Raw genomic sequence first — 144179 nt, forward strand, 5'->3', positions numbered from 1 at the left:
AGGACTATGAGCAAGGACAGTCAAAATATTTTGTGAACAGTCTGAAATACTCCAGCATTTAGATAGCCAAGTTCCAGGCTCTTAACCATTTTGGAGTGGTATTTTGCCCTGAATTTTTAAATTACTTAGGAGGTTATTGTCTTCCATGCTTTTCATCCGGCACATAAGATATTTTCCATTTTCTCTTCTCAGTCCATAAGCCTGAGAACATAGTCATTTTCCATAAGAGTCCATGTAATATATGCATTAATTTTTTTTCCTGTTTTTTTTTTTCCTGTGGGAAATTTAGTTAGGTAAGCTGTAGTAGAGGTAAGAGAATATAAGAGCTGGACTTGTGTCTGACAGCACTAGTTAAACTCTTTCTACTAGAAATGTGGTAAATATATGAAATTTCCATAGGAAAGAGAGGTCTCATGCCTATCTCAGATGATTTTTTTTTTCTTTTAATAGTGTTTTTAAGTTCAGGTGGGCTTGAAACACCATGTAGCCACTCCCTCAAGGCCCTCTCTCTTCCCCTCCCACCCTGGTGGAATGAGGAGAATAATTTAAATAAAACTTGTATGTTAAGATAAGAACAATTTAATAATTGAAAATAAAGAAAAACACACTAATAATGATAAATAATAATAAATAATGGTAATAAGAAGGAAAAAAAACCCCAAGTGTTGCACTCTGCAATTGCTCAACACCCAATAACCAATGCCAGACCGCCTTTCCCAAACCCAGACTGGCCCCTCTTCTGAGTAATTCCCCTCAGTTTGTATACTGGGCATGACCTTCTGTGATATGGAGCTCCTCTTTGGGCAGTTTGGGTTATGTGTCCCAGCTATGCTCCCTCCCAGTTTGTTTTTTTTTATCTCCTCACTGGCAGAGCACAAGACAAGGGGAAAAAAGAGTCTTTGGCTTAGGATAAACAGGACTTAGCAAAAAGCCAAAACATCAGTGTGTTATCAACACCATTCTGGTTTGGAATCCAAAACACAGCACTGTCACAGCTACTGAGAAGCAATTAACTCTACCCTGGATGAAACCAGGACAAACAGTACATTCTTTTTACACTTCTTGAACATTGAACGCAGCTGATAACAGACTGTAAGTCAAATAATTGCAAAAGAGAGCAAACATGAAACATATTCTGTACATAGGTAAAAATACTCTCATATGTAAAATTTTAATTTTTTCCTGAAAAATATGGAACTATAAAGCTATGATGTACGAACATGACAAATTAGATCACTCTCCACTATTTTTCCAGGTTAAATACAAGTGCAAAACAGTGAGCCTTGCATTGAAACCAAGTAAATTCAGTATGTTCTGTAATAAATTAAAATATACTTTGATGCCATCAGTATGTTGGAAAGCACTTCAAAATTGACTTCTGTTCCCTCCCAATATTGTTATGCTGTCTTTTTTTATTTCATTTGATTCTAATCTCACATTCCAAAGAAACTTAGTTTAAAACAAATTGGTTAAATAGTTTTAAATTAACACAAGTTTTTAACCAGTCAGATGACATGAAAATTAAGGAAATGCTGGTAACAAAATACATGAAGATAAATAATTAAATTGGTTTTGAATGTTGAGTTGTTCCCCTGTCTTCCAGTCCACATGCGTACAGTGATCAGTTGTCCAAACAAAGTCGGTGAGACACTACGTTCTCCTGCACTCCTCTCCCCTTGCGGGACGGCGGTTTTCATCTCTGGAGCTGCTCATTCTGGGCCAGCAGAGGGTGCTCAGACAGCAGTATTACTGGGAATTCGTACGTCGTCCTTTCAGGGATTTGGGGCTTTTATGCAGCTAGCCGTGCCTTTAATTCTCATGTTCATACCTGTTTTGGCTGGTTTGTTCATTTGCTTGTTTGTTTCCTCTGTGTCTCTTCATTTAGAGCTTCTGCAAGGTGAGGGATTCTTGCTGAATGGCTTAGTTCTTCATCATCTTGGCGTTAATTTTTAATGGTCAGCACAGCACAAATACTCTTACTGCATCCCTCCTCATATGTCCAGACATGCCTTACTACTCTGAAAATGTGAAATCAGCATTAAACAACAGCTTCCAAGTGATTAAAATAGATGTGATGGAATCCAGGAATTCAGGACCAGGGTGAAAAAACATGTAGTACATGGCTCAGTCCCTTCTCTGTCCCCTTCTGAGAAATAAGTATATATGTCTTCTCCAAAGATACCAACTTCCACTTCCCATGCAAGGAGGCATTCCATGTCCTAAAACTATTCACTGTGTCACCAGTACTAAAAAGCCTAGGCAAATGCACAGACTTTGCACAAGCCTCATACATGATGAGTGTTGCCACTCTTCTCTGAGTGAATTTCACTGCACTGCATAACATTATCCTGTATTAAAAACTTCCACCAGGTGGGAACATTTGTGGTGACTTTGTGTGTAGACTCTTCTATACTCTCCAGGGTTAAAGATAGGAAATTTTACATAATCAGAACATCTGAACAGTTAGCAACCAGCCTCACAGATTAACTAGGATTTGGCAGTAACTGAGTAATCTGAGGAACACCACATACCCAGACATAGCCAAGAAAACCCAAACAACATTTTTTTTATTCCCCATTTCTGCTTCAGTCCACAAGATAGGTCGAGAAACTATAAAGAACCATTATTTAATTAAAAATTGGTTTGAGAGATTATAGGTCAAAAAAAACCCAAACCAAAACCAAGCCCACCTTTTAGGGGATTCCTGGAATGAATTAATTGGAATGAAAGAGAGAACCCAAAGAATGAGAAGAAAAGTATGTATGACTGTAGGCTATTGGCAATTTTCAAAGATGAGTGAGGAAAAGGAGATAAGGTCTTTGTAAAGAAAGCACTCGTGAAAAGTGCCTGACCAGCCTGTGGATACAGAATTGAGTGCCTTTGCTGTATACAGCTCTGCAGGCATATTGAGGATGAAATTGTTCCAGAGTAAGCCAGAGATTTTAGCTGGGTTAGAATGTAATTTTTCAGGGACAAAGACAAGGAGTTTTCTTGGAGTTTCAATGAATTCACTCCTTTTGAGAACAGATTGTACTTCTGATTCTTTTTTCATTGTCCTGTGTAGAACTGAGTATCACAATTTCTTCAGAGAGGTTTTCCTGACCTACTGAAACAAATGTGTAATTGTGGTCATATTAAGTACTAACTGATGCTAAACTACTCCTTGTAAAAAGGAAGCTGAGAAAGTCATCCATCTGCCTGCAGTATTTTTGATCTGTATTATTTCAGAGTCATATGAGTAAAAGAGCAGCAGTAACTGTAGATGATGATCTTGCAGTGGGCAGAAGTACGGTATGTATGCAGCTAGATTAATTTAATTTTGATCATTTTAATTTTGACTCTTGGTCATAGGACAGGATGAATATGTGATGATGGTCACAGATAGGAGAAGATAGAACTGCTCTGGGATAATTTTTCTCTCTTGGTTTTGTTTGATATTTTCTTTTTTGATTGATCTTTTTTTGTATTTTGAGTCCTACTTCTGGTTGCGCTCAATCAACTGGAAATCATGATTGCCCTGTGAGTGAATGGTCACTGTCACTATTGACTCTTCCAGCAATAGGGAGGACTCTGATGGAGGGGAATATTGTCAGCCTTTAAAAGAGCTGTTTGATGGATTAGCAAGAAAGCAGAAAGCTGATTTAAGGGGTCACCACTTAATTACAGGAAAATTAGGCAGAGAGAGCAAACAGCATGATCCAAAATCTTGGAGGTGAGAGAAAGATGGTGTTAAAAGGCAATAGTTTTACAAACTATTATTGCTATGGAAAAGGTTTTATTGAATAGAAATCAAAGGTTTGACCCTGTAGACAGGTGGGGGGAAAGGGCAAAAATTGCAAGTTAGAAAAAGAGGTGGGAAAAGATACAGGGAAGGGAGAGGCAATGGGATGAATTTGGAAGTTTGAAGGGAAACTGAGGCAGGGAACTCTCTGCAAAAGCACAGTTTAATAAACATTAGTGGGTACTGTCGTAAGTCTAAGGCAGCACAATTTTTTTATTGGGGTTTGTTTCTTTCTTTAACTGAAGTTGTGGCATTTGTTAGTATCTGAAATAACAATCTATGAAAAAATAATCCCTCTCATACAATGCACTGAGAAACCCCTCATGTCATTTTAAAGTCAGATTTTAAAATTGATTTGAACTTGGTTTGTTCATACAAGCCTGTAAACATTGCACAGTGATTTGCAGCGGCAAATAAAGAATATTTTACCTACTTGACTTGTGGATGAAAATGGTTTGGGTCAGCAAACAAGTTGTAAGGAGTTATATATAGTTGCAAATGGTCTTGCTTCCCTAACTTTTTCTAGGAATATTTTCCAGGAGTAGGTTGGACTACCCTCTGATCTTCGATCTCATGTGTTTGTTCTGTTACCAGAAATAAGCTGGGGAAGAATGGCAGTGTTCATACCTTTTGTCCTTGCATGAGCAGTTGTCACTCAGTACCCTTACCTTTATCTGTGAGTTCTGTGGAGAGTGCTTTGCTTCTGGAGATCTCACAGTCTGTGTAATCTGATTTTCCAGGCTAGGGGGCCTGTGAGAAATCAGCCTGTCTCCTAAAGGGGAGCACATTCAGTTGCTGTAAGCTCAAAAGACACTATACAGCCATGCAGAGCAACCCAGTACAATGGCTAAGAAGGTGGTAAGATAGGTAAGACCTGGTTACCACCCCCCAGCAATCTATCCATACCCATGTGGAGTCTATGGGCTGAATGAACTGCAGACTGGGAGTTCTTGGCTTGGCAGATATCATGTTGCCACTCTGTGAGTTAAAGTATTGGTATAAAAGTATTGAACAGCAAGCAGTTCAGTGACTCTACCCTGTAGGTTTATGGAATTTCAGGTTGCCTTCAGGGATGACATGCAGAGGGGTAGCTGCACCTCTCTGTTGCTGCCCTTGGAGCATGATGCCTTGAATACACCGCAACTTTTTATAGTCTCATTTGCAAAGGACTTCTGTGCCTTTTGTGCAGGTATGTTTTTAACACACCTATTACCACAGCTTGTGGTGAAGGCGCTTCTTGGATGCTTCTTGGAGGACAACACAAGTCATCTTCATTGCTTGAGGAAATAAGCAGATTGCAGCTGTTGTACTAAAGACAGAGCTGTGCAGCTCAGAGAGAAACGTGTGGTTCTGCCACCACCAGATCCCTCACAAATTGGTATGCTTTATCCTGCTCTTTATGGGTGGGTTTGATTTTATTTTTTTTTTTTTTTGGAAGTGTTGCTTTTGAAGTGTTTTCAGTTCCTGCTCTGTAAGTTTTTCTCCAAGCCTGACATAACTACAACTAATTTGTAGATACCCTGAGACTACTGTATGCAAAGGATATGCAATTTTAATGTTACATGAAATAGAATGGTTTGGTTGGTTTTTTTCCTGCCAACTGCTGGACCGAAGGAGCCTTCACTGTATGTCTAAGATAAATCACTTCAGTCATTCCTAGAGTAACTCATTCTTCTGTGTGCTACACTAATTCATCTAAATGTAGAATAGAAAGCAAAAATGCCAAAAAGAGAGTCAGACTTTCTAAACTGTGTCTATTTGTAGAAAGCCATGACTTGCACATCTGTATACACTATTTTTTAGTGCAATAGCTCTGCATTAGACATTATAACATTATAAATTATAAGAAATTATTCTTTCTGCTGTATCTGTCTCATTAGTTGTTCAGGATCAATTGTGTTTGTGCATGTTTGTTGCATTATTGCAAAGAGATGAAAAAATTAGCTTATTTCTGTACAATGAGCTGGGTAGTGTTTTCTTAAGCAATAACATTGGAGAGTTTTCAAATGCATCTGTAAAATATTGTATTCTAGCAGGTGCAGAAGCATTCATTTGTAAACTTCATATTAGCACACGTTTTGCACAGGTATATGGGTTTTTTTCCCCAGAACTCATGAGTTTTTAAAATGTCAGTGACTCACGTGAAGTTTGTATTCGTCACAGATACCTTGGCTCGAGCCCTGTGCCTGTCCATCCATGCACGGGTGTCACACAAGTACACAGTCTGTGATGTAATAATTATCTTTGACAAAGGACTGCTTACAACATGGTCCTGCTGTGGAGTGCTCTAAAATAGTGAATTCATGTTTGTGTGTTTGAAGCGATACCCTGAGAGATTACAGGCACGGAGTGATTCATGCTGCTTCCTTCTTTTGTGCCCTAGCCAAGTAACAGAATTTTGCCAAGTATTTGTAGCTCTTGAAAGCCATGTTCATGTCTTTCCAGGATGGAAGATATTCTCAGTAAGTACACAGCCTGCCAAAATGAGAAGAAGAATTTCCCTACAATGGCTAAGATGAATATTTCTAATACTATTTTATAGCAAAATTTATGTCAGTGAATACTCAACAGCAAATTCCCAAAGCTATTAGTTACTGTTCATTTGTGGGAGACAACAAAAAGTACAGAGAACTTTGCTTGAGCTAGAGAAGATTTTTTATTTTGCACTACTTTTAATAGGAGTTTTCTCTGCAATTACTTTTTTTTTTTTTTAAATATACAGTGCAAGTGAGGAATTACTGAGTTCCTTTAAACTGTTTTCCAATTAGAGAATGTCTCCTTAATCTGATTCTATTACTACAGAATCAGGAATGGACCCTACAATCCACCACTGATGCATAATGATAGAACAAAACAATATCCTCATGCTGACCAAAGGACCTGTCCTTAGGTGTCCTAAATATACTTGAAAGTAAGAAAAGCTCATCTGAAATATGTGGTGAAATGTATGTTCTCTATTCTAGACCAAAATATCTTAGACTACTTTAATTTTAGTCTGGCTCCTTGAATTGGACATTTCACTATCTGTAGTTCTTCAGTGTTGTGTAGTGTTCTCTTCTGATTTGCACTAAATCTAGAGAGAAGTAATATCACTCATGAGTATTTGCCTTGTGTGATGTTTGTGGATTTATAGGTTGTAGTTTACAAATTTTGCTGTGCTATTTCTATGCTATTTTTATATTTAATTGCTTTTTTTTTGTTCATAAGAACATAAAATAGTTCCATCCGATCACATGCGTAGCAACAAATGGATTGTCTATCAACCAGTGAAACACTCCAAGGCAAGACAAGAAGCTACTGTATATATCAGCTGATGCAATTTATAACATCAGCTGATATGTACTTAAAATATAATGGAATTGGCTGCATACAAAGATTATACTGTGAAAGATTAACTATGGCAAATTGAATAATTTATACATTCTGAAGCTTGTAGATAAGAGGATTAGGGAAGTATTCTGTAGCCTTTCACTCATGTTAGCAGTCCTACCAAAGTCAAATGCTATCAGGACTGTCTGAAGTCTGCTGGAAACTCTTTGAACTGACACCCCTCACTCTCAAGTGACCAGCAATTCTATTTAATCCCCTGTGGTTCAAGTCCAGGCTCAAGAAGAGGGACTGTGACTGCCTAAGATCCAGCTACCTAAAAAGCAGTGTAAAGCCCACAGCTTTGTCACCTTTATATTTTATATAAAATGGCAGTGAATTGTCCAGGAATGTAAATCTGTAACTATTGTTACTATTTATTAACATTATTATTCTTATTAATATTACTGAATGGCATTTGCTCTATGAAAAAAATGGTTCCTTCTCAGACACAAGCAATACTTTTCTGAGCACACATCACATGATAAATCTTTGTCAGGCAGTGTCCTGTTCATCGAGCTGTGCTCTACTAGACAGTATTGTTAGATTCTGTTTACTTCAGCTCCTAACATCAACCCTTAATGATTTTTTTTTTCTATTTGTTCTTGTGATGGTCTAAAAACCTGTGGAGAGATTAAATTCTAGTTGGTGAATAAGGACTGCATTAGAAAAATAATGAAGGAGAAATGCAGGGAAGGGACTGTGAGGAAACTGCAAAAAGTCTATTTTGCTGTACCCAAAACTTCATGTTGGGGGCCCTTGGAGACCCTGTGTCCAGATGAGAACCCTGTCTTTATTGTGATGCCATGGCTGGGTAAGATACTCCTGAGTTTTTATTGCAAAGATAGCATGGCTGCACAGAATGGCAAGAGTAATTAATTAGTCCCTAATTTGTCCACCTGGGGAAGCAGGGTGCCAGGGCAGACTGCGATGCTTTCTTCTCTGACAGTTACTGGAAATAACTAGACTAAGCTGATTCTGGGATTTCCAGTTGTCTGACTGATCCAGAAAGTTTCGGTGAAGTTTGTATTCATCATGGTTACCTGGCACTTGTGCAGAAGTTCTGAGGAAGGAAGATTATACCTCCTCTGAGACCACAATAGGGCTGCAGTGCTGGGTATCCAAGAACATGGCTGTGTGCAGCTGAGGCTGTAGCTAGCCTCCCACCCAGCTCATCCATGCCAGAAAAGGACCTTGAGAGAGTGTCAAGGTCTCTCACATGAGTTTCCAGACAACAGCTCTAGCAGATGTATGGCCACAAAAAGAGGGATGTTCTGACCTGCTTTTGAGGACATTTCAATATATGCACTGTCTAGCATTTCTGGGGAGCTCAAGGATTTGTATTTGCTGACTGTGTGTCTTTTTCACTAGAAATAGGGCAGATCTTCTCAGTCCCTAGCCTCAATCTGACATAACCTGCTGATCAATGCTGGTTCTGCTTCTTATGTCTAGAACTAATTTTCTGTAGAGGTTTGGTGCATTGCGTTTATTTTGTGTAGTAGTTGGGGTTTCTAGTGGTTTTGTTTAGACAGTTGCTGTGACTTGACCACTACTTGTCCCAAAGCTCACAGTACTCTTTAACGTTGCTCTGCTATTGTGATATTCACATACTCTCCACTGCCTTGCATGCAAACCTTAGATTTTTTGGGGGTATGGATTGTTTTCTATGGTGTTGTCTGAGTATCTATAGAGTTCCCTCATTGAGGCCATATGTACCTTTACAAAGCATTGACAATATTAATGAACTCTGCAGAAACAGCAGTACTCCAAAAGGAAAAGCAGACAATAGCATTTTTAAGGCTAATTGGGGGAAGAGTAATAAAGTAAAAGAGTCAAACCCAAAGATGTCATTCCCAAGATGATGCTTTCCACCTGCCTCGTACATGCTATATACTAGAGTAACACAAAGATGAATATAGGCTGTTTGAAATATATTTCCAGCCCCACATCTGGCAGTTTAGATTTGCTCCAGATCGTGGCTATGCTACTCTTTCTCAACTCCAGGCAATTTGTGTCCCTTCTCCTCGAGTGTGAGGCTGGGTTTTACTGGAGGATCCTGAAAGGCACCAGCAGCGAGCTGAGCTATCAGTTCTGCACGTTTTACCTCTCTCTCTCAAGGAGAGCTGTGTAACTCTTAGCCATGTGAATCAGACTAGCCTCAGAGCACTTGACTGGCCGTACTTACCCCATTACGAAATGTTCCCGATGAGGGCAAACAATGATCCAGCGCAGGGGCAAGAGAGGAGGCCCGTGAGGCAGGTGACTCGGGGAAGCCTTTGCGCTCTCCTTCCTCAGGGGAGGCTCAGAGGCGAAGCTCATCTTGCTGGAGCGCTTCCAGCAGAGCGGGACCGGGCGCGGGGCGGCGGCGGGAGCTGCGGGGGCGGGCCGGCCCCGAGGAAGGTGGTGGCGGCCGCCGTGCCGTGCCAGCCCTGCTCACCTGGGCAGTGGCGCCAGCTCTCCGGCGCCGCTCCCTTCCGCTCCTTGGAGGATGAACGGGCCGGGAAAGAAGGTAAGGGGAAGCCGGGAGGGTCAGGGGCTGGCGGGACGACCTCAGGGGCTGCCCCATGCCGCAGGGTGCTCGAAGCCGGGGCACCACGGTGTCGGGTGTTGACACTTTCCGGGCGTTCTCCCGCTCCGGTCGGCGGGGCTGGAGGAGATGTGTCCCACCGCCGGGGCCGCTGCGGCGTCTGCCCGGCCCCGCTCAGCGCGGCTCGGCTTCGCCGGGAGGTGTGCTCAGTAGTGCCTGTAGCCCCAAAGCCAAGAAGTCAACCTTTCCGATGGTGCCGTGACCACCCGACAGGGATTTTCTGTGCAGATGTTTCCGGAGAGCAGTAAATCAAGGGAGGAGGGTTCTGTTGTTGAAGTAATAACGAGCAAAGAACTAGCTGCTTTTGAGGAAACGACCACCAAGTGCTGCTTGGGGGAACTGTTCCGTGCTGTCAGGAGAGCTGAGCTGCACTTCTTAGCTTTGGAGTGCTGCGAAGTATTTGATTCCAGCCAACGCAAAGGCAAACCAAAGAGTCCGCTCGAGACCAGCAGCCTAAGCCTTTTAAATGTGGTGTGATCCGTCTTGTTCTAGAAAATTTGCTCATAACTAGAAGTATGTGGCCACTGTCCTATCAGAAATTCAGCTCCTCAGGTAAATGCTAACACCTGTTGCAACTGCTAGTGGCTGGACTGTTGTTGCTAAGTATGTTACTCTTCCTCTTCAAAACGTTGTAGTAAAGGTTTGCTGTGTCTCTTGAAATAAAGCTGATAGTAAGGACAGTACCATTTTGGCCCATACTAGGGAAAATGACTGCAGGTGTTCATCCCCAGGAGGGAATCTGCATCCCTCGGGCAGCTCATCACCTCTCAGCAGTGAGGAGCAAAATGCCAGGGCTTCATTTTTACCTACCTGTAGGGAGGGAGAAAAAACTGCAGATGGAGAAGGGCATTGAACTTCCTTGCTCATACGCAAAGCGGTGGAGAAGGTAGAGAGTGAGAGAAGGCCACCTGTCCCTCTTGCACTCTCACAACCATTTGTGCCTGGCAACTCATGCAGTGGCAAGGGTTGCTAGTGGAAAGGAAACCAGACTGAATTTTCTCTTCAGCTTTGCTCCCTTGAAACAGGCTTCTTTCCCCACTTGCAAAATATCCATAATGTAAACTTCTGGGCAAAACTGAACTAAGTGGCATTGTCGAAGCCTGTCAAAATCTGATTGTTGAAGGAAGATAAAGTTAAGTTCTATGGTAAGATTAGCAAGCAATTCCAGGCACCTCATTCTATTGAATACCTACCAGAGGGTATATTTTTTGTAGGATTTTGTGACTGGGAGACAATTATTTGCAGCAGTCACAGAGACAGTGTAACAAAATCAAGGTAAATTAAAACCCAGTTTTGCTGCCGTGAGTGATTTTTCAAAGTTATGAAATTAAAGGAATTTGGGGCAGGAATTTTTTTTAAAGAAGGATTGTTTTGCTTTTTGGTTGAATTTGAGAGAGGTCATTACTGTTAGTAATGTTCCTCTTCATCTTTGTTAAGCAAGTAATTGGATTTGTAGACTGAAAACCACACTTTGCTCTTTCTCAAGCAAAAGTAATCTTCACCTCTTGTATTTATTACATTTTTGATTTCCAAGTGTCATGATTTCTTGTATTGTTGATGAGTAAAAACATGAAGTTAGCATTTGATAATACATTATACATTATCAAAGTACCATAAAGATGGGGGTGTTTTTAACAAAACTGTGGTGTACCAAGAAAAGTTCTGTTCTAGCTGTCATGACTATTTTTCTCATATCTGTTTAAGTTAAAAACAGTGCATGGAATCTGGATACTTTAAATAATTTTTAGGCATTAACTTTGCTGTAATCTGGGTGTACAGGATGTTGTTTTTTACTGTAGTTAAGAAATTTGTTGGACCAATATGAAAAGACTGAGAAACTGTTGAACCTAACAGCCTAGGTTTTTTTTGGTTTTGGTGGTGTTTTTGTTTTTTTGTTTTTTTTTTTTTTTTTTTTTTGCACAGGCTTATTTATATATTCTTAAACTGGTTTTACAGTAAATGACCCATGAATAGAGGTAGCTGTCTTCAACAGTGGGTTGTCAAGTACCAGATTTTCAAGTCTCTGTAAAATAGGACCTCTGAAGTAGTATATTCTTACTGCAATGAACTGGGATTTATAGATGATACTTCCAATAATACCAACATAAACTTCACAGTCTACTCAGAGCATAAAGCCTTAATATTGAGGTCAGAGTGAAGCCTATGACTGGCTTTGAAAGGGATATAAAGTTTTGAAGAGTATATTTTCCTCATTCTGGAGGGATTTGCAGGTGTAAACACCATAGAGAATGTATATCCTCTGCTTTCTACTGGAAAAAAAACCTAAAATACAAAATCCTTCAGGGAAACCTCTGGTTTCCAAAATCACTCTTATGTTTAAATTCATCATGCTGAAATTAGTCATGTGTAAAAAACTAGTTTCCTGTAAGCATAAAATTTGTTAGGATTTATATTGTTGCAGTTAAAGACAGCAAAAGCTCTTTAGTAGTGGAAAAACTGATACATGTGAATATTTTCCAGGTCCTGGATGCACTGGCTTCATTCTGGGGCCATACTAAATATGCATTTCTGAGGGCAGATTCTGCTTCGGTATAGCTGTTTCTTCTGTATGCTCTTGGTTGGTGTGTGCTGCTCACAGTAAAGCCTTCTGCTTTAGTGCTCATCAGTCAGGGCATACTGCAGCAAGAAGATTTCAGGAGCATGACTGGAGTGTGCTATAAGAGGTGTGCTGTAAGTGGGCACCCTCTTTAAATATTCCCTCTTTCTCCTTGTTCAGTAAATCCATGGTTGTCTTCTCGCAGGCAAGATGCAGGAAGAGCACTGATGGTAGGAAAAGGAGTCTTTAACTTTCCTTCAGTTCCTACTTCAGTGGCAGACATACTTCCCCTCTGCAGCCACTCACTCAGATGTGCTCCATCTTCTGCTCACACTGATCAGCCCTTACTTGTTCTATATTCTTGTGTCTCTAAGCTCCTTCTGAGCACTGTGCTTCTGAGGAGAGGATGAGAGTTGAGACTGTTGAGCCTGGAGAAGAGAAGACTCATCCATGTAAAACTGTGAGTACAAGGAGGAGTGCAAGGAGGACAGACCCTTTCAGTGGTGCACAGTGACAAGTCCAGAGGCAGTGGACATGAAAGAAGCTGTAAAATGGGAGATCCTCTCTGACCATCATCAAGGAACTGTAAGGGTGACTGAGCACTGGAATAAATAGGTAGTCCAGAGGTGTCATCTTCATACTTGGAGATACTAAAAAATACATCCAGATATGCCCATTCCAAGCAACCAGCTATAGACAGTCCTTCTTGGGTGTGTGGGGGATTTGACCAGATGACCCTTTCAAACTCAACCATCCTTTGGTTCTAGGACTTCCTGATTCTGCTGTCAAGCAAAGCATTGTTACTCTTCACAGTTTCCTGTTGCTTTTCAGCAGTCCGCATAGTTCCCCATCCTGAAGCAGCCTTCACTCTTCTCAAGAACTCTGGCATGTTGCACAGAGAGACTTATCCTCTTTAGTTGTGCTCTTTCACCATAAAACTAAAGTAAACAGCAAGAACAAGTTGCTGCTTGAGGGCTGCTTTTAGTAATGCTTCTCCAGAATTGTGACTTCTTATTCCTATGGCTTATTTTCTGGCATCAACTCCAATGTATACCTAAGCAAGGGAAATCCATGTGAGAATGGGCTGATTCCTGCGATACTGTCTGAAGCCAATAGCAAAGTTGTCACTGAATTCAATGGAAACAAGGCAGAGACTGGAATACTGGGATGTTAAGGAAACCTGACTGACTGATTAACAAAGTAACTTATCTGGTAATTGATATCAATTCAGAAAAAGAGACTGTGAATATCTAGTAACACAGTTTAGGGTATGAGATAATATTTTCACCAAGCTCATTCTGCAAAGTCCAAAAATGGTTTATGTTCACATCCTTTATTAAAATTCTAAGCGCCATTGATACCTGGGGTGGGTAAATTTCCATGAAAAACATCTCAAACTATTCAGTCAACAAATCTTAGAGTCTTTTGGGTAACATCGTTTACCCAAAAATTATAAGTTTTGGATGTACCCTGCAAGTGTATGGGTTCTGAGTGGCATTCCTGAGCTCCTGGCTCTCTTCCAAATCTCAGCTGTAGTGTAGGGCAGGCAGCTCAAATCCCCAATTCAAGTTTCCCAATCATTAATAGAAAGGAAGAGAGACTTGGGAGTATTGCAATGAATGTGTAAAAGTGGCTGCTCCTGTTATTAAGTGAGGTTTTAGGACACATTCATCTGCAACTAAGTGCATTATGCGCTGGGAGGCAGTGAGGTCTCATGCAGAGCTGCAGTCTAAGTAGCAAGAAAGGCTGCATGGTTGAGTGATGAAGCACAGTCTCCTTCATTTTACTTATATTGAGCCTATCTCCAAGGTTGTCCTCAAAGATAGCCACCAGCAGAGCACTGTGGCAGTGGGAAAACATGCAAATATGTAGCATGTGCAGGATGTAAACCACAACTTGATTTGTAAACAGTGACAACTAGTGGAGAGAAGAGTTACCTAGAAAATTGTGATTACCAGGGCCAGCACGGGCTCACTTTGGTAACTGAAAAACTGAAAATACTTTGTCAAACAAATTGATGATCTCAGTCCAGTTTCTTGATGAACTAGTGCCTGTCTTATGTTGCCATAATTGCAATGATCCATGCGCTGCATCAAGACAGGCAGAGGCTAAGGCTCAGTCTCTCTAAGCTGAGGCATTTTAGCTGTGAAACCATCACTTACAAGTAAACTGAAATCTAATTCATGAAAGTGCTTCAAAAGCACTAAGAACCAAAAATAACGTATTCAGACCATTTTGTTGTACAACATCACAATCCTTGCACCAGCCATGCTTCGTGGTTCTAGTATTTTTATATCATTCATTAAAACCAGGTGGAGAAACAGTGGTCAAACATCAGGTAATATTCCAAGAGGAAGAAAAGGTATATACAAGTCTTCCTTGGTGGCTGGGTTTTAGATAAATGCTTTATTAAACAGGAAGCATACTGCTTGGACGACATTACCAATTCTTGAAGGATTTATAATGTGCCGTTTAAAACAGAGGGATTTAAAAACTAAAATCTTGCAAAGACTTAAAACCTCCATGTTTAGCTTTACACCTCCTACATATTTTCGCTGTGGTCAATGAAACTATTCACTGTGGAAAGCTAAGAAGGTGTGTAAATCTCTGTAGCATTAAACATTTCTCTTGATTATTCTCACCAGGGACTGGAAATAAGGATTGTCAGCTATCAAACACAGAGGGTAAAATGGCAACTTGTGTCACTGAATATTGGCTTAATTGAAAAGCAGCATTAAGAATTGTGAAACAATTCTGGGCTTTTTTTCCTAACTTGCAGTAGATGCTATGTGGCTCTAAACTGCTCCCTTGAGTACCCTAAAACAACTGAGATTTGCTCACCCAAGAGTAGGGCACATTTTGATTGTCAAAATAAGTATTTGTAACTTTTTTTTTAAAAAAATATTTAATTCAACAGGGGTTGGTGGGCACGTGTGTGTGTGTGTGTGTGTGTGTAATGTTGTCCCTACGGGATGCTTGAAAACAGACCCTCTGCCTGGGTCATGAGGGGGCTGCACCTCTGATGATCATTCTTCCCACCCTTCTCTTCACCCTTCTCCTCACCCTTATCATTCTCCTCATCCTTTTCCTCATCCTCCTCCGCTTCCCCCTACCCCAGGTGAACACAGCCCGCTGGTCGCTGGCGCTTCGTAGGACGCTGCCGAAGAGGGGAAGGGGCTTAGCAGGTCTAGGGACCCCGGAGGCAGCTCGGGGAGCGGGCGGGGGTGACGGGGAGGCGCCGCAGGGGCGGGAGTGGCCGGGGCAGCGCCACCGGCGGGGGGAGGCGCCGGTGCCGGCGGCGCGGGGTGCGCGGCGCAGGGGCGGCGGCCCCGCAGCCCGGGCGGGCGGCAGGTGGGAGCGGAGCGGAGCAGAGCGGAGAGGAGCGGCGGTGCAGCGGGGCGGGGTGGCTGGGAAGGGAAGGGATGGGCTGCGCACCCAGCATTCACGTCTCGCATAGCGGTGTGATATACTGCCGGGACTCGGAGGAGTCCAACTCCCCCCACCAGACCACCACGATCTCGCAGGGCACCACCACCCTGCACGGCCTCCTCGTTAAGACAGACGCGGCCGACTCCATCCCCTCCGTCCTCGCCTACCAGAGCCGGCAGCCGCCGCCCTCCGCCGGCCCCCGGCGCAAGGAGCGCAGGGAGTCCGGCGGCGCCTCCGCCCGGTCCAGGACGCCCCACTGCTGCAGCGTCGAGGCGGAGACCCAGACCAGCAGCTCCAGCGCCAAGGTAAGCGTCGCCGCTCCGGAGGGATCTCCGGCGGTGCCGGTGCGCGTCCCCGCCGGCCGCGGCAGAGGGAGGACGGTGCGTGGAGCCAGCGCCTCCCCCGCCGGAGGATGCTTGGCCGGCGGGATGCAGCTGGCAGGAGCGGTGCCCTAGTGCCCACTGACTCACCGCAGCTGCGGCGGCCGGGCCGGGCCGGGCTGGCACTGCTGCGGGGGGGCCGCCTCGCCTGGAGCTCGCCGGGGGGAGCAGCAGCCGCCGGGCCCCTCGGGCTCTCGCCGCCTTTCTCCGCCCCGAGCCCACAGCTTCGGTGCGGCTCCGGAGCGCCCTGTGCTGGAATCGGCCGCGCACACCCAGCGAGCGGGGAAAGGGTTTGTTTCGAGCTCTGTAGCCGATGGTAGAGAGTACTTGGTGCTGGCTTTATTTACTTCATCCCTTTTTCTTCCCGCCGTATCTGTTAAAATGAACTGTTGCTTCTAGGCGTGGGTGTTTGGCTGAGAACCGAACCACTATAATATGCACGCGTATGCTGATGCACCTTGCTGGTGTAGGGCTGTGGAGATGCTCCTGGAGGAGCAGGCGGGGGCTGTCTGTAGGGTACTTGGGAGACTTGGGTCCCCCTCTCAGTGGCTAAGGCAGGCACTGCTGCAACCTGCCTGTCAATATCTTCACTTAAGTTTAGCACTTGCATAGAGATCATTGTGCTGGATTTTTTTTTCCCATGAGGTTTGTTTGGTTTGTTGGGTTTGTTGGTTTTCTTTTTAGTATCAGAATAGGTAACTTCCCTGAAAGCCTTTTAGAAATTAAATTTTGCTTTGTTGCCCCCTTCCAAAGTTTGTTAATTAAAAAAAAAAACCAACAAAACCGGTGTCTTGATCTAAGCTGCATCTTAGCTTACTTTTCTGTTTTACTAAGAAAGCAGGATATCATGTCACAAAGTAATCCTAGTATTTTGTTAGAATATCAGTAAGAAATTCCAAAGTTATAAAATGTTCCTTAATAATTTAAAAATTCAGCAGTCATCTTAAGGAAAACATAAATGGGAGAAATCACAGAAAAAAGCCCCAAACACCCCCACAGCCCATTGTCAGTTTGTTAGTTCAAATGCTGAGAAACTTGTAGAATTGTTTGCATTCACATTAACTGTTTTACTCATTCAGATGAGGAGCCTGCATCATCAACAACTGAGACAAAATTAAGCATGACTGGAATAAAACAATTCTTGTATTTCTTGGATTTGTACATTTATTTTATTTTTTTACTAGTCAGAATGCAATACTTAAGACAAAATATGATTTCTTTTTTAATGATTTCTTTTTTCTCCTGTTAAGAGGAGAGGAAGATCAAAACACCTTTACAATTGTTTTAAGTTGAGAATTGAAAAGAAAATTGGAAGAATTGGAAAAAAAATTCTTTTATAGTCACAACTTGGTTCTCAATAGCTGTTTACTATATGTTATTCCATTATGTGCTGTTACAAACAAATATATTTCCCAACTTTCTAGTTATTCAAACTACGTGTATTTCAGATGGTTTTGAACTTTCTGATTGGTATTGTAATGTTATGGGTTCAACAAGGCCCAGTGCTGGGTCCTGCCCTTGGGTCACAACAACCCCAGGCAGCTCCACAGGCTGGGGCAGAGTGGCTGGAAAGGAGCTGGGGGTGCTGGTGACAGCGGCTGAACATGAGCCAGGGTGTGCCCAGGTGGCCAAGAAGGCCAATGGCATCCTGGCCTGGATCAGCAATGGTGTGGCCAGCAGGGCCAGGGCAGGGATTGTCCTCCTGCACTGGGCACTGGTGAGAGCACATCTTGAGTGTTGTGTTTAGTTCTGGGCTCTTCACTACAAGACATTGAGGGGCTAGAATGAGTCTAGGGAAGGGAAACCGAGCTGTGGAAGGGTCTGGAGCACAAGTCCTGTGAAGAACAGCTGAGAGAGCTTGGGAGTGAGAGAGAAGCCTGAAGAAAAGAAAGCCCAGGAGGGACCTTTCCACTCTCTACAAGTTAAAGGAGTGTGCAGCCAGGTGGGGGTTGGTATCTTCTTCCAGGCAACAAGAGACAGGATGAGAGGAAACAGCCTCAAACTGCTCCAGGGAAGGTTCAGGTTGTACATGAGGAAGAATTTCTTTACACAAAGGATTGTCAAGCATTGGGAGTGACTGGCCAGGAAAGTGATAAAGTCACCATCCCTGGAGCTGTGCAAGAAATGACTGGATGTGGCACTCAGTGACATGGTCTTATTGATACAGTGGTGATTGGTCAAAGATTGGATTTGATCTCGGACGTCTTTTCACAGAATCACAGAATTAACTAGGTGGGAAAAGACTTTTGAGATCAGCAAACCCAACCTATGACTCAACATCACCTTGTCAACTAGCCCATGGCACAAAGTGCCACATTCAGTCTTTTCCACCCTAAATGATTCTGTGGTTCAGAATTGTGATTATTTTTGATAGCTTCACTTCTTTTTACAAATTATGAGTTTGTTAGCTCTCTGGGATTTTTGAGGTTATTTAACAACTGTTTCAATTACATAGTAGAAATATTTCCATTCTTATAAGAATTAAGACCTGTAATTTTTTTTTTTTTTTTTTTAATTTGAGTTAGAACTGCCTTTCTTACTGCCAGTCCTGGCATGATTTTATACATCACACTAAAGTATTGACTACAACGGGGTTGGGTTATTACAGAACTGTCATAAAGGCAAAATACTATACTATACTTGACAGATTATAGGAAGTGGAAAAGTGTGGAAACATGTTTCTGCAGTAGTACATGATAACAATATTTATTTCTATAAAAGCTCAAAAGTGAAGAATAATATTATTTATTTTGGTATGGAAAGAGTGTCTAGCAGTACCACTTCATTTTAACTGCTGTAGTGCTTGGTTGCATCTATTAGCAATATTGGATATGCCATACCATATGGCATCACACATGGGGAAAGAAGGAGGAAGGCACAGGAGACATTTGGAGTGATAGTGTTTGTCCTCCCAAGCAGCCACTGCATTTGATGAGCCCTGCTCTTCCGGGAATGGCTTTACACCTTCCTACCCATGGGAAGTGGTGACTTAATTCCTTGTTTTGCTTTGCTCATATGTGCACCTTTTTACTTTACCTTTTAAAGTGTCAAAATTCATGAGTTGTTTCACTTTTACTCTTCAGATTCTTCCCCATCCTCTGGGTGGTGGAGTGAATGAGCAGCTGCCTGGGGCTCAGTTGCCATCTGGGGTTAAACCACCACAAAATCTCATCTAAGTGTTTTAGGGGACAAAACCAATATATTGGGTGTTAGCACTATTATATATTAAAATAATTGTCTGTTCTGTAACTGCTCAAACCACTTAAACCATGTTGCTTGGTGTGTCTTCATTTTGTGTTCTAAACTGCTCTTTAGTTGTTTACACAATCAAGTATTGCACCTTACATTTGATCCTTCCTTTATACAATGTTTTAAAACTCATCCACACTATGGTATGAAACAAGCATTAAAATAAATCAACTTGTAACAATTTCACCCCCTTTCAGTTCAAATTAAAAATAAAATAAAAGCCAACCAAAGAAAAAAATGATCCCGTGTCACTTAAAACATATGGCTTATCTAAACCTTACTTTCAAAGTCTATTTGGTCTGTATTCATCTGGTGTGAGGTCAGTGTTATAAAAGATAATTTTTTGCTTTTTGCTTTTCTCCTCCTTTCCTTAATGAAAAGTTCTGAACTGTTCAGATCATTTAAATGTGTTAATCCCATCCCACTCATACTGTTTATGAGTAACCAGTCAGCAATTTTGGTAGGTGTGTGTGTTTCTTTTGATCTTGAAAGCCTGGTAAACAATTATCTACTTTGCCTGACAAAGATCTCAGGTGGACTTGTTGTGGGTTGATTTGGGAGAGGACCCACAGTTTCTGTTGCCCAGCCATACACTAGTCTGTTCTTAAAGTACTTGGGCAGAAGCACTCAACTGAAAAAAACCCAGACATTCCTTCCCCTTGTACCCTCCTTAACAAAGCAAAACAGGATCATGGAAAGAAATGTTCCATCAGCTTTCTATAAAGATACAAGGCATTTAGCTTCCATCACAGAAGCATAACTATGAGCTGAGAAGATGCTGACTGTATAATGGCTGCTTGACCCATTGCTCAGTTATTGCTGGTTCTGAAGGGCAGCAGTACCAGCTGTTTAGCAAGAAGCAAACAGTTTTTTGGACACATCCTTGGGGATTTGAAAATGTAAAAAAATGCTTACCTTATATATGTTTACATCTTTTAATTATGGCCAAATCTTAAGCAGAAGTTGTGAAAAGTTCTGATTCTTTTGAGTATCTTGAGACTTCATAGCATTAACAAAACTTCACAGCAACAGACAAGTTTCAAAGCTGATGTTGCCAATATATTAGCTAGATGGGAAAAAAACCTCCAAACTTGCAGGCTTCCTTTGATTACTTTATCATATTTTTCTTCTTGAAATTACAAGAACAGCAGGTGTAATGATTTGGTTCTTCTTATGCTGTCTTCTTTGTAGAAAAGAAAGACTTGTTTATGAGTCTCTCTTGATCAGTCACAATAACAGTAGACTTTGACAGTTTTCAGGCTTTTCTGTAGCAAAATAATTATTAGAAGCAAAGCTCAGAAATAAGCAAAAATACAATGGGACAGTATCTCTTACCAGTATTGGCTGTGTTAAGTTTCAAGGTGGAAGTGTTGGGACATATCCTTCTCTTCAAAATGTCAAGGACATAGGTTTTTTGGTTGGGTTTCGGGTTTTTTTGTTTGGTTGGTTTGATTTTTGGTTTTGGTTTTGGTTGTTTTGGTTGGTTTTTTTTTTATGTGGGGAATAAGTCAAATACTGCAGCTGCCAAATACAAAGTGGAGAACATCAAGAAATCCAGCCACTGAAAGAGATGCATCAGGTTCATAGGTCATGTAGAAATGCAATCATAAGTACTGCCTTGATTTCAAATACACTTGTCTTTCAGGCAGTACCACATATGAGAAAAGTCAGGGTACTTCCCACATTTCTGGTTTTGTCTGAGGTGTACTACTGGCTAGTAGTCAGTTCTGTGGCATGCGGAACACGGCAGGTGTAGTGTAAACTTAGGAAATAAACCTCCCAACTCTGTAACTTAGTGTGATGAAGGACCATTTCACAACTCAGTAGGACACCTGAGACATAAGGCACCACTTGAACATAGCTGAGGACCGCGGAGTTGGCATACAAAATTTGAGCAGGCCAAAAAGTGTTGAAATATGTTACAGTGTAGGACCTCGTTAATTTAGGCTAGCTGTTCTGTGAGAGGTGCTGGCCTGAATAGCTCTTACCATAAAGAAAATTACTAGTATAGAGGTGTTCTTCTGTGACTAAGCCCAGATATCTTAAATGAATACAGTAAAAGAAATTTTGCTGCTCTGTTTCTGACCTTTCCATTCCTCCTTCAAATGATGCAGGTGAACTTTGGCAAGCACTGTAGTTATGCTCTTAAGCAATGCTAGACAGAAGAACTGTTACAAAACAGATAAAACCATTTCTTCAGAAAATATTAAACCACCTGGCAAAGAGAAGCCTGATTAATGACTTTGCTTTGAGTCACACAACATTCTGAACTTCCAAAATTGCTCTGGATGATGTGCATTTATATCACTAAAAATAAAATGAGCACACGTGCGTGCACACACACATGTACAAGAAAAGAGAATTGCTGAAGGCTTGTAAGAGAACAATGAGCCTCAATAGTTTCATCATTAGAACTCAGCAGGTCCGGGACCCTTCTGAGTCCTTCAGTAAAAATTTATTTTAAGACTTTGTCTTTCAGTGCCCAAAATACCAAATGGTTTTAAACTGACCATTAGCAGCATCTGTTTTCCGCTTTTACTGTTTGATATGCACAGAATGAGAATGAGGTTTTATCTTCTGAGGAGCTTGGTGTGAATCTTTCAACATTTTCTCCTTTGCACATGTAACTTTTTTAAAAGTGCCTTTAGTAAACAGTGGATGTACCTGTGTGGCTGCTAGAAAATAACATGTAAAGTGTTTTATGATGCAGCAGAGTTTACATTTTTTTGGTAAGTCTTGTCAAACCCAGGATTATAGCTTAAGGAAATCAACAATCACATTTGCTCATGTAAAGACCAAAGTACAGAGCATTGTGAAGAGCAGTCTGTGTGTTTGAAGTGGTTGAGGGCGTGAGTTTACAGCTAACAACTGCCACCTGATGATCTCTTGTGCGGTACTGTCTCCCTCTGGCACAGATCAGTAGGTGCATTTCTAGCCCAGAAAGTCACCAGCAGTCACCTTGCTGCAGGGCAGCAACACAGCACCTGACTGTCCCCTTGCTTCTCTGAGGGCATCTTCTCTGGGGCGATCTCACAGACCATAGAGTAAAATGAGCTCATTCTGCAGGGGCTTCCACAGCTCCCCCAAAACACCAGTGCTTTTGGCTTGTGAAGCTTGAGTCACCTTTCCCTCTAGGTGAGGAAGAAGCTCTGTGCAAAGATACATTGTTAATTTTGAGTTAAGGTGACGTTCTGTACAGCTTTTTGGTGGCAGTGTCTACTCCAGGTAACTTTCTTCACTTGAGAGAACCATTAGTCCATTTGCTAGTGAACTTTATTTTTCCCTTTCAGTTCAGCCATTTGTGTTAACCACAGCCCCATCCTTCAGCATCCAATTATTTAGAAATGTCTTTCTCACCCGTGTTGTCAGCTGTAAAAGAACAAAATGCATTAGAGACATGCTGTTCCTTTGTATTACCTCTGACTCTTTGAATAGTGAGGCACTCTGGAGAATAGTTTTAAAAAATCCATGTATATCTCTACCCTGTACATCTCTGACTTGGCTATCCAATGCCAAATATTTCTTATATTGGATGTAGAAAGGGTAGAGTGCAGATTTATGCTGAGAAACCCCTCAGCTAAATGGTGCTGCTTCAGAAACTCTCTTAATATTAACCTCCTAATAATGTGAGTTATTCACTTTGAAAATGCATGTCTAATTTTGATGTAGATTTACAATTCATTGACCTTTTGCCCTGGATTCAGATTGCATCTGAGGAGGTGGTTTTTGGTCCAAAAGGATGGGAAAACTGGACCAATGCAGTTGGTTTCGTAGCATGGAAGAATGGAGTGGGAATTGCAAAGATCTGGGCCACCTGGACTCCAGTACACAGTATTCACAGACAATACAGTCAGGTGTGAATGTGTGTATAGATATTATTCAACCACATTTAAATAAGAATTCCAAAGGAAAAATGGATAATTGAGAGACTCTGCATCAGTAGGGTCAGTAACATCCACTGATTAAATGAGCAGAAGGGAGTTTTGAAGCAATATAGGTAGTAAAAATCAAGCTATTCAACATCTGTTTGTAAGCCTAGGAGAAGCTGCTCACAGTCAGTTTTCATATAGAGCTGCACCCTGTCATGAATTACAATTATTTTGTTTATATTTGGATGAGTGAGGTCTGATTCCTACCTTGTTATATGCATGTTTTCATCAAATAGTGATATTGTTACAGGTGGTATACCTGTCAGTGCTCTAAAAAAAAAAAATATCAGTGTAATTGAATGTGGAATTGAACATAAGGTCTCTGGTGTTAGCTTGGGAGCTACTTCCAGCAGTCAATTTTCCCTTTTTTCTTAGGTTAGCCATTTTGCTACAAGAACTCTGAGAGAGGATTTTCTCCTCCCCTGCTGCAGATTTGGAAGGGCACTGTGGACTTGAATGTTGTCATTGTTCCCCTGCAGTTATCGTGTCCATTATGAAATGCAATTTATCAAACCGTTGTGCTAGCCCAAAAACCAAGAAACCTCTTTTAGAAAAGGAGAGAGAAAATTAGGTTTAGCTTTTTGTGTGTGTTCTTTCCCAAAGTTAATCAAATTTCTTCTTCTGAGACCCGAGAATAGGTGTTAATGTGATGACACAGGTGTTTTCTGGATAGACCCAAGCTCAAGTCTCTGTTTTGAAAGTGTCTAAAAAGGTTCTCCCATGTGAGTACTCTTCTTCCTGGATTGTTGGCTGTTGTGGGTTTCTCTTTCTCTTGCTTTTAAGATTGCTTCCCTGAAATCCATGCATTCCTGAGAGTCCTGCCTGATGAATCACTACTTCCTCCTTGTCACAAAGACAAATATTTCTTAAACAGCTGTTTAATTATATTGTGAAAAACACAAGATTTCAGAAAGGGTGGTAATATTACATTCCAGAATAAATCCATTCACGTTTGTTAAATGTTTAGGTCTGTGTTAATGTTCCAAGCAGTGTTGTGGCTCATGGAAGAAGTCAGTAACTGCCGAGTCAAACACCTTTGCCATGGCCTTCTTTCAGGCTGCTGCATTTTACATCAAATTGCAGTGTGGAGACTAGGATAGCTAGACAAAAAAGTTAAGATTTCTTGCGTTCTCATGGTCACAGTGTACTGATCTGCAGCTGCTGGACAGCTCTCCTTCCCCTTGGAGCACTGGATGGCAGCAACAGGGTGCTGGTGGAAACCTGGGAAATCTTTGGCTGCCTTTATTCCAAAGACATCAAAAAGGTCAGCTGGAGTACTATGGTGTGGTGGGTGGCTAGAGAAGAGATGGATGAAGTGAAGGTCTGAGATGGGCTAAGCAGGCTAAGATGGGCTAAGATGGGCTTTTTTACTATTTGAACATTGTTCAAGTAGTAAAAAAGTGATCAGTCTAGCCAAGCTGGGGTGGTTGGGGATGGGTCCGGTGTTATGGGCTGGAGGAGGTCAGGGCAGAGACATGCCAAAGGGAGTGGGGCTTAAGGGGCATGTGGGTAGAGAGCTGTTTTGGAGGGAAATAAGTCTTTTCTTGGTGGCACTGGATGTCTTTGATGCTTAGGAGTCTTGAGGAGATGTGATGTCTGAATCTAGAGATTACTGTCCAAATCTTAGAGCTGCACAACAAAAACGTTTCTTTACCAGCCAGTGCTGCTGCAGCAGGAATTGCCTAGATGATGTTCTGTGTACAAAACTGTAGTAACGTGCCCAGGGCTGCCTAAAGCCACTTGTTAGTCTGTGCTTGTCTCTGTTTCATTAATGAGCCCATCGCAGTAGCAGAGGACTCCTTCTACATCTTGTAGTCAAACGCTTGAAAGCAAGAGAGAAGTATCTAATGTTAGTCTAGAAGATCACTAACCACCTGTTTTCTGAAGGAAGTTTTGACAAAAGAGAGACAAAGGTATTCTCCCCAAAACCAAAATTACAACAACAAAATAACACCAAAGCAAAACGAGTTAACACTAAGAATCAAAATTGTTCAAATACGGTGATACTACTGATAATACTGGTTTTAGTATAACTTCTGTGATAACTTTGTTAAATGGCAGCAGGTACTGCTTTATTGCAATCCCAATTAGGAGAGAATTCAATGTGTTAGCTCTGTGAGTCTGATGCATGGGAATCATTTTAAATTAATGTTTGTTTTGGTTTGGGTTTTCTTTTTTTGCAAATGTAACTTTTTATAAATAGTGTCATTTTATTTGGTGCAACAGTTTCTTTGATACATTCTGGGATTTTTTTTTAATTTGTTTGTTTGTTTGTTTGTTGTTTTGTTTCAGTGTAACGGAGCTTCTACTACTCTGGTCCATTAGGTGAGATTGGACTGAGCAACAGAACTTTTTTTTTTTCTCACACTATTAATGGGTTAAAAAACTATGTGTTTGATAGATTTTTTTAAGGCTCACACTCAAGACAAGAGTTGTGCAAGTCTTAAAGACAATATGTTTTAAATGTCATAATTTTAAGTTAGATCCTGTGCATCCTGGTGATGGAGATGTCAGACTTTTTCTTTCAGGTTTATGAAAGCGAAATATAAAATTATTGAGACCAGAAAAACTAGTGGGACTGATGAATATTACAATCAGCGAGAATGGGTGTCTGTTTGCAGAAACACATTAACAAGAACAGCTGATGCACATACAGATCTCTCTTGGCCCTCTGGCATTTTGGGCTTAGGGACTAACCATACAGTTCAAAGAGTTCAGTAATGAACTGTCTTCAAAGAAGGGAATCTTTTTCATGGGTTCCATTGCATTTACACAAGAGGCTGTTTTTAGATGAAGCATTTTTTTGCCCCTTTGGAGCTATAAGACATCTGCGACCTCACCTTAGATTTGAAAAATCTGCTGTGCTGGAAGTAACTCCTTTAGGGCCATCCTTTCATGTTTGCTTTATTGTTGTTTTTCATTTAGTTGCAAATATCTGCAGACCAGTAGATAGTTTTATACTGAAAAAGGTGCTGTATTTCTGTAGCTCACAGGTGAAGTCTTGTCAGAGAATAGTGTTCTCCTGCATGGCTGATGCACATGATTGCCTATCAAAGGATCACCCTTAATCATTTGAATTTTTTGTATATCATTTCCTATCACTGAAGAAAAAGAATAATTTTATTTCAAAATCTAATGAATGAGCTTAAAATGCAGTGTTTACTGTACAAAACAATGTTTAATGCTACAACATGTAAAAACTTGGTATCATTTTGCACTTCCAGCCCCAGTGTAGAAATGTGAGATGCATACATATAGTCCAGTAGTACAAATTCAGAAGTCGTCACTCCATATGTTAGAATGCAAATCTTGCATCTGGAAGGATAGCACTGACATCAGTGAGATGATGATCTGACTTTTTTAGATGGCAGTGAGCAAAAGGCTATTCAAATTTTCTGAAAATTTCCACAAAAAAATTTACCCACATTTTATTTATAATCCAATAGGAATAAATGGCTGGGCTGTGATACATTCTCTTGTGGCTAAGAGGCCAACAGAGATCAAAACAGCTGGCATTACACCTCCTACACAGCCCTTTGCTATTTTAGCTGTAGTTGGGCTGGGCAGTGCTGCTGCTCCAATTGGCTTGTTCCTAACTCTCCCTGATAACTGTTCAACATCTCTTGGTAGGTGGAGGAGGTAGTGGCCAGGCACTGGTGCAGCATACAAGATTTGCACAACTTGGAGATGTCAGCAGTGCTTCCCTTCATTGATCTGCCACTCTCCCTGTCACAAGATTTTTGGTTTTCACCTGTTGTTTCAGCATAGGATCACTGAGGAGGTGATCACATAGGAAGAGGATAGTTTGCCTTCTTTGAACAAAGGGAGATTTTTTTGTATGTTTGTACATATACTTGCTGTATTTTTATCTGCAGGTTGCGTGAGCCATCTTCTGGCATCTTTCCTCCAGTTTTGGTTGACTTAATTCCCAAAATACATTTCAGTTATTTTACTGCCCCTCTCCTTGCCCTTTTGAATAGTTGCAGAGGTACTGCCATTATTGAAAATGGGATCAAAGCTGCGTACATTTAAATGGGTGAATTTCTTGGTTCTTTTTGGTCACAGTTCACAGCCTGCTTCTACCAGCTGCTAAGTGTCTTCAATAATTCTTCCTCACTCTGAGGGAAGGTTGTTCTTTGTCTGTTCCAAGTGTTGTCTAAACTGATTAGTATCTGACAATACAGGTATATATTCTTTTTTAGTATCAATATGCATGCCACGGACAGGAAAAAATCATGGCATAAATGTGTGACAGAAAAAACTGTCTTCATGCTGCCTATCACAAAATTGAGTGTAAGACAGGAAAGAGTCTTCTGTGCATCTTCTCTAATCTCCTTTCAAAATTTTCCTGGTTGCCTTCTTAAAAACTCACTCAGCAACTGACTTGCATGCTAATGGGAAGTTAGTAAGAATTGGATTTTCTGTTTATTTGAAAATTTCACTTCAACAAGAGAAGTGTTTCAACCACAAAATTCTGGGGAAAATGTTTCATTTATTCATAAATTAGAACTTACTATAGTCAGTTTGAGATTCTGGTTATACTTTGATAAAAATATTCACCTGATTTACTGCTTCTTCAAAAGGCTTTATTTCTAATACATTAATGTCTTCTATTAGCTGGGAGGATCCAGCTGAAAAATTTCTCCCTATCTGGTACTGCTAACTTCATGCTGCAGTGCGGAGGTCCAAAGGCATGTTACCATAGAGATACCCACAGTACTTTTAAACCAACTTTAGGTTACTAAAGCTTGAGTGCTAATGACTGCTGCAACATCAGCTGCAGAATGCACACTGTCAGGATGGATACATGCTTCAGCAGCTGACCACCCCTAACTACAGCCCAGTGATGTTCCTTCTTGAGGTTGGAAGCATAGGACTGAGACCCTACAGCTCTTGCTGAGACTCAGCCACTCTTGTCCTAGGGCACCTGACCATAAGCACCTCAGCTGTGCCACTATTACAAGGGAGAAGCAGGTGGCCTTGAGCAACTAGGTCAGACCTAAAAAGGCCCAGTGTCTCCCCAAATGGAATTGCAGTGCTTGCTGCTCTTCCTCCTTTGTTTGGTAACTGACATGGGTTTTTTTTAACTTTTTGTGATAATGTATTTCACACCTTGGGTAGAGGTTGCACTGTTAGATCAATATTCAGGGTGAAAAATAAAATGAGTGATTATTTACTCATCTCACCATCAGCCATAACATCCTGTATGTAGTTACAGATTTGGCTCCACTGTGTTTAATGCTTGCAGATGTGTTCAGTGAGCATATACAGAAATGTAAGTTCATTCCCTTTTGAAGAAAAAGATGAAGTGGAGCACTAAGTGAATCAATCTTTAAATAATTACGATTTCTTATTTGGTTTGCTTCTGATCCCAAGTCTGTCAAAAGAAACTAAGCAAGGTGGATGAGCAGGCTGTTGCTGGTTCTGTTGTCATGTTTCTTTTTGTGGAGATCCTAGTCATAGGAGGCAGCACATGGATGAAATGCTTTCCTGTTATTGCTGGCAGCAACAGAGGAGTAAAGTGTATGACAGTGGGTCATGTATGTTCTGCTGTACATATAAATTCATGAAGACTACTGTGCTGCTTCGTGACACACACATTTCAGTGAGAAGTAGGAACAACTGCAAGTCTACCTGTCAGGAACAACATAGAAAATCGTTAAACCAAGCCATCTTTAATAAGATGGGCACTCTTGCAGCTGTTTCATTTTCTCAGATTCAGTCTTTAAAGTGGTAGTAAAACATGCTTATAAATCTTTTCAAGTTAGAGTGTATTTATCCTATTTGTACGCTCTCAGCCTCTTCACTAATCTTCCATGACAATAGAATAATTTGTCGTGGGTACCAGTGAAATTACTGCGTCCATAGTATAATCTAGTTACTTGAACTTGTGTAAAGACTGTGCAAACCTTTGTCTAAACCTGTGTAAATACTGCACCTTTTGACAAGTGTCTCATGTAACAAAGAAAATTCAAAGTGACTGGTAGGCATGAGAAATGCAGGAATAATTTTTATTTGCTGTAAGCATAGGTAAGGTTTCTTCATTTGCCCAATGTGGTAACATGATCAATAACTACAAAATTATTGCATTTTACTATAGTGCAATAAGAAGTAGGGTAAACTCTTTTATGATCTGATATAGGAAAAGTTTGACATTTCAGTGTCCCAAGCTCTGAGATGGCCCAATGCCTTTCATGCTGTGGCTTTTGCCTCCCCAGAGGAAACTGAGGAGACAGTTTCTGCTTTGGGATGAGGATTCCTGCAACACCACAGAGGTTGTCTCAGTGTGACCAAATGGGAGCAAACTCCCTTGGCTGGAGGGGTAGTTTCCAGCACACAGTTGAAGATGCCACTCCCAAAAACAAAGTCCCTAGCCTTTCCTTTAGCTTGCCTTTGTAGACTTCCAAATAGATATTTCTTAGCTTACTCATAGACTTTTGAGGAAATCATATTTTGAATATGGTAAAAGTTACTGAATAATTTAAAAAATACTTCTGCATACATCATGATTGAAATTAAAATGCAAGATTAGAGAATGACTTTTCTTTTGATTTTTATTTGTAATGGCAAAGTATATTTTGGGGTGTTGTTTTAATGAAGTGAAATATAAAAAAGCCAGTTAATATGAAGGCATTTCATTTAAACTTTTATGGGACAAACTGTATCTGCAAATATATGTGTGTCTCTGCTAGAAGCTACAAGGGGAATTGAAACACAAGAAACTTTGATAACATGAAATATTAAGCATAAGCAAGCACTTCAGACTTTTATGGGGAAATGGCATTTTCTCACCATTTTGTTTGTATTTAGTCCATATTTTCATGAAAATTGAAACAGAAATGGGTGAGCAGTGCATGCTTCTATAAACTCCCCATAGCTCTCATAACTAGCAAAATTACTTCTCACCTTCTTTCTCATCTTTCTGCTAACTTTTGTGGGGGGGTCTTTTCCTGAGGCCTCCTCCAGTCCTCTGGAGTACACAGGACAAATCGCCATCTCAGAACAGATCTCTCTGCATGGTAAGTACACCATGCTGACTGTAAAATTGCCTTTAAGTCTATCAGAGCTGTTGTCTCTGACCTACTGCAGATTCATGCCTACTGCAGTGGTGTGTCAAGGCCACTTGTTTTTTAGAGTACACAAGGCAAATTCCCGTTTCAGAACAGATCTCTCTGCATGGTGAGTCCACCATGCTGACTGTAAAATTGCCCTTAGGACTATCAGAGCTGTTGTCTCAGACCTACTGTGGATTCAGGGTGTGTTGATTCACACCATCCTCGATAATACAACTATATCTACCTAGAGGACTTTAAAATGTCTTTGCTTCATTTTTAATGACAGTTTTCTGAATAATCTGTATCTGTTACGTGGCGGTCTCTATGAAAAAACATAATGACTGCAAATTACAGATTGTGTCAGACTGTGCTGTGCTTCTCAGCTATATATAAAAAAGGAGGTAGTGTTCCATGGTGCACATAGCATGAGTTCCCAGCAACAGTACAAAAATAAGTAAAAGAGCTTTTTTTGGGGAGGATTAATAAGTAAAAAATTACTCCTGTGTGTTTTGGAAATGTCTAAGGCCTTCAGCAGGGAATGGATGTGGGAGGTGTCACATGTGCTTACGCTGGTCTGGTACAAATTATCTTGTGTTGACCATTCTCAGAGATACGATGTTAGTTTGGTGGCTTGATATGACCCTCTGCAGCTGTTATGTCTTTGCAATGCTGATCTTCATTGAAGTCTGACTTAGCAAAATATTTAGGGGCACAAGTAGAACCGTCCAGCTTGACTGGAAAAACCAGAGCACCCGTTTGACTTTTTCTCAGGGTCATTGCACCCAGAAGTCTAAAATAGCCCTGGGGTGGTTATGACACATGTCTGGCAGCAAAATTTAGAGCAGTTGGTTAGCTCCATGCCATTGAGGACTAAAAGGGAAAAATGGGATTTCTCCAAGAGCTGCATCTGTGAAAATTCAATGTTTTAGTAATTTTATATGGATCTGAAGACTTGAGGTCTAAATTCTGCAAGGGGTAGTAATGATATATTTGCAATGCCATAACTGAAAGGGTATGGGGTGCTCTTTTGTTAGACAATGTGGGGATCCAGCAACCTGCATTACCACTTCATCACAGGAATTTCTACAGGTGGGACTAGTGAGCAAGTCAGTGTTCTATGTGTGCCCAGAAATGAACTTTTTTTGTTCTTTGACCGTAACAATTACAGACATTTTATTGCAGAGGAGAAGGCCTCCCATCCCAAAGTCTTATTTGCTTTTGGGAAAGCATTTGATCTTTAACATCAACCTGCTATGTGAAGTAAAATGTAATTTCTGGACTCTTGGGTCAGAGAGCTGGCCCTTACAATTGTTGGACCCACCTCCTGTATCTCCTTCAGTTTCATCAAAGCCTTGAAAAAGTTTATTTCTGGTCTCTGATTTACTGATAGGAGTCCTAAGCTGTCATGTCTGCTTTTTCTGTTGTATTCAGCTCAGAAACTTCTAACAGATAGCAACATAGCTCTTTGTATTGTTTGAATTTCACCTTATTTCTGTGACTCCTGCAGTCAAGGCTCTCTGCTATGCTGCCTATCTTGCGGTTGTTTTTTTTCTCCAGTTTTTTCAACAGCTTTGCCTGTGGCATTCCAACAAACCCTTTTCATCAGCCTTCAACAGGACTTCAACAGTTTGTGAAAATTCTTCCTCTTGAAAATTTATGATTTTATATGGGTGTTATATATATATATATATATATTTATATTATTTATATTAATATAAAGATACTTATATATTTATAAATATTTAAATATGGTTTTATCAGCACTCATTTTAGAGTGACCCCATATGTTTTATAAAATTATAATGTATTGCATCTTTTGTTCAATATATCACAATATTTTTTTTCTTCCATAGAACTCTGTCACAGAGTGACACAGGGTAGTGCAAGTGGCCTGAATGCCCAGACCACTTTACCTGCTCTCTTGGCAGCTCCTTCCCCTCAGTTTGTGACAATCAAATATTTCTTTACTTCTTTGAAAACTGAATGGGACCCAGTAAGAAGCTTACAGAAGTTACTGTTTCCTGTCTTGTGACATGCACCTGTAGTAAGTACAATATGAACTAGGAATACAACATATTTCCCTGCAGAGTGCCTCCAAAGATAGCTGTAAAATAAAGAGATATATGAGAGAGGTATGTAACAGAAAACTCAGCAATAGCTTTTTCTGTTGTAATCTCATGGACTGTAGTGTAACAGTATGAATAATTTACACATAAGCAGTTATTCATTGGAGTTGTCCATGATAGAGGGTCCTGAAATGAAGACATCGTGTCATGTAAAATCTGTTTTGGTGAAAATGTTTCTCTGTGAATTGAAACTAAAATGTTTTATGGCTTTCAGGGGCTGGATTTCTTAATAAGGGTGGTTGGAAAGTGTCAGGCTTTTAATGTTCATGTGATCTCTTGGAGAGGAGATTAATACTCTTCCATAGCTCATGGCAGGTATATGGTTCCTGTTGCTTAGTAAGGGCTTAATTCAGTGAAGTCCTGAACATTTGGGCTATGCTGCCTTTAACTGTACAAGAAGCCCTTTTTGTCTCCAGAAATCTTGCTCATAAAATAGAATTAAACAATTGCTGAGCTGGGTTCAGCTTCTGCAGTATAAGGTGCATTGAAACGAGGCAACTACAACTCTTCTTTGGGGAGAAAAAGTTTGGCAGTTAACATAGCACACAGCAGGCAGAACTTCCACTTTTGATTCTTAAGGGTGGGAGTTCATGCTGTGTATGAGCAGAAGTCATGGGAGAAAATTGATTGGCAAGAGGGTCAGGCTTCTCTCTGTGTGTAATTTTTTTTATCTTCTCCGTAATGTGCTGGTAGTAAGTTGCATAATTCAATAATGGACAATCCTAATGGTGGAGAAAAATGACTACATTGTGTTCAAAGAGATGTCAGTACATGAAAACTGGAGTAGCAGTAAGAGGTCTCTGTAGAACATTTGCATGAGTCTTGTAATGCTGGGTCTGAACTATGGCACTTAATTAATGGTGCTTCTCTTTGGTAAGACTGGAACAAAATGTCCAAAAAAATACTTTTTCCAGAAAGCTTTTCATTTCACACACACACACACACACACACACACACACACACACACACACACACACACACTGTGTAAGTAGTGATAAGTAATACCAAAATTTTTATTGCTTATTGTGCAAGTAATGATTTGCACTGGTTCAGCAGACCAGGCAAAGGTCTACTGTATGCCTTCTTTCCATGCTTTTGCAGAGCTTATTGGGATTGCACCTGTATGCAAAAGTTAAATCCTAAAATCAGATGCTTATCCTACCTGCCTTTATATGAACAGAATAATGGCAGTCAAATTTTCATGACTGCATTCAAGTTTGTAAGACTGGGTAACTAAGTTTCCTCAGAGTATTTTTTGTTTCTGCAAGGTATGAATTCTTCAGGTGCATCTAACACCTGCTTCCCTGTTCCTCTGAGTCAGAGCTTCCCCTTTCTCTACCACTTCCTGAATGTCACTTATACCTACCTTGTACAAATACTCCTTCCACTCTTCCTCACTCTTCACCTCTGTTTGGGTAGTCACACATCCCTGTTGGGTGGTCAGCCCGTGTGCCCTATTAGAAAAGCCTTTTGTCTTTGAGAATTGTAAAACAGGTGAGACAACCTTTGTAAACAATTTAGTCTTGAACGACAAAACACAGAGGGTGGAAATGCTGGTTTGGGTAGCGTCTGTTGTGGCTTAGTTTGATGACTCACGAGTGGGCAAGGCACTGTGCATTTCACAGAGTGTGATATCTGGATATCAGTCTTGGAGTATTTGAGACATGACTGCTGCTGTCTGGATTAGCTGCAGCGCCTTTGTCAAAGCTAGAATAGAAACTTGAACTGAATTAAATGTGATCATGAATTATTCAGTCAGCATAAGAGCCTTGGAGCTGTTTATTTTGATGAGAATTTGGCTTTGATTTTCATTGTCTGCACAATTTTTAGTGTGAGACATGGCACAGACTTTCATGTTGATAATTTGTAGTTTCACAATAACAGACAGTGCTAAGCTGGAGGCTTTGTTACAGGAGACAGCATCACTCATGATACTTGAGATGGTAGGGTCTGCTCTGGGAATAATTCTATTTGTGCATTTCCAACTAAAGGGTCAATGGCAAAATAGTTAATTTTGACATATATTTAAATGCTGGTTTTGGATTTTAAAGTCACTGTTAGACTGTAATGGGGAAAGTGTCCATAGGTGTGGTGTCTGTTATCCTATAAACTTGGGAAGATTTATTTTATGTTTTATTGGTGTTTGTACTGTGAATTTGCAGTTTGGAGTTTTGTTGGGTTTTGTATTTTTGTGGAGGTTTGGGGATATTTTCAATAGAGTTCCTAGGCATAATTCTAAGACATATCTTGTGGATGCTAAAGTTTTAATCAAAAGCCAAACTACTTGTTTTCCCAAACTCAACAGTCAAGACAGAAGTGCTGCAAAACAAGCTGTCTGACAGTGTGAAGGAGCAGGGAGGAGAGAACATTATGTTTTCAAAGGACATGTATCTGTCCTTTATGCTCAATGCCCTGTTCTTTACTGGAGTTTATTTTGGTTTTTTTGTAAAATGTGGATCAAAGTTCAATGCTGAGGTTTTTTTCTAACTGCAAGACAATTCAGAAAACTTCCATAAATGACTCACTCTCATCAGAACATGCTTGTTATGGGTTTTGTTAGGGTTTTTTTGGCTTTTTTTCTTCTTTGTTCCAGCAAAAGGCATATAGTGTTTAACAGAGGTTTTAGGCTGAGGTATGTAGGTGGCTTTCAGGAGCTGGCAAAAGAAGATAGGAACAGACCTCTTTGAACCAGGAAAAAATTCATTCCACCCCCTATACTTCTTTTCTTGCCCACCCAAGAAAAGAAGTATAGGGAGTAATGCAAAGCCAGCACTCTGATGGTGGCATCCATCACGCATCTCTGAAGAAGCAGCTTGGCAACCACTGCATCCTGGGGCTGGTGTTGAAAGCTAGCAGTATCTACAGTGAATAGGGTTGGAGAAATGGTAGAACAAAACCTCATGTGTTGGTTTTGCACAGCCTGGATTTTGTAGTGGGGGAGCCACAGAGGTGGCTTCTGTCAGAAGCTGCCAGAAGCTTCCACCATGTCTGGCAGAACCAATCCCTGATGGCTCTGAGGATGGACATGCTGCTGGCCAAGCCTGGACCAGTTAGAGATGTTGGTAATCCATCTGTGATAACATATTTAAGAAGAAAAACAAAGTGGGCACAGTTTTTCCTAGCCAGAGAAGAGGAGAAGATGAGAACATGTGAGGGTACCAACATGGAGACTCCGAGGTCAGTGCAGAAGGAGGGGAGGAGGTGCTCCTTGTGCCAGAGCTGAGATTCCTCTGCAGGACGTGGTGCAGACCATGGTGAAGCAGCTGTGCCTGTGCAGCCCATGGGGATCCACAGGGCATGCAGGGATCCATCAGCTGCCCATGCTGGAGTGGGTGGATGCCTGGAGGAGAGAGGGGCCTCTCCTTCCTGGCTGGAACAGCCTGTCCTTGGAGGACTGTACTCTGTGGAAGAGTGACCCATGCCACAGCATTTTGGGAGGACTGTCTGTCTGCCCATGGGAGGGACTCGGGTTGCAGTAGTTTGGGAGGACTGCTGCTCATGAGAACCATGTTGGGAAAGTTCACAGAGAACTGTGTCCTGTGGGAGGGACCCCACGCCCTCACAGGGGAAGGACTCCTCTGCCTGAGCAGCAGAAGAAAACCTCAGGTGATGAACTGACCAAAATCCCCATGCCATCTCCCTGTGCTGTCAGTGGGAAGGAGGGAGAGGTTTTAAAATAAGCCCTTTAAGGGCTTATTTTACTTCTCATTATCCTCCTCTGATTCTGTTAGTAATAAACTCAATATCTTTAATTTTAGACTGTTTTGCCCTTGGAATGTTTTCTTCTGGTCCTAATCTCAACTCATGAAGCCTTCACGAAATTTTCTCTTTTCTGTCCAGGTGTAGCAGGGAGGGTGATTGAGAGGTGTTTGTGGGTGCCTGGCATTTGGCCAGTGTCAAACCATGACACCACAGCACGTACCTTGAGTCAATTTTTTTCCCCTTTTAACCTTTGTAATAGAGTCCATAATTACCTACATGTGTACTTGCACAACAGGATTTCAGGTGCTGCTTCTGACTGGTCTCGGACTGTTGAGGTGCATAATCTTAGTGATTTTGTTTACTTTCAGTAAAATGCTAAAGAGTTCATTTTTCTTAATCAGTGTTTGGAAGGCAAAGTAAATTTTGCATTTTAAAATGATTGTTTGATTGCAGACTAGCAATATGCGTCACAAGTTATGAGTACCTAGGCCAAGAGGTGATGGAAGACTATCATGATTATTTAGCTGATCTCTTCCTGCAAATTATGTTCTAGCTGTTTCTGTCCATATTTCTATGATTGTATTACCTGAAATATCCAGTACTGAAACTCACTTCTCGTGGGTTTTGTATCAATTTTAATAGCCATGCCCAAGAATTGATCTACTTAATTGATCTTATGGTTATAACCATAAGTCTGTCTGCCTGTTATCTTGTCTTGGGCAAGTGTAAGGAGCCTCAGGCAACAGAGAGAAAAGAGGGCAGATGGAGAGGGATCACTCCCTGGGCCTCTCTTAACTTTTAACTGAGGGCCTGCCACTCGAGGTTATGTTCCTACTGATGTGCTCTGCAGCAGCACAGGAGCCTACCTTGGTAATGCCCCTTCCAGCTGCCTGCTCTAAGTGCAAGCATCAAATTTCTTGTATTGGGAATACTCTTGGTGAGTCATTCTTCATTCTGCTCTAGCTGCTCCTGATTTCATAGATACCTGTTCAGTTCCTTAGGAAGCTCTCTTCCTAGAAGAAGCAGCCTAAGATATCTTGAAATTTCATTATTGTTCTTGTTGCTTTCTCTTTAATTTTTCTAGTTTTCATTAATTTATCTCAAGGAAGGCAAAAGATTATGTACAACATTGAAAGTGTTGGTTCACCATAAATTTACATGGTAGTATAAAGTTGTTTTGTTTGTATCTTTGTTCCTATCCTCACGTTGGCTGCTTTTTTGACTACCTCAACACACCTCATCTTTCCTCAAAGATGAAAATACAATTAACTTCTATATCTCTCTGTATCTATAGTCTTGAATTTTGCTCTCTCCCAGACACCAGTGCATGTGTTTTTGGAGCAGCTCAGTCTCAGTTGGTGTGTTTTTCCCTGGGGTAAAGAAATTTGATCGGATTCCCCAGTAATGTGTGTGACTCATGCTTCTGCGAAGTTGAGAATGGACAGTAATGACAGATGGATTTACAGAAAGAAGTCTCACCATGCCAAGATCCATAAGGCTGGACATATTCTGTTCACTTCACAGATGCTTGTAAAAGTTTGTTTTCCCTTCACCTCTTCACACTGCAAGGGCATTAACATAACTTACCTGCCAAGTATATTCAGTGAAGTGAAATTTGTGTGCTAACAAAATAAATATACTCTCAGAGAAACTTCTGTTGATAAAGTCAAAAGTATTCAAAAGAAGCTTGATGCATTCTGTAGTCATTTTTCCTTCCAAAAATCTAGCGTAGGAGTTTGGAAATTAAAGCACTGGTCCAGAAAATGGATTTTACTTCCTGTCTTGTCAGTGTAGGCTGGAATGTGGATGCTGAGCAGCAGCCATGATGACAAGGGATGGGCAAAGCCATGGCTGACCTGGTCAAGCAATTCAACAGCACCACTTGAAGGGACCAGATGGCCTTCAGAGGTCCCTTCATGACAAAAGTTTTGTGATTCTTTATTCACTGGAGTTTAAGTGAACTTCTCAAGCCATGACCCAAGCCCTCCTTCTTATTCATGTTCCCAATATCTGGGGGAAGGGGAGGAAATTTCCCAGTGCTGTTAGTTTTGACACACTCTACATGGTCAGTGAAGAAAGGGATGATCTTAATTTACATGCTCTGCTGCTTTGTGAGAAGAAAATCATAAGCTAAGACAAGCTATAAACATCAAGTTAGGGGGTGTAAGGGACAGTGTCGCTCTGTGCTTGTCCTGCTTTTGCATTTTCCAGTTTTCCATCTGCTTTTGGCCGCTTCTGAAGATAGGATGTTGCACCAAGATTGGTTGGTTTGACTGATTTTTTTGATTGTTCCTTACAGGTTTTTTTAAAAAAGGGAATGTTTAGAAATCTCCTTTTTGGGCTTTATTAAGGATCATCCTACTCAAATGTGTTCAACCAACTGTATCTCAAATACCAAATTTATTCTGTGTTGATACCAAGAACCAGAATTTTGGTAGTGATCCTAATCCTTGATCATGATCCTTGAAGTCATGTGAGAAAAATCTGCATGGTGAGAAATTGTCTGTACAAACTGCAGGACTGCTTCCAGATCCTTAAAAGCCCTACTCTGCAAATTATAGGAATAAATGGAGTGTGGACTACCCTCTATGGATAGAAAATTTCTGAGTCTTTTGCAGCCTTGAAAGGTCTCAGAGTAGCTGCTGCTGTGAGCAGAATTAGACTGCTCAACAATGGTAGTTTGTATGCCAAATGTAGCACCATAATGGCTGACCTAGTGTTTCTTCTGCTTGTTTGTTCTATTGTCCTATTATGATAATGTATTCACAAGGAAGCTGCTACCAAACTGTGAACTGAATGTAAAAAGTCCTAAAATAATATTCTTTCTTCAGTTATCATTTTATATCAGATACATGTTTAATATCTTAAACCTCATAGGATTATTTTACAAGTGTCTGCTTGCTTGTTCAAGAGGTCATCTAAAATCTCTATCAACTGGACACTGATACTAATTTCTCAATTTTTGTTTTCCTTAGGGTGATCCACTACTTTTGACCTGTTGGTGCTAACTGCTTTTTGTTTCCCTCTCTCTTCCCAAGTCTTTCAGAAGTTTACCTGCATTCACCTGGTTTGGTTTTTTTTCCCTTGCCACTGGTTTTTAATTGAAACAGCAAGAGTATACAAGCATACCACTGACTCTAGTTGCTTAAAAATGGATGACTTATGTCTTGGGCACGAAAAAGGGAGTGAGAAATAGAGAAGAAACAGATCTGTGTTTTGACTACTTATTTTTCCAATTTCTTATTTGAAACACAAGCCAGGACACCATATAGACCAGAATGAGAATGAAGGAAGAAAGAAATGTTAACATCTGTTCCTGAAGCTGATTCTGAGACAAAACTTCTCAGCTTTGCACAAAAGGAGTTTGTGCAAAGGAGGAGCAGATTCTGAGAATTAAACACAAAAAACCCCAACCAACTTAGACATTCATTACATTCTCAACTGTGTAATTCACAGAAGTTCAATTTTAAGTATTTGAGTCTTACTTTGAAGATTTTGTGAGAGCTTCTGCTTATCTCCAGAACTGGTGACCATCTTATCTCTACTAAGATATGAAGTCTTGGCATATGGCTCACACTGAAGAACACACAGAGTTTGCAGACAGAGGCATCTCTATGGCAGATCCCCTTAGGAACCCAGTCAGGCTGGTATTCAAGCACAGGAGAAATGCAGGGACTACAGTGGGCTGGTGGATCTGATATGTGGTATTCTGTGCCTAGCCATGCTTGGTTTCAAATGCTTCACTGCTAAATGAGTGCTTTCCCATCAGATGAAGGCAAGGTTGGTAAGGGAAGAAGGAGGTGGGAAAGAAAGTTAGGGCCTAATGCTCCTTTTCAGACACAGGTCACTGCAGAAAAGGAACTCAAAGGTCACGGGTAAGAGCACGCAACAGGAGCTGAATTTTGTCACCCAGAGGTGAAAGTAGTCATGGAAGGAAGGGCTCTTCTTCCTTTTGACTTTGTCCTTCTCCCTTATAAATATCTAATTCTCTTGTGTGCAGTGACATAGCTTTAACTGGGGGTGTTGATATGGCCTTAGCCCAATTCTGCTTGCTTTTGAGAGGCAGAAGAACCAGATGCAGGCTTGTGAACGCTATCCTTGAGCTACATGCAGACCCTGCCAAACTTACAGGTCTTGAGGATTTGGGGTCCTGAGTGCTGCCTATGGATGTAGTAATTTTATGCTGCATGCCTCAGTGTGTGTTGTCACAAATGTTGTTAGCAGGCCACCACTTCCAAACACGTGTGTATTTTTTACCCACGCATCTCACGGGTCAGACTTCTCTTAGGAGTGCTTGCAGAGACTGCAGTGGCTGAACCAGCAGTGATAAAACTTTATTTCTTCTAAGTAGTATGTGTGTTTGATCATTGTTTTCAGAAAATAAAATAGCATGACCTTGTATTAACTTCAGAGTTGAGCTATCCAGACGATCTGATGCTCCTCTGGACTCCGTGGAAAAGTGGCAGTCGGCTGGCAAGAGGGGAGCAGCTCCTGGAGCAGAGTGAGCTGGCAGCCCTCTAGTGGGGGTGAGGAAAATGAAGGGGACGAGCAGCTCAGCAAGAAGACATAAAAGTCAACTGGAAACCGCTCAAGGAGAATCTGACAACAACTACAAAACCCAACAAAATTTGACAACAAGGTGGCAGAGAGCTGTCTTTCCTGAAAGAGACTTGCTGTAGTTACCTAGAGAGGCGCTGTTCTGGTGGGTGGAGAGGATAAAGAGTCAGTCAGTCAAATGTGTGAGGCAGGGAAGATGGTGTCTGAAAAAGCTGGGTAGGTCAGACCACAAAACCAAGCAGCTCAGGACCAAGCTCCAGCAGTATGAGTATGTACTGTAGGAGTGATTCATCCTACTTAGTCTCTCAGCCTTTGCCAAATTATCATTTAGGGGCTTTTTGACTCAGAGGTGAAAAGAGCTCTCCAGTTTTCTCCCATAAACCTGCCCCTTCTTTATAAACACAAATTGCTAAACAGGTCAAGTGATACTCCCGGTAACTGAAGAGCAGAGGAGTGTAGCTTTGCTGAACAGTGGAAGGGGAGCTGGGCACCCTTGTCTGGCGTGCTGTAGCAGGCAGAAGTACGGGACACCAGCTCCAGGCCAAGGGTGCTGGACAACAGCTCTTGGCCCTGTGTCTTGTAAGGGAATTCATGCAAGACTAAGGCCAGGGTTGCAGCCATACATGGCTGTGGTCTGCAGTTTGGCCAGGAAAAAAAAACAGCCAAGGCGCTTGAGGTTGAATATAGTGGTACAATCAAACATGAAAATGGTAATAGCCAAGGAACAGGCTGAAGTGTCAGTCTTCACCAGCAGTGTGGATAGAGGAAACTGAGCTGGAGGGAAGTGCAAAAGAGCCCTGGCAAAGATGCGGCCAGGAGAGCACAAGGCTGAGGTGAAACCTGTGTCAAAACAAGATTGCTGTTACTGGCTTGCAAAACCAAAGAGACAGATGTCTGAGAACACTACAAAGCTGAATTAAGGGGCGTAATGAAAGGAAAAGGGAAGAGGGCAGGTAGCCTTCAGGGCTAAAGAGTGTCCAAAGGGACCTTGGCATCTGCGTGTTGCTTCTCAACTGGCACATCCATCCTGAGCCTTTTCAGGGGGCTGAATTCACCAACTCCTTTGCATCACTGCTTGGTTGGCTCTAGCTGCTATTGTTGCTCTGGAGCAGCACAGAATTATGCAAGAAGATTTTGCTGTTCTAATTAGTCTACCCTAATTACAGTGGTGTGTTGGTAATTATTGATGATTCATAAACTGCATGGGCTGTAAGTCTGCAGCCATACTGGGGTAAAGACTTTTGTACTGGTGATTAGAAAGGTGAAAATTCAATGAAGTAGTAATGCATTTTGCTTAATGGCACTGCTATGATAGTAAAGTAATTGGTGATCACTGGTTTGGACAAAAGCATAAGAGCTAAGAAAGTGCTATTGACTTTGTTTAATTATTTGTTTCATAGCTGATTCCTGGGGAGATTGCTTAGGAGATTACAATGATACTGAAAATAATATTGGGAAGTTAAAAATGTTAAAACAAACTTTTGTTTTCCCACTGGTTTTATGCTTTTATTTTTTCTGTGTGGTTATTTCTTTGCTTTCAATACAGTTCCTGTTCCTCTGCTCACTGAAATTAGGGGTTTTCTCACTGGCCTCTTTGGAATCAGGCTTGTCTCTGCATGTTTTACCAGAAAAGTCTGTTATGAGCTACTACACTAATTGATTTAGGTTGCAGATCTATTAGCAGTCCTTCCTGGCAGTCAGTCAAATAATGAGAGCTTTATTCAAATTGGAAATTATCAGCAATGTGATATTCACTTAAGTGAGGAAATGAACAGAGGTATGGTCATGGTATCACTAATGCGCAACGTCCACATGATCAGATGCTCCTGGGAGTTCCGAAGATGTGGAATTAGTTCCTTCAGGCAAATGAGAGATCTGTAGGACGTTTGTGAAGGCCAGGAACACATGTAATTATTTTTGCTGCCTCTTTTAGCTGAGTTTGACAGAGAAAAGTGAATCAGTCACTTATACCCACAGGAATTTGGGAATATAAATCCAAGGGTCTGATTCAGGTTGTGAAACAAGACTCAGAAATCAAAGGCCAGAAAGGAGGATGTCAGACATATTTTTTGCAATATCTAATGAGAAGGTTTATTTATCTTTCCCATATTCAGGTTCATTATCAACCTTAATTTGTCCCATCTGTTTCTGTGCATTGTATAAGTAATGAAGTTGAGCATTTTAGGAACTCAAAGGCAATACATAGCAATCTTTCAGGTAGAACAGCACCTATTCTGCATCCCTCTGTGGTTCTGACCCCATCAAGTCTGCACTGAGCAGGATAGGGACACATTCACCTACATCAGGAGTCTCTGATTTTCTAATTTTCACCTAGCTTTCCTGCTGTTAGGAAAGGCAGGAGCACCCTGAATCTGGAAGGAAGGGAGGAAGAGAAAGACCCTGATTTTCTTGTCCTTCTATTCAAGTGTTTCCTATTCATTCATGAGGCTGACACAGAAACAGCCGGGAGAAAAACTCTGAGTCAGAGTCTGAGTGAGTGGATTATTTTGTTGCTGTTGTTTTAAAATAAACAGGATAAGAAAAGTGGCTAATCTATAAAGTAATCTCTGTAAAGGACTTGATAGACTTGCCTGCATTGATTTGTGTCTTGGACACAGTTATTCCATTTTTGACAATACAGAGTGACTAATGCTGGATATCTTCTGAAGTAGAAAGTGGAAGGCATTCATTTACAATGTGAGTTCCCTGATATTTCCCTAGCATTAATAAACGGAGAATAAAATAAATATCTGTGTCCAAACATACATGAATGTGTCTGTATTCTTCTTGTGCTGAAGAATCTCATGCTTCTGATCCACACCTTCTGAGACAGTTTGAGCTATGTATTGTCAAAAAACACGCTTTTTCTCTGAGACTGACTGAAGTCTGTTGTGTAGTCTTACAGATTTGTCTAATGAGATCACTTCAAAACATTTTTTTTTTAATCAAAGTGTATGATGATAAAATATTTATTCAAGAGTTTCCTATTGAGTACCATTGGAGTGTGAATGTGCTGTTTTTCTCTTTTGGTTGGGGGGAATAGGAGCTGTGAGCTTTCAGAGAGCTGTTTCTTTCACTTACTCTTAACTCATGGTTGATGATGGGTGCTAACTTCCATTTCTGTTCAGATATGCTTACAGGCACTAAGCTGCATTCTGCTGCGGCAGGAGCTCAAGTGGGAAGTGAAGCTTTTCTGTGAGAAAAGGAGAGGTTAACTACACTTATATTGGGGGCAGTTTTTGCTTTGGAAAACAGTGGCAGGCTTTGTAGTTTAATCTTTTGGAGTGCTGCCCGTTACCACCTTCTGACGTACGTTGTTGGGCTGAGAAGAATCGATGCGCAGTGGCGCGTGAAAGTCCAACGTGTCAGCTGTAGCTGTACATAATGCCACTGTCTCACGTGCAGGCAAGGCTGTTAATGCTTAACACAGTATTGTATTCTCTCAAGGAAAGAGTAGAATACTGGGAACTTCGTCTGTTTTAAGTGTTTATACTCATTCCTTTGAAAAATACATTTTTTAAGGATTAAGTATTGCCCATATAAAAGGCTCAGACTAATGAGCGCCACAGAGAAAAATGCCACAGAAATAAGGTTCCAGCATTCCTATGTGCCAGGGAATGGCCATGGGAATCTGCCTACAATTAGGGTTTTGGTCAGATTACAGGTCTTGCAGGGTGATTGCTTTAACTCCTCTACACCTGGGGCACTTGGGGTAGCTGGTGACCACTAGAGCAAGGAATCTGCCCTTTAGGAGACTGGTAACTTGGAGCTAATTCTCCATATGCATGAACATTTTAAGGGTTTAAGGACTCTTCTCTCTAAGTATGTGCACCTGTGTGAGGGCATATGTATTGTTCTGTTGCTTAACAACCTTCTGTAGCTAATGGTCTGAAGTGAAACAAACCAGTAGTGTACAGGAGAAGTGTACTGAAATGTATCAAGACGCAAAAAGTACTAACGTAGTCCAGCTCCTAAGAAGTATAACAAACAAAGCAGCCACAGCCCACATGTACTGGCTTTCTTGCAGCAGGTTTCAATTATGATGTGCTATCACGTCTTCTGAAAATGTCGTGGCTCACATGGTAGTGATATTTTTACCTGAAAACTGAAGGCTATGGTTCTGGAAAACAACTTTCAATCTGCAACCCAGACAAGTTCCCTTTTCTCAAAAGTCGCTTCTTTCCCTATCAATCCCACTAAAACATTATTATTCAGAATATGTCACAGGACCTATAAAAAAAGTTTTGTATTACATTCTAATGAATAGCTTTTGGCCAGAGGTAAATAGCTTTCTAGTCTCCAGCAAAAACAAGTACTTCTATGTAATCTAGGTACTCTGCTGGGGAAAGAGGGAAAAGGAAGTGTGTGTTTCTTGCTTCCTTTTTTAAAACCCTACCATTTTTAACTTACAGGCAAGTAAAAGAAAAATAGGGATTTGGTAAAGATGATCATGTAAGATGCACTTCAAAGTAAAGAAATTAAGGCTGCTATTCATTTACCAGTCTGCTTTTTGGTGTCTTTCATGGTTCTGTTTGATCTTTGCTTCTTGTATGTAAAAGGCTACCTTCTTAAGAACCAGACTGACAAAAATATCTGTAATACTTCTCTTCTTTAGCAGGCTTCAACTGCAGAAGTACAAGTTGGGCCCATGAGACTGACACAATACCCAATTCAGGTAAGATGCTCCTTCAGTTTCTGAGAGAGCCAATTCAGTATTGATAGATGAAGAAATTAAGGTTCAAACTCTTCAGTTAACTATAATACTTTATTTCACTTGTACAAGGATTGTGAGAGGGATAATGTTTGTTTTGTGTATCCGGTTGCTTGAGAAGATCTACAAGTAAATTAACTCAGTAAATAAGACCTTTAGATTTCCATTAACATCCCCTCATTCCTTGTATCTGTCCAACCAGTAGGAGTGTGGGTGTATGTGCATCAACCAGGGAAAGAGCTGCCTCTGTGGATATTAAAAACTGTTCAGTTTTGATATACCAAAGCTGAGAGCTTCATGAAATTTAGGTATATGTTCAGTTTTGCTGGGTTTTGCACAACAGGACAGAGAACTGTAGCAGGACAGAGAACCATGTTTTCTGGACCATCAATCCAAGAAATCGCCTCCAAGAGGACAGGTTCAAATTCAGCTAAGGAGCAGCAGCTCTTATCCATACATGCTTCATTTTCTGTACATTTTGTTCCCGTGACAGTATCAGATGCCAAGTGTTATTTTTTTGAGCTTATAGTGGGTGTTGGAACTCTCGGATTATAGGAAATTAAATAGCCTTTTAGCCTTTAACATTGTTTCAGTGATACGTAATTCATCTGAATTAATTGATGGGAAGGTTAATTCTGTAAAATACAGACATATTTAGTCACCAGTCACCCTTTCTCTGAAAAACCTATGTGTGGAAGAAAAGCATCATGAAGCTTTACATTTTTATGGCTTTATGTTCAGTCTTAATGATTACTCAATCTGATGAAATTACTTGTTTATTGTAATAAGACTGTGGAGTAGTGACTTCAACAGCAGAACAACCTTCAGTTTTGCAGGGAATCTCAACAGAGGAGTGTGGAACTTTTCACAGAAAAATGTTTTTAGATCATGTTCATCTTCAGAAAGATTATCCAGAAGATATTTAGCAACTACAAATACTCTCAGTGTTTTTGTCAGGGTATTACTTTGTAGACTTTAATTTGCCCAAGGCAACGTTGGATTTTTGTTGTTTTAAAAACTGACATTCTTCTTGGTATCTTTTCAGATGGGGGTGTTATTTTGTCTTTACATTTCACAACTGAGAATCTGTGTATGAAAATAATCTGTTTTAGGCAGAAATTATTAAGTAAATCATTAAATGAAGAATTTTCCTTAAAGATGTTGCCATACATTAACTTCTTAACAATTAAATAAAACACTTCATGTAAACCTGCCTTGCTTATTTGTGGAACAAGCCACATTACCTCAGATAGTTTGGCAAGTAATGCACACATCCCCACATTTACAAAATGTGTGGTAATCTTTTATTCCATCTTGACAATACAATTATGTGTTTCTCTGTGCATTGCAAACAGCTACTGAATATCACATTTTAAATGTCTATTTGTGGATGATTAATCATGTTTACAATTATCTGAGAAGTTAGGTTTCATTTGTTAAAACAATTGCCACTGGGCTTTTCTTAGCAAACTTCATTTTATTCTGCTGTGTTTTATGCTGTTTTGGGACACCTGTGCCAGCCTCAGAATGGCACATATTTTTTGTCTGAGAAGTGACCTCACTTGTGCCTGTGACCTGCCGTAAAACCATTTAATAGATTCCCCACTGGACTTGATGACCATATATGTCAGAGTACAAACTGGGTTTCGTTTGTACAGAATTGTGACCCAGGTCCGCTGGCCTTAAGAGGCAAAGGGAAGAGTCCAAAGCAAACCAGCCAGCTCCAACCCTCCAAACATCCCATATACAGGTTGCACAATTGCCTCAGCTTTGCACCAAGGCTTGTAAAGAGGAATGGTTTGATTTCAGAAGTGACCGTGCTGAAAGTGCACAAAAATATGCTTTCTCCAGGGGACGCTGGAGGTGTGGTTTCCATAAACAATTAGTGCACATAAAAAAGGTGTTGGATCCTCTTGCCGAAATTTTTGCTCACAAACGTTTCAATGTGTTCCTATTCAAATGCAGCATTTTCTCACCTTTTAGGACATTTATTTGCAATCATCTCTTTCACAGCATCGACACTGTGTTCTTCCCTGATGAGCTGCAAATGAAGCACGATGGCACACAGCATTTCGCTGTTCCCTCATACCAATATAACAGGGGTATCTCTGTAACTTTATTCAGAGATACTATGTCTCTTCCACCTTGAGAGTCTCTTGCTGGGATATGATGATTTGAAAATAATTAAGTAGCTTCTTAAGTTACTGTACTTTTATTTTTCCTTTTGGTAGCTTGTTGGTCCTCAGCTGATGTTTCCTGTATTTCAAACTCTTTAAAGCAAATTTCTGTCCATTTTCTGTATTTGTATAATAAACAGGGAACTAGATGTGCAATAGTTGTGTGAAGCAAATACTTAGAAAGAGAGTAAAAATTTCAGTACATCACCAAAATTGGAAAGGCCTCTACAGAGAAAGCCCATGGTATTCCTAAACTAAGGCAATACTGAGTAAAATTATCTTTTTACAGTAACATTGGCAAATCATGCAACAAAAAAATAACTACATGAAGTTTTTTGGCCTGGAACACAGATGGAATTTAGGCATTTCCTTGATCATGTTGTTTATATGGACTATTATATTTTTGTCTTGACTTTGTTCAAATATACTTGTTTGTATTGTTCAAATATACTCCTAGTTCCATCATGTTTTGATGATTTATGGTAAGCTCCATACAAATGTTAATGAGAAAGTCTAGTAGTAATACTTTAAAACAACTTTTAAAATTAGTATTCTCGGAAGGATTTGTGCACTGACAATCAGCTACCAGGGAGAGATTGTATGGTTTAATTAAGCTCCATTATTTCAGAGCTGATAAATTATTGCATTTTGCCATCCTTTATTTCCAAACTGGGAGTGCTGAGAGAAGGAAGATATGAAAAAAAGCACCACCCCCGCCCCCCTCAAATTTTCTTTCCCCATAACATTTCAAACCAGGAACAAAATAAAACTAATGGCAGTTGGAACCAAATAGAAGATTGTATCAGAGTAGGGAATTCACTCAGGAATTAGAAAATCTGCAGCTTGGCCACGTCACTGCTTTCCAACTCTTTGATGGCTGTGAAAAAACCCCAGGGATTAAAAAGAGTGACAACAGTTACCTTTGATGTTAAGTGTCAGTAAACCAAATCTGCTTATTGATAACTGCAGTCAGAAACCTTCCAATACATTGAGACTTTTACCTTCTTAATATTTACAGAAATTGCGAGCATATAATTTTCTTCCATTGTTTAATGAAACTCTGACTGTCACAGTAACAATGATTGATTTTTTTATTGTTTAGAATTCAGTAATCCAGGCAGCTAAAGATAAGAAGAAAGCTATTGTCACCTTTTCTAGCTTCTAGACTGATGGTGCTGAAATTCATATGTTGACACCACAGCTGCATAAAGCAAGGCAGATAAAGGTTATTGGTCTTTCCTACAGGCACTTGGAGCAAAATTTTTCATATTTTTCATGAACACGTTGTTTCGCTAAAGTCAGGGGATGACTTTTATTTGTGAAATGAACAGGATTTTGCTTTGTACATGACTAATCTCCGGCTGCTGACTTTTTGTGAAATTTTAATAGCTGTGGATAAACTTTTGACTTTTTGAGGCCTTCTTTTTCACAGCATATTTGCACTAAATTAGCCATATTCTTCGTCTGACACATGAGGTAGCACGGTTTGTTATCAGTCGCTATGGTAAATATGTGCAACTGTAGTGGGGAATGTCTGCATGACTTGGGTTAATAAATGGATACTGATAAATTGTGTGTTATGGGGAAAAAGTTATTCTCTCTGAAAAACACTTTCTTTTACATGAGAGGCACAGAAATACAGCTGTTTTCACCTTCTATTCTGTGTGTCAGCTTGCAAACAGGCTTCCTACAGCATCTCCTTGATCTTCAGAATGTCACCTCCCTACACTTCCTACCTGATCTTGTGTGAGCAGCTCCTTAAGTGTTCAGTTGAAATTGTCTAAACTTCTTTATATGCTTAGGGACAGTTTGGTACAATTTATTGGGTAAAAATGTATCACATTTGAATATTTTTTCCTCCTGTACATACCTGCTTGCCTGTTGTTTTTTTCAGCTTTGAAATTATATTGGTTAACACCATTTTTTTGTGATTAAAGAAGGAGAAGACAGATAAAACTGTGTTAATTTTTTACCCATGTCTTTAGGGATGATAGGTGGTAATTAGGGCAGCTGTATTTCAGACATTCCTTTCAATCAAAAGTGTATAGCTGGGGTGGCCTGATGAGAGTGGCAATGATGTTTGAATACTCTGGCTGGTTGCTGATTGAATTGGAACAGGAGCTAGGAAAAAATCATCATGTGGCAAGCTGGTTTTGTCCTAAACTTTTAAACAGTCTTTATTTAAAACCATTAACTATGTATATAGTTAACTATTGTTAACTATTGATTATCTGTTGATAACTGCAGTATCCATTAAGAAAGACGTACTACTGCATTGGTTGTTTTACAACCTGTGGTTCAAGCTTCCCACTTTTAAAGCAGACTTTAAATCTTCCAAAGGGCAGAAGTATTTGTTAAGACTTGCTCCATGCAGAAGACTGCTTTACGTGCTTAATGTGGTGCTGCTGTTTTTCATCCTCTGCAGGTTTTGCTAATCTTTGCAAAAGAAGACAACCAAAGCAATGGTTTCTGGTGGGCTTGTGACAGAGCAGGATACAGGTGCAATGTTGCCTGGACTCTGGAATCAGCACTTGAATGTTTCCTGGATAAGCACCAGGAAATAATTGTTATAGATCACAGGAACTCCAAGTATTTTGATGCAGAAGATATCTGCAGGTAAGCTAAAGCACCTTATGCTTCTCTTAAGATTTGGAGTGCATTGTATGAAACCAAACCTCCTAATCTGAAACTAAAAAATAGGGGGGAGGGAAGAGACGAAAGCAGCAAACAAAAAATGAACACCTAAAATTGTAGTAAAATGGAGGTTTGGGGACTGAGGCCAGGAGGTTTGTGTACATCTGTAAGAGGATAACAGTATGAAAACTACACTATGCCAAAGCTGAATTGTAGAATTATCTCTAGGTCATGGGGTTTCTATCAGAACATAAGCCAAAGTTGTTGTGACACTATTCCCTGCTGTGGGTGCTGCTTCTTTCCTAGACTACTGCTGCAGCAAAATCTGAAGCTGCAGACTTCAAAGGAATGTGTGCACAAGGTCAGGCACTGCCAGTTCTTCACAAAAGTTTGCATCACTCTTCTAGTCCACATGGTTGTGTATAAGCTGCTTTAAGATTACAAGTGCTTAGTATTGGGATCCTTTCCTAAAATACACTGCTTCAGCTGAAGCATACCATTTGCACCATTCTGTGCTTCTAGTCTGCCATGAGCTGAAATTTGCCCTGTTTATGTCAAGGGGCATTTTAATGCTCAAATATTTGTGCTGGTCTAAATTCTTCTAAAAGACCAACAGATAAACATAAAGATTGTTTATTCAGAACAGTGTAATATGAGTGAAAAAACTTATCATTAGCCAGTAAAACACAAACAGGGTGTTCTTCTGATAGCTGGTCATATCTTTTTTGGTTTCTCTATAATATGCAACATGGTAAAATTTTGTTTATTCAGTATTTAATGAACTGTACTCTTTTGTAATTTGCTTTGCCCACTTTTCTTACTTTCATGCCTTGAAAGCACTTCCCACCCTCTAAACAAAATTTTGCAATGTCTAGAAGGACAGTGGTAAATCTGAGAGGGGGTAGAGATCCTTGTTTAAATTAGTCAAGGGCGTTGAAGATGCTTTGCATGTACTGACCTTTCTCAACTCACGCATTCAGGGCAACATGCCCCAGATAAACTGAGTACACAGGGGAAACCTTTGCTAGGTCATAAGAGTGGGTCTGAAAAGTGATGTTTGTACACTGAGGTTTTGGAGCTTTTGCCTTCTTACCTGCATAGAGCAAAGTGAGAAACCTGGTGCCAAAATGAAAACGGTTTGTCTAAATGGGGATAGTTAGGTTTGGCACTATCCTATTGTCTAGCCTCAGTGGTGTCTTTCAGTCCTGACTTTCATTTATATTTTCAGTGAAGGTACTCAGAGCAATATTGAGAAAGCATTCAGTGCAACTGAGAAATTATTGTTTCCTCAGGTCTATTCGTGCCACAGAGCTATCAGAGCACACTGTAATACTTGCTGTGGTTCCACGCACGTAAGTATTACTGGTTTGTGAAAGATTTTCATTTTACTTTATAAGAACAGTAACCTAGTCTATAACAGAAAGTATCTTACTAGCATATTTAACAGAGTAAATGTAGTATTTTTCACTTGAAATGGGCTAGTCATATTTGATGTTTTATTTGAGTTTTTGACGTCTTTCCTTTAGTGCTGACTAGTATTTCCCTGTCACCTTCATGATGGGTTTTATAGTAAGAAAGCCAGACAGATATGTGTTTTTTCTGAGAGGAAAGGAAAATGCAAATCCAAACTAGAAAGGTGTGTATTACTTTTTAAAGGAAATAACTAGATAAATAACAAATTGTTGTTTATTGAACTGGGTGATGGGACAAACTTCAATCCAGTTGATGCTACATTCACCAGAATGTTGTCCTTAAACCCTTATTCAGTAATTCATAACCTATGCATTCAGGAAGAATTCTTACTGACTTAAATATATATTTGTCAAATATCTTCAAATACCCTTGTTAGAAAGTACACACCACTGAATCCATTACAATTTTTTATTCATTTCCTAAATCAATTAGAATATGAGGAAATAGAGTGGCAGGAGAACTATTACTACCAAGATTTGAAAATCAATTAAATTTGCTGCTGAACAAGATTTTGAAACTTAGCTTCACCTTTGTCTTAATAATATTTTTTTAGATTATTTCTCATAAGATATCCCAGAATGTCTTTTTTATCTTCTTCATACTTTTTTTTTTGCAAACTCCTTCCGTGTATGTAAAGAGATACAGAACTTCTCTGGAGGTTTGCTGTAGAGTAACTATCAAGCTGTATAGAAGCTGCAAATACCTATAATAGAAGACTGTAGCACCAGCTTCTCTAACAGTATGATTTTTTGGATGTATTTAAGGAAAAGCTCTTCTCACTGAGTTAATTACGTTTAGAGAACTATGTTCGATTCATGTCATCTAATCCTCAAGTGTTGCATCCCCTTATAGTAAATAATATACCAGCCCTGCCTAACATCTTTGTCAGTGACCTGGACAAGGGGATCGAGTGCACCCTCAGTCAGTTTGCAGGTGACACCAGGCTGGGTGGGAGTGCTGATCTGCTGGAGGGCAGGAAGGCTCTGCAGAGGGATCTGGACAGGCTGGATCATGGCTGGGGCCAATGGTGTGAGGTTCAACAAGGCTCAGTGCTGGGTCCTGCCTCTGAGTCACAACAACCCCAGGCAGCTCCACAGGCTGGGGCAGAGTGGCTGGAAAGGAGCTGGGGGTGCTGGTGACAGCAGCTGAACATGAGCCAGGGTGTGCCCAGGTGGCCAAGAAGGCCAATGGCATCCTGGCCTGGATCAGCAATGGTGTGGCCAGCAGGAGCAGGGCAGGAATTGTCCCCCTGTGCTGGGCACTGGTGAGGCCACACCTGGAAACGTGTCCAGCTCTGGGCCTCTCACAATGAGAAGTACATTGAGGTGCTGGAACAATTCCAGAGAAGGGCAGTGGAGGTGGTGAAGGATCCGGAGTGTGAGTCCTGTGAGGAGTGACTGAGGGAGCTGGGGATGTTTAGCCTTGAGAAAAGGAGCCTCAGGGAGTCTTTGTTTCTCTCTACAAGTACCTGAAAGGAGGGTATACCCTCCATACCAGGTGGGGTCCATTTTTTCTCCCAAGTATCAAGGGATCTGACAATAGGAAATGGCCTCATGTTGTGCTAAGAGAGGTTTAGATTGGGCATTAGGAAAATTTTCTTCCCTGAAAGGTTTGCAAGCATTGGAACAGGCTGCCCAGGACAGTGGAATCACCATCCCTGCAGGTATTTAAAAGATGTGTGAATGTGACACTTGGAAAGTGGCTCACTGCTGTTCAGTGCTTAGTACTTCTGGGTTAAAGGTTGGGCTCGATGATCTAACAGTCTTTTCCAACCTGAATTATTCTGTGGTTGTGTGATTTTGTTTTGTAGATCTGCTGACCAAGAAGAGACTTCTGTTCTCCCCCTTCTTGATGCAGGCTTTGATAGGGTATGTATAAATTGCCTGTGTAATATAGAAAATGTAGTAGCTTCATAAATTACAGACATTTCTGCTTCCTCCAGCTGAAAAGAACACATCCTCTTCTGTTAGAAATTTATTGATAAGAAACCAGTGGCAGTTGATTTTGTTTTCTTTTCAGGAGTATTCCAGAAGCACATGAAACAAAAAGCCCTGTGATTTAAGTAATCCTTTCAAAACAGCAGCTATACTGAGATTACTTTCTTGTGGTCTGGCTGGGTGGGTTTTATGACTGCACTAAGAAACAGGGGCGGGAGGCTCTGATTAACATATTGCAGCGTGCTGACTCCTCACCCAGACCCCTCCATGTGTCTCAGGATGCTGGGATTTCTCTTCTAAAGGGACTACAAACCTGGTCCAGCTCATGAAGATTTTTTTTCTCCCCATAATGTCTGTTATGTTGGTTTGCACCAATTCTTCTCAGTACAGAGTTAGATCCTGTATCAGAAGCAGAAGGGAGGTAACTGTTCATACTGTTCCTCAAAGGGCTTTGTAGGAGAGAGCAGAAAGGCAGGAGTTCTCAGCTCTGAAAATCTAGGTTGCTTACCCTCTCCCAACCTTTGTGTTAGTGGCTTTGGATGGATATTAATGTTATGTTACTCTAAAATAAACCAGCTGCATTTTTGAAGTTAGCTATTCATAAGGAAGGATGTATACTTAAGCAAAAGAAGCACATCTGGAGAATTAGTTAGAATTAACTGTATATATTTTCTTAAAAATATACATATTAAGGAAAATTAGCTGTAGCAAGGAAAATCAGAGAAGAGATGGAATTAACCCAGGCAAAAATCTCATTCTTCTTTGCTCATACTGAGTCCAAAGTCTGAGCCAACTCACATTCAGCCCAAGTTTGTTTATACAGCAGAACATGAACCAGAATTACCATTTTCAGATGATCTCCCAAAAATAGAGGCATAAGATCTTGCCAGTACTGCCAGAGTATTGTGGGACCAAAGCATTTCTAAAGCACTTAGGTGCTCTGAAAATTGGAAATGTGTGTCTAAGAGAAAGGTCAGCCCAAGAATGCCTGTGCTTTATTAGTGTAGCTTCTCTCTCTCTCCCTCCCTCTCTCCCTCTCTCTCTCTCTGGCTTCAATATTTGTCAAAGAGAAGTTTATTACTTCTCAGGTCAATGTTTCATTTGAACACAATGCAGGGCAATGTGTTTTGTAAGCTAGATTTAAACTGTAGGTGTAGTACTGAGTGAAGTCAGAGGAGACTCTGGCTGTGAGACACAGCTCAGTGATACTCTCTGCCTTGGAAAGAAAAACCCGTTTGCACCTGACAGCTCTGCTAACTACTCTCTGTTGCTGTCCCACATTTATCTGAGAGCTTGAATAATGTAATAATTCCCTATTGGAATTATTTTCAAGACTTTAAAATACATCTGATGTCAAAGTTTCTTTTTTTGCTGTGGGGTGGACATGGGAATTATTTCTGCTTGGATGGGGATCAGTAGGGACTAAATGCATTACCACACAAAGATTTAAAAATACCCCTCTTCAAACAGAGAGGTGGTATTTGCAGGGAGTCTCTTCCTCATCAGCAAAAATGAAATTTATTTTTGGAAAATTGCAACCTGTTTAAATCATAATTTTTTATTTATGCTGACTTATTTCTGGTTTTTCTTCCTTCTTCTTAAGAAAGTCTATTTTATTATGTCTGATTTTCCTTCTATATCATTAACAGCTCTTGTGTTTGTGTATTAATGCTGTTGCTAATCCAGTACATTAATTATGCTGATTTTTTTTTCTTTTCAGGCTCATAAATCTAATAGTGGTGGCCTACTTAGGATGGGCTAATTTGAATAAGCAATTTAGCTCCCTGACTGATTTTAGCTATGATTTAAATCAGCAAACAGGAGATCTTAATGTTTGCAGTTACTGACTTACCGCCTTGTCTTGTATTTTGAACTTCTTTTCCTAAACAAATGTTGATTCTCATTGACCAGATACTATTAAAACTTACTAGATTGGAATAAAAGCAGTATTTAATATTAAAACAAATTCTTATTGCTAAGCAAAAAGAAGGATACATTCCTGCTAGCTTATAATTCTTGTGGCTTGTACTAAGTTCTGCATAGAACAGTGGAATCCCATTATAATGAAGTAAGAAATAATTTAAGAGTATGTGTTACTTAAATCAAAATGTACTGTATAAATATGAAACTTTTTAAAAAGAGAGTGTTTTGTCTACCTTCTAATATCTGCAAGTTCAGAAATCTTCTTATTCTTGTGTCACATTAGAAGCACAGATTGGAAAAAGAAATGTTTCCTGCTATTTTCATGTCCCAGTTGATTTCTCAGTTTTGAGTCAGCCAGCGAATGACCAGCATCAGCACTATGAACTTAGATAAAATGAAGACTATACAACAGTAAAGAGCATGGTTAGCACTTTGATAAGCTGCAGTTCTTGATTCTTCGCAAAAGATTTGTGCCCTGAGTTTTGTCAGTGAACAACAGTGCTTAAAATTTTTCAGTAAAACACACTACTATCAAATTCAGTACATAAAAAGCCTTAGTATATTCTAGTAAGGCTATTTCATCAAATAGGTTGCCTTTGCAGATAAATTTTGTGTTATTGAGAGTTGTTCTTATAGTTTTAAATTTAGCTCAAATGTATTTGAATATTTAAAAAAGCACCCCAAACCTGAAAATCTTAGTCTACACTGCTGTAGAAGATTAGTTTGTTAGCAGGCAGCTTGAAATACAAAAACACAACATTGTTTGCTTTGCTTCTGCCAACCTTTTATTGTACCTTTTGTTCTCCCATGCATTTTGTAGCATGTAAGGTGAAAGTTACAGAAATATTTTAAGATGTCAGCATTAAGGAGTGGAACAGACCCATCCCAACAGTTGTTTTTAATGTTACCTTTTTTATATTTTGCTCACAACTTGAAATTAAGCCACTGGTCTCCAAAACACAGTTTTTTATACAGGACAAAGCACAGATTTCTTGAAAGCTATTCTTTGGAGGTTTGCATGCTCCTCTGGACTGTGCATGCAGCTGTGCTGTGAGAACTAGTAACAACACAGGGCATTTCCAATGACAGCTAAAGTCAGTGCATGTGTTTGATCAATAAACTTTAACTGAAGTCAGAGATTGTGCTTCTTTTGTAACAACCAAAAAATTCTGATTTTAGCAGGACCAAGCACAAGACCTTTTAGACCTAAGAGACAGAGAACATTCTCTCCTATCTGGAGTAAAAGCTTTTTTCACTGTGGTCAGATACTTCTTACTTTATATAATTCTGTGTACTTCTGAATTCACAGTGACAGCTCAGTGAGAAGACTTGTGAAGCAAAGATACTTCACTTTTGGAACTTAGCTGCAATATTTGCTTGGAAACAAATGCCAAAAATATTTCCCTTTCTTTTTTTTTAGCATGTATGTTTTATGTCTCTAAGGTTTTCCATTTTCATTCTGAATTAAGGATAGATGTTCAAAATAAAACATCAAGGCGATCCTGGTTTTGTGTGAGACTGTGTTTGGGGTTTTTTTAGAGTATCTGGTGGGTTGCTAAGACCAAACAGGAAAATCCAGTAAAAATCCATTTCCACCAGAAAAAAAAAGTATGGTTGAGGTTGGAAGGGACCTCTAGGGGTTGTCTTGCCCAACCTCCCTGCTCAAGTAGAGCCCCCTAAAGCAAGTTTAGAACTATCCCACACATGCTTTTCAACATCTCCAGTGATAGAGATCCTGCAGCCTCTCTGGACAACCTGTGCCCAGGTCACCCTCACAGTAAAAAAAAGTGTTGCCTGATGTTCAGGCTCCCTGAAATGCCTTTGTTTCTGTTTGTGCCAATTGCCTCTGGTCCTGTCACTGGGCACCACTGGAAAGAAGCTGGCCCTGTCTTCTTACAGTCTCCCTTCAGATATTTATATGCCTCGATATGTTCTCCACTTCAGCATTCTCCTCTCCAGGCTGAAAAGTCCCAGCTCTCTTGGCCTGTCTCACAGCAGAGGTGCTTTATCACCCTTCTGGGCCTTTGCTGGCCTCATGCCAGCTCTCTCTAAAAAGTTAAAGTTTCAGATGAAGAAACTGAAAAAACAAGTTTAAAACTATTCCAGCCTATTTCATGCACTCTTGATTTGTCTTCCAGCAATTCATGGAGAACAGCAGCGTAACTGCTTGTTACAATGAGCTGGTTCAAATAGAACATGGGGAAGTGCGATCTCAGTTCAAATTACGGTATGTAGAGGTGTGAGAAACTGCAAACATCAGCATCTTGGTCTAAATAATTGCACCATGTTACTTTCTGCTTCTTCCCAGCTAAGCATATGTGTGCCTTGCATCTCTATGTTAAACCAATACACTGCACTTTTATATTTTCTCCTTCTGTGTTTTTGTAAAGGACAAACTCAGTGCCTTAGTAACTGACATCCTGAGAAATCCTGGTCAGTGTAGGTGTGGGCTGTGAATTTATGTGATGGTAAAACTTTATAACGTCATCCTTGATCTCGTGTGTCTGAGCTTTCATATTTGGAGGCTTGAACTGAATGCAATCTTGATTCAGCTCTGAGCTTTTATTTTCTTGCTTGGCCAAGACTTGGCAGGCCAGGAGCACAGTTTTATATGTTAGTGAGAAGTTAAATGGTGCTCATTCCCACATGCACTTTTTCTTTAATGTGACTAATTTTGCATTTAATATAGGTGCTTTTGCATGCATGTATATATTTTTGCAATGCAACCATATGAAACTATAGGAAGAAATGCAGAGAAGGGGCTGTTCACTCTGTGATGTAAATTAATTCTAGTTCCATCTACAAAAAATACTATCACTTTTCTACAGGATTCAGTGTCTCTGTTTCAGAAGTTGATTCTTTCTAAGATTTCTTTGCAAACTGATAGCAAAGTGACTTTACATTTTAAGTGATTGCATATTCATGCACACAAACTTTGCATTTTAAGTGACTGCATACTCATGCACAAAAAATTTGTGCAATGACCGTAGAATTCCATGGGAAAAAAAATGGATTTTGGTTTACACAATTTAAATAGTTATTTTCTAAAACTCAGCAAGAATGTCTTCCCCTTACCTGTCTTATTGGAGAGATACCATTAAAAACTAATCAGAGCTGATACTGGTTATGGCATTCAGGTATAATTTGTTTTTTCATTTTTGTGGTTTAACTAAGTGGGGAAAAGAGTGCTGCACTGCATATCTGTGCTGCTAGTTGATGATCTGCAGGTCTTCCATACAGCTTTGTAAAAGTGAAAGGGAAGAGAAGGCAGAAAGTTAGTTGATAGAATTTAACTCAAGATACATCACGTGTTCAAACACAAGAGAAATGTAATGAAAAAGTAGCACAAGCCCCAGAGAGCAGTAGATGAGGTCATGTCATTGGTCAGAAATGGCTTTCCATTCCTAGCACGGACTCTGCATTTCCACATAGCTGGTCCTGGTTTGAAACTTGGTTAGACATCTGTGTTCTAATTAAAGGGGATATGGGCCATTTAAACTTGTAATTTTGCTGGCTTGCTTGCCAGATCAAATGAAAATACTAAGGCTTGAATAGTGCAGACATATCTGTGTGTTTTCTTACAGAAAGTCTATGTAATTATGTTTGTTAGCAGCTGATGTACCAGACAGGCATCTATCACTGAGACAAATTAGTTCCTTCACACAGCACAAAATCACACTTGGGAACCAGCTTGAATTGCTAGAAAATTACTTATAAAATTACACTCCAAGATCCTTTTATTATATGACCAGAAACACTTCTGTCATCTTCTGTACAAAATACTTTTTTCCTACAAATCTTCATCCACATGGCTGCATGTGTTTTTTTCTGCATATGTCTCATCTTGTATCCTATTTTGTTTTGAGCTACTTCCACAATAAGCAGAAGTAGTAATGTCCTGTATTTCCTAATTCTAGACTTAATTCTAGTCAGTGTTAGTAATTCAAACCCTACTATGCAGCCTGGAAGCAAGAGGTTTCTTTCAGGTAATAACTGTGTACAGGGATATTTATGCATGGTGCATTCTAGCTCCCTGCAATGAGAGTTATATAGAAGATAATTAGTTTGTTTTCAGACAAAATCAAAGAGGAGGCACTGACGTCTATCAAAGCAAGTGTGACTGAGTTGTTTCTTCCAGTACTCACTCTTCCGGGCCATGGTAGGGACTTGATCTTCATATCCCCTCCAACCCAAATCACCCTATGATTCTATGAGATATACATTTTCCCCTAGTATTGAAAGCCTATATTAATGTTAATGCCATCCTGTGTAAATCATTATTCAAGCAATTTGAATTCTGTACCAAGAAGGTAAGGCTTTTGTTTTCCTGCATTAGTTCAAGGATAGCCCTGAAAAAAAATGGGCAACAAAGATCATCTGAGTCCTGAAAGATCAGGATGTATGGAAATCAAGTCACTGCATTATTACTTGGAAGAAGGAAAATTGGTATTTTTTTAATTGGGACTTTGAGATGGCTCAAATTGTTCCCTTTAATTGTGTTGTATTACAGTTTCATAGACAGCGCCAACGTATTTGCTGTACTAAAACTTCATCTATATGTCCTGTCATGATTTTTGTGCTTCCAATCTTTAATGGTCACAAAACTTTTTGATGTAATACTAATGTGTTATTTTTACTGCAAATTGTTCGTTCCTGCTGTTCAGAGCATGTGTGTAGATACAAGCATACTCTTAAGATGCTGCATCACCTATGAGAAGATTTACAATGTAATCTGCAGTAAAAGCATGTTAACAGGGATGTCTGAGGCTGGATATGCCGAAAAAGTCATAATAAAGATAATGACATGATCTAGTCAAAACAACTGCTACTTTGTGGTTCATCTATCAATAAGTACAATTTAATAACGTATTTATAGTGAACAAAATGTTCTAACAATAAAACTAATCTGCTAATCATTTGCTACTTTCAGGGCTTGTAATGCAGTGTTTACAGCATTAGAACACTGTCAGGAAGCTGTAGAAATAACCAGTGAAGATCATGTCATTCAGGTAGGGGGGGGGGAATGTTAACTATTTTATAGATTTTGAAAAGAGGGACCCCAAAGACATCTTCACTTAGTAGTTCCTGTTTTATATCAATATTTTAGTTTTGTTGCCCATTGGAAAATCTTGCACAATGAACTGCTTAATTTTTGATTTCTGCACACTGATGCCTGCTGAATTTGTAAGACTTTTCCTTCTGTAACTTCACTGAGATTATAGTTTTCAGTAATGTTGTTTCTGGTAAAACCTGCATTAGTTCTCTTTCTGTGCCTTCTCATAGATTGTATATTGCCTTCTCTGTTCAACCTCTCACTTGAATAAAATGTTTCACCATTACATAGTATTTTTATACGAGAAACACTGAATTGTAGGGATGTGCGGTTGTGGCTTTAGCATATAACTTTTTACACTTTGGTACTTATATATAAGTTACTAGCCTTTAAGTAAGTTTTTTTGTATTGCCCTGATGTACCTTTGTTTTGGCAGTATGTTAATCCAGCCTTTGAACGGATGATGGGTTACTGCAAGGGAGAACTTATTGGCAAGGAGCTTACTGAGCTACCTAAAAGTGATAAAAACTCTGCAGATCTTTTGGACAACATAAACACATTTATTAAAAAAGGAAAGGTAAGCAAATATGACAAACTCATGAAATCTCTATAGACTTCTATTCTGATTTGGTTTTATTGCTGTAGGTTTAAGAACACAAAATGTGTTCTTCATGAGTACACATATAAGACCAGAATTCTGTTTCTCAGATGTCTAAGCACAACAGCCCATGCCACAGACAAGTGATTACAGATTTCATTAGCTTTGCTTTTAGGATCTGACTGAACTCCTGTTGATTTGCTGGTTTAAGATCAGTATCAGAATGTTTTCTGTGTTTCTGTTTTGCTTAGAGCCCATGGAGCTTTTGTTAGATGAAATGTAACAGTTTGTCCCTCAGTCAGTCTCTCAGGTGGCTGAATCATCCAACCAAAATGTGTAACTTCTGTCAAACAGCAGAGCCTTCGCTGACTGCATACTTAAAGCACAAAATGTATTGGCACCCAGTGGGGTGCCAATTGCTTTCCTAATAACTATAGTTAGAATGTCTGCAGTGCACTGTGAACTCCTGTCCTTGAGGCGATGGGCCTGGTAATACGTTCCCCTAACATATGAACCAGTCTCTCATCCCATCTTCCCTGGGTTGCAGAAATTCCTGCCACCCTTCCCTGTCTCACATTCCGCTTCAAGACCTTTGGGGAGCTCTTGAGCCTTTGAGTCACGTCCAGCAATGATCTGAGCTTTGTGAGTCACTGTCTGGAGCTGTTTGCAGGTCCACCTTGGTTCATTAGCAATACCTACAGGCCACTCCTGCTGTGCTCCTCCTCATTTGTATGGGCTGCCCAGCAGCTAGCACTGTCTGCTCAAAGGTATCTTCTACCCACCTTCCATCTTCATCCTACCCTGCTGCCAGGTAGTTCCCTCCTTAAGATACTTCCTCTTTGAGGTTACTTGAAGGACATCTTTAGATCAAGGATTTCTGAAGTTTAGCATATATACCACATGATAACTGACAACTTCAAAGCTGAATGGTGCTTGGGCTTATTTCTGCTGGTGCCAAGGGATACCCTCTGGATCATGCAGAGCAGTGTTGCAGCCACTGCTCCTCATGGTGGCACCTAACAATAATGTCTGTCACCTCTTTAAGTAGATGATACCTAAAGTTCCTTGTAAAAATTGTAAAGTTCCTTGTAAAACATTCCTTCTTCCAAGAGGAACATAATTATACTGTCCTTACGTTAGTTAAAGATGCTGCTCTCCATTGGATGAATAGTTGCTGCTCACTCTCTCTCTCTGTGTTATACTTAATGGTACATTAATTTTATACAATTTTTAAAAATACAGCTATGAAATAAAAATAATTATTTAGTACATAACAGCAGTTATGCAGTAATAAACAAATATTTGACTGCAAGCTATGTGTGCTCAGATGCTGTCTCTGTTTTGTGTGTTTCTTTAGGAATGGCAAGGAGTTTACTATGCAAGAAGGAAATCAGGAGACAGCATCCAGCAGCACGTGAAGATAACACCTGTGGTCGGTCAAGGAGGGTAACTAATTTGTCCGGAACATAATTGCTTTCTGGGTTTTAGGGCCTTCTCTCTGCTTTCTGCATCTGTAAGTTTGACATGAACTCCACGTATTTAGCAACTGGGCAATCCCCATGTTTGTGTGTGTGCTTGTATATGTTCCCACCTTCGCCGTTTAGAACGGACACATTGCCAAATTCTGCTCCTAGATTTGCAGAATTCCTGGACCAACAGAAGGATCAGGTGTCCTGCAACAAAAACCTCAATGTCACGCTGAAGGAATGCTTATCACCCAGTTGTCTTGCTGGTGTTGGGCTTGGTATCTGTTTTCCTGAGGGCTTGGAGATCTCTCCATTAGAAAACACTAATGTATCACTTCACTTCTGTATTTATGATGTGATGTAGTAACAAGTGATAATTTCTGTTGTTAGGAAAATAAGACACTTTGTGTCCCTCAAAAGACTGCATTGTCCCAATGAAAACAACAAACAGGTATTGTATTTCTTTCATGTGATAATTTTCATAGCTTTTAGTGAACTGATATTTTTTGGCTTATAAATTTTTCCAAGATGTGATCTATATTGTCAATGAGATTCTCACTGATTGTTGGAGCAAGCAAGAAAATTTCAACATTTGCATGCATGAGTCTCTCTAGGACTCCTGAGGAAGACCATCTTTCATTTTCTGAAGCATGGATATGACAATTGAGTCCATGACACTGTAGAGCAATACAGATCACAGTTCAAAGGGAGTTTAGGGCCTGTTTTGTAGGGCTGTTCTTGCCAGTCTGATCTGGTGTACTTATGCCAACTAATGACCCGTGCCCAGTGGCCCCAAGGTTTGACAATGTGTGGTATTTATGAGGTGTAGCCCTCATGCTGGCCCTGAGACTTCACACACCTGCCAGAACAGGTGCTGTGGAAGAGTGCAACTCAAGCCATGACCCCAGTAAACCTGCAGCAGTGGCAAAGCTGGGTCTCTGCAGTCCAGACACAAAACCACACCACCTGCTCCTGCAACAGACCTGGTGATGTGGGAAGCTGTTTGCTGTCATCTTCTCCTGGATTCCTCCCTCTGATGTTGTCTGACACAAACTATCATATCATGTACTTTGCCACAGAAATACTCTAGTAAGTGCCATGTTGAGTAAAGAAGTCTAGACTTTTGTGAGCAAAGGAGTGAAGCCTGTCTTTGGCATGTGGTCTCTAGGGGTGAGACAGAGACTGGCTGGAAACATTTTAGACGAAGCTTGTGCTCTGTAAATAGGAGATGTTTCCATGTCATTTAGGAGAGGAGTTATGAATTTTGTTTTATTTACAATTTTATGTGCTTTTATCTGTGATGTGGGTAAAGACACTTAGGCAGGAAAAGTATTTAGAAAGTCACTAGTATGTCTAGTTGCCCCTTCTTCAGTAGAACATCACTGAATATTAACACATTACTGGAAAACTACTACTTCTAAAAGCATTCCATAGCGGGTAGCATTTGACTGTTGAAACCATCCTCCTTGCACAAGTTTTTGTAGAGGTAATATAATAATAATTCTTGGAAGAACTTTGCATGTCTATCATTGAAAAATAAGACTCATAGTATTTTAAACTGACTTCATCTTTGAACTAAAACATGTGTTTTAGTATTAGCAGCAAAATATCATTTACAGTCACAGGATTTTTTAAAATGTTTAGGCTAGAGTGCAACAGAGTTTTATAAAAGCAGTGATAAAGCTGCATGTATTTTTAATTCATTGTTTAAACCTCATAACTGTTGTTTCATTTATAGCTGCTTTGATGTTGATTTGAAAGTAAGACATAATCTAATGGCTTTTTCTATGCTATACACACAGCTGAAAGACTGGTACAGGGAGGTGTATATATGGTATTCTTAATGCAAGATAATAAGTATTACGAACTTGTACCCATATGTAAAAAATAGCAGGAATATAAGAAGTAATTTTTTTTGTCCTTCTTTGCCCTGTAGATTGAATTGCTTAAACCAGTAAGAATCATGCAATCATTGATTGATTTGACTGGAAAGGCACCTTAAAGATCACCTAGCTTGTCACAGGCAGGATCACCTTCCACTAGACCAAGTTGTTCAAAGCCCCACACAACCTGGCCTTGAATTTCCAGGGACAGGGCATCCACAACTCCTCTGGGGAACCTGTTCCAGTGTCTCACCACCCTTAAAGTAAAGAATTTCTTACTGATAGCTAGTTGAAACCTACTCTCTTTCAGTTTAAAACCATTGCCTCTTGTCCTGTCACTATACACCCTTGTAAAATTTTCTTTTATTTTCTTGTAGGCCCCTTTAGTTATTGGAAGGTGCTAAAAGACATCCAGGACTCTTCTCTTCTGCAAACTGAACAACCCCAACTCTCTCATCCTTTTCACATAAGAGAGGTGCAACAGCTCTCTGGTCAGTACTGTGGCCCTTCTGTGGATCTGCTCCAGCAGGTTCATGTCTTATGCTGGAGACCCATCCAGCATGCTGTGGCCCCTCAAGCAGTTGTGACACTGCAAAGCTTGGTGTCATCAGCCAGCCTGCTGATGGTGCACCTGATCCTGCTGATGGTACACCTGATCCTGCTGATGATGCACCTGATCCCACTGTCTGCATCCCTGACAAAGAGGTTCGTAATCCTGGCCCTGGTGCAGGCCCCCAAGGAGCACCACTTGGGCACTCCTCTGCACCCAGACTCCTGGCCATTGGCCACAACTCTTTGAGCAGGAGCATTCAGGCAATTCCTTACCCACCTGTCAAATCTGGGTCTCTCCACTGTAGAGTCAAGGGTGTGCAAGGAAGCATCAAATGCTTTGAACAGGTCCAGTTAGATGACACTCTCTTATCCACCCATCGTAGGAAGCCACCAAATATGTCAGGCATGATTTGCCCTTGGTGAAGCTGTGCTTGTTGTCAGCAATTACCTTTTCCATATGCCTTAGCATAGTTTCCAGAGGAATCTGCTCCATGGATTGCAAGGCACAGAGATGAGACTGGCCTGTGATTCCTTGTATTTTCCTTTTTCTTTTCTAATCTTTAGAAATGACAGTTAAGTAAATTTCCCCATTTCCAGTCACTGGAAACTTCACTGGACTGCTATGACTTCTCAAATCTGATAGCTGCTTAGCTACTTCCTCCACCAGCTCCTTCAAGACTCACAAATGCTGTTCAGGTCCCGTGATCTTGTGCACCTTCAAGTTCCTTGGATGCTCCCACACCTGATCTTCTTCTACACTGGGTGGTTCTCATTTTCCCAGTCCCTGCCTTTACTTCCTGTGACTAGGGAAGTGCATGTAGCTGGAACACTTGCCAGTGAAGACCAAGGCAAAAGAGTCAGAGAGTACCTCAGCCTACGTACCTGTGTCCCAGGTAACCACATCTCCTGTTTCCTTCCAGAGAGGGACCACATTTTCTCTAATCTTTCTTTAATTCACCAAGGTATCTACAGAAGCTTTCCTTGCTGTCCTTTATGTCCCTGGCCAGATCTAATTCTATCACACTTTAGCTTTCCTAACATCATCCCTCGCTCATCAGACATTCTCTGTATTCCTCCCAGGCTACCAGTCCTTGTTACCACTCTCTGTAGGCGTCCTTCTTTTGTTTGAGTTTGTCAAAAAGTTCTTTGTTCATCCACACAGACCTTCTGGCATTTTTCTGACTTCTCTTTGTTGTGAAGCATCACTCCTGAACTTGGAAGAGGTGACCCTTGAATATTAACCAGTTTCTTGGACCCATTTTCCCTCCAGGGCCTTATTCCACAGCGCTCTACCAAGCAGTTTCTTGAAGAGGCCCAGGTCTGCTCTCCTGAGGTCCATGGGAGTGCTTTTTCTGTGTGCCCTCATCAATGCCCTGAGGATCTTGTACTCCTCCTCTTCATGATTGCTGCAGCCCAGGCTGCCCTTGAACTTCACATGCCCCATAAGCCTCTCCTCATTAGTTAGAAAAAGGAAAATTACGAAATAAGGACTTACGTCCACGGCAACATTCATATTCTCCCGTACTGCTAGAAAGTATCATCCATTTCTGTCTTTTTAATACTAGTTCATGAGAAGCTACTAGTAAATTAAGCACTATACAGCTGGGAAGATTTACACATTTGGTGATCCAAGGGAATATGGGCTTCAAAAGTTTCTCCACAGATACAGAGGTCTGCCAGAAAGGTTAAAGACTGCAGCCTAACAGAAAGTATGGTCGGTGGAGATTTTACATCCCTCGGGTTAAAAACAAGGTGTATTTGATAGAACTATGTAATTGTTATTTCACTTCTGTCACAGAAATATCTCATGCTTGTAGGAGATCCTGGACAATGCAGTTTTGTAATATCCATGCCTTAGTAGTTGCAGCAGTAGAACTCTTCCTTACACTTAAAAAAATTGGGTTCCTTTTCAAGCTACAGATAAATCTTTATGGAAGGATAAAAGGAAATCAAATTAAATATTTACTTAGGTTGCAGAGCAGTAAAAGCTGTCATAATTCAAATTTTGATGTCAAATGTCTAATGTTTCACTAAATCAATATAATTTAGACAGCTTGATCTCAGCATTCAGACAGTATATGTTGACGTCAAAACATGCTTATATCATTACACATTGTTTCACCTTAAAAAAAGTATATGTGTTTTTTGCCAGTACCAACATCCTCTGTAAGGGATATCAGAGACCACCAGAACTTTCATGTATTTCCGAGCCAGATTTATCAAATAGAAAAACCCAGCATGTTAAATTTATGCATGGAAAAAAAAATACCTACAAGAGCGTTAAGCATTCTTACAGTGAAGATTTATGAATGAGGATTGGCTTTCATGTGACTATTCCTGTGTGCTGAGCCTAGGTAATTATTAATGCTGCCATTGTCAATTTGAGACCTGGCAGGATAGAGTCCAGTGTTTTCACATTCATAAATTTACAAGAGAGGTGTTGTTTATTTCAAGAACATATTGACCCAAGATTAACTGTGTAACTGCCCTCATAACTTACCTTACATGGCTCTTTCAGCATATGCCTGCAGAAGGGGAAGAGAAGTATTCAGAACAGAAATGTGGTTTATTTTTTAGTAAAGCACTTGGAGGACTGTGCCTATGTTTCTGCCAGTTGTGCAGCAGACAGAGATATATCCATTGGCTTTGAGAAAAGCTTCAGGACGAGGCCAGAACAAACAGTTCAGATGCCTTGTGTCACTGTACCATATTTGATGAGATTTCCTTAACCTTACTGTGCTTGAATGAGATTATTTCTCTGAGAGTTTCTACATGGTTACAAGAGAGGTTTTCAAGCTTTTAAAATTTTTGTGGATGAAGAGTCAGTTCTTACATTCCCCTGAACAAGAATTATATGGAGCATGAGCAAAGGGTTTCCCTTTCTTGTTTTTTTTAATTCATTACAAAAAGCCGTGCCTGAATTTTGCAGGGTTTTATTCCTTTCCATTTTCTTCTCTTCCCCTTTCACCCTCTGTCTCTCCCCCCCACAGCAGAAAGGAAGAAACAAAAGGTGTGCAAGAATGACAGAATGACAGAAAAGAGAATTTGTATCATTCCTTTCCTTTCTTTCCTGAATAATCCACATGCACAGTCACAAACTGATACAGACCAGTAAGAGCACACAAGTGCAACCTTGTCATACTCCTTTTAACTGACAGGTTGCAACCATGGATTTCATGCTTCCGTGCAATCTAATGCTTTGCTACAGGCAGGTGATGGATTTGGTCAGAGCAACCAGTCACCATATGACAGTAATGGACTCCTAAATATTATGTGTACTGAAAAATTTGTAATTACAGTGTCAAGCACTGACAATTATTCATCTGAAGTAAGAGGGTATGTGTATCTTCTCTAGTGACTGCAGTAAAAAAGTAAGCATTATTCCTAGTAAGCATTATTTCTAGTATTTCTCTGTGACTCCATTAGCTATACTTAAATACATCACACACCAGTTTTCAAGAAATAACTTGAGGAACTGCCATTTCTGATCAGTTTTCATACCAACAGCAAAACACTTTCTTCTAATCACATAACAAAGGAAAGGGGTGAGGTTGATTAGCAGGTATTAAACTGTCATGAACTGGACAGTACTTTTGGTTTTGAGAAGAATGAAAAAGCAGAGGAACATTTAATCTGTGTTACTGCAGACCAAGCAATAGCTGTAAATTTTAATATATGAAAATATCCTATCTAAATTCTAAGAAAGCTTGAAATACCTACTCTTGGAACTACCTAAAATGTTTCAGAACAAAGACTTAATATTTTGCATTTAATTCTTCATTCATGAGAATGATTAAAAACTACTTGAAAATAAAGGTCTGATGAATGACACCTATCTCTACCCCTTATTTCCTGGAGCATAGTTTATAACTGAGTTTTTTTGAAGTCCAGTTTATCAGTTATCCATAAAAGGATGCATTCAAAATTAGCTTCAATAGTTCTAAGAAAACTATTTTTAAAGCACAAAAAATAACATTGTAGGATTTTTTAATTTACTTCTTTCAGGTTCAAAGGCAATTTGCACTTATAACACTACGTAAATGAGTATCCGTTCTCTTGTAAATGCAGGCATTAAAAAGGAATTCAGTACATAAAAGCACTTGTATCTGTGATTTTCTGCATGGCCTATCTGTTTGTTTTCATATTATTTCTCTACATCTAATTACACCTGAAGAAGAGTCTTTGCCAAACATTTTTTTAAAATAGCTGAACTAAAGTGCTGAATATGGGCAGTGTTGAATGCAGCCTGTTTAAAGTTCTTTGTATTCCTTTTTCTTACATGTATATTTTACTCTTATCTCCAGATCTACAAGAGTCACCGTGAGGATAAGTACACAGGAGACAATTCCCTGTCAGGTTAGAATATTACTGTTTATCTCTACATTCTGCTGTGCTGGGGGTTGTGTCTGGGGGTTCTCTGCTGCTATGAATTGTTGTCTCTTTCCCCAGTCCAGTCAGTGGTCAGAGCTGATGGCCAAGAACAGATGCCAGCTGCATCTGATACCACACCATGAATTGGACTTGTAATCACCAATAACTGAGTCTCCTGTGCAGACCCCTTGCTGTGCATTTGAAGTTCAGATGCATTGCTCTGTTGTATTAAAACAGTGTGTGATCCTGCAGCTTGTGTACCTTGGTACCTCCTTATGTTTGAAATGTGGAATGTACTGATTCATGCCAGCACACCTGCCACAGTGTGTCCAAGTTTAGGACCTGTCAGCAGGCCATTGGTTTGGCCCCAGCACAGGCTAAGACAGTTGTCTCCGAGGTGTCCAGGCCTGAGCAACTTAGTTCCAGTCAGCACTGAGTTGCTGCAGCATGTCTGCAACCCTTGTTTTGGGTCTCAGGTAGGTTTGCTTACTCACAAACACCACTCACAAACACCACATGCCAGCCCTCCTTGAGTTTTACAGAGAGGGTTTGACTAGAAGAGTAGAGCATAAGAGAAGAATTCCTTCCTCCCATGCTATGTAGTGTTTTGAATAGCCCTTTTCCCTGAAGAAGGAGGTACTTAAGGCCAATTTTAAGCTTGTGACTCTAGTGGTCTCAGCCAGACTGATGTCTTATGAGTGAAAAGGTTCTTATGCCTTGTTTCTTTCTGGCACCTGAAGCCTTTTCTGCTATGAAAGGTGAGACGTTGCTGTGCAGCTTCAGGCAGCTTCTGATTTTCACATGGGAGGAGGATATAACACACTAAGAGCATGGGACATGACTGCTTGGCATCCCCTGGTCTTCAAGGAGCCTAAGAATACATACAAATATCTGAAAGCTTTGTGATGCAAAATAGCAATGGGCAAGGGGGAAGAGACAATATGAAATTGGCTGTCCTCATTCCCATTGCTGCCACCAGAACTGATCCACAGTATGTTAAACCATTTGCTCCTGTATCCCTGTAACAAAAGCAGATTTTCTTCTCACTGTTTCTGTCCTGCAAACAGGAAGGTGAGGAAGCCCATAAATTAAGCAGGACACTTGTTACTAACACATTTATATTAGCTTACTAATGTTTTAAGTTTGCTCATTATTGTGACAGATTTCAGCAAGACTGGGAAGCTCTATGCTATGACACCACACTGATGACTACAGTGCAGTGAAAGTAGGCAGTGTCAGAGCATGTGATGTAGGTTGGCCTTCCCTGCAGTCCATAGCTGTGCTCCAAGAATAACTTTTCAGAACCATGGGCATATACAAATAAGTGACAAGCATAGAAGAGTAATTCATGTGTATCATGCTGTTTGCAGTGGTGTAAGATTTGGAACAACCTGGATGATAAGATTTTCTGCTCACCAGGTGAAGTAAAAACTTTTACATAGGCATTTAAATATTTACAGATGAAACCACAGTACAGCAGAGAGTAGCTTTTATGCACCCATGACTCTTTGGGATGCCATAGGAAAGTATTTGACTTGCTAGCTGGTATTTAACACAAGGAGAGTTGTTTTGTCAGCTATAGCCACTCACAGCTATGTTTATGTGTAAATGCTTGCTCCCACTGAAGTGCCTTATGATAAAGTCAACCAAATGTTAGTGAAAGAATAAATAAAATTATTTAACATGCATTAGCTATGCCCTGCTGTTGGTTGTCAACAGAGGAAAATGCTTTCAATTTCTCCAGTTCAGTCTACAACAAAGAAGACCCAAACTGTCTCTGGTAGAAAAAGAGAATTAAGACAGAAACTATTTCAGTAATTTTTAGGATGGATGAATTTTTAATTCTGGAGAATTGTATGTTAACATTTTATTTTGCTAAAGAGAGGCTGCATACATCCTGTCTTGTGACATTAAAATGAAAATTCGTCTTTATGTTAAGAATATCAAATTCATACTTCTGACTCTTCAAAAGCTTATATCAGCTTTTGAAAGCCTGCTAGGGTCTCTGATCCTTGAGTGGGATTTTAGATACCTTGGGAATAGGTACTATCACCACTTTCCACTCTTGGAAAGTGGTGAATAGATGCATGGTAGCTGTTTGAAAACATAAGAGAGAGAGCAGACTTTAATGTATTGGAGAAAAATGAAATTTTATCAGTTTTTTTTTTTTTTTGAGACTCCTTCCTGTCATATCATCCAGCTCTTGAATTTGACTGGTTGTGATAATTTCTCTGGCTTTAGCAAACAGCTGTTTCAAGAATAAGTTTATTGCATGGCTAATATTCAGAAGAACTAAATTGATTGTTTAATAATTTTCAGCATGTTGGATTTTCCTTAAATACAGGTGCAAATATTTATTGCAAATAAAAGCAAAAGCTGAGTCTGAATTATGCTTTGGCTTTAAGAGTGTAGAGTAAGATGAGACTCTTAATTGGCTAGTTTTAGACAAAGTCGGGCTTGTTCAGTGGTCAGAGTAGAGCAAACAGAACTCAGCCCACCTGCCTGAGACATGTTTCCTGAAGCAGGATCTCTGAAAACCTTAGATGATGACAGCATGCAAGACTGCTCCTTTGAGGAAGTTAAGTTAGGTGAAGCAAGTCTCCTGTTCCATAAGGCATCCTGACTTCCTTGCAAAAGACCATTCCAGGTGACTTCAGACTAGTTGCTTTAAATTGATAGACACTGAGTTCCTTGTTCTGATGTGCAGAAATTGCACTATTTCCCCCACTTGTGTGATATTGTTAAGATCACTTAATTAAATTTCCAAAATTTTAGATAGATATTTTGTAGAGGTTTTACTTGATACATTTTTAAAGCTTTTGTTTTGTACTTACAGAATCTGGTTCTTACAAGTGCAAGAACAGAAGGAAAGACTCAGTTGACGTAAAGTCAATAACATCTCAAAGTAGTGATGGTAAGAAAGCAAACTGTAGGCACAATACTATAAATATACATGAATATATATATATATATAAAGAACATACTTGGCTTGGGCAACAAAACTGCAGAACAAAAGAAAAACCAGACAGATTCACAGCTGGTTAAACAGATATTACTCAATTTTTTTATAACTGCTGTAAAATGTCTTTCTGATTTGCAAAGCAGTGTCCCAGCATAAGTATCAGCATTGCTATACAATGCAAGACAGTGCTGAATGCCTTCACAGGGAGGAGGAGTGACTGTGCCAAGGGATAGAAGCAGCTTGTTAAAAGAGTGTGGTTGAAGCATTAGTGCCACCTCTCTTAGAAAACCGCAGCCTGTGCTCCTAAATATAACTATTTTGGTTTATTAATGTTTAACATGAAGGAGCCTATTGCTGCTGGTTACTTGAGAGCAGTACTTTTGATCCCATTTGTGACTGCTTACTGGGGTGGGACAAGGGTGGCAGAGATTTCTTTCTATCCTTTTGTGTAGTGAGAGAAGCACTGATTGTGGGGAGCAGGAAAGGTTTTCATTAGAGCAACTGTAGCACCAAAATCAGGGGCACAGACAGACTTACAGAAAGAGCCATGTCTGATAGAGATCCAGTGCAGTCAAAGGGCATGATGTGTAAGTACAATTCCATTCTGAAGTGAAGGAAGGATGGAAAATCTGACAGCAAAAATGAGGGGTGGCTGCCAAGGAGGCAGACAACAGTACAAGAAATGAAACAATTAAGAACTTGCAGGGGGAGAGATACAAGAGAAATGGGACACGGGGCTGTATTTCATTGTGCTATACCCTGGCCTTCTGCACTCTTCAAATGCTGTCATCTGATTCACACTGTGGCTCTTTAATGGCAGCTCCAAGTTTACAGACCCGACGGTACTCCTCAATGGCACGGATTCATTCTATGACAATAGAAGCTCCTATCACAAAGGTGAGTCCTGAGCACTGACTTTTCCAGAAACTCCAGAGTTTCGAGTTGCACTCAGAGGGAAATATGTAGTTTCTGGACAGACAAACAGAAATTTCCTGCACTTTGTATTTAACAGAGTAATATTAGTAATTGGTTTTTATCATCACTTTCTACTTCCCATCATGGCATTCCAAATGCTAGTCATAAGGAAGAATATTAAGGAGGGCAGAAGAGTGTCCTTGCTTCATGCATGGCTTCTGGCAGGAAGGGGACACTGCTCTGTTGGGTCATGTGTGAGTAGGAGGATGTTATTCCAGCCCCACCTTTGCTCTCACTATTGATATTTATAAGACACCATGCAGAAGAGGGAGCACCTGCACCAGTCTACCCCACTTTCTGCAGCCTCTCTTCACTCTGTCACACAAATTCTGCTGTCAAAATCAGCTGCACAGTCACTTGTAACACACTAGGGTGTCAGGTATCTTCCACTTTCAAATAATTTTTCCCTCTCTCCCTCTCTTTTCTTGCTGTCATCATGCTCTTACTTACCAGCACCACTGTGACTGTAAGAGCAATGGGCTCCTTTCCTTTTCCTTATCCTCAATCATATCCACAGGGAGGCTTGTAGTGGCTGTGCAGCAGCCTCTGGCTCCTGGAGAAGACAGCATCAGGATTTTGTTCCCATCATTCTTGGCAGAGGAGCAGTCACTGCTGCATTTCTGGATGGTGGCTGAGGCACAGTGTGGGTTTCAAAGAGCCATCCTCTTCTCCCACAGTCCAGCACTTTCTGCTCTCTGCCCTTGACTTCTACATGGAGAATATCATGGTATAATATCAGAGTCACATCCAAGAGTTTGTTTGTTTGGATTTTCCTTCAGGGATTGAATAATTTGTTTCAGAGCAGACCTGGATATGCTGAAGTACTGGGACATTGCTGGTTTTTGGTCCACCCACTGGCAAGTATTTCAGATACTTCACACCGTTCTACTTCCACTTCCCAGGAGTTTGCCAGTTAAAAATAGCAGACGGATACCAGGAAATCTGAGTACAAATTTACATTTTCAGTGTTGTACTTCAAGGATTGTGGGGAATTATATTGCATTTGATGAGAATTAGCATAATCAAGACAAGAATAAAAATTTTGTAATAAGAAAAAAGTGCCATTCACTTTTCTTCGCCTGCCTTCTTAATCTGGTTTCAGGTTATTAACATAATTAATGCTGCCCAGGAAAACAGCCCGATCACAGTAGCAGAGGCCCTGGACAGAGTTCTGGAAATCCTGCGGACAACAGAACTTTATTCCCCTCAGTTAGGTACCAAAGATGAAGATCCTCACACAAGTGATCTTGTTGGAGGTCTGATGAACGTGAGTAAAATTAATAAAGAAAAAATTGCTGGACCATTGTCCTACATCACAGTTCACTGCTTTGCTAAGCTAAAATTTCAGTGGGAAGGGGACTTGTAATTCATCACCATTTCAGTTAAGTATTTTGGCCTCTTTACTAGCAGTACTGCAGGATGTAGTAAGCTATGGCCACATTTAAGTCCACAGTGTGCATTCATCCTCAGATACAAGTGAACAGACTTGCCACCAAAAGCTATATCCAATCTCTCAGAAGATACTGAAAGAGATACCTTATAGAAACTCTAGAAGCTTATATGGAATTAGAGGGATTGCTCTATAGTTAGTCCAGTGTATCAGTGAGGTTGCTTTAATCAAGCTCTAATTTTGGTCCTGTAACAGCAGCAAGAGACAAACTATCTTAATTTTTTCATGGATTTAGTAATTTTTAATAGACACTGAGCTAATCCCTACCAAAATAATATAAAGAAATTGAAAAATAAATTATAATGTCTGATTTGAATGATGGAGGTGCCAATGAGAGGGTCAAGGTGGGCAATACACTGTGTATTTAATATTTTTTCTGAAGATCTCATACCAGTGTTCCAGGGATCCTTTCATGTTTGTTTTGAAAGACCCTAAAACCAGGATTACACTATAGTGCTGCAATAAGAGCACTACTTTTAGCACCCAGGAATAGTAAAGTACAAGTAATGTTTTTGAAACTAGTGATGCAAAAAAACTAAGACAAACTTGATTTCTTTTTCAGGATGGCTTGAGAAGACTGTCAGGAAATGAGTATGTGTTTTCTAAGAGTAAGCCACCATTTTAAACTTCCCTTTGCACATGTGACTTCTTTTGTCAGTACTGCTAACATACAGCTTCAGGCTATTTTGCAGTGGAACATATGTCTCTGGAAATGGTTGTCTAAATGACTGCAGCACAAGTGCTGGGCTGCCCCAATTTTTGTGTTGAAACAGGCTCAAACAATTAAAATATTGCATTTCAAAATATTAGCAAAAAATCAAATTGTCACTCAAAGAAATGTTCACTGATCTTTTTTGTTTATATTTGAATGCTCTGTAATAAACCTTTGTATTATAGGCACTTACAGACTTTTTCATGTGAGGAAAAAAAGTTGTTTTTCTTGAAAAAGATTTGCTTTCTAAATGGAATTCTGAAGAGGGGCTGTGGTAGAGTGTTGAGGGAATAACCCAGAAATGTGCTAATTCCCAAATTCCATTTCAACAGATATGAACCTGAGCCATACTCACCTTCCAGTGCCAAACACCATCAATGATGTTCCACCCTGTATTGCACAGCTCCTAGATAATGAGGAAAGTTGGGACTTCAATATTTTTGAGTTGGAGGCTGTTACAAATAAAAGGTACTGGACTCCTTTCCCTGGGTGCCCAGAGAAAGTTTGTTGAGCAGCTGTAGCTCTGGAAAAACTGCAGCAAGACACAGCAAATCTGTGAGAGCTGTCTTGCTTGACACAGATCCACTCTGTCCAAGTGACACTGTTCAGTGTAGTCTGATGTTGCCACATGCTGGATGCCCTCCAGATAGCTCTTTTTCTTGCTCACGTGAAAATGGTCCTGCTGGAAAAAGCAAACTTCTCCCCTTCCTCATCTAAATCATCCCACAATTTGGGAAGATCTAATGCAACTGTAGCTTTTGATTATAGGGATAAAAAAATGGGATGGAGGATAAACCAGTGATAGGATCAACAGACTGGGATTTTAAAGCTTATAATGAATACAGACGTCAGTATTTTTGAGGTCATGCAGACCACAAAAATAAGTGCGTCATCCAGACAGAGAAGTTGCTTTCATTCCAAGATGCAAAGAATCAAACAGACTACCCATTCTTATGTACTCTCTTTGCATAAAATAGCCATTTTAGAAATTTGTATTTGCCTGTTTTTAATCTGCAGATGTTGGGGTTTGGTTATGCCTTTCTCAGCTCACAGGCTCTGTAGGTCATCTTGCAGGAGTGAAAAATGTAACTGATGGATAGGACTCTCTCACAGGCAACACAGAGTAAAAGACAACCCAGAGTGGATTTGGATTTGAGAATCAAAAAGATTAGAGGTTGTACTCTGTTTACTGTTTCAAACATGGGATTGCCAGCATTGTACAAACACACACACCCACACACACAGATAACTTTGCAATTGAAATTTGACCTTTTTTTTGGGCTTAGGACTTTTTAGCTTTTGGCATGTGCTCATATATGCTCAAAGTCTGCTTTTTCTCCTCAGGAAAAAATTAAATGGAATTTTGTTTGATTGACAGATACTAAACACACAAAAAAAGGGGGTTTAAGATGTTTTTTATGAAGCCACGGGAATTGTTGAAACTCTAATGGACTTGTACCATTTCTACAAAACATTAAAATAATGTCTGAAAGGATGATAGATGCAATCATTTGTAACTTTGACCCAGGCCCACTCTAAGCTTTTTAGAGTTTATAGATATGCAATTTTAAAAAGTTTAACTTTACCCACCCCTTTTAAAAGTCTTGGTTTCTTTGTTCAATGTATCACTTTTAGAACATCACAAGTTACTATTTTACAGCAGTGCTTTTTTTCTTCTATTTTTCAGGCCATTAGTGTATTTGGGCTTAAAAGTTTTTGCCCGGTTTGGGGTCTCTGAGTTTTTAAACTGTTCGGAAGCAACACTGCGGGCATGGCTGCAAGTCATTGAAGCCAACTACCACTCTTCCAACTCATATCACAACTCCACACATGCAGCAGATGTCCTACATGCTACTGCCTTCTTTCTCGGGAAGGAGAGAGTTAAGGTAGAACCATCACCTAGGAGCTGTTTGGGTTAGGATTTCAGCATGTTTGCCGTTTTATGTGTGTCATCTACAAGTCAGATGTTTAAATAATGGTCCTGGCTTCATAAACTCTCTCTGTCCTTGAAGTCTTCCTGTGATGCAAGCAGGCCCACACAGTTTCTCTAAAGTCTGTTCATACAAATTTACATTTTTAAGTAGCAATGATGGAGGTGGGGAGGGAACCTGGCTCTTTTCTGTCTCCTGTTAACTGGCTGTAGGTAACAGTTCTTAATAAAGCTTTGCAAAAGCTTTGGAGAGGGAGGTGTGAGCTATTCCCCCTTGTGCTCAGCAACAGGACATGTAGGAAAGATTCAAAGCTGTGCCAGGGGAGGTTCAGACTAGACATTAGGAAGCATTTATTTACTAAGTGGTTAAATACTGGAACAGCCTTCCCAGAGAGGTGGTTGATGCCCCGCACCTGTCAGTGTTTAAGCAGCATTTGGACAATGCCCATAACAACATGCTTTAACTTTTGTCCAGTCCTGAAGAGGTCAGGCAGTTTGGCCAATGATCATTGTAGGTTACCTCCTAAGTGAAATAGTCTATCCTATCCTGTGCTAAAACATAAGGTGTGTGGAGCAGAGTCAATACAGATACATTCAGGCAAGCATACAAAGTGGAAGGGAACCACTAGAATTGAAGAATTCTATGCAAAGATATTGCTCACAGCAGTGTAAAAAGCTTCATTAAAGAAAGCATATTTGGATAAGGGTAGGAGTGGAAATTTTGTGGTCGGTAATCTGTGGGCACAGTGAATGAAAATGACTGCAAGGAGGTAGAATCCCTGCTTAAGTTTACATTTCTGTAATTGTGGGTACCTGGAAGTTATCAGAAAAGATTTACTGTAATTTTTGTGCTACATTGTAATTTTTCTCTCTTCCTGTAGGGAAGTCTGGACCATCTAGATGAGGTAGCTGCATTAATAGCTGCCACCATTCATGATGTAGACCATCCTGGACGGACCAACTCTTTCCTGTGCAATGCAGGCAGTGAATTAGCTGTCCTTTACAATGATACAGCTGTATTAGAGAGTCATCACACAGCACTGGCGTTTCAGCTTACAACAAAAGACAACAAATACAACATTTTCAAGAATATTGATAGGTGTGTCTGCTGGACAAGGGGAGTGTCCATGTCTGGAATGCTTATTTGGCAGTTTGGGGGAAATTGAGAGTCTACCTTCTAAACAAGAATACATAGTTTAAATACAGACAATAAAATTTAACCTTTTCTAGAATCCTATACAGACATGATTTATAAAAAGGTTTAATTCCTCCCTCACCAGCCCTGTCTTCTAACTTGTAACTGGAAGCTTAGAAAGATGTTTAATAATCTTTTATGAATTCCATTAACTTGGTCCAGTTAACGGCCTCAAGGCTGCATCTTTTCATTGCCCACTGCTTTTTCATTGAAGGAGCCTGGGCACTACGTTTTTGAGATATGATTTACACACCATCAGCTAGATGCTGCATGTTGTGTCTGCACAAGGTCCTATGCATCCCAGTACTACTACATTCACATGGAATTGAAAGGGTGGTAGCAGAGGAGGACATGAAGCTCTGGGAGATCTGGAAGCTCCCTGTGGTTGGCTGGGCATGGAAGTAGCCCAGGAGTTCTCACTGCATGACTCTAGCTTTTGTAGGAACAAGGTGAGAGAGAAAGAGCTCTGAAAGGGAAAGAGCCTGACCTGAAAGAGGTAATTGAAAAACCTGAGATTTGTATTCCAAGCTAACACTAACATACAGCAGAACATACATGGACACATTGGTGCCATTTCTGGAGAAGTTAGTCTTACTGCATTATCAAACTGAGATGTAAATTTCTGTTGATTTCATAGGATTTTCATTAGGTAAAAATAACAGAGTGGGGGGGACTTGGAGAGGCATGATCTTGTACATTCCTCCATCCTTAGACTATTCCTAACTCTGAAGGTGCCAGCTTGTGGCTGAGTCCCTGAGCAGTGTTTTGTAGCACTATGTGGGCAGGGATGAGGAAAGGGCAGAGCTCGGTCTGACAAGCTCATGAGCAAGAACTCTTTTTCTTTCCTAGAAATTGCTACCGGTCATTGCGACAGGCCATTATTGACATGGTTTTGGCAACAGAGATGACAAAGCACTTTGAGCATGTGAACAAATTTGTGAACAGTATCAACAAGCCTATGGCATCTGAGGAGACCAGCCCACATGTAAGTGTAAGCCACACATAAAGTGCAGGACTTCATGCCTTCAGGCATTTCAGTGAGGTTCTTCCCAGACAACCTTAAGTATCATTTTCATTCAGTTTATATTAATTTGCATTATGGCAATACCCAAATAACACAAATGGATTTGTGGCCTCATATATCAAAGTGCAAGAAAATACACTTTTTTCTGTTCTTAGTTCATTTAAAAACTTCATTTTATAAGCCTTGTGTTAAAAGCTATCTTGTATTCAGGAAATATATGAGTGAATGTTGTTTTACATGGAAAATTCTGTGCACAGAGCCAGGTTGGCACCTGTTCCTATGGTCCCATCTCCAAACAGTGGGATTTGTCTGAGCCTAGGGATGTAACTGAACCTCCTTGACAGTTTTGTCTCTGTGTAATCTGGAACCTTCAAGCCCTGAGGAATAACTTCCTGAGACCTCTCCATTCCCGATTGTACCAAGAGATGTCCAGGCCTTTTTGCATATCAGTTACAAACCCTCATGCTCCACCAGAATTTATTTAATAAGCTGCCTCTGAGTTTCCCATCCCCTCCTTACCTTCTCTTGCTGCCTCTCGAGGCTGAGCACCCAGGACCTGACCAGGTTCTCCAGGGCAGTGTTACCTGAGGAAAGACTATCTTAATGCACCTTAGTGAATATAATACTTTGTTGGAAACATGCAAAAAAAATTCAGATAAAACTGAAGGTCAGTAATGCTAAAACCAAACAGAAGTATCTTCTGTTAGCTATGCAAAATAGGACTTTGTACTGTAGACTGTTGCGGGTACTGTTAACAACTTTAAAGACAGAATTCTGTCATCTGAAATTCCCTGCTTCTAGGGACTGCTGAGCTCCGCTCTCCCACAATATGAGCTGGAAACCACAAATGCTGCTGAACTTATCTCACAATAAACGTGAAGGACAGAACCACTTACACTAGAGACTTCTTGTTTTCCCTCAGTATTAGGTTGTTCTGTTCTTTACTGTTAACCATGGCTCTTTCTGGTTTTGGTCTTGAATAGCAGTTAAGGTACAGGGTTAACTTTACAGCTCTTTGCTGGGCTACCCATGCTGAAAAAGGATTAACTGCTAAACATAAAGTTAGAAGATTAATGCCTGAATTGGCAAAAGTCACAGCAAAATATTTCCCCCATAAGCCACAAAGATATTAATTTAGTTGTGGTGGCAAAAAGTACTTACATTCAGTTTTTGACTCAAGAGTTGAATTTAGCAGTAAAGGGAGGCCAAAATCCCACAAATATATTATTCTGAGAATAGCATTAATCCCATGTGAGCAGAGGTTGGAGGCCTTTCACTACTCCATAATTTACCTGTGCCTTTTTAAACTGTTCAAGACTCAGATTATGATGCCATAGCAGACTGGGAACAACGACCTTGTCACCACCACCTGGTCTCCAGAGCAGTCAGTAACAAGTTTGGAATTTTACTGTCTAGCAAGCAGAGAATTTCTGCAGTCTGCTGCTCCTGTGATTTCCTATTGTTAATCTCATAGATTATGTAAAATTTCACCCTCACCAGGAACTAAGATTAAAGATTATTCCAGGCTGAAGGTTCAAAATCTGATACAAAGAAAGCAGTTCTACTTGGAAACATTCTGGAACTGAATGTCAGAGACCTGCCTGTGTAAAAGAAATAGTTGTACCAGTCAATTCAGACCCCTGTGCCTGCCTCAGTTTTCTCATTTAGGAATGAAAATCTAACTCCAGAAATGCCCCAAAGTGAAGCAGTCCCCTACCATCACCATCCCTACATTTAAACATTCAGAAGTGAGGAATGTTTGTGAGCTTACAGTTGGTGAACGCATCCCCTATCAAGGGATGCAACCCCAAGAGGGCCAGGCTGGGTTGCAGAGAAGGTAACATCCTACCTGATAAAGAGCCTGTGGTACTTTATCTCACAGACATGGATACTAATTTTGAGAATGACCACAACTGTAATATGTATTTGGGTTATCATTAGTTACTTACCAAGGCACCAGTTCTCAGACATCACCTTGTTCTCCAAGTTCCTGGTGCTCTGCATGAAATTGTAAGGTAGTAGACTGGGTGCCTGCTTAGTGCCCAAGTCTGTTAGAGCTGATAATGATGCCCTAGGTCCTGCTAGCAGGGCTAGCCACTGGCCCCTGTAACCAACTCTCCTTTTCAGAGTGAAGGCAACAACACTGAATGTACAGCCAACATAAAGAATTTTCCAGACAACCAGACACTGATCAAGCGCATGATGATTAAATGTGCAGATGTAGCAAATCCATGTCGCCCCCTAGAGCTTTGTATCGAATGGGCAGGCAGGATTTCAGAGGAGTACTTTGCACAGGTATGTATATTTTTATGATTTGACTATTATATAAGGAAGTGCACATTGGCTGATGTGCTGTTCCACATAGGGTCTGCCTAGTGTCACCACAGATACCAGATGTAGGCTTTTTGTTTGCAGTCAGAACTGGCCCCTCAATTTCATGCAGAAGAATTCACTCCAAGCTTATAATGAAGGTCATTGTACAGAAAGGTGGAAAGGAGGTTTTACATTTTTATGATCTGACCAAAACTATTTGATTAGTTCTACTCAATTCAACTGGCTGAAATTCAAGATGGTCAGCACTCTAGTTTCTTGTCCCCAGACCTTCCCTGAAGACCAATGCCTCAGCTGAACTATTGGGATCACCCTTTCTCTTCTAAGATGGAACCTGAACTACTATCACTGTAGGCAGAAAATTAGTGCAGGCATGTGGGCAGTGTAAATATTTATCACATGGGATGTGTCCAGATAGTACTAGAAGCTCAGCTTTCTTTCTTCACATTCAGTTTTTCTGACAGAAATGCAACCAGCTTCCTGAAACACTCTTTTAGCTCTCTAATTACCAACTGATAAAATCTTAGCTTTTATTTGCCAGTAATGGTGTGGAAATAACAGCTATGAGTGGAGAGGAAGAAAAGTAGGCATGCCTACCCTTCATATTCAGGTCACACATGTGACAGTTACTACTGAAAGAAAATTGTAGCTACTACCTGAGACATGCCTGAATTTCATTTTAATCATAGTGAATAAATTTTTTCATGTCCTAAGAAAGATCAAAAATCACTCCTGTTATATCTCCCTAGCAGTCAAGGTATCATAAACTAGCTTTAAATTGCCCAAATTAAGCACTGGCCTGCTTAATTTGCAGCAATGTGAGATTCAGAGAGTTGTTCTCCTGTTTATTCACCTCTGCTAATTTTGGAGACTGCTCTGCTGCCAATTCCTGTTTTAAATGTTGCCTGTACTACTTAAAAGGGGATGTTTTTCCAAATTACATTCTAAGAAACTGCTGAGGTGATCTGATTCTCCACCACAGTAGGTGCAAGAAAACCAGGCCTCTTACTGTTGGGGACAGAGTTAAAGGGCATACCTTTATTTCCATTCACTGATACAAGCAGAAAAAGTAGCACCAGCAACAATCTCTTCTCACTTAAAAGACAAATGGTTTGTAACACCCACTACAGATGTGGAAAAATTAGAGATCAAACCTGTTCTCTTCTAAAGGACTCTGCAACCCATTTTCCATATTTTTAGCTGGTGTACCCTAATCACCAGATTACAGCATTCTGTCCTGTTGGAGCTAAGTGCAATCACAGGACTGCAGTAATAAAGAGTACTTGTGAAAGGGAAGAGATGTTGATTTCAGTCCCTGTTCCAGAAAAAATAACACACATGAAACTAAGGTTCTATGGCTTTTCTCAAATTTCCTATTGCAATTAATCTAATGCCTTGACCTCTGCTATTCCAGCACGAAAGTCAGCAAAGCTCTAGTTGCTAACTGGAGTTTTGTCTTCTTAGACTGATGAAGAGAAGAGACAGGGCTTGCCTGTTGTAATGCCAGTATTTGACAGAAACACCTGCAGCATCCCCAAGTCCCAGATTTCCTTCATTGACTATTTTATAACAGATATGTTCGATGCATGGGATGGTAAGTACTGATTTTTCTTCCTTGCTCTGACACAGAGATTCGGAGATTCCTACAGTCCAAAATTACTAATATTAAGGTGGCCTTGCATCCACTTTTTTCAGAGGCAGTACCCATAAATAAGCAGTACAACACGGGATACTGTGCAATCATGATACTGAAGCCTGTTTCACTGCACTCAATGAAGTTGTGCACTTACCAGGCAATCTATGTAGAGAAGGAGTAATGGCTTAAACTACACTTTTGTTTCATCTATGTGTTTTTTTCCTTTTTATCATTTCATTTCTTCTGAGCTGCAGAAACTAAGACCATCAATTCATGCATGTTAGCATAATTTAATGACATCACCATGCAAGAAAGGGATTTTCTTGAAAGAGAAATACACATATGAAAAATCTTTCCCCTTTTAGTATTACTTTAAGGAATTGGAAGAACAAAAGAGAGTAAGAGAATGCCAATTTCAGATCAGGCTAGACTGTTCTTCTACCCATTCTATAAACATGGTAAAACTCTTTCTCCTATTCTTTCAGCATTTGCACATCTGCCAGTTTTGATGCAACACTTGGCTAATAACTACAAACACTGGAAAACACTGGATGATTTGAAGTGCAAGAGTCTCAGGCTCCCATCAGAAAACAACAACTGATACTCGGTCAAGAAAACCAGACCTCTTGCTCTACCAGTTTCACTGTGAATCACTTACAGAAACTCTTGGCTACAAAGGGGATTAATCTTGCTTTTCCAGTGAAATTAAGACTGCATGACAAGAAGGAAATATTTTACTCATTTTTAAGCTTCTATGAATTCTACATAAAAATGTTTTTAGAGGCTATATAAACCACAGATGACTAAGTGCTCTTCGGAAATAATATTTTGTGGCAGAAAATGTACTTCTGAAACTACTTTCTAATACTGAATATGCACTTGTTGAATCTTGTAGTTGATACAACTGTATTCACTAACACGTCACACAACTGTTTTTTCAGAGAGAGGGGTAATTTAGTCACCAGGAGAGTAAGAATAGCCTAACAAATAAGGATAGAAACTTCCCACTTATCTAGGATAAATTTGTTCCAATTCAATCAGTGTTCTTCAGCTCTATGAACCATACTTCTAAAGAGAACATGCACAGCAAAACAAGTAAATCTTAATAAATTGGATACATAAAAACCCCAAACATGACACTTTTTAAAACACCTTCTTATTACAGAGACTCTCTCAGAGCACTACCTGTTCTTTCTTTTCCATATAAAATCTTGGTAGGAGTCAATGTTCTCTTAAATTGATCATATAATACAAGAAAATAAGCATGTTCTGTCTAGGTAGTGCCATCCACATGGTTCTCTGCCATCTTGCAGATGTTATCACAAAACTTTTCATCAAATTTTACACAAAAAACTATTGTGGCACTTGATCACCATACTTTTTTATAAAAATGGTGTTTGTAAACATGGTCATTACTTTTATTAAACTGATCTAAATTTTATGGCAAGTTCATTTATTGTGCTACTTCTAGGATGAACCTATCACTTTTTAAAAGAAGTTTCCAGACTATAATTTATACAAGCATTATAATTTGTACTGCTTTATCCTCCTAATAAAATGCTGATTGGTTTTGTGATGTAAGAAGTACTCTGAAATATCAGTTGGAAATCAAACATAGTTCTTCATTACTTCTAAGATATGAAATTTATGCTAAGGCTTTCAAAGCACAAATGTGTATTTTTGTACATCTCATTTTAATCACATGCAGAACATGAGTTTAAATTTTAAACTATTCTCAGACTATTCAGTAAATAAATACTAGCAGAACTGCTGATTTTTAACACTGTGCACTCCACGCTGCAAGCAAGACTGTCAAAGCTGTGGCTGCAGTTAAAGAAGCAGTCCACCTACCCTGTGCTGTATCAAAAAATCCAACTGGGTAAAGGAAAAGGGGGAAAAAAGCGAACAGCATAGATTGCTATGGAAGAATAGTGACAATGCTGTTTACTGCAGGTAGCTTACATATGTGCCAACCTTTTTTGTATGTTTTGTACCAAGTTCTGAAACAAAATGCAACATTCATAAAATGTATGTGCAGAAGAATGTATAGAAGCTATATTTTTGTTAGAATTCTAACAGATCCTTACTTTTGTCATAGCCAAGGCAGGTTGCTGTGTATTTAAATGCCGCATCATGTATATTTGAAGAAAGGTGTTTCTGGTGAAGCATGGTTATTCATTCTTTCATATTATCTATGGCAACATTCTTCAGTGGATATTTTTTTCATAGAAGTTGAACCTCTTTTTTAATACTGTATACTGTTTGCTTTTACTATTTCTTTACTTAGAACTAGTGCTCTTGGTGGTTGTACCTTAACTATTCTGAACCGAACATTCACTGCAGCTTGCATTAGAAAAAAGAATTTCCCAAGATTTAAGCTTTGTTAATTTAATTTGTTAAATACAGCAACATTGTAAGACCACATCCATGTAAAACATTTAATTCATATTTGTCACACTTCTGTCACAGAACAAAATGTCAACAGTGGAAGGCATCAAAAAAATAAAGTTCTTCATGTGAACCAGAACTGAGGCCAAGGCATTAATACTGAATCAATATATTTGTTGCAGGATCTTGTGTTTCTTCCCACAGTTAGACTTAGGAAAAAAAAAAAAAAAATTGTGTGGATATAGGTCCTCTTTAATAGCAAAACAAATCAGCACAGATAAATCATAATCTGCCAGTTGTGTCAGATCTCCTAGACTAGTCCAGTTTACTAACAGCTGCTTGTTTCATGCTGTTGTCAGTGCACAGATGTAAAAACAGCCATCTCAGAGTTGTAAAAGTATTAAGAGTACGTCTGACAAAGATATTTTCTTCCATGATGTGAACATATGGAATTCAGTGTTACTGCAAGGTGGAAAAATATTTAGGACATCAGTTAGATGTAAGAAGTCTCATCTGGTCACCACAATTCTGCTCACTGCATCTCTCAACAGCAAGTGACAAACTCTCATTTAAGAAAGGAGCAGGATATATACCTATGTTCTTTGTTACACTGAAAGTTCATTTGTAAAACAAAGAACTCAGCACTTTTAAGTCAGCCATCTTTAAAAGAGACCCTTGGGAGATCTACTGCCAATGGACTGTGTCTGAGAACAGTCACACTTTTGATAAATAGAAATATTTATACATGCATGTAGGACAATTTAAAGCTGAATTACATCCTTGTAAAAAACACAGTGAGTTTTGTGACTAGAACTGTTCGGTTAAAAAGGTCTGATTCTCTACCAGGTATTCACTTAACCGCAATCAAATAAAAAGGAAATAGCTGTTCTCATGCTATAAGAAGAGATAATAAAAATACAACCTTCCTTCTCTCTAGTTATAACTGATGATAACAGGAGCCTCTCAAAAACACCCCCTAAGTTTCATAAGCTTTCACTATAAAGGTGTCATAACAATGCGTACACACAAGCACTATATACAACCAAATTGTTATTTTTCAATTAAAACAAGGAAAAAGACCCAAAGAGACACCTTATCTCCCCAGCTCCTCCTTGGTAAGCCAAAATTGCAACATCTGCTGAAAAAGACAATCTGAAGCAATGTAGACTTAACATGCTTTTCTCTGTCAAGCTTAATACCATGTACCCAAAGGTATGTTATCCTCAGCTGTAATCCAAATGCCTTTCCTACATGAGTCAACAGAACAGCCAGCTTTAGCAAAGAACATGCAGCTCAAGCTTTAACAGTTATTTAACCTCCCTGAATTGAAAGGAGATGGTAATATAACAACTCCCCCATCTGTTCTGTGGTTTTGAAATATGTTATTTTGAGCTCTATACTCAAGTAAGATTAGCTGTACAACCTGACTAAGGAAGGGAAAAATTGCAACTCAAAATGTTACTGCCCCTCTACCCTCAATTCCAGAGATTATAAGACTCAAGAGTAAGACTCAAAACTCAAGAGTCTCATAATAAGACTCAAGAGGCAAAGGTGGGCTTCTGAGTGGTAGGAGAAAGGAAAGTGCCCACTGCTACTGGAGGAAGCAAGTCTAAAAGGCTCCTTGGTTTCTTCTAGGAAGCTAGGAGCTTTCTCCTTTTGCTTCTGCTCTTGCAAGAATTTGCTTAGTCCTTTGTTTTAATGGCACTTACTGCAACCATTGTATCTGAAGTCTGGAATTACAGCCATGTAGTTTCCTGTACTGAAAATAATTATCATTGATTCAAAGGGAAGAGATGACACTGAAAAGTTGCACAAGACTTATCCCTACACCATTTAAGTACTGTATCTTCTGAGTAGACCTGAGGACATAGCACCCTCTTCTACATAATTTTATAACCACTAAGTTCCCAAACTTTCCCTTTTCCCTAGCTCTTCTCTGTTCAAATAGTAATGTACCAATCATTATCTTGTCCTCCTTCATGCTTTCTTTGTGTCAGTTCTGGGTTTAACTTTGTTTTATTTTCTGATTTGTTGGTGGTGGTGGGGAGAGGGGAGAGGGGATTATTTACTTGTTTGTCTGTTGATTAGTTTTTTGCTTTTGTAGTTTTGTTGATGGGATTTTTTAGTTTGCATTTCTTTCCTTCTCCTGTTTAGCTGCTGCTATCACACACTTAGTACCTGTGCACTTAACTACTTATTTTTTTAACCCTGAAATACTATTTACCTTACAAACTTGGTGCAGATTTCTCTGAAGTCAGACTTCAGTTGAGAATTTAGTACTCATATGGCAAAATACAGTTTCACTACTATTGAAATATCAACTCCTACTACTTAAGAAAGGATTTTACATTCTGAAAATGCATGGTAAGGCAAATGCTTTTTATTAGATAAAATTTAATTTGATGAATGCACTATGGAAAGACCAAGCTAAACTAATCACACTGCATGCTAAACTTGGTAATGGTGTAATGGTAATGCTACATAAACTCCAGCAATGTAGGCTAATCCAAGTAAAACTGCAGCTACTACTAGTAAACAGTTTCTGTGTACATCAGTTTGCCAAAAATTAGAACCTGACAAACTGGCATTACCTACCTTTTTTTCTTTTTCTCACCATTGGTGCAGGATATTAACTTCAAATAAAAAATTTCTATTTGAGAATGCTTTCTTTCAAGGCTTTCTGTATACGCACAAATCCGAGCCATCAGTGAGGAAAGTTCAGCTTCTAGAAATAATTTAGATAGAGCAGGAAGCTGCAGATTTATTTCCATGCCTTCTTCCTGCACACAGCACTGTGGATGCCCTCAACTGCTTTAATTATGATCCATCTAACATATTTCACAATTCTTAATTTTGACATTCACCCCTGATAATTTTAAACATTTGGAATAATACTAGAAACTATTTACTGAGTCATCATTACCTTCAGTCTTTCAAGAGAACACCATTTCTGCTGACAGAGCATAACAAAATGCAAAATCCCCCTCTGAGAATAGTAGCAACTATGTTCCAATATAACACATGACATTAAGTGTAAGCCCTACTAGTAGTCAGATTCCCAGATTCTTTACACTCATATTTAAAACACATCCAGTTTACATATATACAGCCTCTATTCAAACAATTTAAAGTTTGAGCTGCAAATCACCATTTTGTGCCAATTTTTTAAATAGTGTTAAACTGCGGAGGCTAGATTCTCGTTCACCATCCTTCCACAAAATAATGAGGTGGTCAGCAGAGCATGTAGCCAATCCCAGTTCACCAAAGTACAGGAACATCTGCAATGAAACAACTATTATTACCACGATGCTTGCACAAGATGGTCAACTTGCTTAATTATTTAGTGTATAGCTGGACTAAACAAACATAACTATCTGAAATGGCTCTGCTTATAAACAGGAATACAAAATTACATACTGTATGTTAGAGATGCCATAAAATTGCTACACAAAAACTCTTTAGTCACTTCATACTGAAAGATCTCCATCTAAAAAAAGCAGTGAAGCCCTACAGATAGGAAAGTTAAAGGACAGAATTCTAAAGAAACTTGTTTCAAGTCAGCAGTAGAAGAGTGAATGACTTGCACGAACTTTGATCTGGTTTCTTGGGAACAGAAGTGGTCTGTTCACTGGGTACACTGTCCCCTCTTCCCCCTACAACCCTAAAAGTAGAGTGCTAGCAGCAGGCCTAGAAAGATCAAAGGAAAACAGCTGTGACAGACACATGCCTAGTCACACAGAGGAAGTCAAACAAGCTAGAAACACAATACTGAAAGGAAGTACAGACCAGAGGAAGGATTTTCCAAGACCAATGGACCTGATAAATCATGAGTTAACCCCTGACTTCTGAGATCTTCACAAGACTGCCTAAAATTAACCACTAACTGCAGTTCAACATGACAGCCAATGGAACCAGTGATGGCACTATGGCATGCTCACAATGCCTTATTTCTTCAGTTTGTTAAAGGGATCTGTCTGGGGAAACATTCAGACAAAGCCTACCTGCCCTGGGAATGGTCACTTAATAGCTACAAGTTTCCAGAAGACACAGTCTGCCAAGTCCTTGTCTTGGCCATCACATTTCATCACTACTCAACATTTTCTTCCTCAACAGCTCCCATCTTCCCAGAGTTTCAAAAATGTCAGAATTTTCCATATGTAGAAAATTGCAGGAAATCACATCCACCATCATCTCCATTACTCCTTTGCTCTGCATCTCAGCCAAGACCCCATGAATTCCTCTCACCTTCTTTGTGTCTCTTGCTGAACTATACACTATGTCCTTTTGCTTAGACAGCTACCTTCCAAGTGGATAAGACCCCCTCCAACGGTTTTTTCAAAAGAAAGATGGCAGAAAGGGAAAGAGAGCCTTAAAGAAATCCCTTTAGCAGAAAGGTTCACCTTAGCTATTAAAGAAAAGCTTTCAGGTTTTAGCAGCAGCAGCCTGAAATCCAGTCTGTCTCACGAATGCTTGTGAGCAAAGCTACTCCAGAACCACACCATCCTCTTCTAGCTGGCCTTTTCCCTGCTCCTGCCAAGAACCTATGTAGAAGTCGTCTGTAACAAAGTGCTTTGTTACTCCAATACTGTGTGACAGAAAAGTGTGGAGGGAAAATGCCATTTAAAATGAACACACACTATTTTAGGCAGACAGAAGCATGGAATAATACTGGTGGTACTGCTTAAGTTATAAGACCTAAAGACCTCCTTAATGCTCACACCACAGAGGGCTAAGAAATTACTCTGTTTTTGGTTCGGGTTTTTTTTTTTTTTGGAGGAGCCCTTCTTTAGATTGTGAACTTCAGATGAAATCTGGGTCATGTTCACAGTTCCCAGCTGTATTGTCTGCAGTCTCTAGATGAAGCCAAATAGTCTGTGAGATTATCTCTAGCATTTATATGCAAACACAGTCCTCAGACATCAGTGAGCAAGTTGTCATTAGAATATGAAGTCAGTATGTATTAGTGTTTTCACACTGCACTAAAGATACCACAAAATGTGCCCCTAGCCTCCAGAGCCAGATGGTCAAAAGTTACAGTTCAAAAAACACTGTCAAATTTATGTTATTTACTAACACTCACTTTTTCTCATTCTTACTAAAGCTGACCTACCTGCACAGCTGATGAATGACCAATCAAGTCACCAACCAGCTCCAAGAAATACACAGGTGTATTCTCCTGCATCTTCTTAGCAGCTTGGTTTGCCTGCTTGTTTGTCCGTCCAAATCCCCACATGTTGAAAAACCCTGGGAGGGGAAAAAAATATCTCTTATTTTGACAAAAATCACAAATACAATTTATTTCTTCTAGCTAAAGAGACAACTGCAAAAGCCACATAAAATCTAAAAGCAGGACACTCTGCAAGGCAAAGACAGAAGCACTTTACTGTGCAGCCCTTTAGCCTCTGGATTATTCATCTTGAGGGAAGAAGGAAACATAGCTACTTGTCCAACTCAATGTAATTTAGAAAACATGCTGAATTACACACCTGGATGATATAATACACAGATTTAGGAAGAAATACAAAGACTTCCAAAAAGAATGAACTGAACAGCAAAGGTAGATGCAGGACAAGTTTATGCAGGTGCTCATCTTTGCTCTGCCCACCTAAACTGTTACATGTGCAAAGAGCACAAAAATGAGGCACCAATCTCTCCTCTGTATGTTCTGCACTACAGCATCTAAGTGCTAGCTCATTGCCTCCTTCCTTCAGCAAAAACCATCAACAAATGTGGGGTGTAAAGATAGTATTCCACATGTTTAGATTGCACAAAAGTACACTGCCACAGCCCCCAGAACTGTGTAACAGTACTGACACAAGTAAGGAGATTGGGTTCTGTTGACAATGCAGTTCAGATTTATTCCCAATCCTTCCCTCAGCCCTATCAGCACATAAAACTAGAATTGTGCTAAACCATGGCCCTGGTGCAAAGGAGATAACTGGTGAGATGAACAGCTCCTTAGGGGATCCCTAGAACAAAAAGAATGCAAATCAACAGCAATATCTCCCTAAGGTTTTTTCCAAACATCTTGATTCATAGAAGATATAAATTTCTAATGTGAAACCAAATACCATTTATCACTATGCAGATCAGCATATGCATATGCAGATCAGCTCTAGCAAGGCTGAAGACAGAATATTCCTGAAAAAGTGTTTCTAAATCAACCCAGACAGGAAAAATACATTTTCAAAAGTTACCAACAAGAGATTAATAGCTAAGTAAATGAGATACACCAAGAAAATTATTCACACCTTGAATAAAAAAATTCCTATAGATGAGAAACAGTTTGTTGCTGTTCCCAATCCTTGTTATGAACTATACTGTCCAGAGTACCTGTCAAAGACCACAACTGCCAGTGTGCAGGGGAGCTTGGTCAAAGAGTAGCAAGTACTACAAAGGAACTGTCATGACTCAAGCATAAGCAGGAAATACACAGGTGATGGAAGCAGGGTCAGGTCATTTGAAATTATTATAGAGAGGCTGTAAGAGTAAGTAAAAATGAGACAAGGAAGGCCAAGACCCATCTGGAATTAAAACTGACAAAGGGTGTCAAAGACAACAAATAGGGCTTCTTCAAATGCATCAAGAACAAAACAAAAACTAAGGATAATGTTAGCCTGTTCCTAAATGGAGGGAGGGACCCTGTAGACCAGAATGCAGAGAAGTCAGGTACTGTACTTCTTTTCAGCCTTCAGTGCCAAGACCAGCCATCAGTATTCTCAGATACTGATAGACAGTGAGGAATGTTGGAAGGAAGATTTTCCCTTGGTCAAGGAGGATTAGGTTAGAAGCCATCTAGGCAAACCTGATATTCACAAGTCCACGAGCCCTGAGTAGATGCATCCACGAGTGCTCAGAGAGCTGGTGGACACCATTGCAAAGCTGTTCATTATTGTCTTTGAAAGGTCAGGGAGATGAGGAGAGGTGCTGAGGACTGGAAGAAAGAAATGTCACCCTGATCTTCAAAAGGGGCAAGAAGGAGGACCTTGGAAACTACCAGCCAGTCAGTCTCACCTCAGTCTCTGGGAAAGTAATGGAGCACTTCATTCTGGAGACCATCTCTATCTACATGGATGACAAGATGATGATCAGGAACAGGCAGCAATACAGTTCAATGAAGGTAAGTCATATTTGACCCATCTAACTGTCTTCTACAATGAAACAATTACTTGGATGGACGAAGGGAAAGTAGTGGATATTGTCTTCTTGACTTCAGCAGGGATTTCAACATTGTCTCCCATGACATCCTCACAGACAAACTCAGGGATGTGGGCTGGATGAGTAAACAGTGAGGTGGATCGAGAACTGGCTCGACAACAGATCCCAGTGGGTCAAAATCATTGGCACAGTTGGAGCCCTGCCACTGGAAGGGTCCTCCAAGGTTCAATACTGGGCCCAGAACTGTTTAACTCGTTAATCCTTGACTTGCAAAAGGTGGAACATGCCTCCTCAGCACTCAAATTCACTGAGAACACAAAGCTGGGAGGAATGGCCAACACTCTGGAGTGCCATGCAGCCCTTCAGAAGGACCTCGGCAGGTTGGAGAGCTGGGCAGAGAAGAACCATTTGAAAGTCAACAAAGGCAAATGAAGGGTCCTACACCTGGGGAAGAACAGCCTCAGGCACCTGGGGCTGACCTGCTGGGGAGCAGCTCTGTGGAGAAGGACCTGGGGGTCCTGGTGGACAAGAAGCTGTCCATGAGCCAGCAGTATGTCCTTGTGACCAAGAATGCCTATGATATCCTGGCATTAGGAAGAGCACTGCCAGCAGGTCATGGAAGGTGATCCTGCTTCTGTACTCAGCCCTAACAATGTGTCCCCAGGAGTGCTATGTCCAGTTCTGGATTCCTCAGGATAAGCAAGCAGGTCAAGCAGAAGGCTGCAAAAATAATGAGAGGACTGGAGCATCTGGATAGGCTGAGGACACTGGCCTGATCAGCCTTGAGAGGGGACCTCATCAATGTCTATCAATGTCTGAAGGGAAGTATCAAGACAGTGGACCAGGCTCTTCTCAGAAGTGAGTAGTAGGACAAGAGGCAGTAGGCAGACACTGATGCACAGGAAGTTCCACCTGAATAAGAGGAAGAAATTTACTGTGTGGGTTACTGAACACTGGAACAGGTTGCCCAGAGGTTGTGGAGTCTCCCTTGCTGGGAACACTCTAGAACCATCTGGACACAATCCTGCGCCATGTGATCCAGGATCACCCTGATTGAGCAGGAAGGGTGGACCACACGACTAACTGCAGAACCTTTCAACCTTATCCATTCAGTGATTCTGTGAATGTCTGCACTTAGGCAAAATGCTACCTGTAACACAATCAACTAGCTCTGAGGACTGCAGTGCCCAGAGGCAGTATGTGAGTTTGGATACAGCTCCAAACTAAGTCCCAATATAATTCCAAGTTCAAAGAGGAGGTGTGGAAAATGCTTTTTTTTTGCTGCCAGCTGCTTATCTGTAAGCTTTCATCACAAAGTCCTGCAACTATTTACTCTTATATGGTATAGAATTCAGTACTGTTTGGTACAAGGAGGAAAGAATCAAGGTTTGTCAGGTCTTTTTTTTTCTTTTTCTAACCAGCTCATACAACCGTAAACTGTAAGTAAGCTTTATGGCACAGAATTGCTTCAGCTGGACCTTATATCATCCCATATTAGATCTCGGAGGACTGGAACACCCACTCTTCAGTTTCCCTCCTGCACCTGTAATCAGTTGGTTAAACAGAAGACATTATCTCTCTTTACAAAGCCTGAAAGCCTCTCTATTCCTGTATGGTGAATACTGGGTTTTTAAATGTTCCTTTCACTCCCCACTAATAGCAAACCTGTCGGAACTGGTTCAGCTGGCAGCTGCTGCTTTTCTCTGAGTTCCCAAATGCGCACACTGCCATCTTCTGAACAGGAGATCAGCTGCCTGTAAAAACAGTTGATAAGCAACACTAGCATACATACTTACCTGTGCAAATCACCTTGTGATGCTTCTATGAGAGACAGCAAGTGCCTCAGGTTTCATACAAGTTTACTAGAACTCTTAAATGTAGCAGAGTGTACAGATGTTCCACAGAAAACAGCATTCATTATAGCAGAACAAAGTATAACAGACATTTAGCATAAGTGGAAAAAAATAAACTTTTTCAACTCCATATTAAAAGCATACCACTATGTAAACCAAAACACAACCAGTCTAGACTCTGCAAACACAGTTCCTCTAACTGGTTTCTTTAAGTTTACTTTCATTAAGCAAAGTCCTATTTTTTCTTACAGAAAAATTATGAAAGGAAATATTGTCTGCTTCATTACACATTTATAACATCTTAGAACATATGCATTTACAAGACCAAGGCCTCAGTTTTTATCTTCTGGCAGATTTTGCCCCATTGAACAAGAACATAACAGGATCTAATACTATTATCCATAGTATATTACAGCATATACATATATACGCAGTAACTTGTCCAAGTCGCTGTCAAAACAAGTTCCAGCTAGAAACTCTGCACTAAGAAACAAAAATTGCAAGTTATTAATTTTTGTTAAAACATTTCAAGTGTTATAAAATATTTAATGAAAAATATAGTCTGAATATGCTATATGCCTTTGCTTTCTAGAAAAATGCCATTAAGCTATATTTCACAATACAAACAAAAGTGCTTCATCAAATCTGATTTTGAAAATAGCTGAGATATTTTCAGCCTGTGTACAAGTCATACTGAAATACAGGCTTTCCCATTGTATTACAGTGACAAATTTTCCAAAATCAGATAAACAAGCTCTACCTAATAAAAGTAGCTCAAACTGAAAATCAAGTCCCTGCCCTAGAAATCCAATGTACCTTTGCAGTCTGTCTCTAGTCACCCTTCAAGCTTTGCTTTTCTTTATTGCATTAACAAAATGTACTATGTTTTTTGTACCTGTTTGGAAGCCTCTCAATGTGCAGCACAGATGAGTCGTGAGCAGTTTTCTGGCAAGCAATCACACGCTTCATTTGAAGATTATATACGTATATGCCTTTCCCAACAGCAGCAAACACACACTGGAAAGAAAATTCAATAGAACAACTTACAGAAACAGATACTGAAAGATCACCTTGCATATAATGGATTTCCAATGATACTATGGCCTAGCTTGTTTCTATCCTCATGTTACTGCTTTATCCCAAATATATGAAATTAGCAAGTTATAAAAAGAGATGTATTTTTAAAAAGTAAATGTGGGATATAATCCTATATTCTAAGCAGTAATTTTATGTCTGTATCTTTATCCTGTTCCTCACAGTCTAAGCAGAAACTAAGGATACCAACCAATCAATACACTTCTTTAGCACTGTTTCCTAGTTTTGAAAACCTTTACCACCCCATTTGTTTCTGATTCATGCTACAAGCTCAGTGTCAAACTAGACAAGCATATCTTCTCCAACTACTAACTACCAAGTCTGGAAAACAGAGAAAACAGAGAAAATATATTTTAAACTATTTTTTTAACATGAAGAGCAGTCTTCTGCTTTGAGATAGCATGTAACAAAATATCTTAGACAAATATATTTCTGCACCACACTTTAAGCTCCTTAAGGAGATTTACAATACAGACAGCACTACCTTAAAAGCACCTTTTATTTTGGTATGGAACACTAGAACCACATTTTCGTCCCATCATTCAAAACTCACAGTGGAAAAAAAAAAAATCACACCTATTTATTTACTTTCATGAATGGAAGACAGCAGCTCCAGATTTCTCATTGAATGTTTTGAAAACTTCTCAAGTCCTTCCTCAAATTCTTTCCTACTCCTTTAAAACACATCACATGCAGCTTTCAAGCAAGTGTTCTAAAGCCAAATTACAGAACTTATCCTAAATAAAATTCATTTTTTCCTCATTGTAGGAATTGACAACAAAACCACTGGATATCCCACCTTTAAGTGCAACCACATCTTTTTCAGCCCCTCACATCCTACAATATTCTCTCACCAGGGTTTTAGGAAAGTTCTATTCAGAAAGAGGCAAATGCATCAGGTGACTGTTTGGTCCTTACCCTATATACAGGCTTTTCCACAGCTTTTATTTTGTTACAGCTTATATACCTGAATTCATTTCCAAGAATCTCTTTCTTAATCATTCTCAATAATGGACCTACATGCCCCAAACAAAATCCCACTGTACCTCAACAATGAAAGATCTTTTATTTTGCCACATTAAATTTTGTGAAATGTTGGTAACATTTCACAAAATTAAATATCAACCTGAGTATTTTTAGTGTTTGCTGTATGATAACTGAGTTCTGAGTATTCTGACCAAGAACTTATCTCTAAAGCATGACTACAGTAGACAGAATCTTGGAAACATTTGAGTATACAATTCTGTATAGTCCACCTGAACAGAAAGAGCAATACCGATTTACATAGGCATATGCCTGCTCTTAAATAGTACCCTGTAGTATTCTCATAGTAACCTCATCCATAACTGCTCAAACAGGTGCATTAATGGGAAAACTGTATTTTCAGAAGCTGGAATGCAAAAGATGCATGCCATTAAAACACACACCCATTTTTACTTTTCTCTAGTGGTATTTTAAACAAGTAATAAATCTTTGTTAGTCAAAAAAAAAATGCTGTTGTCACAGTCCATTATGCTAGTTTCCATACCATCAATATATTAAACCCTTCATATATGTCAACAGCAAATATTTTATATAAAAACTATTGACCATATGAAATAGCTGGGCAGATTTAAAAGAAGCCTCTCATATTTTAACAAGGAAACTGAAAATATAAACCACTCAGTCTTCTGCAGTAAGATCATCCTAACTTACTTAAAGCAATTTACTCTGAAGCTTTTTACCTCCTCGTCAGATGTTAAGTGTTGAACTGATGTTTCATGTGGGCTTTGGGATAACTTTATTTCTGGTTGTACATCTGGATGGACAGCAGAGTCCCAGAAGTTGCACTCAGATGCCTGCTTTGTCCAGTCAAGCGCATCCCAAACTATTAACTCACCTATGTGAGAACCTGTCACAAAAGTCAAATCTGAAGGGGAAAAAAAAAACACATAGAAATCACATGATATTAAAAAAAAAAATTCACACAAAGCTAAAACACTAGAAAGGGAAGACAGCCCATTTAGGTGTAAACTTATGTAGAATGTACAGTGCATAACTTACTGGACAAAAACCTCTCTCTTTGAGTAAATACTCATCTAATTACATAACATAGCTCAGACAAGTGCTCATGTAAAATTAGAATTAGGAAGGAGAACATTCACTGGCCACAGTGCACAGCACAGAGTTGTAAAGGCAAGGAACACCACAGGAAGTGTGCACAAATATTTGAACTTCATTTCTAGCTGCAAAGCCCTTCTATTCCTTGGGGAAGCATCCCCCAACATCCCCCAGATACAACAAAGTATGTCTTTGCTATAAATAGAAACACTGATCACAAATTAAATGAATGAGTTAATGGCAATATTGAAGTAGCTGCTCACGACTCTTTCATCACACGTGTAAAGAAACTTCTAAATCTACAACAGTATTTAATGCAGGTAGTATCTTGCCTTTTTAAGCCAAACACTGCTTGCCTTTCATAATCAAAAAGAAGAAAATAATGGCAACAGTTAAGCTCAGAAACATGTACAACAGAACCCAAGATTTTTTTTTTCCAGCCTCTTGTTACCTCTGTAACACAGTCCCTTTGTGTCAGCCAGGGAGACACAGATACAACCAAGGATAAATAAACACTCTCTATCCCACCAGCCTTTTCCTGGCTGTGGGGTTGCTCCATTAAAAAAAAAAGAAAAAAAAAAAGGGAAGAAAAGAGTAGAAAGGGCTGATACTTGAAGCAGAGCAGACAGAATTTCAGGTATTAGTTCAGTATTACCCAAATGAGCAGCATAGATCGTATCAGCTTCCAGACCCTCTCTACAGAGGATCTATATGCAGTCTCACATCTGAATCTCCAATTATCTCAGGACTATAGCTTCAAGGGACGTGGCATTGCATGTCCCATTTTAAGAATAAGAAGGAACAACTTTTTAACTTTCAGAATAGAAAGACCAGGAGTTCTACTTCAATCAATGACTTTGCTCTCTTATATTACAACTTGTCTGGTTTCATTTCATTGTCAATCCATAAAAAAAGGAATTATATTTTGTCATATCACTATTTTTGCAGTTACACAAAAAGATACAACTACCAGTTATTAAGTTTCACTCCAGTTAAAACTTTGGTTCAAATAAAAACTCCATAGATGAAATATCCCATTGGTAAGTAACAAAAACAGTAATATTATAAAATTACTCTTACCATTAACACTGACTAATGATGAAATGTTATCCTGATGGTCAGCAAGGCGCTTTAATTCAAGGATATTCCAACCTTCAGACCCACTGTTAGAAGCACTCAGCCTAAAAATTACTTCAAAGATAGAAAAATTGTCTAAATAAAATTTCTCATTTGGAACAAGATGCAACTATGTCTAAATAAAACAACATTTTCAGAGACACAAATTAAACATTGTAAATGAGACCATGTAAGAGCCACTTATAATCAAAAAATAGAAAGCACTTATTTCAGTGTTACCATTAAGGCCTCCTAACCACAGCAGATACAGAATAAAACACTTCAGCCTAGTAACTCTTGAAATTCAGAGAATTGGTCAACACCAGAAGAGAAAAGTATCAGACACCTTTATGGATAGGTTACTAAAAGTAAAATATGTCTTCTTGAGGACTTAGCTATCTAAAACATTAATATTAAAAAGCAATGCAATATCGTCTAGCAAGGCAACCAATATTGTCAGAAATTAGGACTTTATTTTAATCAGTCTTGGAATTTCTTTTCTATCTCAAGGGTGCTATAAAAACTATTCACTATAGCCTTGGATAGTTAGAGATCATCAATACTTCATACTTCAGATCCCAGAATAAGGAGGCTCTAGAGAATCTGAGTATCTGACAGCACAGGTAAGCAATTCCAGACCTTCTCCAGAAGAACAAATGTCAATTGCCATAATCAGATCTGGACAGATGGCTTTAACACTGAGGGAGCTGACAGAAGAGCTCACCAAGCCAATCTCTGTCATTTATCTTCAGTCCTTGAATACCAGGAAGGTCCCAATCACACAGAGGTTGGCTAATGTGATGCCCATCTACACAACTGGCTGTAGGAGGACTGAGGGAACCACAGGCCAGTCAGCCTAACCCCAGTGCCAGGTAAAATGATGAAACAAATTATCTTGAGTGTGATCACACAGCACATACAGGACCACCAGGGAATCAGGCCCAGACAGCATGAATTTAAGAAAGACAGGTCCTGCTTGACCAACATGAGCCAGTGGGTGCCAAGGTGGCCAAGAAGGCCAGTGGCGTCCTGGCTTGCATCAGCAACAGCGTGGCCAGCAGGACCAGGGCAGTGATTGTCCCCTTGTACTCCACACTGGTCAGACCACAACAGCAACACCTCAAGTTCTGTGCTCAGTTCTGGGTCTCTCATTACAAGAAAAATATTGAGGTGCTGGAGTGTGTCCAAAGAACATCAACAAAGTTGGTGAAGGGTCTGGAGTACAAGTCTTATGAGAAGAGAGTTTGGGTTGTTTAGCATGGAGTAAAAGGAGACCTTATTACTTCCTGCAGCTACCTGAGAGGAGGTCATGGCAAAGAGGTCATGGCCTCTTCTCACAGGCCACAAGTCACAGGAGAAAAGGAAGTGGCCTCTAGCTGTTAAAGGGGAGGTTCAGGTTGGACATCAGGAAGAATCTCTTCACTGAAAGGGTAGTTAGACATTGGAATGAGTTGCCCAGGTATGTGGAGGAGTCAGCATCACTGCAAATGTTTAAGAAATGACTGGATATGGTACTTAGTTCTATGGCAGTTGGCACGGTGGTGATTAGTCAAAGCTTAGACTCGATCTTGGAGGTCTTTCCCAATCTTAGTGATTCTGTGGTTCTAAATATAGAAAAGATTTGTTTTGTATGTCATGCATGTTTCCAAAAAATTCTTGAGTAAGATTAGTATAGCCTCCTCTTTGTCAATGGTAAAAGAAAAAATGTTGCTGACTACACCCTAATACCACTTACTTTTCCTATACAATTTCAGCAGAGTACCCTTCACACATATCTCTGATAAGCAGCTGTTATGGAGGAGCATGAACACTGCAAAATGCAAGATACTCACTTAGCTCTTTGCCAACTGCTGCTGCAACACAATTTTTGGGCAATTCAACCAAAGCACTGATGCCTTTGAAAAAAGGGAGGAAAAGAACTTTGTTTGATCACAAGAAAACACAACAAACTGCTAATTCCTTACTAATAAAGTTCTTAACAATTTTCTTTCCACTTATCAAAACCAAAGTCTATTGTCTGAAGTTAAATGGCATGAGAAATCAACAGATTATCTCAAACAGATGTAAGGTCAGGAGTTTTGGTCTTGAATCAAGAAGAATTCTGAACATCAAACTTGTGGTGAAGCTGAAATTAAATGATCTTTTTATTTTAAATACAATTAAGATATTTATGTTCCAATGCTGGACAGTGTTAAAAACACCATGACAATTATTGTAGCTCTAAATACAGGCAGTACCAAAATTAGATACTGATATTACTGCAAGTATGCACAATTCTAAAATAATGTGCAGAGTAAGACAAAGAAGACTAAAGCATATGATAAAATGCCCAGCTTGCTATCATCTGTTTTTATCCTGCACAGAATTTCCCACCCTGTGCCAAGCACCATTAGAGGAAAATTCCCCAAGGAATAAGCAACCTCTTTCCCCACAAAGGAAGTCAGAGATTGGGACAGAAAAGAGGGTCCATGCCACACATTCTGTTGATTCCTTGTACCAAAGTTTCAAATAGCGCTTCATAGTAAGCACCACAGTCCAACTGGTATTTAGCATGATATTTCATACTGAACCAAAAGAAGTATTAATATCCTCAAGGATTCAGAAGGCTTTGCCTACCACTACTTTATAAAAACAAGGCCAATATCAATTCCACTTTTGAATGTGATTCACAGCTTTATAAGCATTTTGGTAAAGTACAGCAATAACATGCAAAATTTTCTTCACATGGACAGATAATATAGAAGTTTATTAACAGAAAAGCATGATTGCCAGTGATTTCTGATCATTATATTCCTATCAAAACATGCATTTGAGTACTGATTCTTAACAATAAAAAAGTAATATTTACTGCTCTGCCATTACAAATCTTTACTTAGAAATATAATAAAACTCCCACTCAATCACACCAAAAGCCAGTCAAAGGATCTGGTACACATTACAGCAAACACAAAAATCAGCATCTGAGCTCTAGCCCTGTAGTCCAAGATAATGTACAGTTACTGAGATCTGAGATATTCTAAAATTCACACAGCACAGAACATTAAAAGTGGTCTTAGTTCAGAAACTATTAAATTCGACATTTAAAAAAATAAAGAGTGGCTCTAATACATAATGTTATCATTAGAATTAAAATGAATTTGCCAAGTTGGATTTGCATCATTATACAGATCAATTTTACTTGCACTTTAACAGCTATAATGAGTCATTTCCATTTTTACCTGCATCAGTAAGATGACTGGTCTTACACAAGAGATCTAATTTTTGGTTCCAAACACACAGATCACTCCCTCCAGACAACCATACATTCAGTCTTTGAAGAACTGTCAAACACTGCAGAACAAAAATCAGATATATGTCTCCTGCAAAAGTTCTTCAGGGAATTTCTCAGTCAAATGATCATGAGATTTAGTTAGATAAATCTGTAAGTACTGTGAAATACAGTATCAAGGTCACTAAGAAATACATCTTTAATTACACAATAATATGTTAAATTTTTCATCAGCAGCGCAAAAACTTTAAATGTCGTAGGTCGCCTTTTCCAACACAGTAATAAAACTAAGTCACAGCACTACCTTTGATCTACCTCATCTCAAAAAGAAACTTGAGGTATTAAGAGATCCAAAACCAAATTAAGAATTATGCCTTCGCAGCCATTCATTATGTACCTATTCTTAAATAAATCAATGCCATTCATTCTAACACACCGGCCCACATGACCCCAGACATAATAGCTTAATGTATAAAACAAAACAACAGACATTCATAGGTTTCCTCAGTACCTTTACAGTAGAATGGAAACATGACACTTTTCGAACCTGTCTGCCACTAGTGCAGTCCCAAACCTGTCTTGATTCATTAAGGAAACTGAAAGGTTTCTATGTATCATAAATGTAAATGCTGTTTTGGTAACTAAATGACAGATTAGGAAAGAGGAATGCAGACACTCAGTCTCCTAAACCCTGACAGTCTTCTCAACATTTGGCCTAAATGATATATTCATAAAGGCCTGTTATGGATTCATTCTTTTGTGGCGAGCATCGTATCTACATGTGAACAATAATGAGTGAAACCCCTGTGTAATCCAATTACACCAAGTGGGTATGGGTAACATTAAAGTTTTGAGAGGGGCTATAGCCTGTGTCAGTGCTATCTTTAGAAGTAAAAACAACAAAAAGCCCATAGAATTTTAAATCCTGTCCAGATCGAAGGATACAATAACTGTTCTATCAGCTGATGCTGTTATAATCAAATTCATTTTTTCTTCAGTAACATCTGATGAAGAAAATGGTGCTACAGCTGTAATTTTGTGTGTGTGCCCATGAAGTTCATGAAGTTTTTCTCCAGTCTGAAAAATGAAAACATGGAAACTAAGGTTAAAATAGGAAAATGCCTACAGTAGCACAAAATATAGGTTTTAAATGACTTTTTAAAGCAAGAATTACTATGAGTCTAAAATCTCCCTTCCTAAATAAATTTAAGGATTTTCTACTTACTACCTTCAGTATTGTTCAAGACCTAAAATTAAATAATATACTATGAGTAAGTTTAAAGAAGTGGTACTTCTTTAATGACTCTCAGAGTAGAAACCTCTAAAAGCCCTTAAGAACACAATTCTGTATTAAACTCATTTAATTTTAAGGCAAATATTGGCTAATCATCCTTCTAATAAATACTACACCAATTCAGATTTGTTGACAAATCCTAACTTGAAAATGTATTTTAACTATAGAGAAAACCTGACTTATATTTATGACCAACCTCCTGCCAGATTTATTTACTATGCACATTATCTGAAGATTCAAGTGGGTGCTTTAGACAACTACAGCTACTTCTACTAACATTTTAGTTAAATGGCAAAACCCTACAAACAATCATGCAAAAGCAAACTGGCATTTTAAACACACAGCTAAACTATAGGGTAATTTTAACTGCAAACTTCTTGACTGGCATTTTAAACACACAGCTAAAATACAGGATAATTTTAACTGCAAATTTCTTAACTTTTAAGTTAAAAGTGCAAAGATTTGCTTTAACAAACACAATAGAAGTCCTACAGAAGTAGAAAACAGAACTCAGTTCATAAAGCTGGATATCCAAATGAGTTTTATGTTTACAAGCTGCTCAGAATACTGGGCATATATATTTACACACATGGGTTTTAATATTAAAATCCCTTTGCTTTTACAAATTATAGAATTATAAAATTATAAAATGCCTTCAAAACCAGCAAAGCACTAGCAGAAAATGCTCAAAAGAAAAGTTTTAAGTCTCTCCTCCTGACCATTATAAATGTCACATAAATTTTTCAGAAGATTTTAAAGAAAATTTCAAATCTGCAACTTTTTCTTCTTCAATTCAATGATTGATACACTGTTAACCATTCAAACTTCCACTAAACAAAGTAACTCATATACTAGACTTCTTTAACCTAGGTCTAATGCTCATCAGTTCTCTACAGTTTTGTCAACCATATGGAGAAACAGAGCAGTAGAGCAAAAGAGCAGGTGTCACACTTACAGGGCACTATTTGTATGATTAAAACTAATGTCTTATTAAGGTTTTCAAAAGTTTTATGAAGGTTTTTATCGCAGCAAGGAATTAAGGGCATGTTCATGCATGGCATGAAATGTTTAATTCCTACTGACTTTGGTATCTTTTAAATACAATTTTGTGATAGCTCTCCATTAATCAGTCATACTAAAGAGATATTACTAATAGAGTGACTGTAATGTATTTAAATCTTAAAGGTATATAAAAATACTGGCAAGTTTGGGATCTTGTTACTTTATTTGTTACTAGTCAGCATTTCAGCATTTACAGCAAACACAAAACATCCTTTCAAAGAGTAACTAAAGTCACAACTTAATACACACTTCTGCTTTTAAACAGAAAAACATTTTCAAACAGTAGCTCTGCAGCAATTCTTATTTATTCCGCTTTTTTTGCTCCTAGACATTTCCATCTCTTCTCTACAACTTCTACCCTGTCCAGAGCACACAAGCCACCCCTAAAAAGACAGCTAACCTGAACATTCCACAGAAATATGATTCCATCATCTCCTGCAGATGCAAACCTGGAAAAAAAACCAAACCAAACAAAGAATCATAACAAACTGAAAACTTCATTATAGTGCAATGTAATGCAAAAGCAGTAAATACTTACGGAAGTAAAAATGCTTACATGATAGATCAGATTCAGTCTTTAAAGAATAAACATGCATTTGTAAATCCTAATTACAGTTTCTAAACTGAAATAGTATATTTAAATACGTGATTATCAACATATACCTAATATAAGAACAAGACTTAAGAATTCCAATAGTGTTATAAAAAAAGTCTTCATGGGTCACCTCAGTCTTTTCCAGACATGATCACCATCATCTATAACCTTGTCTGTTTCCTGAAGGAGCAAGGAATGGTCAAATGATCAACAAAAAAATCTATTCTTAAAATGTGTTATGAACTCTGTTTAATTTAATGTGTCAAACACTAGAGTATTACTTGCAATTTTATCTCAGTCCAGTTTTTGGAAGACTCTTGCTGAGGCTTAGCTTTTTTAGTGATCTTCCAATCAATATGAGCCTTACTTCATGTTTAAAAAGAGCAAAGAAGAAAAAACCAAAAAAAAAAAAAAAACCAACCAGCTTTCTGTTACATTCATAGAGGATTTATTTAGTATCTTCAAAAACCAATATGAGAAAATTTTCCACTCACTGGTTTTACCTGAGCCACTGAGAAAACAAGAAAATCCTTCTGTAAAATTCTCACTAAGATGATATTATCTAAAGACCTGAAGCGTGAAACTTGGCTTACAATAGTTGACAAAAAGCACACACTGGAATAGCTTCAGAAACTAAACAAAAACATTTCAGAAGCTGAGTAACAATACTAGTCTTACTGAAAAGAATCAAGTGAAAAATATTATCATGTGTTTAACAATATAGAAAACACCATATTCTTGATAAATAAAATTTAGAATTACTGCCAGTAACAACTGAAACAACTCTATTAAACTCCTCAAACTCTCAGAATACTAACTAGCTATACAATTCACTCATTATCCATATACTATTTCATAACTATCTTAAACATTGCCACTAAGGCTTTAGTTTTACAATGATTATCATTATTTTAGCTTTAGTAATTTACCTGCCACCAAATAACAAAGCCCAAATGATAAAAGACTTATTTTTATAAGACTGCATGTGCAAACTAAGAATACTGTGGTGTTTCTACAAAGATGAATTACACATATCCAGTTTACATTTGAAAAAAACATACTTTGATAAAGGGTTATTTTACTAAATTGTCTAGAGAAAAAAAAAAGACTGAAGAAACCACACAAGATTCTTCCATATTTATATGAATCTTCTGGTGGACTACCCCACAGAAAAATAAATGTTACAAAAATGCATGTACTTTCTTGACATATAGATATAGATATAGATATTTACGACATTTAAAATAAAAACCAGCAAGCTAAAAATCCTCCTTGGAGTCTTCTGTGACATTTTATTTATGAATGTATATAGATAAATATACTATTACAAAATAAGATTCTGTGTGCATTTCTGAACTGGAAGAGACTACTAGCATGGTCTCTTCCAACCAATGCGCATGGGGAGAGAGAGAACTGTCCTTCTCAAAACACCTGCTGTACAGTGCAAGGATATAAAACAAACTCTTGACCATGTTAACTTCTTGCAGTGCATTGATGACTATATTACAATTTCCCTTCTGTGTCTAATCTGTAAAAGATATAAATTCTTACAGCTCCTTAACAGAGCTGATCTTGCCTATTACTTATGTTCTTAGTCACTAAACATTTTCTGTTTAATTCTCCACATCAGTCAAGAGTCACTGCATTTTATGACTGAATAAAGACTCCACAACCTTACTTTTAAGGCAGAAAATTATTTCTTCTCTTGTAGAATTATGTTAAATTAAAGAACATACACGGTAAATTTAGAGAAAAGTAAAACAGAAACTAGGTTGTACTGTACAACTATCATAATTCATTCTCTCAGTCACATTTCCTAAGTGACAAAGGTAAATACAATTATTTCATCTTCTTAACCAGTTTTCCAGTTTTTAGATAACTCTGTCCTCAGAAGATAACTCAGTCATCAGAAGTTACAGATAGAGACTGTCAGGAAATATACAGAAAGGTGTATATAGCTGAAACCCGAAGGAGAGAAATAAAAGAACTATCAGGTTTCAAAGTATAGCAAGTTGAACCAGATCAAATAGAAGACACATGTAATGCAGAGGTTAGGCATATGGTTACTTTTGCTAATGAGTCATTCTGAATAAAGTAGCTAAAAACTTCAAAACTTGCAAAGCTAAAAAAGTTGCACTAATCAAAGCTCAAGTGAATTTAGTACTATAACAACAAAAGAAAGTGTAACAAAAGATCAGAAAGAAAGGGAAAGCAACACTCATTGTTGAAGATGTCATGTTCAATTCTACAGCACATCTGCAGGAGTCTATTACACTCTTTCGTAGAACCAGAAGGTAAAACAATTGAGCTATCCTCAATTCAGAAACATAGAACACATGCATCCTGTCAGAGCAGCAGCAGATAGTACTGCATATTGTTCTGAGAGAATCTATGCATGTACAGAAGGCAGCACTCAGACCAGGAAAAGACTGAAAAATAACAGATGAATTAGCTAAAAGCAATTCCTACAAACAAATGAATCTGCACTGAGAAATGTAACATTATGACCATTATTTTCTCATTGAAGTATGACTTAAAAGAGAAGCCAAAAGACAGAGTAACATAGTAAGAAAAGGGAGTATTCATCCCTTGACTTAACACCAGTTTTTCCAGCTCTCACCCCCAAAAGTAAAGACAGGATTAAAATGTTACTACATTTTTACAAACATATTGCCAAGGACATTATGAAACAATTTGAAACGGCATTTCATACCTGCAGTCATCTATTTGCACTAGAAATCGTACTATATCTTGATGGCCTTTCAACACAAGGAGCTCCGTGTAAGGATTCCGTATTTGTTCTTCACCAATTGTCTGTACAGAGGATTTCTAAAATTCATAAAAAAGTAAGTAAATTTATTTTGTACTAACATAATTATTTTCATCAGGTCTTCGTAATGTCTAACAATCTACAAACAGACCCAAGCGTAAAGTTTCTGAAATACCATTTTGTCTTAATGAAAATCATTATAAAATATAATTTCCTGTTATTTCATATAAATAATAGCTTTCTACAGAATGTATTTAAACTACGATATAGAATTTTCTTTTCAACAAAAACATTTTGTACCAATTTAATTCCTGATACAGTGAGATGAAAACCCAGCTCAGTTATAAGCTGTCATGTGAAGCCACCTTCATGACTCAATTCACCATACATTCAGTTTTTCATTGAATTACACCTCTTACAAGATGGCTGTGAACCTCTCATATCTTTCATCTACTGTTCAATTTTAAAATCTACAAAAAAGAACGTATTTAAAACAAATAAGAACAAATGCTGTTCTGTCCCATAATATATTAATCAAATATATTAATATATTATGGGACAGAACAGCATTCTATTTTTGTGAATAGAATACCACAGTTTGCTGTGGTATTCTATTCACAAAATACCACAGCAAACTGCTTAAAAACCATAGAGAATGATTAATCATTTATAGAGCAGCATCTGCAATTACCCCCAACTAGACTATTAATTAAAAGAACAATCAATCACTTGGAGCAAGCTGATCACTAGGCAGGGTCAATAAAATACTGCATAAAACTGCATTTTCAAGGCAGAATAGTTCTGCCAATCTCAATCATCATTTTATTTCAAGACAACTATTTTGTAATTAAGATCTTAAACATTCTGAAACAACTTGTCAGACTTTTTTTTAACCATCTAAATAGCTCAGCAGTTACTCAGTGACAGCACTCTCTCCCCTCTAGATTTATTTTACACAACAGTCAACACTATACTATTTCCAAGACTGTCCTTTCTTTGAGAACTTCAACAGAATATACATTGTAAAACCAGCAACTACAGAACACTGTACAGCCATCACACTACAGGTAACATCACATGAAAGACAAACACGCCATCCTCAGAAACTTGAACTTTTTCTTGCAGGATTAATAAATTATTTTCTATTACTTTGATATTGGTACTATGATGTTATACTTCAGAAACTAAGAATGACATTGTTAACAAATATGGATGGAAAAAAAATGTTGTTATTTTAAAAATTAAGAGTTCTTAATTTTTAAATGAAGCTCTTGTGATTTTATGTTGATTTTGTGCTACCTGATGCATTTCATGAAGCAACTGTTCCTCATTTTGTGCAATCACATGAGGACAGCAGTTCCCCTTTAAAATAATGCAAGTAGAATCTGCATGGCTGTAATAACAAATTAAATAACTTGGAGTTCATACATTATAAGCTAATCAAAACATTCCTTTAAAAAAATTAGAGTTCTAAAAATCCTAAGGAAATCTCAGTATAGCAATACTGCAGTCAGAAAACACACACTCAGAAAACAATTTTAACACTATTCTGAAAAACTCAGAATTTCTATCATTAATACCCCAATTCTACAGTCTCATGTTGCTTCTTATTCAATGTAAGATGGTGCCATTTTTTTTAACAATATGTCTAATCTTAATTCTAACAATGCCTGGGAATACTGAAAGGTACAGTGCTGATAAGGTACTTATATATGAGAACAAAATAACATCTGTTTCCCCAGAAATGTCACACAACAAGTTATGCTCTCTTCAGATCTTCATTAATATTTACTCAAGTGTTGGGTTACATGAGCGTTCCTTCTCTGAAGAAATCTATTTTTTTACATAAACTCCCAACTGGATGCTCCTGTACCAACACCAAGTTTTGGAAGTAAAAACTGGATACCGATATTAATGGAATCTATTCCCATCATGCATATTTTTATGCATGACCTGTAAGCAATATTACCGTAATCCGAAAATAAAAAAAAGTTCATCTCAAACACAAAACTTCCCAAGATGTGAAACATTTAAAAAGTGGGATTTTCAAAAGCTATTCATGAAATAAACGGATACGACAGTAGACAGGAATACTGATCTATGGATCATGGAGCATGGCTCCAGTGGACCACAATGCTCCTGCACTGAAATGCTCCCACCACCAGAGCCACTCTGACTAAGATGAACTGGCCATCACCTGAAGAGATTCTGAGTCCACAGTTAAAAAAAAAAGAAATGGGTAAGGAGAAATTTTCATTTCACAAATTTAGGATAGCTTTGCCAGAGGCTTCCTCTATTCACCCAGTGCAATGCCACATCTGTCTGAAGTCACAGCACAGAAACAAACACCGTAAGTCCATTGCCTACACATTGCTGTGGGGTTTCTTACCTACTGAAGAACTAATGGGGAAGATTATTAAATGAAACAATATTGCATCATGCAGTGGGGGGGAAAGTCTAACCCACAGAAATACTTGTTCTTCAGATTTTCAGCTGAGAAGTGAAATTATTACTATTATTCCCCAACTCTGTGAGAAAAAAACAATGAGAACAAAGGTCCTGGATTGGATTCAACCAAGACATGAATGACGGAATGGAAGAAGCAGGCCACACCTTAATTTATGCTCATGCTTTATTAAATCACAGTATATAAACCAAAGCCAAAGTCAATATTTTGGAGAGGGACACACAACAATCCAGTTTTCTAGTGCATTTTAGAAAACTGCATCATATTTCCTATCCTCCTTCTAAAAACAACTGCACACAAACCTGCAAATGTGACTGAAATCCAAATGGCGTTTTGACTGATGACAAAAGTCAGAGGTATTTCCACACATCATCATTCCAACCTGGTGCAGACCCAAATTAAGTACTGACCTTTAAAGTCAACCATAATATTGGCATAACTTGCTCATGAACAGCAGCTGAAAAATAATTATTTCCTCATACTTGCCTAGATTACAAAAGCACTAAGTTCATGGAGTGCAGCAATACTTTAATTAACTCTTTTTAAATCCATGCTGAGAACTTCAGCAGACTCTTAGAGACATGAAAACTCCAGAAATCTCTCCGTCTAATCCAGTAACATTACTCTTAATCTGAGCAGCAGCAAGGATGTCAGGGTATACTACACTCCATAACAAGGCATATTTTATGGATGAGGTACTATGAAAAAATGCTGCTAAGCTACTACAAATTACTGTGACACATAAATAACAAGTTACTGCCTATAACTTACATTATCAACCTCAGAGTCCTGAAAGCAGGACTTGCAAGAACTGCATAAAAGCTACACACCATAACTCCCGCAAAGCAAGAGCTTAGCACGGTCATTCTGCTGTTCACAGAATCAATTAGGTTTGGAAAGACGTCTGAGATCGAGCCCAGACGATGAAAAACACGCCCTAGACCATGGCACTGAGTGCCACGTCCAGTCCTTAAATACCTCGAAGAATGGTGATTCCACTACCTCCCTGAGCACTGCATTCCAATATCTAATCACTCTTGCTGTGTAGAAATTATTTCTGATGCTCTGCCTGACTCTCCCCTGGTGCGGCTTGAAACTGGGTCCTCATCCTGTCACTGGTTGCTTGGGACCAGAACCAACCCCCAGGGCCACCCCCTCTTTTCTGGTAGTAGGAGAGAGCGACAAGATCTCCCCTGAGCCTCCTTTTCCCCACGATAAAACCAACCGAGCTCCCTCAACTACTCCACACAGGACCTGTGGTCCGAGCCCTGCACCATCTCCGTTTCCCTTCTCCCGACACCCTCCAGCAAATCAACGTCCTCCTTGAACTGAAGTGCCCAGCCTAGACACAGTCCTTGAGTTCAGTCCCTGTGCTTTCTAGCTCCCCTGTTTCTCTTCGAGGACGCCCGTAATCTGTTCTATCAGTCCGACTGCCTCGCAGGCCGAGACCCGGCCCGGAGCACGGCCCATCCCGGGGCCAAGACGCACCCACCCGGAAAGGCCGTGGCCCAGCGCATCCCGATCTCACAGCAACACCGGCCTCAAGCTTAAGGCTCCTCAGGGAGCTGCCTCACCTCCGCCAAGCCCTGCGGCTCCCGGCCGCCGCCGATCAGCCAGCGCAGCATCGAGAGCGGGCCCGGGACCGCGTCCGGCCCCTGCTGCGGCAGCGGCGGGGCGGCAGCTGAGGGACAGGCTGCTCAATCGAGCTCCGCGCGGACACCCGCCCGCCGGCGGGCGGGGCCGGGCGCGGCCGGAGCAGTCGATGGCCGAGCGGATGCGCCGTGAGGGTCGCGCCGGGTGTTACTGCGCGGCTTCGTGCGGCCGGCAAGTGAAATATTGACTGGCCTTTTACCTCGCTGTCTTCCGACGTCAGAGAAAATATCTGCTATTACCTTTTACCATATTACCATATTGCGTATGGTAATATGGTAAATACCATACCACATTACAATTATGTTATTGCCATTTTATTGTGACCATCTTCATCTGTTTCTTGGAGTAGAATGAGCACCAAAATATTTTCTAAGTAACAAAATTCCTTTGGCCATGGCTGTTTCCATCCTCCCTCGCTGAGATCTTTGATGCTTCTGTGAGGATGAAGTGACAAATACAGGTAAACTCACCTGGTTCACTGTCCTTCTCCTCTGCTGCCCTTCACGGAATCACAGGATGGGTCAGGTTGGAATCACAGGACTCCAGGATGGGTCAGGATGGCCCACAGTCATCATCGGGTCCAGCTTCCCTGCTCAAGAGGGTCATCCTCGACCACACAGCACAGGATTGTGTCCAGGCAGCTCTTGAGTATTCCCAGTGAGGGAGACCCCACATCCTCTCTGGGCAATCTGTTCCGGTGCATGGTCACCTGCACAGTCATTAAGTTCTTCCTCATGTCCAGGTGGAACTTCCTGGGCATCAGTGTCTGCCCACTGCCTCTTGTTCTATTGCTTAGCATCACTGAGAAAAGCCTGCATCTATCTCCTTCACACTCTTTAGACAACTGTAGACACTGATGATGTGATGCATTAATCTTGAAAGCCTTCTGAGTTTTGGATGAATGTGTGGCAAGATCACAAAACCCCTCCAAAAAGGCCACACAAACCCTGTTTTGAGCAGACACAAGAAACCAGTGGAGGTGTACAGATGTGTCCAACAGGCCCTGCCCTGAGCATCTGAATATACACAGGTCACTTGCCCTGATGGCTTTTTGCCAATATTTTTTCAAGTAACTCCAAACAATGCCTGAGATTTCCCATAGGGAAAGAGATTATGGTGCTTTTCTAAATCACAGAATCATTGAGTGGTTTGGGTTGGAAGGGACCTTAAGGTTCACCTAGTTCCAACTTCACTACCATGGACAGGACAATCTTCCACTAGACCAGGCTGCTCAAATCCCCATACAGCCTGGCCTTGAACATTCCCAGGGGTGGGACATCCACAACTTCTCTGGGCAACCTGTGTCAGTGCCTCACCACCCTCATAGTAAAGAATTCCTTCTTAATACCCAATCTAAATCTACCCTCTTTCAGTTCAAGCCCTTGTAAAAAGATCCTCACCATGATTCTTGTGGGCTCCCTTCAGGAACTAGAAGGCCACCAGAGGATTGACTCAGAGATTTCTCTTCTCCAGGCTCAACAATCTCAATATTTTCACCCTTTCTTCACAAGAGAGGTGTTCCACCCCTCCTGTTTACCAGTCTGTGTGTATAAAGCATGAGATGCTAGGATGAAGTGATACAGTCGTAACCTATGTTCAGCAAATATTTGTGGTGTGTAACCTGAGTTTTGCCATTTGTTAACTGCTGTGAACTTCTTGCAGCTTTGTAACCAACTAAAGTCAATAACAGTCATAAACCACTCATAAAGCAGTTGTTTGGCAAAAAAATTCAGCAGACTTCTGCTTTTTCATTTCAGTTCAATCATGCTGACTTCCATCTAAGATATGCAGTTCCTGCAGGCTAAGGGCACAGCCAGTGGAATTACTCGGTGCATGTGGATACACCTGCCAGGGTTTCCATGGTAATCAGCAGTTTTGTCATCAGCAATCTGGTCCCTGGCAGTGTCCCTAAATAATTTGGTATATTCTCCAAACTGGCAAGTGTTGAGTCATTTTGTTACATTTTATTTATTGAAAGGAAGGACTGCACAGCATGACACTACTTACAGTTGTATGATCTGTATGACCACTGAGATGAACTGACCACAATCTCCTTCCAGCATCCCCCTGCACATCTGTAGGAGGAAGACAATTTGTGAGTCAAGTTGAGCCCAGAAAGAAGGGAGACAGGGAGACAAGGTGCTGTAAAATGTTTTTCTCTTATTTCTCATTATCCTACTTACTCTGATTTGATTGACAAGAAATTAAAATAATTTTTTCCCAAGTCAAGTCTGTTTCCTCTTGATGGTATATGATGGCTGATGTCTCTGTGTCCTTATCCTGACCCATGGAACTTTTATTGTACTTTTTCTCCCCTGTCCAGCTGAGAAGGGGAGTGATAAAGCAGCTTGATGGGCACTTGGCATCCAGCCAGGGTCAACCCACTGCAGATGGACTTCAGGAGAGTGCTTTATGTCTCTTTAATTAGAACTCACTTCAGAATTCTGCTTCTGAGCATCTTTTCGTTCCTTCTTTAGACTAACAATGCTGTGTGCTTCCAGAATTTTTCTCCATTTTCCATTTCTCTGCCTTTGTATGTTGTATAAATTTCTGTACACTTCCTTTCTGAATCCTTCTTGCAATCTTAAAAAACCAGTTTTGTTGTTACTATTTCAAGCATCTGATGTATGTACACTTCCAGGAAACAGAAGCAACTTCTCTATTTCCCAGTGTGGTTGGTACAGGTGCTGAGTTTGTTGTGATGCCTAGGTAAGGAGGGCAGTTGATCACACCATTGCATTTGCTAGGCCAAGATGCAGTGTTTTCTGCAATTTACAGCTTGTTGCCATCAACCATTGGCAAAGGATTGTGCTCAGGCTCTTAAACTATGCAAAAATGATGGAGTGCTGGAGGATAACTCTCCCTGCAGGAAATGTGCAGCACATGTTGTGATTACATGGGCACACTTTCCACCAATGTGACATTTCTTGTCCCCAGGCCTTTGTATCTGAACAGAGGAATACTTTTTCTTCCCATCTTCTAGCACAATGGCTTCCCTTTTAACTTGCCCCTGTGAGATCCTGGCCTCTGCAGTAGTGGCTTGGCAGAGAAACTGTCACTAGGTTATCTCTTGCTCTATTAACTAACATTTCAAGTATGTCACATTATTTGTATATGTCTTATAAATTGCTGAAGCCTATTACAGTTTCCTCAAGTTACACAGTTCAGATTTTTCTGTAGATATTATTGATTGAATAAAGTTTCTAGGAACAGGTGAACAATTTACAGTCTTACTGTCAGAATTACTTGGAGAGATTTTTACAAGGAAGTACTAGGAAACATTATTTTAAAGGTGAGTTCATTAAATCAGACCATATACCTTTGAGATGTTGTGATTCAGTTTTAAAATTCAGGTCTAATCCACACAGTATTTTCCTTTATGTCTAATAAATAGATCAGTTGAAAAGTGTGTGCAAGGATTTCACACCCTGCCGAGATCAAATACAGTCAAAGCACTTTACATATTAAAGAAACAGAGTTAGAAACAGCCAACAGATGATATTTCAATGGACAACATGTGCTACAGTCCTCCACAACCAGTATATATGCTTTAAAAATCCATGTTGCTGTTCCTTGTATTCAATGATGGTTAAACCCACCCCCTCAGGAAATGGCTAATTTTGCATTCCCAGCTCAGGTGGGAATCTGTTATTCCTACAGAGAAATTATCCATTTCCATTCTGCACACCCTGTTAGAAGTGCAGTGTGGCCCCGGATGATGGGGGATAGCACAGATTAGTGTCACTTGCATTTTTCTGGTGCTTAAGGCCATGCTGTCTAACCAGTTCACTTTGTGCTGAAGGTGATTAAAAGTGCTGAGAAAAAAAATGGACCCTGTGTCTCCTGCCAGTTCAAGGGCACTGCTTTAGATTCGCAGTGTGCCACCAGAGCACCCTCATTGCATTCCTTGCAGGATTCAATTCATTTTGTCACATGACCACCTATCTCCCAGCTAATCATCAGCATGTAGAGGTTTAGGAGGAGGGTAGGAGATCAACCAACAATTCCACCTGAACACATTGAGTTCCTCCTCTTGGCTGAATCCCGGTTGCACTAGACCTGGCCTAGGGATATTAACTTGATTTAGGTGAGCCTGAATCTAAACTCCAGGAACTTATGAGGGAATGGAAGTTCAGCCATAGGTGGTAATTAACTTGACCCCATTTATCCTAAGGGGATCTCTGCAGCTTCAGCAATGGTGTTGTGTCTGAGATAAATGTTGAACCTGGACGAAAGATTCAGCTGCTTCCATCATGAAATTCTGGAGTTGCTCACAGGCAAAAAAAATGTATGGGTTCAGATTCATGGATGAAGATAAATAGTTTTGTATTTTTCTAGATTTCTGTGGCTGCAAGAGAATGCTTTGTCACCCCTTCTAGTCAATGGCTTCAGCTACTCTTGAAGCCACAGCAGAAATTCACATGTTGCCCAATTCTATGGGGCACCTTTGTATGCTGTCTTTTTCCTCTGTTGATCAAATGACCCATGATGTGAGCAAACACAAAGTAACTATGCTCCTAAAGATAGGCATATCATCCTTCATGGTCCACAGGGACACCCAAGTTCCCAGATCCTTGACCCCAGAACACCTCACTAGGTGGAAGGAGAAACCAACAGGTACATGAGTGCTTCAGGGTCTTAGCACTGTGACGCAGCTCATCATACCAGCCAAGTTGTGCAGTGCTCCTACCCACCCCTTCATGGAGAATTTCAGCAGACTGGACAGAAGTGAAGAAGGGTATTACACTGCTCCTGTCCAAGGGAAAACTAAATGGTGACTTGATTAAATTCTCAAGAAAATCTCCTTTCTCCCCTTGGCCTTAGATTTAACATCTAAGTGTGCAAAATACATATTAATTTCTCCTGTCTGGTCAGATTCAGTAAAGTTCACCAAAAGTACAGATGAATACTAGTAACATGGGGATGGTACCCTGGCTTCATACTAACAACCTTCATTTGTGTTAAGTTGTAATTTCTGATGAAGATCCTTATCAGCTCCCACTTTCGTCATTCTGGCCCAATCCCTGAAATTAAAGTCGAGGAATGTCTTATTTTCAACACTATTTTAACAGATTAAAGTTATCGTCTGTGTATTTCCATTTTTAGTACTTTGATGCTACAGTTATCTGTGCTTGATCAATCCTTTTTCTGCCTCCACAAGCCTTCTCCATCTGATGCAATCTAGTCTTTCATATATGTTGTCAATAAATAAACTTATTTTTGTGTTTCTTGTGTTTGGTTTACATTTATCTGTGAAAAATAGATTACCTCATACAGTGCGTAATGCTGTGTTTCTCTTCACAAAGCAAATTGGTTTGCCTCTTCAGTGCCTATTTCTTGTATTATGCTCTTGCTGAAGGTCTAAGGAAGCAAGTGCCATAAAATGGAATAACACCTGCATGAATTCCTCAAAGTCTGACTGTACTTTGTGAAGAAAATGGAGTGAACAATTTTTTTTATCTCACAGTACAAATTGCATGCTGCTCTGATCTAAAGTGGAGTGTGATGGCAATATAAGCCCCCAGGTGGCATTCTAACCTTGTTTTTCTAAATTGTTTGTTTTCATAAGGAGTGGATCTGATCTTTTGTTTAAAAAGAAATTTTCTTCACCCTCATGGTAGATTTGAACAAAGAAATTAAAGCCATAAGATGATCCTTTTTTTGGTTTTTTGTTGGGGTTTCCAATTTGTACATTTTGTAGATTCAAATGCAGTAGCCTCAAACGCAGCTTGAAATCTGATAGACATTTGACGGAATGATGTAAATTATACTATTTTCCAGATACTAAAGTCCGTAACGTGATGATGTCCTGCAACAGCTATTCAATAAAAGATACCATTTGAATTTTGAAAATCACAATTGCAGTAAAACACTTTGCAACAAATTTATGAGAAAATCGTAAATCCAATTGTGACTAATACCTTACAACACATGGATATTAACTGTTGTTGGGTTACAATGAAATCCAGGCAGAATTCAATATTATGACTGCATGAAACCAGTGTGATTCTGGTTGGATTTCTATTTCTTTCCAGGGGTACCAGGTAGGCCTTTGCAAAGAGCACAACTTGTACCTCCTAGTTTAGGCACCTAAATGTTTATGTTCCGAGGGTGCTGATGTTTCATCTTCAGGTCCCTCATTCACCAGAGGCAGGATGGCTCCCACAGAGATTTGTTTAGACTACCTCACATAACTCCTCAGCTGAGTTGCTCCCTGCTGAAGCATTTCTTTCCCCACTAGGTTCTCAGTTCAAAGCTGGGGTCTAGTGTTACTTTCACAGTATTTATTCCCTTTCAACTCTCTCACACCCAGATCTTACTTTGCTAGTGAATACTTATGTGCTTTTTTCCTTGCTGTCTTGTACATGTGGGAGGAGTGCCCTCAAAAAAAACTTCACAATCATCCCTAAAATCCTTTCTTCCAACTTTTCTCTGCAACAAACCGACAACCTCCTTAGAAATCACTGAGCTGATGTGCTGCAAGTTGTCCTTACAGCTCTGACCAAAACTGTCACCTAGTTATGTGCACCTTGGGCTACCCCACCTGCAACTCTATGCAACTTCTGCTGATATTTGGATTACAACCTCTTTGAAAGGCAGACCAGTTTAGCTTGTATTTGTGCAACACTCAGGCAGAAGGAATCTTTGTCCCTCTTTAGGATTCCAGTGGGATACAGAGCACAAATATGCAGTAATCATATTTAATAAAGCAAATTGAGCTAATTTAAATTACTGCTTAAAATATATCTGTATGTATTAGGCCATAAATAAAATCGACCTACACGCTGCCCTGAATATCTTTCAGAGTGGGAGGAGTCACTAAGTCAGAATATCACCAATCACAGTTCCAAGGCAGCAAAACCCAAATTGCGGCCACACTGTAAGACTCTAAGGAGCCAGAAAGCACAGATGGAATGTTTGAAATTCAGACTTCATCTGTCTTTATTGTGCTTCAGCCCTAAAGCTCTCAACAATCCTTCTGAAAAGTCATTCCTGTATATTTTTCAGTATAAGGACCAAGCCTTAATTTATAGTAGACTCTTGGAAGTGGTATCTCTGGGCTTTGGACTGGACAAATGTAAAACTTCTTGAATTTAAAGGGATTTTGAAACACAGCCATGTATGTTTGTTCACAAAGGCTTATGACAGCCTTTGGGCTGTCTTGCACTGTGCACATTATACATTTCAGTTATTTTCACATTTGTCAAACAGATTTTTTCATCCTAAGTTTTTTAGTGACATTTAGGTATGAATATGTTTAAGTAGTATGGATAAACATGAAATTTTAATCCCCTGTCCCCTTTATAGTAAGTCTGAAATTTATCGCATTTATCTTCTTCCTTAATTCAGAAATGCTTGAGAGAATCCTTTGCCTTTACAAAAAGAAAATTCGTCTTGAGAGGTAAGGTATAGCCTGACAGCTATACAGTAAAGTAAACATAAGCTAAACAGTAAAGTTTCATACATGTAGCAAAGAGGTCTAAAATGGAAGAAGCCTCATTGTCTTAGCAGTAGTGAATATTCTGGCAGCTACAGCAAAATACCTTCAATACCTACAGCACATTAAGTAATCACAATGAGAGGATGGGTAACTTCTTACCTTGCCAAAGAAGAAGTTGTTGAACATCCTCTACCATTCATTTTTTGATTCCCTTGGGATGACACTTAGTTCGTGGCCATATGAGTACACAGGCAGTGTGACACAAATGTACAGCTAATCTCTGCAGCTACAATGGTGAGATACTGCTAGTACAGATTTAAAAGGACCAGCATACAGGATGCTAGACAAGACCTTATGCACCATGTCAGCTGAAGTCTGGTTCTCCACTCAGAGAACACCAATTCACACCCATGCACAAGAACGGAGCAGCCACCTTAACCCTAAGGCTCATCATATAATATGACACCACAAATTCAGCTCAACCAAACATAAGTGAAAAGGGGACAACAGCACTCCCTTATGTATCATGGAGACAGTAGAGGGGACTGGGGACTGGGAAGGGTTTTTAATCCAAAGCAAGGTTTTGGTCAGAGAAGCATTTATGGGTCTGCACAGTGACATACAGGCAGCCTCAGAAAGGGCCTATGTGGATAGAAGTGGTGGTTATCCTGGAAAATCCCTTCCTGTGCTCCCATCATCATGCATGAGGCTGGCAGAAGGCCATTAAATACCTAGCATGGTCACATAATTAGATGGGTATCAAAGATAAATGTATATCTTGCTCTAATCTCTGAACTGAGCATGGTGATAATAGGGAAATTTCAGCATGCATTTAACAAGATCCAATCTAGCAAAATATTTCCATCACATTTGCTATGTACAATGCGTGAATTGTCACCAAAATTTTTCACCAAAATATTCAAAGGCAGGTCTGTGTGTAGAAGTGTTGCCTGAACATGGTAGGCCACATAACTGGATAACTGGATTTCATGCCCTTTCTGTTATTCAAGAGAAATCTTCCTGCTCAGATTAACAGAATAAAGCCAAATTCTTGCACATATTATTTTAATAATTTATTCCAAGTAATTTACTGAGAATTAGGCAACTAAATATCTGAAGGAGTAAAGGATCAGTCATGAAAGACAAAATATGGTCTGACTGCAAAGACTTAGCCTTCAGTTAAGAAATACATTGAAGTACAGGTTACATGAGCACCAAATATTGAGGGCTTTTTCTTTCACATTTCAATCTGCAGAGTTTGCAATAAAATCTCATTCAAGTTCACATAATAAGTTAAAACAAAATTATAATTGATGAGCCATAATGATTTAGAAGATTAGCTAGGGAAAAATTCCTTTCCATGCATACCATGGTTAAAAATATTACTATGTTAATTTATACTGTGTCAATAAGTATAATGATTTTCCAATTCTGACTCCCTTCTTTATGAAACTACTGAAATGCTTCAAGAAGCCGCTGGTATTATAGGCCATATTTTTTGCTGCCTTTTCATACAAATTACCCCTTGAAGTAATGTGTAAGGTTCAGTCAGGAGAGGTCTCCATTTTCTTTGGCTTTGATCTCTTAAATCCTTGCACAACATACAGTTGGAAGCTTAGAAATGCTGTTATCAAGGCTAATTTTTTGAGAGAAGAGCATAGATGATGTAGCATAGAGTGTGTGACTGTCAGCTAACCAGCTGTGTCATTTGTCCTGTTGTTGTGTGGCTTTCCTTGCCTCCTTCCTGACGAAACTTGCTGTGGTTGTGTTCCAGAGAAAATAACAAACAAATGCTGCATCTGGACTACAAGAAAATTTAGGTGAGACCTGCAATCTTCCATTAAGTGTGTAAATGATTCACAAGAGCCTGTTCTCTTATACTTTTCATTAAGAAAACAGTAAAAAGGTGGGGGAGGAGGCACAAAAGCTGTTCAACTGAGTGACCAGTGATATGGTCAAATGAGTGACCTTGGTCAACAGAACAAGCTGGTGTAAAAGCAACATGGATTTCAGGAGAATTGGATTCTCTGACTTAACAGGGACCTTCAAAATTACACTTCACCTCCTGTATCCTCCTCCTCTTAAGAATAGGACCGGCTGTGTTGATACCAACATTTGGCAAGGTTATCTCTTCTTTTTCAATACTGCTTTCTTGAGCAGTGCATTGTCTCTGGTGTGTCCTGCCTTGAGGGGCTTTTTAATAAGCTTTCAGTCCTTTCTAAACATTTTCTCTTCTTTTCTCACAGGCATTCTTCCACACAAGTCTGTCACTTCAGAAATAAATAAGCCAGAAAGAGTTACATACTGTGTTTGGTAAGCCATATCTTCCATGTAAGACAAATCAAAGCACTTCACCCAACCATTTCTATAGCAAGCTTCTACACAAGCTGCAGCATATCTTCATAAAGGCAGATGTTCTCCATGTAGGGATTTCACATGACTGAATGTGGCACACATGTTGTCCAGCCACTTAAGGACTTGATTCACCTTGCTGTTTAAAAATTTTAAAACATCTTGATTTTTTTTTCTGACTCTGACATCCAATGACAAGGATCATGGTATGTATTTTTATGCCAGATTTCAATAGCTAATCTCTTAATTCCCAGACAAGTCAGCAAAGTGAGAAACCAAGTATTCCTATGTACCTTTCTGTGCTTCTGAACTGTTCTTTTTCCTTCTTTCCCAGATACAATCTTGCTCTCCACCTCAGTATCTGGGCTTTTCTTCCTGATCTCCTTATTATACTAATGTGAGGTTGCAAACCCCTTCATACCTCATCTTTGGTCCATAGACTTGTGAGACTACAAAATCTGTGGCACAGTCTTGCCTTCCCTCACTACTCATCTTCAGTTATATAAGCAATCAGAGGATTCTACCAGAGACCATGTGTAATTTTGTGAGAGGATTGTACTTGAGGGAACCTACATAAGTAAAAACTGAAATTTCTGATTTGACTGAAATGTAGACTTTGAGGACAGATGGATTTAGCATCTTGTCATTCAGCATGCAGTTGAAGAGACAAAAAGCCCAGTTATTGCTTTTCACAGGCAAGAGCTGCTTCTTACGAGAAACCCCCAGGTAGGCAGCCTCAGCATGTCTGAAATAATTAGGGGACAAAAAATATATGTTTCTGCCCTGGGGCTAACCACAGTTCCTGTCTTATGTGAGGGAATGGGGAAACACCAGGTCCATTGCTCCTCTCCTGCCTCTCAGTACCTTCAAAAATTATGGAGAAGGAGTTGGTGCTCTTGAATAGATAAAAATTGTGTGTGCTGTGACCCAGCAGCGTTGACAATGTTCTGCACCCTGGCAGGCTCAAGGATAACCTCCTGAGTAAGAGCTGGGGAAGGGCAGATATGAGACAGAACTGGCAAGGACTCACTCGCTCATGAGTTGAAAAAGGGAAATCTTTGGTCTCTTGCTCTTCTCATCTAGAGACAAGTTAAACACATTTCCCACCAAGAACTACCTAGGGTCTAAATGCCAGAGGACCTTTGAAGAATAAATCTCAGTAGCTTTCACCTTGAATGACCACACTTTGGAGTGTTTTGGTGTGGAATGCCAGGATTGAGGTCCATTTTCAGAAGTGCTGAATGCTGGTCACCAAAGGAAAGCTGCCTGCAGCTGTCAGTGCTCACTGCCTCCAGGAAACACAACTCAAGGGGTTCTAAACAGCCAAAAATCAGGAACAGCTTTTGAAATGCGTAAACTTTCAAAGCAGCTGAAGCAGCTGTGCCACTTGTGAGACACTGCCATTCAGGTCTTCTCCAGCACCAGCTTTTAAAAACAGACTTGATTGTTGAATAAATAGCACGGCCATTTCTGTAAGCGCTCTTTTGTGAATATGGACTTGGAACCACCACCACCTTTTTCCTTGTAGCTGTGATTATATCCAAATGGCACCTTAATTCTGGACTCAAGTGAGAATTCAAGAGATGTAAAGGAAAAGGATGAGATTATTAAAGGAGAAGCCACAGCCCAAGAATTCTCTCACCATTCAAGGAATGTCACACACACCATCCAGGCTTTCCTTGCTAGGGCTGGAGTCTGGTCTCAGTGGGGCTGATGGGCTCCCTTCCAAATGCTTGCACGCATGCTCATTCTCAGATGTACTTCCTCCTTCAGCCTCTGTCCTGGGTTTTCTGCAGAATCTAAGGCAGCAGATTTATGAAAAATAAACATTTTAATAGAGTGATACAGCCACAAATCAGCTTAACCTCAACCAGAAGCAAAAAACCTCTGGGCAATTAGACCCTCATGATTTATGCACCTGCCCTCACACACTCTTCACGTGATTTCAAGTCCAATGGTGATTTTTGGGTTAGGATCTTCTAACACCTTATTGGATTCTTTCTCTCTCTCCCCATAGCCAGGCTTTTATCATGTCAAACTCTAGATTCTGCTGCTGCCTGCAGACTCCTTGTCTTCTGGTTTGTGTTTCTTGTACACTAATCAGTCAGGACATTGTAATGAAAAAAGGCCTAGACTTAGGGATAAAAACCTCTTTGCAACAACTACACATCAGTGTGCTATTAATATTCTTCCCAAAGTAAAGGTAAAACACAACACTGTACCAGCTACCAAGCACACCAACTCTGTTCCAACCTATCTGGGTGGAAGTTCACAGCTTACAGCTCAGGGCTCAAGTAAATCCAGCTGCTCATGCTGAACAAGCAAAGCCAAGCAAACAGCAGATTAAACCACACAGTATTGCAATTCTGAGTGACCCATTCTATTTAAAACTCACTTATTTAAGCTAAAGAAAAGGTATCTCTCAACAAAGAAGATATTTTTTCTTCATAGCCAAAGAACAGTCAAGGTCCCCTCCCTGCACTTCCTAGATATCCATCTGGATTTCCATGCATATCCACCTATGTATGCATCTGGATATCCATCTTAGCATTATCTGAAAGTGATGACATAGGGTTTGTTTGTTTGTTTGTTTGTTTGTTTGTTTGTTTGTTTGTTTTAGGGTTTTTGTTTGCTTGGGTTTTGTTGTTGTTGCTGCTGTTTTCATTTTAGTGGGCTTTGAACTTCATTCAGTGTCTTCACAGAGTCACGGAAAATTGTGCATACGCCCTTGGAGACAGAGCTCTGCTTTCTTAGGCAAGGTACTAGAGCTCCTAAGGGTCAGGGTGTGTATAAAAGATTGGTTCCTAGCCGTGGTCCTTATCAAGACCGACTTTACCTTCAGACCACACCCATGAGCTGCTGCAGCTGATACCAGCACTGCCAGGACCTGCACTCCAGTCTCCATGTCAGCCTGTGAGTGGATTTGGCCTGGGGGTATAGTGGATACCTTTTTGCTCAGGTCTGGATTAGAGGCAACTTTTCTGATTAAAAGAGGTGTGAAGCAAAACAAAGTTACTGAGTCTGTGATTTTGGCCCCACATTGTATCATACTCCCTGAGAGTGTCCGAGGCTCCTGCAGCTTTCTCCCCTTAGCTGCCGGCAAGGGGGAGGGTTCTCCCTGGGCTCAGGCAGCCCAGAGATTCCAACAACTGAGTGAAGACAAAATGAAAAATACGTTATGCTTGTAGGCAGACATTCCCATCCTCACCAGGCGCCTCAGCTCCTCTTGTCATCTCCCATGTTAGACAAAGAGCCTGTCAAAGCCAAACAGATTGGTAGATTACAAAAGCCCCTCTGACCTACTCTCTTCTCCCAAGAGGATTCACTTCCTTTCAGCTATCACATCATTAGCAATCTCATGGCAGGCAGGGGGTCATTTCTAATTTGTGAATGCCCTTGGACCACAAGCTGGGATTTTTAATTTGTTTACCTTGCATATTAAACAGTACTTTCAAAGGTACTGTCAATAAATCCTCTATGAATCAGAATCTTCACTCCAGACCTTGTTGCTACTTTCACTTTTTTGATTTGACTAGATGAGATTAAAAACATTCCATAAGGGCACTCTCAGTCACCAAACACAGTGCCATCACCAAAATCCCCAGAGTGCTGAGGGCAAAACTCTAGGGCTTTGTGACACAAGGGAAGAGCATGACTTTGCAAAGGAGAAGTCAAACCAAGCTGCTACATCAGATCCTCAAGTGGGAACTCAATTCCTAGGGTTGTGGCAGTGAAAAATGCCTCCTGGGAAAAGCTCATCCACCCACCCCCATAAACTCATCCCCCATGAGCCTCCGCCCATCAAGAGGGATGAAGGGTGCTGCATCACCTTACCCAGGGTACCTTTGGGAGTACCTAGACCTGTGTTATCAATCCCCTGAGCACCACACACACGAGGAACCAACAGGGAAATCTCAATTAGTTCATGAGCTTAGCCTTCCCTCAGAGATCCAGGCCTTGAAGACAAGTATAGTACTCAACAATAGCAGTTACAGTCTTATATCTTCATGAAACCTTGCTTGTAACCTTGTCCCTCCTATCTCTTCTCCAGGGTAAAGGAGGGAGCTTTATTTATTTTCATGTTTTGAATTCACGAAATAGTTCTATTAAATTTATACAGAAAAAAAAGGAAATGCTTGCATATGTTTGAATGTAAATGCACAACAGTCCCTCAGTAGTGTTCACACTTTCTCCCCCACTTTGGCTGATAGGAGGTGTTCCATGCCTGTTGAACCCTGGCACTGATCACATAGACCCATGAGTATCTCAGTAGTTTCAGCTAACGGGGTAGCTCCCTCTACTAACCTTGCTCTCACTTTTAGCTCCTGGGAGGTTTGCTCACACATATAGATCAGGTCTGAGTTTCAGGGTATCTGAGATGTTGGAGTAAAACTTAGTTCAACTTCTCATGGAAACTGTGACAAAGCCATCATATTTAATAATATGTTATCAAATGGCCATTTGAAAGAGGCACAGTCAAAACTGTCCAATATTTGATCCTTTTTATTCTAAAATTAATTCAAAATTTTGGTCCATTTCCCAAAGGTGCGTAACTCAGAGGAAATAAGTAAGGACCCAAGAGATCTTCATTGAGCTCAGATAAGTTTAGTCGTAGGTTAGTTTCCTGGTCCTTCTACTCTGGCACATTTCATTAAATTTCATTTCAGTAACGTTTTGGATGCTTCGCAGGAAGCTGGAACCGGAAAAAGAAATAAAAGAAGAATCTAAAAGAAAAACAAACCACAAACCACCGCTCAAGCAGTAATGACTTGGCCTTCTCCAGGGTAAGGGGTAAACTTTCTTTCAAGTAATTCTGATTAGAGCTTGCTTTACATCCTGAAACATCAAGGATATTCCGTAACACAGCATGGGAAAAGGAAGGAGTGTTGTCAAGCTAAACACACACTTGAGAAAACACTGTCAGTCGAGGCACACTATCTCAAAAGATAGTTTACATTTTTCTCACCACCTGGGCTTTCCCTCCACTTCATCATGAGCAACTGCTGCAGTGGTCACAGCTTCCTCCTCTACCCACCCTTGCCTGTGGTACCTGGGTCCTCCAGGTAGTGCTGCTTCATCATGGATAGGAGTTGGTTACATCACGCAATCCATCCAGAGGGTAGCTGGAGTGTGAACAAAAAAACAAAGTAAAAAAGAGGCAAGAGAGGCAGTGGTTAACCTTGGGCTGAGAGCACAAAGAGCCACCTCTGTTTGTAGAATGTCTCAGCTTTTATCTTCCTAGGTGGATCTTCTCTCCACTGCTCACCAGTACTTTCTTTCCTGTTCTGTGCCATGATTCTGGGCTCAGGGGTCATGTCCTGCTTAGAGAGTTTTTGCACATGCTTTTCCACTGCTCCATGGAAAGTGCAAATGACCCTCCATACCTAACACAGCGGCACAAGAAATGCCATATGGAGGGCCTCTGTGAACTGGGGTGTGGAGCCACACTGGTGATGGGAGCAGCACCATAAGGGCCCTCCCTGCACAGGACCCTCCTGAAAAGTGGTACACTGGAATGGAGAGACTGTGGTCACACCAACAGCGACAGCCAGCTTCATAGACTGAGCCCCCTGGAAAGGAGAATGAGAGGCCAGAAGAGCCCCTTAGACAATGAATTATCTAAATCAGGCAGTAAGATGTAACACTGATTGAGAAGCTTGTTCAAATTGCTTTCACTGTGATTCATAAACTCTTCATGTAAATTCATATGTTAGGATGAGCACAAAAATTAGAAAGCTGGAATAAGATTGCTTTAATTTAAATAAGAGACATGGTTGTGAATATTAGGCCTTTACACTGTTAGCAGTAACCCATCAGATGTTAACAAAATCTGATATGCAACAGTTTTACATATCCCCTTGTGGGAGAAAGATCAACTTGCAAACCGCTTTATAAATCAGCCACACTGTTAGAGTTAGGCTACTGTATCTAAATGGCTTTTAGATATGCTTCCTGTTTTCAGCTACCATATTTACAAATGAAAGCTTTTTCAAACCACGTCTTTTAATATAATTTGCATATTTAGTAATACATTGATTAACATTAAACACGGATTATTGCAATTTATTTCAGAAACAGATGGGATACATTAAGTGAAAAGCCAGAGCATTTAAACAGAGCACACTCCCAGGCTGACTCCTGATGATTGATGAATACAAAAACTTTATTAACTTGAAAAAAGAAAAAAGAAAAAAGAAAAAAATAAGGAAAAAGAAAAAGAAAAAGAAAAAGAAAAAGAAAAAGAAAAAGAAAAAGAAAAAGAAAAAGAAAAAGAAAAAGAAAAAGAAAAAGAAAAAGAAAAAGAAAAAGAAAAAGAAAAAGAGGGAAAGGGACAGACACTTCCTGCTGAATCTTTTTCAAGCACTTCCGTCGCTTAAGAGTATACAAAACTGCCATTAAGGGGAATTTAAATAAAACAATGCCACTCAGATGTGACCATGGATATATAGAAAACTCTGGCACAAGGAAGACAAAATTCTGACCCTGGGCATCCGCTGAAAGGAGGAAAAAGGAGCGGAGGACTAGTCCCCCACCGCGGGCTCGTCCCCGGTGCCAGTAGATGGCAGCCGCCCACAACGCACATTTCCAAGGCATCTTCAGAGCTGGAGTTTTGGGGTTTTTTTCGTTCAGCGTTCGCAGAAAACTTCGGCTGGGAGAAAGCTCTCTCGGGTTTCTTTCTCTTCGCAATGGCCTCTTAGCACCTGGCTTTCAAATGCTGTCTTCAGCTGGCACTTGATAGTAGGAATACCCTGCAATATGCTGTGGTACTCCTGTGTTTGTGTGTGCAAGCATACGGGTGTAATTTTGACACAAAACCAAGATGCAAATAAACTGTATGAAATTATCTATGAATCAGTCACATGTACAAGGATATGCATGGTTTTTTAATAGCAAAAGGGGCATTTAGAACAGCAATACAAAAAAAATGTAAACCTGCTATTCTGGTTTACAAATATTCTCCTCAAAGAAAAAACTTCATGTCCCAAAAAACAAGTTGGCAAGTTTTTCATCTTTATTTAGGAATAGACATTGTAATAGTCAAGAAAGGAATAGGCAGTGTCATTGAAAGGTAGGTCCATTGGTGATATTAAAACATGATGTTCATGAGCCATGCTAGTGTAGTATGGGGGGGAATTACTTTTATATGTGCCCTGCTTCTTACACTGTTATAAGAAAATGTATCCACTGCTGGGCAGTGATTAACCCATAGCCTGACACAGTGCATTCGTTTGTATCTTATTTAAATTAGCATTCTGTATAATTAATGATGCAGCCAATTAGTCTGACAGAGCCTGGATACTATAGCTAAAATAAGCTTTGACACTTCAATAGATCTTTTCAAGTAGATTACATAAATGTTATTTCTATACTACCCATACAGAGCCCTTCCTTTTGTTTTATATCTCTAACAGGAATGGTCCTTCCCAAAGCAGGAGGTGGAGATCTCCAAAGGGAAGGAGTTCTACCTTCCCCCTTCACGTAGTTTTATTTCCAGTGGGCCTTGTTTTCCTCTAGTGAAGTTGCACATGACCTTTGCAGTTTAGTATAGTGAAGAAAGGAAAGGAGGACATTCTGTCCTCCACACAATACAAACTCACAGGCTCAATTGTATTCTTTTCTTTCTGGATGAAGAACATTTGTTACTCTAGAGCTAGGAAAAATAAGACTCCATAAATCAGAGCACATTGTGATCTTGGGGGAGTAAGAATGGCTCCTCTTGAGCAAAGACTGAGGGAAGAGACCTAGGAGAGGGAAGGCAATTTTATCTAAGGTTCACCTGTGGGGGTCTACTCCAAAATCTGGCCAAAGAGAAGGAGGGAAATCACCTGGGACTGATTGTACTGATGCTGGAATTAACTCCCAAATTTACAAATTTTTCCAATTTCTCAGTGAACCCAGGGGAAACTAGCAAAAGGAGCCTGTGTGCTCAGTCCTCTGTGAGTCAACCCAGTACCCCTGCAATCAGGTGTCTGTGAGGTGAGAGGACACTCCTAACTCCAGGCCTGGGGCTGGACAGGGAGATCGGCCACTGGTGGACATAGGAGAAGAAACTATTTCTCTTTTATCATCCCCTGCTCTTCCTCCCTCTCTGTCCTCTTGATCCTCAGGACTCTTAGGGTGGGAGCTTATTTTGAAAACCTCCACTTTCTGCGAAGGGAAGAAGGAGAGCTGTGTGTGACACAGGCACCTCCTGCACAGAGCCCAGCAGGAGGATCAGCCTGTACACCCCCACAGTTTGGCTGCTCATATGTAGCATGGCTGGACACACAGCGTGGCTGAGACATGGCACGTGGCTTGGCCAGTTCATACCCTACTGTTTGAGCTCCCCTCATCTCCTCTCAGCTTTGGCAGTAGATCATGTCTTGACTGCCCTATTTAAACCCCTTAATGTACAATCCCTCTAATTTCTGTTCATCTAGATTTGTGCCGCTGTTAGAGTATACAACTCTGGACATTCCTTTAGGTCACAATTTCAGCAAAGATGCTGTGCACAACTCCATCCTCACTTAAATCTCTTTCAGATTAATCCACTTTTTAAGGTTACTGGAGTAAGTTTCTTTACATTCACTAGAATAGGGAGACTCTATTTAGGGGGAAAAAAAAATAGAGGGTATTAATTCATGAGCTTATTAATACATATGAGCTCTCCCAGCTCTGGGAAAGAAATTCTTTGTTAATATTTTGGGCAGAGAGCCAATGTTTCAGTTACACTACAAAAAGCACCCAAAAATTACCAATACCTCTTTTCCCTGTCTTCAAACTTTTATTAAATACTCAAAAGTATTTAAAAGGTCAGTTACCCATTTTGCTGCTATCAGGAGATTACTCTAACATGAGGTGTTTGTCTCCTATTGTGAGTAGTGAAAATCCCCCTGTATCCAGTGTGTTTTGTTTGGATTGAGATGGCATGCAGCTGATGGCTGTGACCTTCATGGTGGCTTAGATCCCTGGCTGGCACTGATTTTTGATTTAGTGCCGATCTGCTGCGCTTGTCACAGGCTGCAAGGTGCTTTCCATGCACTAATGGAACAGCTCAAGGGCAGAGGGGCCCTGTAAATGTCTATCTTTCACCAACACTGTGCTAAATGGAGAGCTGAGTTTTCTACATGTGAATGACAGAACCTGAGATTATATACAGGAGTGAAGTGGGAGTTCTTTCACCTGGGCTGATGTTCAGCAGTAAATAAATGTCACTGTAAAATGGGAAGTTTTTATTATTCTGAGTGGTAATGAGTATAAGTGTACCGTATTAAACAGCACACTTAATAATACCTATATATCCACATCTGAAGACAGGAACTAGCTCTATACAGCCCATATCCTCATGAGCAGTTATTTCCTATGAATACCAGAGGATTTGTACCAGAGTTCAGTTTGACTCTGTCTGCATTAATAAGTCATTAATAAATCCTGTTCCTTAATGACATATTCAGCTGAAAATGAATTCACCCTGAGCTCTCCCTCTCAGGAAACCAGCACACTGGATTGCAAATGGCAAAGGATTGCAGGTTAACTCTTTGCTTATTCACTGAAGTTAGGAATTGATGAAGGGCCAAGGCAATGCTAACCACATAGGAAAAATCTCCTACTGATGGAGGCTTCTTTGACTAAGAGTGTGGGGAAAGGCTATCAGGTTTGCCTCAACCTCCCCTTTATAAGGAGTAATGCAAGTCTCATAATTTTATTTATTTACTTACTTACTTAGTCTCATATTAATCTTATAGGGTTTTTTTAACAAAACAGGTCTTAACAGGATAAATGTACTTCTTATTCAGGACTGCCTGGGGAGCTCCATTACAGTTTCCATGTATTAGATACAAACTGGAATATTCAGATAACATAAAAAATGGGATAATGAATGCATGCCTTCTTAAGTATACTGGACAAGATCATACCATCAGTTTCTGCAAAGGAATTCTGAGTGAAATCAAAATTAAGAACTATGCACGGACTTGAGGTGGAATGAGGAATTCTGCTTACAAGCCAGAACTGTCTCTCTCAGCTGATCACCTCTCTCCTTATAATTGGAAAATTATCTACGTTTTAACCACTTAACTGCTTTTTAAAGTTGTTGGTTTAATCAGTAAGGTTGCCATCACTAATTTATAAGGTGGGAGATGAAAGGAAAGAGGCCACTGCTTCCTTCTTCCTCCTCTTGACAGCTAAGTGCATTCTCAAGACTACTCAAAACAGTGGTTTGCTGCCCATTGCCCCACAGAGTAGCAAGGGGTAATTGTAACCTGGGAGCACTTTGGCTGTGGAATGATGCTCAGGACCAGCTTTGCTGACTTCAGTCTATGCCCTTGTAAAACTATTAAAACACTTTTCTGATCAAAGGGGTAAAAAAAAGCCATAGCAAAAGAAAATTATTCAGGTCATTTTTCAAAACAGTTTCCTTGCTTATGGAAAACAAAAAAACAAAATTAAAAACAAACAAACAAACAAACAAACAAAAAAAACAAAAAAAAAAAACAACCAAAAAAAAAACCCAAAAAAAACCCACCACAAGCAAAGCAATGATGTTGAGTTAATGTATTATGAGTATATAAATTATTAAATCAACCAAGGAATTCTTACGGGAAAGGTAGAGGGAGTAACTTTGGTAGAATTTTGTAATGCAGGGATTTATTATCATTTTCTCCAAGCCCATTTTTTTCCCAACAGTAATGAGTACTCTGTGAGTTTTTTCTATAGGGAAAGACCTATAGGAGAGGACCCACAGCCCTCTCATTTGGCCCATTAATGTACTTTAACTGGTTTTGACAGTCAGAGGCCAAGCAAGATCGGGCTATAGGCTACAGAGCCTCAGTTTCCTCATCTGTGACTGAGAAATTCTATTTGTAAGGGTCTTTTTGGGGTAATTAATTGCCATTATCAGACAACAAAAAGATTATTTGGATGAGTATGGAGGGCTAACAGTCCCACCCAGGGCTGAGCTCTTTCTTGGTCTCCAGCCTGAGCCTTGGCTCAGAGGGAGATGACTTGGAGGGATGTGGGTGACACAGTACAGTTTTAGGCTATAGAGAACAGGGCTTCCCCTCCAGCACCTGCTACTGCCTGGGGTTCATTCAAGCTCTGTGGTAGTTTGGAAGACCTTGAGAGAGACACCTGGAGCTGTCAAATCATACACTGCCCTGAGCTGCCAGGCTGGCCCCCTGCCTACGTCCAGATTGCAGCTGGGCACGCAGCTCCCTCCCGTAAGGGAGCCAGTATCTGGCAACCCCATACCACTGCATTCCTCTCCTCTGCAGAAACTCAGACACCACAAGAAGTTCAATACCTCAATACAGTCTTGTCTTGAGGCCCTCCACTTGCCACGAGTGGAGGGCTTAGGATGCAGCTCAAGCACGTTGAAGTGCACTGTGTTGTGTCACTGTGTGATCCAAAGCCTGGATCTCATTTGTGAAGACACGAGTGCAACATCCCCTGCCCCTTGCACCTTGCCCTGGGGCTGTCCCCATGGTCCCAAGACCATGACACCCAAATTTCTGGTTATGTCTGTTTAAATGATGCTGGGACAAGGCTTGTCCTGGTGATAAAATTGGGAATCTGGAAATGCTGCTGCAAGGAAGGCTTGGACCTCAGTAGTCAAGATCTGGTGTGGAATATCACAGTTGCTGACAGACTGATGGGAGACTGCAGGCAGGCATGTGTATTGAGGGTCATACTTGAAAGACAATATTTGCTTTGCTGTGCACATGATGGTTTTACACAAATTAATATCCCTGGAAACACATATATTCCCTAGCATGGAACTAAGTTAGGGGAGAGCAACAAAATTACTCAGTTCACCTCTTCACTTCTTATACTATAAGAAGATAACAGATCTAAGATGTAAATGCTTTTTGCCCCAGCCACAATAAAACTATTGTGGGAAATTCAAGACCTATATACACAGCATGTGAGATCATGGATTTACCTAACATGTAAATGACATTATTTGAGAATGCTTCCCCTTTACATTAACTTTTTCCTGTAAAGCTATGAAGGTCAGCAAGACCTTGCTTCATTTGCTGCACAAGTGCCAGTTGTTTAAGGCAGAGCTGCTTTGGACACGACTCCTGAAATATTCCTACCTCCTAAATTTGTGAATCAGGAGAGAATCTTACATGTGTGTGCCAGAGCCTTTACCAGCCCTCCTTCTCCCCTGCTGCCATTTAGGCTTTCTAACACAGCATATTTCCAAGTGTTCCTCAGAATATACCTGCCCTCTGGTATTTTGAGAAAATTGGGTATTATCTAAAAACTTGCTTTGCAAATCTTACAGAAAAAGTTCAACATGCTCTTTCTTGTCCAAATTAACAGTGACACATACAGTACATAATGCATGTGAAACCTAGATTCCTATGGATGATCCACTCTGCAGAGCTGTCAATAGGTGGATAATGCAGTCATCGCATCCTGTGAAACACCTTTTTCTTCTTAATATTTCCACTGTTGACTTTTTGAGATTTTTAACTGGGGCTTACATGCACAAGACCAAGCTCTGAGGGAGTTTCTGGGCCCACTCCTGATCTGTCTTTTTGCGTGCATGAGGCTGAACACTCAGTCGCTCAAATGGCTGGAGAGTCCCAAAGTGAAGGATATTAAAACCTAATTTTCAGAATTAATTTTAGAAAAAGCTGCTTCAGTGTTATGTGGTACAGAGATATCTCATTAGCTCTTACCAGATCCCTGCCTTTGGAGGGCTCTTTCACTGTGCTAATGGCACTTTGACATTTTGTGGATTACTCTTTCAGGTTCTATAATCAATTTAACATTAACATTCATGTAAACTATTAATGAAATAATATTAAAAAAGAAAAATGTTCCTACAATACTGCAACATTTTAATGCCTCATTAAAATCATTAGTAATGCTAATATTAAAGAACTTACTTCATCTTTCAGAGAACCCCAAAATAAATCATAATCAAATGTTTGCTAACGTACAGCCAGAGAAATAATTTATACATTGCTGGCATATAGGCATCACGTACGCTAAAGATGACACTGTAAGGTCACATTATTAAGCACTCGCAACTAGTTCTGGCTTTGGAAACTCATTGTGCACAGCATTATTTTATAATTATCATTAAACATACTGAATATTGTTTGTGGGTTTTATTTATGAGGAAAAAAAGGATATAGTGTGCCTCTCAGCTAGCCAGTGCTTTCATGGAATTCAAGTTGCAAACAATGACATGCTTCACTGACCTCAATGACTTACAAAGGCCATTTATATTCAGTACTCTCATTTACTCTATCTTTAAAAATGAGTAAGAGACATATATTAATAGCAAGAAACTGGGAGAATGATTGCATCACTACCTATCTCCAGACTTATTGCAACACTTCATTCTCCAGGAGTAGAATGGGCATGGGAATGTAAATGTCATATATAATATTTATATAAATTTTTCCTATGAGTGTAAGGCTAGGCCTGTGGTCCTCCCTTTGCTGGCCAACTTCTGAATCATCCTGAAGAGCTGTAGCCACAGGAGTAGCCTTAATTAAGGGAATTGTAAGGGTGAATACGAGAGAAGAGTTCTGATTTGGGGCACAGCAGAGCTTTAGATATAGAAAGGGACATCCTTAGCGTTGGGCTGGGAGGAAAGCTGGCTCCAGGTGGTCAGCACTGCGTCACGCCAGCACCTTCTAGGGAGTGGTCCAGAGGAGCAACAAGGCAGGTGCCAATGCTGAGCTGGAAAGAGTTCTCAAGTGGGTGCATCATTTGGATTAAACCACTGTGGATATCCATTTACACCAACAAGCCACCCATTCCCAGACCAGCAGTCCTGTAATGTAAAGTGGCAAACAGGCAGGTAGATGAGCATCCAAACCCACAGCAAGGAACCAGAGAGAGAATCCCTCCAGCCTTTCCCTAAGAGCCCCACACATCAACCAGTTCAGCAGCGCGGGTACCAGGACCAGCCTCCTAGCCCCTCTCAGGGTGAGCCCCATGGACACTGGCTGTCTCTTGAGTGAGGGGTGCCCCCTCCAGCACAGGCTGGGCTAGTCAGGGCTGCTCCAAGGGCAACTGCAGCTTTCCCTGCCATGAGCCAAGCTCGTTATGTTAGGCTGGAGACATGCCACGCTGTTCCATTCAAAAAAGGAGTTAGCTGGGCTTGGATGTTCTCCCTATTAAGCCACAGTATTCATTTCATCCTTCACTCTGGAGCAAAACATGTACAACTTTTAAAAAATCACCTCCTCACTGCTGGGTTTTGCTGGTTGCTGTGCCAGATATTGGAGACCAGATCCAAGGGATTAAAGAGGAGCTTTGGTCCTAACTTGCAAAAATGAATTTCCCAACCTTTCCCAGACAGAGTCTCAATCCACTCACTGAACACCACTCTCCTTTATAGCAAAGACAGTGTTGCATGTCTTCCCTTGATTTCCAGGATGAGCTGACCCAAGCCCTCATTGCTGGACAGATTTTGCTTTGCAAAAGCTCCTTGAAGAAGCTCAGCAAATAAATCCATTGGCATAGCCTTCTGAATTCAAAATCAGAGGGCTGATTCTGGTATGGTTTACATTTTCTGTTTTAATTTGTCATTTGGTTTAGATGAAAGGTTAATTGCGTTTTCTCTTAATATATTTAATATATTGTAGTAACAAGCAAGCTCTAGAAATGATAAAGTAATTTGTTAAAAAACTCAGCTACATCATCTTTAGCCATTCATGTTCCCTTCAGAGAGAAAATTAATTGTTCCAATCTAGTAAGCTACAAAAGAAATACAGCCGACAAAGGGTGAAATATGAACATCAATGGTAAGTTTCAAATTTACCCTATTTATTTTGAATGTAAGATCTCGTGACCCACTAAAATTCAGTTCACAGTGTTTTATGAAAAATAATGGCTGAAATTGAATGTCTTAATTTACATTTAATGCAATTAAGAATGGTTTAAATTATGACTGATGAACAGCACACACAGATGTCAGTCAGTTTCATCAGAATAAATTGAAGTCAGTGTCAATGAATGCTCCACTGATAAATCCCACTTTACATAAAATTAATAAAAATAAGGAAATATAATCCTTAGCTAATTGCAAAATGTTCTGGAATTCCCCTGAATTTTGGAGGGGGTGGGGGAGTGTAAGTAGAGAAAACCACAAAGCAGAGTATGAAGAATGATTTATTGTTAAAGATGTCCTGTCTGAAATTGTGTAATGGTCTGAAAGTTTACTACAAAGGGCTGTTTCATGCAGAAACACCTTGCTTTACTGAAATGGGTTGTGGAAGAGTGAGGAAGACACCTGTAATGTGCAGCTGTGCATGACCACAAAAGAGCTGTCCTCCCTTCATATTCCTAGGAAGTACTGCGCCTCCACACAGGGTGCAGCACCTGAATTGGCATTTCCCCTGGTTTTGCAGCTTGTTGGGGACCTGACCTACCTTAGCCAAGCCTGGTGCTAGCAAGAATTAGCCCAGAGTTTTCATCCCTCTGCAGTAAATGCAATGGAAATATTATTTAGTGCTCTCACACGTAAGGAGTGTTGACTCCTTCATGCAGACATAATCTTCCAGCTCCCTATTGGCATGGGGTCTGACTCAGCAGCACCATGGCTCATTGTGGGTCCCCTAAACACTTCCACAGTTAGGAGGGTAATTGTCATAAAATTAATATAAATTCAGACTGATTTATTGAATGTTTTTGAGATAAAGCAAGTGTACCCTGGAATTTCACCATATATTTGATAAATGTTTTTCCTGCTAACAGATGAGGATAGCTTTCATTCTGCCTTCTGTATTGAGGAGATACTGGTGCTTTCTAAACAAATACAGAATATTTTTCAGTCTGCCTTCCTGGAGCAAACATCAGATGTGGGGAGTTGCTGTAAGCTCAGCATTTGGCTTACAAAGTAGTTAATGGAGCAGTCCTGCAGTCCTAGTGCAGGGGAGATCCAACCAGTGTTGAAGTCAGGAGGCTTTTGAGCATTTCTGTTGTTTCTCTAAGGACTGCAGAGGCTGATTTTAACAAATATAAATTCTCAGGGTAAACAAAAATTCTTTCTGAGGAAGACCTGGGCCATGCTGGAAAACACTGAGCTTCCTCATCACAAATGCCTACACATGCTTGTGGTGATCACTGTCACCAGAAAAGCTCTGGAGAACAGGGTTCTCTGACAGACAGGAACTCTTTCCTGTGATTTCACAGGTAATCATTAACACTTTTTGTAGAGGCTACAGGTTATCAACCGTTTGTTTTTGAATACATAAAGACAAACATGTCTGAGATAATTCCTTTTTCACATCAAATTATTTTCAGCCACTTGGAGAAGTTTTATGTGGAGGAAAAACCATAGTCTTCTAAAACCAAGCACCACACCTTCTAAAATATGGGAAAAGACAAATTATGATGCTACTGTAACTAAACCTCCCACGAGTATTTTACAGCTACAAGCTTACATTTTCATGCAGCAGCTGTAGAACAAGTGACCACAGAGCAAGCTGAAGTTGGCACTTAAATGTACATGGTGTATGTTTTACATAGGTAGGAAATTACTCCTTACCTCTTTCAGGATATGCCTACTTCCTGTTGTATGTCTGTTCTGCGATAGCAGTTTAATCAGGATGCCTTAATTGTGTATTCTCTCTGGGTGCAGGTGTTCATTATCTGTATGTTAAAGAGTTGAGTGTCCTACCTGTCCTTATACAATATGGCAACAGGGCCGGTGTGTGCCCTAGACAGGTCAGATGAAAAACGTATCAAACTAAGGGAACTGGCATGATTTATGCAGCTCCTTTCTGGTGCCCAAAAGCAAAAGGACACAAGTTTAGGTCACTGCAGTGTCCTGCACTCCCACTTAACTTTTCCCGGGAAATGTTTTCCTGCCGTGCCAAGCTCAGGTTGCTGGGCTTGCATTTCCATAGCCCTGAGCAAAACCAGGCACTGACCCAAAAGCCATGGGAAGCATCTGCCTCCAACAGGAGCTGAGCACTGCCTCTCCCTTTTCTAACCCATGGGAGCTGTGGGTGCTCCACACCTAGCGTTAGCCAAGTCACTCATTTCACCTATGGACACTATGGTGTCAAACACAGCTCATTTAATCCTTGCCAGAGACTGCAAAGGCACCAATTTAAGCACTTACCTAGGGCCAAATTCTCAAAATGGAGGTGCCCAAGACTGCAAACCAAAAAATGAGGGTGTTCAGAAGTGCACTCAGAATTGCATGCAGTATTAGTACAACGTGTCTTTGCTATGCCCTTATTATCTTGTGGATACATAGTGTAATTTATGCTAATAGACTGACTCCCAAATTTACCCTTGCTGTGTTAGTTACTTTTCTAGAAAGTACAAATGGCACATTGTTAGCAAAGGACCAGAAAAAGATGGAAACAGAGGGCAGGATAGCAGCCTCTGGTGATCCACACCAGACTCCAGTGCACAGAAAAGTGCCTTATACTTTATTCTCCTTATATTTTCTCATGCTTTTTCAATTTAGTTTTAAATTCATAGGGCTTCATGTGATGGAGTTTCTCTGGTTCTCATGAGAGATTGCTCCAGAGCTGTATTACATATTTTGCTCTCAGGAAGCTTTTCCTGATTCTTCAACCTAAATGTTTTGTTTGTTAACTTCATTGTATTAGTCCTACTTATATCTCTCTTTTCAGCCTAAATAACTTTCGTCCTCTCATTTGGTAGCTGTACCTTTCAAAGATCTGTAGCATGCCATCCTATCCTTCCCTTGTGTAGTCGACCTCCATGTATTTTGGGGGTTTAACCCTCTTTTTCAGCCATTCTTTCCACTCCCTTACCCACATTTGTTGTTCTTCTCTGCACAGTTTGCTCTTTTGTTCAGACAAGAAAGAAAAGGATATTCTAAATGCATGTTTCTCTTGAAAATAAATGCAATGCTTTTGTTTGCTTGCCTCCTCCAGCCACAAATTTTCCCTCTTTTAGGCTAAGCATACAGAGGGGAGCACAAATGAAGGAGGCAGGATTTGCATAGGCATGTAGACAGCCTTGGAGTGACACAGAATGCTAATAAAACTGGTTTAAGGGGTTTTTCTATGTACATTTTTTTTCCATTTGACTTTAAGAGATCATCACTCAATGTTATTTCTTAAACTGAAGAATCTAAGGCGAATGCTTTGACTTGATTTTAAAGACATTGAATTTTTTCTGCTGGTATAAATAGTATGGACACAGTAAAAGTACTTGAGAGAGCCTAATGAACCATTTCTTACACCCCATTACCTTTAGTCTGATATGACTGAGAGTACGGGCACTAATTATCCTCTCTTTCACAGGCACCGACATAGATCTACAGTAGGTCTTAAAACACAATATTCCATACAACTCTTAGCAGTATCTCATGTAATACATTTCTGTATTTTTTTCTAATCGAAATTTAAATTAGAGGCATGCCACTTTCCATCTACCTGCCACTTATATATATTTTATGAACAATTCTTTTAGATTATTTCCTACAAAAAAAAAAAAGTGCAGGTAGCACACGACCAGTCACCAGAGTGAGTCCTAAAAATTAAAGGATTTTTCTTTGAAAAGAGTGAGGCAACCATACTGCTCTAATGACAGAGAAGCTCTGCACAGTGGAGACTAGCACAGGAAAGCTGCCAGTTGAGGGAATCAAGGGAGTGTGAGACGAGCACAAGATCAGAGCTCATTTCCCCTGGGTCTCTCGGAGAATGGAAAATTGCTTTTACTAGTCTAGCTCTGCTCTTCTGTGCAGGAAAAAAGCGGGGAGCAAGGCTGATCTAGGGGGATAGGAAATCATGCATTGTTCTGCACTGGTTTGCATTTCACAGATAGCCTTGCTGAGGTGATGCAGGTGCATCAGGCAAGATGTATGCCTGTCATTGCCAGTGGCTATGCTTTTGCAAATTATTTCTTGGACTTCCCAGGCTCAGGTCATCTGAGGAAGCTTGCCTGAATCCTCCAAATTCTAGCCTCATTGATCCACCTGGAATGCAAAGTGCAAGGCTCCAACACCTCACTGCCCTGGGGTAAGTGCTGCTCCCACCCAGAGTGCAGATTTGCATTACTGTTACTGAGCTTGAACCTTTATCTCACATCAGAGGGAAGATGAAGTTTTCTGCAGGTTAACAAGGAAACACTTGGAAACATATGAGCTGCATATTGGGATGCAGATGGTTCTATAAGACAGTACATACATTTATAAAGGAGACATGTAAGGTCATTGGGAACCATCTGCTTTAAATATTTAAATGTCCTTACACTGAACGTATGAGTAGTTTTGCCCTGGACTTGTAATATTAGCCATCTACCAATTTTTTATAATAATGGTGAAACAAAAGAAAAATGGGAAGGTGGGAGACAAGGCATGGCAACCAATTTACAACATCTGGGCCCTACACAGCCAGCTCAGCAGCAACACAACCTGTCCAGGAGCAGTTTGCTCTTTTTGCAGGTTCACCCCCAGGGAAGAGCGCGTCCTCTGGGGCTGTCATGAAGTCCTGTGCTGCTCTGACCTGGCAGAGGGGAAGTCACTAAGCAAACTATCAGGAAACGTCCATGATTCTGCTTGTCCTTGGAAAGGGTATTTCCATAGGAGGGTAGTTTTGGCATGATTTGCCTTGCCCAAACAGCAAAGATCTTTTCCTTGCACTAACCCATATTCTAACTAAGAATTGAAGAGCTCTGGCTCCAGAAATTCTTGTTGTGCTGACTCTGCACTGATTTTCCCAAGAAGACATGTTCCCACTTTCTTTCAGTTACCCCCAGAAACAAGCAAAATTAAATCTACTATAACCCCCTCTCTGCATTGTACTCCTTGCATGGTTTGAGAGCCCTATCCTTTGCAGGCAGGCATGCTGGCACTCAGAGAAACCACCACCCTTAACTGCCCTAAGTTGCACTGAGACAGACCCATGCTTTTTCTGACAATAAATGCAGTGTTAAATCATTTTGGTCCTCCTTTACTTTACTGAAGTATTTTTCACCAAACAGAGCCCCACAGGTAGAGAGAGAGGAGTTGGAGATCTTCCAGGAATGCAGTAATGCTCCAGCCCTGACTCTCAGCTGCACCTCTGGAGCCCACTGCACTGCAGTGCTCCCCAGAGTATGGTACCACAGCATACTCTGGGGAGCACTGCAGTGCTGATGACACAGGCAGAGCTGCTGCTCATGCCTGTGTCATCAGCAGAGTAGTTTCTTCATGAATTTTGTGTCTCTGTCTCCTCCATAATGGAAGGAGCAGATTTACAGGGTAAAATTTTAAATAGTTATCCAGTTTCACAGCCTTTGCTGGGAGTATACATACACTGTATTCGTCATACTTACATACATACATACATATATACATATGTGTGTGTGTATAAATGCATATATATTTATTTATATATATATATATATATATATTATATATATATATATATATATCTATATGTATATAAATATACATACATGTATGTACATATTATTCCTGGGGCCACATTTTCCCTGAGGTCTGTCCTGGCATTACAGTTCTCTTGTTCATCTCTCTATCAAACATATGCAGGTATGGGAATTAACATTTTATGGGTAAAAATCTGTTTCCTACCAAAAGAAGGAAAGCTGTTTGCTCTCCTCTGGAAATACATGAGGAATAAAACCACAGCCACAACCATTTATGAATGTTTTTTAGTCTGAATCATTCTCTCTCAGACTGCCTTGAGCTGTAAGAACAGTTCTGCCTGCAATTACCAAAGCCTAGGAGCATACCAGGGTAGCCTCCTTCCCCAACATGAAGCCTTCAATCGTACTATTGAAAATGACAGTTGGTTGTTGTTCCTATTGCATTTCTCTGATGTTATGATTTAGAGCCTTGTCTTACACCTACTGAGGAGAAAAACTCCAAACTCCACCACCTTCTGGGAGCCCCCACGCTCTTCCAAGTTCTCTTTGAGATTGTTTGGTTTAGGTTTGTTGTTTTTTTCCATTTTCCTCAGGAGACCTTTGTCTGTGTTACTACAGATTCACTACATCTATCCTATCTTCATTTCAGTATTTCTGTCCTTTTAAAAGATCCCTTTACAATTACTACTTGCACCGTCTTGGTAGCAGCTTTCGATTCAGAACAACAATGTGACTTCTTTATGAAATTTGTGCACCTTGAATAATATTTACAATAAGCCCCAAATAGCTACCCAGAGAAAGAGTGAAGAATCTGGAAAGGAGAGAAACAACAAAAAGGATAGATGAAAAGCAAAAGTGTGAGAAATAATTGCACTTCTTTGCTCACACAATTAAAAGGTATATTGGAGGAAAACAGTTAAATTAGCTCGCTGAGTGCATATAGGAGTTTTAAAGCTCTATTATCAGCTCACTTAAAAAGACACCCTAACAACAGCACACTGATTTATAAAGCAGATGACATTCTCCAGCAGTCTGAGATGGTCTCTGTGACACCAACAGCAGCTACCTCCTCCTGCTCTCCTTGTCCTTTGGAACATTGTAGACTACTTAGGATGATTTCAGACTGTCAGGGCTCAAAAACAGCTGTTTCTTTTCTGGAAACCTAACAGCCCAACCTTCCACTTTCTATGGCAGCAACAGTGAGCCCTTAGCAATCTGACCTGACGAGGAAAACCTGCTGTTAATTAAATGTTAATTGCCTTAATGCAGTATGCATTATGTGGAAAAACGCAAGTTATTTTAATCTGTATTTTAAAGAACACATCTGAGGCATAAAAAGCCAGACAGAGGTATCTTATAAATTGACAGATATATATTGCTTTTGCTCCTTTGGTTTTAGAAGAGACTCCTATGTGTTTAATAGAGGTGTTGTTCTATTATTTTTCAGACTTTCAGGTCTCTTTCAGACAATTTAATTTTATTTCTATGCAAACCCAAATGCACCATTAATAACCAAGTGTAACTGATATTAAGATGCATTTTTTTTAAT

At 39.9% G+C, this 144179-nt stretch overlaps 2 protein-coding genes across 2 annotated transcripts; one reads left to right on the top strand and one right to left on the bottom strand.

Annotated features, from left to right (window-relative positions):
- Positions 1 to 15630: 15630 nt before the first annotated feature.
- On the top strand, positions 15631 to 85940 carry PDE8B (phosphodiesterase 8B). The gene is made up of 22 exons (XM_050986681.1): positions 15631 to 16025; positions 45334 to 45393; positions 50032 to 50222; positions 51533 to 51592; positions 53524 to 53581; positions 57712 to 57800; positions 60504 to 60582; positions 61063 to 61203; positions 62582 to 62670; positions 63081 to 63141; positions 69430 to 69481; positions 72333 to 72410; positions 73279 to 73355; positions 74536 to 74700; positions 75446 to 75491; positions 75928 to 76063; positions 77283 to 77481; positions 78407 to 78624; positions 79570 to 79705; positions 81872 to 82039; positions 83540 to 83669; positions 84197 to 85940. The coding sequence occupies exons 1-22, from the start codon at positions 15714 to 15716 to the stop codon at positions 84310 to 84312; spliced, it is 2661 nt and encodes an 886-aa protein (XP_050842638.1). The 5' UTR covers positions 15631 to 15713; the 3' UTR covers positions 84313 to 85940.
- A 2517-nt stretch (positions 85941 to 88457) lies between these two features.
- Positions 88458 to 112590, bottom strand: WDR41 (WD repeat domain 41). Its single transcript, XM_009094013.4, has 13 exons — positions 112452 to 112590; positions 108354 to 108469; positions 105446 to 105494; positions 103635 to 103766; positions 103201 to 103263; positions 102640 to 102751; positions 101254 to 101316; positions 99386 to 99496; positions 97930 to 98114; positions 96006 to 96127; positions 94923 to 95011; positions 91210 to 91343; positions 88458 to 89377 (listed from the first exon to the last, which is right to left on the bottom strand). Exons 1-13 carry the CDS (start codon positions 112500 to 112502, stop codon positions 89225 to 89227), a joined length of 1380 nt encoding a protein of 459 aa, XP_009092261.1. The 5' UTR covers positions 112503 to 112590; the 3' UTR covers positions 88458 to 89224.
- Between the last annotated feature and the right edge of the window lie 31589 nt (positions 112591 to 144179).

The sequence above is a fragment of the Serinus canaria genome, chromosome Z (genome assembly GCF_022539315.1).
Source record: "Serinus canaria isolate serCan28SL12 chromosome Z, serCan2020, whole genome shotgun sequence".
In the NCBI taxonomy this organism is placed as follows: Eukaryota; Metazoa; Chordata; class Aves; order Passeriformes; family Fringillidae; genus Serinus; species Serinus canaria.

Bases quoted from the DNA above. Each gene is read 5' to 3' on its own strand.
- WDR41 (XM_009094013.4), bottom strand. From the start codon at position 112,502: ATGCTGCGCTGGCTGATCGGCGGCGGCCGGGAGCCGCAGGGCTTGGCG. The intron at 108,470-112,451 runs GTGAGGCAGCTC...TATGAATTTTAG, and splicing joins AGCCGCAGGGCTTGGCGGAG to AAATCCTCTGTACAGACAAT. The intron at 91,344-94,922 runs GTTTGCTATTAG...TTCCCCTCCCAG, and splicing joins AGCTGAACCAGTTCCGACAG to GGTTTTTCAACATGTGGGGA.
- PDE8B (XM_050986681.1), top strand. From the start codon at position 15,714: ATGGGCTGCGCACCCAGCATTCACGTCTCGCATAGCGGTGTGATATAC. The intron at 76,064-77,282 runs GTACTGGACTCC...TCTATTTTTCAG, and splicing joins GAGGCTGTTACAAATAAAAG to GCCATTAGTGTATTTGGGCT. The intron at 78,625-79,569 runs GTGTGTCTGCTG...TTTCTTTCCTAG, and splicing joins ATTTTCAAGAATATTGATAG to AAATTGCTACCGGTCATTGC.